The sequence below is a fragment of the Nannospalax galili genome, unplaced genomic scaffold, assembly GCF_000622305.1.
Source record: "Nannospalax galili isolate Female #2095 unplaced genomic scaffold, S.galili_v1.0 scaffold960, whole genome shotgun sequence".
Lineage (NCBI taxonomy): Eukaryota > Metazoa > Chordata > Mammalia > Rodentia > Spalacidae > Nannospalax > Nannospalax galili.
In genome coordinates this window covers 2,815,361-2,923,697 of record NW_008348313.1, presented here as the reverse complement: position 1 = coordinate 2,923,697, position 108,337 = coordinate 2,815,361, and the positions used below count along the sequence as shown (strand labels likewise).

The 108,337-nt window shown below is 48.8% G+C and overlaps 5 protein-coding genes across 13 annotated transcripts in view; 4 read left to right on the top strand and 1 right to left on the bottom strand.

The window, feature by feature from the left end:
• Positions 1–7,900: 7,900 nt before the first annotated feature.
• LOC103743725 (zinc finger protein 157-like) lies at positions 7,901–26,385 on the top strand. Of its 7 annotated transcripts, XM_029569329.1 has the most exons (7): positions 9,242–9,526; positions 9,614–9,740; positions 15,215–15,272; positions 15,391–15,550; positions 17,505–17,631; positions 18,000–18,095; positions 23,881–26,385. In XM_029569329.1, the coding sequence occupies exons 3-7, from the start codon at positions 15,262–15,264 to the stop codon at positions 25,428–25,430; spliced, it is 1,944 nt and encodes a 647-aa protein (XP_029425189.1). In that variant the 5' UTR covers positions 9,242–9,526; positions 9,614–9,740; positions 15,215–15,261; the 3' UTR covers positions 25,431–26,385. The 7 variants fall into 7 exon arrangements, with proteins under 7 accessions (XP_029425191.1, XP_029425192.1, XP_008843409.1 ...); XM_008845187.2 differs by lacking the exons at positions 9,242–9,526; positions 9,614–9,740 and adding an exon at positions 7,925–8,048 and having other exon boundaries at positions 23,884–26,385; XM_008845186.2 differs by lacking the exons at positions 9,242–9,526; positions 9,614–9,740 and adding an exon at positions 7,930–8,048.
• Positions 26,386–34,320: 7,935 nt separating this feature from the next.
• LOC103743724 (gastrula zinc finger protein XlCGF26.1) lies at positions 34,321–50,155 on the top strand. Of its 2 annotated transcripts, XM_029569328.1 has the most exons (7): positions 34,321–34,551; positions 39,048–39,301; positions 39,526–39,574; positions 42,256–42,418; positions 42,685–42,780; positions 44,780–46,500; positions 46,545–50,155. In XM_029569328.1, exons 2-6 carry the CDS (start codon positions 39,288–39,290, stop codon positions 46,459–46,461), a joined length of 2,004 nt encoding a protein of 667 aa, XP_029425188.1. In that variant the 5' UTR covers positions 34,321–34,551; positions 39,048–39,287; the 3' UTR covers positions 46,462–46,500; positions 46,545–50,155. The 2 variants fall into 2 exon arrangements, with proteins under 2 accessions (XP_029425188.1, XP_029425187.1); XM_029569327.1 differs by having other exon boundaries at positions 34,322–34,551; positions 44,780–50,155.
• A 5,417-nt stretch (positions 50,156–55,572) lies between these two features.
• Positions 55,573–68,149, top strand: Ceacam18 (carcinoembryonic antigen related cell adhesion molecule 18). Its single transcript, XM_008845241.1, is given in 8 exon segments — positions 55,573–55,624; positions 59,191–59,550; positions 63,253–63,318; positions 63,321–63,497; positions 65,417–65,493; positions 65,495–65,697; positions 67,907–67,953; positions 68,010–68,149. Coding segments are annotated over 8 exon segments (1,122 nt in total).
• Positions 68,150–79,240: 11,091 nt separating this feature from the next.
• LOC103743723 (sialic acid-binding Ig-like lectin 12) lies at positions 79,241–92,020 on the bottom strand. 2 transcript variants are annotated; one of them, XM_008845181.3, is made up of 7 exons: positions 91,557–92,020; positions 91,099–91,365; positions 90,825–90,872; positions 89,305–89,562; positions 87,871–87,964; positions 87,480–87,561; positions 79,241–79,644 (listed from the first exon to the last, which is right to left on the bottom strand). In XM_008845181.3, the coding sequence occupies exons 1-7, from the start codon at positions 91,981–91,983 to the stop codon at positions 79,453–79,455; spliced, it is 1,368 nt and encodes a 455-aa protein (XP_008843403.1). In that variant the 5' UTR covers positions 91,984–92,020; the 3' UTR covers positions 79,241–79,452. The 2 variants fall into 2 exon arrangements, with proteins under 2 accessions (XP_008843403.1, XP_008843405.1); XM_008845183.3 differs by lacking the exon at positions 89,305–89,562.
• Positions 92,021–103,961: 11,941 nt separating this feature from the next.
• The window catches only part of Ctu1 (cytosolic thiouridylase subunit 1), a 4,532-nt gene continuing 156 nt past the window's right edge, over positions 103,962–108,337 (top strand). The window contains exons 1-3 of the mRNA XM_029569393.1: positions 103,962–104,042; positions 106,229–106,799; positions 107,971–108,335. Coding sequence (XP_029425253.1) covers positions 106,292–106,799; positions 107,971–108,335 — 873 coding nt within the window. The 5' untranslated portion in view covers positions 103,962–104,042; positions 106,229–106,291. The remainder of the gene's footprint in view (positions 104,043–106,228; positions 106,800–107,970; positions 108,336–108,337) is intronic.

Here is a 108,337-nt window from a genome sequence, read left to right as displayed (position 1 = left end):
AGACCACTGTTTCAGTTGCTAGTAGGGAAACAGCCTTCAGAACTAATTCACCTGACTCCTCAACACCTGGACATCTTACATGAGGTCCGGGATGCCCTGGACCGAGCCCAACTTGCCCGGTACATGCCTAGTAAAGATCTTGAGTTATGGGTACTCCCTGGTGAGACCCTGATGACATCCGTCCTTACACAGGGTGGGAAGCCCCTTCAATGGGTGCATGCCTCTCTGGGAGGCATACCACGGGCTTATACACTCATTGATCAGTTGGCTGACCTGATTGAGAAAGGGTGTGATGTAGCTCTGAGACATTATGGCATAAACCCTCTTAAAATTGTTATCCCTTATCAGCTTAGGGATTTTGAACGGCTCTGCAGAAATAATAACCGAGTGGCCATAGCCTTGGAAGGGTTCCTGGGAAATTTGGACTGTCATTACGGCCCTCATAAATGGGTGACCTCCTTTCGCACTCTCTGTTGGGATGCCCCCCGGCTCTTTGACAAGGAGCTGTTAGTAAAAGCCTATAATGTTTTCACTGACAGGGGCAGATTTGTAGCTGCAGTGATAGTATACCCAGGGGCAGATGAGAAACCAAAAAGATATGTCCTCACTTGTGATGGATCAGCCTTAGAGACAGAGAAGCCCCTATCTTCTTACAGCATCTTAGGGGCCACCAAGGAATCCCAGGGAACCACCCTGCCCCCCTGAGTACACCGGCCGCAGCACTCACCAAATCCCGGGCCTAGGGAGTCCTTAGTAAAACCTACAATGTTTTCACTGACTGGGGAAGATGTGGAGAAAACAAAAAGCAGCTCAATTCAAGTAACTCATGGCCATTGTTTTCTGACAGTATTCAGACTCATGCACTCCTGAAAGAGAGATAAGCCCCTATTTTTTACAGCATCTTAGGGGGCACCAAGGATTTCCTGGGCTTTTATCCCAAGGCAATGCAGAGGCAGACAAGATGGCTTACTGCCTCTGCAACAGCCAGGGGTAAACCCCATGGGATTCAAGCCCAATTCCTTGTGACAAACGGATGTCACACACTATGCTCCTTTTGGAAAGCATAAGTATATTTTTGTGTCCCTCATCACATTCTCACATGCCTGTTGGGCTACCACTCATACAGGAGAGAAGTCCAAACATGCTCAGTCTCATTTTTTCCAATGCTTTGCTACATTTGGAATGCAATAATGAATTAAAACTGATAATGGACCATGATTTGTGAGCAAAAATTTACAAGATTTCTTTTCACTTTGGGGAATTCAACACAATACAGGAATTCCCTACAAACCCCAAGGTCAAGCCATTATAGAATGCAACCATCAAAACCTAAAACTTCAATTACAAAATCAAAAAGGGGGAATGAGCCCCCACCAACAGTTGGGTATGGCCTTATTCACTTTTAATTTTCTTAATTTTCAAAAAAAATCAGTTGGAGTCCCGGTTTCAGAAGCATTGGGGACGACAGGAGCAAAGACCTGAGGTTGGGTAAGATGGAAGGACCCCATTACAGGACAATGGAGAGGCCCAGATCCATTGCTAACCATGAGTCAAGGCTTTGGGTGTGTCTACCCTACAGGAGATTCAAACCCCATATGGGTGCTTGCGAAAAACCTTAAGTGGGTAGGCCAGGATCTGAATGACTAGCATGATGGTCCATGGACAATAGTTCATGGGACAAAATCTCTTTATTTGTATCCATCTGAGGTAAAGGACTCAGTTCCTTGACTTCATTTCCAGTCAGCCTCTACAACTGGCTGATTGGCTGAAAGGTACATCGTCTCAGAAGTATTTCAACTTATCCTACACCATGACTTGCTTTGTTTCTCTTGATAATGCTTATCTTTAAGTGTCTTTACCAGATAATTCGGCAACAGAGGACCCTTGGAACTGCCATGGCCCACCTCCTCATGATTACAGACTTCCCCAGGACCCCCTCTGGTTGCCCATGCTTGGCTAACCAAGTTAGGCAGAGACTAAGACTGTCACAGGCTGGCATTATCCATGTTGCATTACCCACGTGGCTGCCCTTAATCATGACACATTTTTAGCCAAAGACGGGTAAGATGTCCCATGAAAAGTACTCCTAAGATAGGACATGCACATGGCCAGGTGCATGATCCAGTGACGGGCAAGGCTTGATCAGAGGTAACACAACCTAAGACAGGGAAAATGCATAAGATTAGAGGAAGGAGATAGCCCTCTCTCCTCAGGGAGCTGCCTATGAAGTGGGTAACCCATGAAATAAAGTCAGTCTGGCCTTAAAATAAAAATAAAAAGGGGGCTATGTGGGGACCTAAAGGCCCCACCTTGCATAGGTCCAAAAGGAAGTTACTGGGGGTGTGGCCTGGCTTGCTTTGAAAGTCTGAAGAATACTTCCGCACTGCTGAGGAGTGCATGATCAGCGCGTGACCATCCTTAAGATACACCCTTGGGGGGAGGGGGGAGTTCCAGGTGCCTTTATAAGCTTTGTAACACCTGCAATAAAATGAGTCCCAACTTGACTAGGCTCCCCGTTGCGTGTGAGTGTCCCCAGGTATTGGGGGCGGCGTGGGCTGGCGAATGGTGTGCTTACTCATCCCCAATCCTCACCTCGCTGGGGGTGGCGGATTCGAGTCCCTGGCAGGGAGAGGTTAAGGGGGAGTTTAGCAGGGGTGGAAATGATGTGAACACAGAACTGATGAGAATTTCACAGAATGTGTGAAATTCTCAAGAAATAAAGATGAAAACAGTAGTGTTAGGGTCCTGCCGTATCCAGAACTCTTGTTCACTGCAGCTGAGCATGGACTGTATGGTGCCACTAACTGGCCAGAGTGGAAACAACCCCAGTGTCCGCCAGATGGGCAGAGCCGAAGTGTGGACCATGTGAACAATAAGGTGGTATTTGGGTTGAAATATGCCCTGGTATATGCCTCAGGGTTTGAACCCTGAAAACACAATTTTAGTCAGTGCAGACTAACATAGAATGGAATATTTAAAAATCTTTAAATTTTATTTAATATTGTGTATGATTAGGAGCAGATCAAGTTCAGGTTGTGAGGCTTTAATGGCAGTATGTTTCCCACTGAGTCATCTCACCAGCCTCTTCTGTTTTCTTTGTGCACATGTCACAGTACACAGAGACAGTTTTCTAGAGTCAGTTCTTTTTACTTTGTGGGTTCTGGAGATAGAAGTCAGGTTAAGTGTTGGGAGCTATTAATCCATTATGTACATTGAGCTGTGGTAGGCTTGTTTACTGAGTTTGTGTTTTGCACACCAGTACCTAACCTGCCAAGTCAGGAGGAATGTGTTTATATGGTGGAGCTCAAAACAAGTATTTGACTGCTCCTTGACCCTCAGATACAGGTGGGAAAAACAGCTGTTGAAATTAATTGAGTTAAGATCTCTGATGTACTTCTGTATAAAATGGCAGAGCTGAAATAAACCGGGGCTGCAGTCTCTACTGACAGCCCTCCCAAGTATCTTTTCTGACTCTTGTTTTTTCTTTCAATCCTCACTCCCCCTTTCAGGTACTGTCCATCTTGGCCGGCTGGCACCGGCAGTTAAGCACTTTCACCCACTGAGCTATGTCACTGACCCAAAATGACAGTTTTACTTTGTTCACTTCTGTGTAAATCCTGAAGAGCAAATTTGCTAAGACCTCAGCAGATCTGTATTTACCAAGAGGATGGGACGTGGACTGACAGCATGGGGTCCAGGTTTCCCTCTGGGGTAACAGAAATGTCCAAGAACTGTATAGTGGCTGTGGTTGTATGGTGGTACTTAGTGGTGGCCTTTGTAAATTTTTTTGAAATAAAGAATGTTGAGTATAAGTATTAAAACTGCAAATGATTCCAACTTTAATCTTCTATTGGCAAAGATCAAAAGGTCCCCAGGGGCTGGGCTGTGTGTTCATCCCCTGCAGCAGAAAGGAGGAAAAGCCCCATGTTCAACCGGTGGAAACACACCTCCTACTCTTGTGGTGAATGGACCATTGTCCACCTGTCACGAAGAATCAATTGGTTATAATTCTCAAAATTAGAAGCATACATGATCCAGCTGCTTTTTCCATTTGGGAATTGATCTAAAAGACCCCATGCACTACATATAGACACCAGATAATTCACTGCACATTTCTAGTAGAAAGTAATCAGGGCCATGACTGGTCTTTTGTTCATTACTGCAGGTTTGGGGACCTGTTCATCCACTGGGTCTGGTCATGAGAAGACGGACCATCTGTGCTGCTTGTATCCAGGGTCATCTTTGACACTCAGGTAGATGAACCCAGGATCAGGGCATGCCTGTGTGGACACTGGTCACTTCTCTGGAGGGGCCTGAGCTACTAAGGATACTATTGTTTGTGTCTTCCGAATATTTCCCAGTGTGGTGGTATCTCCTTATATGAACACTTAAACTATGAGATGGTGTGAATATTTGAGGAGCTGTGAACAAATATTTCCTCACACCAGACAAGGTACCAGTGGTAGAGGAAAGTATGACCCTACCATAGTAGACAGCTCATCAGGATCTGGTCCTGAGGAGGTAGAATTGACCCTGCACTGTTTGATCTTGGTTGGTTTTAACTATGGAGCTATTAGCACTAATGGGGTCACTGAGAGAAGGAAAGAACTTCCAGATGGATTCCTGGTCCTGTGGAGAGATGAAGACCAACTCACTCCTGTCCTCACAAAGCCCTGTCTCTGGATCCGCTTCATATTCCCATGGCATGTGCAGTCACAGCATCCCAGATATGGAGAGTTCCTGGGTTCTCTTGAGTGAGCATACAAAGGGGAGGACAGCACAGAAGTGGAAGTCAGCTTTGGGAGTGCAAGTTGGTGCTGGTTTGTTTTTCATCAACTTGACACAAACTAGAGCCACCTGGCAAGGGGACCCTCAATTGAGGGAGTTCCCCCATTACATGGCCTGTGGGCATGTCTGGGGCACTTTCATGACTACTATTGATGAGAGAGAGCCCAGTCTTCTGTGGGCAGTGCCATCCCTGGGTATGTGGGCCTGGGCTGTATGGGATGGATAGCTCAGTAAGCCAAGGGAAGCAAGCCAGTAAGCAACGTTCCTCCAAGGTGTCTGCTTCAGCTCCTGCCTCCAGGTTCCTGACATGAGCTTCTGCCCTGACTTCCCTTGATGATGGACTATGAGCTGTAAGCCAAATAAACCCTTCCCCCCCGCACATTGCTTTTTGTCATGGTGTTTATCAAACAATGGAAACCAAACTGGAGGGCTGCAGAGCACTAACTGCTCTTTCAGAGGACCTGGGTTCGATTCCCAGCACCCACATGATGGCCAAGAACCATCCATAACTCCAGTTCAAGGGGATCCAACGCCTTCTTCTGACCTCTGAGGACATTGCACTATGGGTGCACTTACATACATGCAGGCAATACACTCATACACATAAAATAAAAATGAATAAAATATCTTTAAAAAAAAAGAAAGAACCCAAACTGGAACAAAGTCCTAGGGTCTGGTTTCACAAGACCAAGAAGTCCCATCGGAAGCCAGGGAATGAGAAGCCAGTGAGCACAGATGTTCCCCACCCACATGCAGTCAGCGTTCTCAAGACCCCTGGAAAGAAAACACTTCCACTTCCCATAGAGCTGTTTTGGGCCACAATCAGAAAAGAGGAAAACCCCTCAGCTCCTGTCCTCTGATCAGGCACCATTTCTGGAGTGGGGTCTCCTGTAGCTGGGATTAGATAGCATAGATTCTGGATTAGATAGTACAGATGGAGAAGTGGGGGAGGCTGAGGAAGTCACAACTTTATGTGAACCACGCTGAGCCAGCTGGAAGATGAGACTGTAGGAGCCCTGATGGAAGAGTGATGGACAGACAGATGAGCTGAGAGGCAAGGTTATTCCAGCCCTCTACACTGGATCAAAGCCAGAGACCAGGGACTGATGACCAGAAGGAAAAGGAAGGTCAGTAGTCTCTCCATACTGCTTTTATGTCCTAGCAGGTCAGACCGTGGAGAAAAATACAAGCATTGAGCAAAAAGGGTCAGACAATGTGTAATGGATTAGTGTGGGGAAAAGTTGTAGAGACTCAGATCTGCTGGTGGATGACGAAATGATTGAAGGCAAAGGACCAAACTCAGGTGCAGAAAGGGAAGTTTAATTCTGAGTGGCTCTTTGAAGGGAAAACACAAGCCCATCCACTATCATTCTTCCTGTCCCAAGGCCATGTTCTGCCCTGGACTGGGAGGTGGTGTTCCACCAATGTCCAAACATCCTCTTGTTCTCGAGAGACAGCTGGCCTCTGTCTCTGATCCACCTTCTGCAGAACTGAGCTCCATCAAAAAGTAAAGTGTGATTTAATAAGAAGAAAGTCACCAGGTTTGTAGGGTGGGGTGTGGTTTCGTGAGCGTGGTTTAGACAGGCTAACCTGAAGTGAAAATTGAATTCAGACTTCCAGGGCACCTTCTGAAGCGCCTGATTTGGCTCAAGCCCACTGGGCAGGATGAGGAAGAGACATGCAGTTTTACTTCCCGATTGGCTCTTGTGTTTCATCAGCTCCCAGAGGCAAGGGCTCCGAGTGTCTGATGGGGTGCCTGTGCCTTGGTGGCTGCTGGGTAAATGTGAACTGTGCGAGGCTTGTCGAGTGCAGAGGCAAAGAAATGGAAGAGATTCTGGAAGAGCAAAGTTGTGACTGAGGTGCAATAAATAAATGGACCTGTCTGTCCAAGGATGATGATCTGCTGAGGAGATGCAGACACACAGGAGCAGAAAATAATTTTGCATAAAATTAATATTTAGTTTTCTTAAATTTCGGCATGTGGGAATAGATGACTAAGCCTTTTTTTTTTTTTGTTTTGTTTTGTTTTGTTTTTGTCTTTTTGAGACAAGGTCTCCCTGTAGCCCCAGCAGGCTGGCCTCCAACTCACAAAGATACACCTGTCTCGGGATAATATGCCTAGCATATTTTCACTGTTTAACTGGCCTCTTCCCCAGTTCTTTTCTCCTCCCTGTTCTACAACTTGTGTGTATGCAACATTAAAAACAAAAAACTCGCCGGGTGTGGTGGTGCATGCCTTTAATCCCAGCACTCGGGAGGCAGAAGCAGGCGGATCTCTGTGAGTTCGAGATCAGCCTGGTCTACATAGTGAGTTCCAGGACAGCTGGGGTTACAGGGAGACCCTGTCTCCAAAGACAACAAACAAACAAACAAACAAAAACACAGAAAAACAAACAAACAAAAACCCAAAAAACTCATGAGAATAGTTTTTTGGTCTTTTTGAGCCAGGGTCTCCCTGTAGCCCTAGCCGGCCTGGATTCGCTATGGAGACCAAGCTGGCTTCGAACTCACAGAGATCCGCCTGCTTCTGCCTCCCGAGTGCTGGGATTAAAGGCGTGTGCTACCACACCCGGCGAATAGGTTTTTAAAAAATGTTTATTTTTATTTTATGTGTATGAGTGTAATTCCTGCATGTATGAAAGCGCACCCTGTCATGCAATGCCCACGGAGGTCAGAAGAGGGCATCGGATCCCCTGAACTGGAGTTGTAGCCACCATATGCATGGTGGGAATTGAACCCTAGTCCTCTGCGAGAGCAGCCACTGCTGTGACCCCCTGAGCATCTCTCCAGCCAATAGCCTTAAACTGTGACTAAGGATCGCCCCACGCCTCCCTTTGGGTGTGGGGAAGTAAAGGACTCGACGCGGCCTCGTGCATCGTACCACGGGCGCCGCCATCACGGTGTCCAAGTCTCGCCAGCTCCGCCATGATAACTACTGGCAAGCGGTAGCTTCACGAGCGACCCTGCGCCCGCGATCCATCGACTTCCGCCGGAAGAGAGGACTGAGCTAAAGTTCATTTTAACCCGAAAAGGACTCGAAGGCCATTTCCGCCTAGACCATCACGTGGTTTGATGTTGTTATCGTTACCAGGACGCCGCGGGAATTTGGATTCTGAACACTGGGGATATTCCCCGTGCGTGACCGGAAGTCCCAGCGAGCCACGGCGTGCCGTGTGCAGAGCTGTCGGAGGAGCTGAGGAGGGAGGGAAGGGAGAGGCGAGCCCCGGCGTGCCGTGTGCAGAGGCGCTGAGCAGGGTGAGGTGAGCGGTGCAGGGAGGATGCTGGGAGGTGATGGGTTTGTGCAGAGTGATGGACTGACTCGGGTCCAGACGGGATGTGGGCTGCTGCGCGGTCCCCTGTGGACGTGGTCCTCTGAGCACCGAGGACAGCACTGGGGACCCTGGGAGGACTTCCCGTGGGTGCTGCGGGAGTCCGTGCTGGGTGGAGCTGGAGCTGCGGGTGGAGGACTTGGAGGGTGGGTGGGGATGGGGAGGAGTCAGGACAGCAGGTTGCTGAGGATGGAGCCCGCAGTCCTGGGGAGAGGGTGCTTGGACGCAGCATCCTCGGTCTCAGAACTGAGTTATCAGCCTGTGTCGGGACTGATGGAAAGGGGGGGGGGAGATGCATGTGGGCTGCACAGCTCAGGGCCGGGGCATGTCTTCCTGCGGGTTCTGGGGACTACGGCTTCTGGCCAGTATCCCTCTCATTCCCCCCTCCCATTTTAATTTTTCCCATAGGGAACAGGTGCTGGGAAAGACAATTGTAACCTAATCCCTATGTGTAGTTTATAGGGGTGTTGGGTCCTTTGCAGATGTGTGGGTGGGGCAGTGCTGGCCTTAGTACTTGAGACCCTCTAGATGTGGTCAAGCGCCCATCCACGATCAGCATTTGAGGGGGACAGTGCTGACAACAGGTTCAGGGACAAAAGCCCCAGCAGGTCAGGGTTGTCTAATGTGCCCACTGAAGAGATTAGGAGATTGAGGGAAGCCCGGAAGGGGTGCTTCACGTGGCCAGGTTGGCAGCTGGTGATGGACCCAGTGACCCCAGGTCTGGCTTTGGAGAACTGACGTCCCAGGGCTCAGGAAGGGGGGCAGGAGGAGCAGGACTGATAGCCAGACCCTCCCCACCCTGTCTTTCTCAGCTCAGGGCCTCCATGGTGTTCCTTAAATGGTTAATCCGATGACTGTCCGTTACAGATCCGGGGGTGGGGTGGGGAAACCATCTGTTGCCTGTGCGATGTTTTGTTTCTGCCCCAAGGTGCAGCCTTACTCTCATGGCTGCCCTCCTCTGTGAGGTGGCCATCCTGACTGCAGGTGGAGGGGGGTCCTTTGCTTGGTGCCTTCAGTCTGGAAGGGGGATGTAGAAGTTAGGTAGGCAGAGTCCGGCAGAGTCTAAGGGAAGGAGATGGTCCACCATGTTGTTTTAGCAGAAGGAGCCATGGGTGTGACTGTTTTGGTTTGGTTTGGTTTGGTTTTTTTAATTGTTGTTTTTGAGACCAGGTATACTTACGTAGCCCTGGTTGGCTAGAAACTCAGCTTTACAGACCAGGCTGACCTCAAATTTGGCAACAGTACTCCTGCATCTGGCTCCTGAATGCTGGGATTTACAGCGTGCATCAAGTAAATGGAAGCACTCAGAAAATAAAAACCACACCCATATCAAAGATTCAACATGGCTGATGGACTAATTAGAAATTTCCTGATTGTGGAGAACCACAGTGTTGCAGGTCCTGGGCCAGGTGGGCTTAGGCAGCTCTTATTCCTCTTTATAGCCATTCATCGCCAATCCCTGTGTTTGAGCTAATGTCCAATCTTTTGACTATTAGGTCAGTCCTTTTAGAATGCACAGCTTCTGCCCACCCAAAGGCTAAGCGTGTCATAAGACAGCATCTGAGACTTACAGCAAAGGTTCCCTGGTCTGCTGTACCCAACCAACCTGATGTTTCTACCGAGGTATTTTAAAAGTGCCCTGTTGTCTGACTTTCTTTTGTTCTGTTACTATAAAAACTTCACGAAACTGTTACTATATTGGAATGTGATATTTGGGGTACACTGAATCTGTGTTCCTGGTTCATAGCACTCGTTCTCACCCCTCATTGCATCTCACCATGTAACTGGCTAGCCTGGCACTCACTGTGTAGACTCAGTTGACTTTGAACTCACTGAGATCCACCTGCCTCTGCCTCTTGAGCTGGGAGCAGAGGCGTGTGCCAGTCAGGAGTAAACAATCTCTGTTTCCTCTGAGGTGAGAGTTGTTTGTGCGTCCATAGATGCCAGGCCCAGCTTCTAAGTGCCTGTTTCAATGCCCCTCCATTTGGACCCCTATGTTGGGGGTTATTTGGGGTTTATTGTATGACTTTTCCTGGGGAGATGTGGTCAAATGTCTGTCTATTCACCCTAGATGGGGACGTGAGGACAGAACAAAGCAACACTCACCACAGAAGCAGGGCGTTCGCTGGGCTTCCGTACCTGAGTTTGGGTGAAGGGTTACCTACTGGAGCATGGCTTACTTGATGGCAAACTACATTACCAGAAAGCCCACCCAGCCTGGTGACAGCCCAGGAAAGCTCATCCCTGGAGCCCCCACCCTCCTTAAGTAGCTTGACAGGTCAGAGCCCCCACATCCCAGCAGCCTTTGTGGGTTTCAGGGGCTTTCTGAGACTTATGAGGTGTTTGCTTAATAAGAGTTGTTTGTCTTAGTAAGGCTCCCTCAAGGATGGGGTGTTTGAGGAGGTGTATTGGGGTGTGTAGCCGTAGATAAGAATGGCATGTTTCAGTTTGAAAGAAATTGCTTGACAACAGAAATGTGGAGACCAATAGATTACACTCCAGGAAACATTTCATGGTAGACGTGATTTCAGGAGCCTGAGGCTGCCTCCGAGGCCGACTGTAGTTTGGTGGTCATGTGATCCACTTTAAAGATTTTTATTGACCTCTTTTTATTTTATGTGTATGAGTGTTTTGCCTGCGTGTATCTAAGTGCACCCGTGTGTTCTAAAATACCTACAGAGGCCAGAAGAGGGCATCAGATCCCCTAGAACTGGAGTTACAGGTGGTTGTTAACCACCATGTGGGTGCTGGGAACCGAACCCAGGTCCTCTGCAAGAGCAGCCAATGCTCTTAACCACTGAGCCATCTCTCCAGCCCCCTGTGATCCACTTTTGGAGATCACTGAGTCACTAGTGTCAGTGACTGTAACAGGAAGACTCATAGGGAAGACGTGTACAGTCTGCTGGTCAGGGCAGCTTGTACATATGATCCCGATACTCAAGAGGCTGATTCAAGAGGATCACAGTGAGGTCAAGGCCATCCTGGGGTACGTAGTGAGTTTGGGGTCAGCTTGTGCTGTAGTGTGACACCCAGACTCACAAAAAGGAAGGAAGGGTAGGCTTACGGAATGGAAGTCAGATGGGTTCCTGTCTGCTGGTTTTCCGGTGATTGGATCTGTGAATACACGTGATGTATTGGAAGGTAATAGGCAGGAAAGACACACGGTGTCAAGAGATTCTGAGCAGATCTTGAGAATTACCAGCTGCTTTAGGGAGCTGGCAGGAAACAGAAAACTAGGGGCTCCCATCAGACGGTCTGATGTAGATAAGATGGGACAAACCTTCATACCACCCTGTCGCTAGGCAGCTGCCCAGCAAAACCGGCATCCATGGCTTCGACGATGAAGAGCATTCCAGGGACAGCCAGTATGAAGCAGTGTTGAAGGTTTAATAAGAGACATGTTTAGACCTTAAACCCAAGGTGAATAGAGAGATGCTCAGGGAAAGAGTAAGGCGTGTTCATGCCTGGATGTGGGCTTTGAAAGGGAGGAGTCTGGCTAAGAGCCATTTCCAGTAGATATAGATAGCTCAGCCATTAAGAGTACATACTGCTCTTGCAGTGGACCAGGGTTCAGTTTCCAGCACCCAAATCTGGTGGCTCACAATTGCCTGTAACTGCAGATCCCTCTTCTAGCCACTCACAGCGTGCATTCACACAGATACACACATACACATACACCTATTGTGTACAGAAGATTTTGGTGCCTGTCAAGTTATATCTCTTAAGGCTGCTAAAAACTACTCCCTGCCCCCTCTCTATACTTTGGCCAGTCTCATCTGTGTTCATCGCCCTCTGTTTCATGAGGAAGCTTCGCTGTATGAGAGTTGACAGATGCGTTAGTGTTCTCTCTACCCCTTGTTCTACTATGTTCTGTGAGCCTTAGGTGTAGAGGTTCCATTGTTGGTGTGTCACTTCGGGCTCAGCATCTCTCAGACGCTTAATCTCTGTGTGGCCAGCAGCAGAACGCTGTACTAGTCCCATCTGCTGCAAAAGAAGCTTTTTGGATGAGTGGTGACTGGTATAGGTATCTGTAAATACAGGGATCCATGTTTAGCACATCATAAGAAATTACATTTGTCTAGGGGCATGACAGATGTAGGGATTTTTCTAGGAATCTATAACCTCTCCAGTCACATGTATTTTCTGGCTATTTTTACAGTGCCACCCATGAGTTCTCTCCATTGAGTGGGCTTTAAGTCTAGTTGGATTGCTGTTGATTACCCCCAAGATAAAAGTGCCACGACTGCACTGATACAGTTTGCTGTACTGGTCTTTGCTATGGTTATTAAGCCTTAAAGCTGGAGTTGGACCATTGATTGATTTTTCTCCCTTAGCAGCTCACATAGTGTCCTCCATAACTATGAGAGCTAGTCTTCAGGGAGGAGGCTTCCAGGTCAGTTCCAGCTCCATTGCTCCACATCCTGTGTCTGAAGCATGTCCTGTCTTCAGCAAGAGGGTCTAACCTCCAAGTTCTGGGGGGCAATCAAGGGCTGTGGTGATAGCCTGTGTACTTTTGGGTGTCTCTTGACTGCCCTGACCAGCCACTCGAAGAGAGATTTCTCCCGTATGGCACTGTACACATGCACTGATGTTCAGATATTGTATGTATATTTTAAAAATGTGTGTGTTTTATTTTATGTGTATGAGTGTTTTGCCTGCCTGTGTTGTGCAGTGTCTGAGGAGGAAGAAGAGGGTGTTGGATCCCCTGGTACTGGAGTTAAAAACAGTTGTTAGCCACCATGTGGGTGCTGGGAATTGAATCTGGGTCCTCTGGACGAGCAGTCAGTACTCTTAACTGCTGAGCTGTCTCTCCAGCCCTGTATGTGTAATTTTCAGTAGCTTTTGAACTAAGACATTTCCCTCTGGCTTTTCACACCACATGAGCATCGTTTTTCTGTCATACCCTCTGCCTGTCTGTCCTGTCCTCTTCCCTCCCCAGCTAAAGCATCCCCACTTTTCCCATTTTCCCTTTGAAATACCTGTCTCCTGTGATCCCCGTCTCTGAGCTCCTTCTTCCCATACCCCATGGTTCCTTGTATAACCCTCCTTCTCCCCTCCCCTTTAAATGCCCCCATTTTCCCCATTTCCTCCTTGGTAACATCTGCATCGTGCTCTCCCTGTCTCTTGGGCTCCTTCTTCCCCTGTATCCCAGTTCCTTTCTGTTTCCTGACTCCCGTGGTTACATCAGGATATGTACTCACATCTAAGGATTTGGAGCTAAGACCCACAAATGAGAGAGAACATACATCGCTTGTTTTTCTGAGTCTGTTACTTCACTTGGTAAAACAGTTTCTGGTTCCATCCTTTTACCTGCAAATTTCATGATTCCGTCTTACTTTACCACTGGTTAAGAGCACTGGCTGCTCTTGCAGAGGACCTGGGTTCGATTCCCAGCACCCACATGGTGGCTAACAACCATCCATAATTCCAGTTCCAGGGATCCAACGCCTTCTTCTGACCTCCTCGGGCATTGTACAACATGGATGCACTTAAACACATGCAGGCAGTACACTTATACACATAAAATTAAAATAATAAAATATAGGGGAAAAAAGTAGTTTACAACAAGGTTAAAAGCTGAAAGAATTTTCTTTTGTACCCCGTTGTAAGGTGGATTTATGAGGTGTGTTGTTTATATTTAGGAAAGAAGACAGGGCCAGAGACTTAGGATCTCATTTGGGTCCTAACTAAGTCCAGTCTATTTACTGTCCTTGACCTCTTTGAATGAGATGCCTTTAAGAATATACCTTGTAGCTGTGTTAATCCCAGCCCTTGGGAGGCAAAGGCAGGTGGATCTCTGTGAGTTCAAGGCCAGCCTGGTCTACATAGTGAGTTCCAGGCCAGCTGGGGCTACAGGGAAACCCTGTCTCAATGACAGAAAACAAAATAAAACAAGAATATACCATGTGTATCCAGGCATGGTGGCATATGCCTTTAATCCCAGAATTTAGGAGGCTGAGGCAGGCAGATCTCTGTGAATTTGAGGCCAGCCTGGTCTAGATAAATAAACGTAATTTATGGTCTGTCACTGACAAATGCCTTTGGAAAACACACACTGTCTCCTTGGGCTATTTGGGCTTGATTGGCGGCATATAAAGTTTCTCAACACAAATAGCAGACAAGATCCCAGGACCAGGACGCAGGGCCCCTTTCCTCTCCAGGCTTTGCTTCCTAAGTACTATAATTTTCTTACATTTACCCTACCTCAAGATAGCAGGAACCGTGTGTCATTTTGTATGAGCAGAAGTGAGCCCCATCCCCTGTACTTCAGCTTGGTGACCTTGAGTCAGATCGTGAAACCATGCACAGCCTTTTGTGCCTCTTAGAAACCAGAGACATTGATGCCTAGGACAGATGCTTGAAAGGGTCATGTGAAGATCCAGTACGAATTTAGCAGACAGCTATAAGAATGAAACATTAGGACCCAGCTGCTGCTCGGGCCAGGGTCGCTCTCCGCTCTCACAGACACCCACGGGCGCCTACACAGACACTGTGAGCCCCTAGCTAAACCTCTCCCTGGTAGGGAGTTTACACCAAAGGGTGTGGGTGTTGGTGGCCTGCTCCTCATCCCCTTCCCCGCCACCTGCCTGGGAACCAGAGAGCCTGGCTGCAAGGCGGTGCTGTGGAACCTCCCCCATCCTCAGAGCTCTGAGAGCAGGGTCCTCTCTTCTCTGTCCCGCCAAGCTCTGTCTCTGGTGTTGGGGCCTGGACCCCTCCTTGGAGCCCCCACATGCTGTTGCCTCTCGGTCTGTTTGTTAGCTTTTCTAGTAAACTCCTTCCTCCGCAGTAGCCTGTCTCACTCTCTCTTGAATCACTGCCCTCTAAACCCAGCAGTGACTAGCTTGCTGGCTTTCCCTTGTTTTGTTTGTTTTTACCTACCAGACAGGTGCTGAGGGCTTGGAGAACCTCAGCGGGTGTCGGGTTCCCAGGGCCTGTGAACAACAGCTGTGTCCTCACTCGGGACATGTCACCGTGCTAAACACCTCCTCTCACAGCTAACAGATGGGAGAGCTGCGATGCAGTCTTCCTTCTGTCTAGTCCAAGCTCAGGGTCTTGTTTTGTTTTGTTTCCTCTTTTGTTTCCGGAACCTTCCTAAGAACAAAAACTGGGCTTCCTTGGGCTTTGTCGACGTGGTGATTCCGTAATGACATCCAGGTAGGACCTTCGAAACCTCATGGGCAAAGTTTGGACGAGTGACCCGGGGCATTGACTTTCCAGGGCTTTCTGCTGTCTTCTCTGACCCTTGGGTCAGGCCAAGTCTTTCGTCCTGCAGATTTCCCTCGACAGCTGGGCTTCCCGGAACCCTCCCTTCCAGTCCTGAGGGAATCAGGGACGGACCAAGTGTCGAAGCCCCAGAGGACCCGCCTGCTGCCATGAATTCCTGCCGGAAGGCCCAGAGACCGGGAGCTGCAGAGCGACACGGGTCCTGTGAGGTGAGGAGAGGTGCCCCGAGTTCCGTTTCCCGAGTGCAGACACGGCAAGCTGCAGGATCTGGGCTCCCGCTCCCGAGATGGCCTTGATCTCCTGGGGAGAGTGGACCAGAGGGGGCCCAACATTCGACATCTTCTGTCTTTCCCCGACTGTTCATGGTGCTGCTGCTGGGGTTAGGGCTATCTGTCTGTCACGTGACTTCCTGGAACGTCTTACTTATTTTTTTAAACTTTATGTGTATGAATGTAGTTTTTTTGCATGAATATAAGTGCACCCGTGTCATGCAGTGCCCATGAAGACCAGAAGACGGCATCAGATCCCCTGGAACTGGAGTTAGGAATGGTTGCTAGCTGGCATGTGGGTGCTGGGATTTGAACCTGGGTCGTCTGCAAGAGCAGCAGTGCTCTTAACCACTGAGCCACCTCCACCCCACGGAGTCTTCTATTCAACACAGAGAGGGTTTTGACAGACTGAAGAAACAATGTTTCCAAGTCTGCCTTTGTGAACCAAAAAGGTCATTTTGGCTTGATTACTGGGTGAGAAGTAAATTCCAGGCACCTAGTGGCTAACATAGGCAGCTGCTGTACTGACAGCCCCTCACCCCCAGCCTCCTGCCCCGCATGGTTGACAAGTCACGAATATTGTGTCACCCAAAAGTCCCCTTTCCTCTGCCGTCGTTTCCAGCTTGCACGTTGCTGTGCCCTGAAGGAGCAGGCTTCCCCCACCCTCCTTCCTGTGGAAGGGAATCTGTTAATCCCAAGGTAACAGTTATACTCCGAGCTCCACATACACACAGTCCATGGCCCTGAGCCCACGATCCTTTGACCTTCTGTCCCAATTCGTGGCTGCACTGGCTCCTCAAAGCCGACTGTGTTGAAATAATAATTTGGATGTACAGGACTAAATTAGATAAGAGTATTATATTGATTCCATCTGTTTCTTACTAATGTGGCTGCTAGAAATTTTTAGATAATTTGTGACTCCCACTGTAACTCTGCTGGAGAGCTGTGTTATAGAGGCTTAATCCAAGTCCAATTGGATTTTAATTTTTTTGCCAGAATACTTAATAGTATGGTGGCATGTCCTGCCAGGTGCATATCACGTCTGGCCACCTGTCTCCTGTGATGTTGAATTTGGTCACTGGGTGCAGGTGTGGTCATCCCAGTCCTGCTTCGAGGAGACCCCAGTGGTCTTTCCCCTATGGCTTAGGGGCTCTTGGAGAGGAGGCAAAGTGCTGCCACAGTACCAAAGTGCTGTCCTTAGGCTCCACTGTCATTCAGTCCTGCGTAATGCAGGTCTTTCCTCCATCTGCTCTTCAGAGTGGGTCCAGTAGAAAAGACAGGTTTTTAAATTAGAAAAACTCCAAATTTGAGCATGTAAGTCACAGTCCATCACTCAGTAGTGAAGGACCCACACCCTTTGTGCTGTCAGACCTGTCCAACTCCTTGGGCCTGGATGCCATCACAGGGCCATCTCTTCCAGAAAGTGACGCTCTCCACTTTTCTCCACATCCCGCTGCTGATGTCTCACTTCCTGTTAAGCCGCTCTACCCTGAGAAGTATGATAGCCACTCCCTAATTTGCGTTGTGCGTTATTCTAAGGTGTTCCTCTTCACCCCATGCTTGTACAAGTCTCTGGATTAGAAGCTCATGTTGAACTCCAGGGACCCAGAGGAGCTACAGACAGGCGTGATGTTGCTTAGTAACTGCCAGGCTGCTTAACCTTGGATAGAGAAGCAAAGAGAATCCATTTCTGGCTTCCCCGGGGAGAATAAAGACGTAGTATACAATGCACAGCAGGTGTTTTTATAAACTGCCTTTGTGCCTGAACACAGATGTGAAATAGGGACTTTGTGGGAAGCTGAACAGTGCACCCTGGAGGGAAAACATCACTGAAAACTCATCTCTGTGTGTTGTACTTGTCAGTGTTATTCACAGTGAAGCTGGTATTTTACAGAGATGGGTGTCCTTTGACGACGTGACTGTGGACTTCACCCAGGACGAGTGGCAGGAACTGGACCCTGCCCAGAGATGCCTGTACCAGGATGTGATGCTGGAGATCTACAGCCACCTCTTGTCAGTGGGTGAGTGCAGCTGGCTGGGGACGGAGGAGGGGCCCTGTTTCCCATGGTGGAATATCGGAACTAGTCCATGACTTTTTTTTTTTTTGGTCTTTTTGAGACAGGGTCTCCCTGTAGCCCCAGCTGTCCTGGAACTCACTATGTAGACCAGGCTGGCCTCAAACTCTGGGATTAAAGGCGTGCGCCACCACGCCCGGCGTCCATGACTTTTTATTTTGTCCTGATGCGTTCCTTCTTTGGGGCACTTCCAAGTACTACTTTGTGTCCAGTAGATAATGTTGACTTCTACAGTTAGCCAAAGCAAAAGTTCATTGGATGTCCTCTGACACACAAGAAGCTGCACACAAATCTGGTTTTCTTCCAATTCACAGGGTGTCCCAGGCCACAGATCATCTTCAATATGGCGAAAGTAAAGGAGACACCCGTGGCAGAGGCCACAGTCCCACATCAGAGGTGTCAGTGTGAAGGTGAGTGAGGTTACTAGTGCAGGCAGATCGTCAGGGGCGTCAGCCTGCTTACCCGCCCCTCAGAGGTGGGCACCTAGACTAGCCCCTACTCCTAGTTTTCACAGTAAACATTATGTTATGACTGTGCAGTTGGGGACAGGGTAAGTTCTCAAAGGTGGATTCTGGGTAATAGAGGCCTCATCATGTAGATAAGTATGTCAGAGTTGACTGTCTCAATCACATCCAACAGTCTGTACAGATTCACAGTTAATGTGCAAATTGTACATGGATTTGTGTTTGCACTTCTTGTTCATCACCAGTTGACGGTACCAACTTGGTTAACGTGTTGCCCATGCAGTGGGTAAATGAGCTGTTTCCTTATTCTGAGATGCCTTTTTTTAAGATTTATTTTTCATTTATGTGTATATCTGCGTGTGAGTGTGTGCATGTGAGTGCCGGTGTCCACAGAGACCAGAGGGGATGTCAGGTCCCCCGGAGCTGGTGTTACAGTCAGTTGTGAGCTACAGATGTAGGTCTGAGAACTGAACCCAGGTTCTCTATAAGAGCAGCAAGCACCCTAACTGCCGAGCCATCTCTCAAGCCCCCTCTGAGACACTTTTTTATAATTACTTAGAGCATCTCATTCTATTTATCTGACTGGCTTTTCTATGTGAATATTGGCTTTTGTATGTTTTCTCATTTTGAGCCCCATAGTTTTCTGGGTCCCACCACACCCCATTTATTCGTCCCTGCATTCAATGATGTTCTTTCCCGTGGTGGACCATGACACCCCCAGATAATGCTTTCGTAGTACATTTATTTATGTTGTGAGGGTGTGGGTGCACCTAAGCCTGTGGAGGTCACAGGACAATGTGTGGGAGTCGCCTCTCTATCCTTGATGTAGATTTTGGGTTGTCAGGCTTGGGGACAAGTATCTTACCTGCTGAGCCATCTCATGGGCCCAGGTGGCGCGGGCTCCTTCTCTCTGCTCTTACTAAAAATATTTTATTGATTGTTTTTATGTGTACGAGTGTGTTGCCTGCATGTGTGAGTGTCATGCATTGTCCACAGAAGAGGTCAGAAAAGGGCATTGGATCCCCCTGGAACTGGAGTTATGGATGGTTGTTAGCCGCCATGTGGGTGCTGGGGATCGAACCCGGGTCCTCTGCAAGAGCAGCTGGTGCTGTAACTGCTGAGCCAGCTCCAGCCTGCTCTCTCTGCTTGTGACTGTAGATATGAAATGAGCAGTTGCTTAATCTCCTGCCACTGGTTTCCCCCAGATGATGGACCGTACTAGAATTGTAAGCCACAGCTGCCCCTTTCACCCGAGTTGCTTTCCATCAAGGTGTTTTGTCTCAGTGCTGGGACATTAGGGCATTGTCGTGTTTGTGTTGTGGTGGTTTCTGCAGTGGTACCTGCAGTCTCCATATATACTATATGTCTGCTGCCATATTTAGCAGAAATGGCTCCTTTCCCTATTTTGGGGATCATCCTTGTTCATGTTAGAAAGTCTTTTGAGGGGCTGGGGAGATGGCTCAGTTGTTACGAGCACCAGCTGCTCTTGCAGAGGACCTGGGTTCAGTTCCCAGCAGTCAGTTCACAGCACCTGACAGTAGTTCTAGGAACTCAATGCTCTTCTGACCTCCACACACGACATGGGTGCATCTGCCTATATGCAGGCAATATACTCATACACACACAAAAATAAAGTTTAAAAAAATATTTAATGTGTGTGAGTGTTATGCCTGCATGTATGTAAGTGTACCCGTGTTGAGCAATCCCCATGGAGGCCAGAGGAGAACGTCAGATCCCCTGGAACTGGAGTTATGGACAGTTGTTAGTCAATATGTGGGTGCTGGGAATTTGAACCCAGGTCCTCTGCAAGAGTAGCCAGTACTCTTAACTTCTGAGCTGTCTCTTTAGACCCTAAAGAAAGTCTTTTGATATAAGAAATTTTGGTTTCTTGGCTCATCTCTATTTGTCCTTAAATTTATTACGTTGTAGTTCCTACTCATTTGTATTTGCCAATCTACAGTTTATATGACTGTTTCTTTTTTTTGGGGGGGGCAGGGGCTCTTTTTTTGAGACAGGGTCTCCCTGTAGCAGGAGCTGGCCTGGAACTCGTTATGTAGACCAGGCTGGCTTTGAACTCACTGAGATCCACCTGCCTCTGCCTCCCAAGTGCTGGAACTAAAGGTATATGCCACTGCTCCCTGCACAGGACTTTTTTTTAATTCCACTGAGATCAGTACAAATGAATTCTGTATTTCTTTACTTGTTTTGTAGGTAATGAGATGTAGATTTCACTTGGGAATTCAGTTAGTAGTCTACTGACAAATTTTCTTACACCTAGCATTTCTCTTTTCTTCTCGTTTTGACAGATTTTGAGGTGAACATGCTGTTACTTTTGTATCATTAGGATTTGCCAGGACTTTTTAGTGGCCTAGTCATCATGGACATATATTTCCAACTTAAAAGTGTCCCTGAGTAGTTTACCACTCATGACTTGAACAGTGCACTGTTTTTATAATCCTGGCAAGTGTCTACTGTGTAGGAGATCCCCATTTCCTATGATCTGTCCATCCATTTGTCTTCTCCCTTCCGTTATTTGTTACGTTCAAGTGAAGCCATGTAGATAAGCAGTTTCAGCAAATAAAAAATCATGTGGATTGGATTTCCAAAGATAAGCAGAAGATACTATTTTACCTTATTTTGTAGAGAGATTTTCAATATCTGCTGAAGTAAATTGAAAGGAACAGGGACTGTAATGGACTGTGGGAAGGAGGGCATGCAATGGGTAAAGTATCCTTCGTGCCTTTGACCTGCCTGTTTAACGGATGTCTACTTAAAGTATAACTATCAACATGGGATATACAAGTCCCAGCTTTTGACATCCACATGAAACACTGTCACCCTAGATGAGAGGTGACATTGGAGTTAATTTTCATGGCACATTGAGTGGCTACTTCATGAACCAGTTTTGTACTGTAACAAGAGATCAAACCAAGGAAGCTGAGTTGGGCTAGAGAATGTGAGTAAGTGATAGGAGTCAGGGGTAAGTAGACAATTTTATGTCAGCATTGGTGAGCTGTATTGGAAATATGGAGAAGCTGTTCAGCATGGTTCTGACAGGTTGCATTGAAATTTTTTGGTGATATCCTAAATAGCATGTCGATTTTTATAATCTTCAGGAGGTGGAAAGTTTAAAATGTCAGATGGATACCGAGGGACAGACAGTGCAGTTTCAAGACTAAACAGACAGTGGTATGTAAGGTTTTCTATTCAGTAGTATAAATTTGTTATTCCAGTACGAGGGGGTCAGGATGCGAGAGCAATAGGCGGCCCCTAGGTCTTCCCAATCAGCCAGCCAAGCCAAAATGGTGTGCTTTAGGTTCAGTGAGAGACCCTGTCTCAAAGAAATAAGGCTGGGGCTGGCAGGATTGCTCGGTGGGTAGCGTGCTTGCTGTGCAGTTTAAAAACCAGAGTTTGGGCTCCGAGCACCCACATAAAAGCCAAGCGTGGCATCATGCACCTGTATCCCCAGTAGTGATGGCAGGATAGAGACAGTTTGTTTGAAATGGTGAGCTCCAGATTCATCGAGACTGCGTGTGAAAACTAAGGTGGGCAATAGTGGGGGACACCCCAAGTGGACCTGAGCACAGGTGTACACAGACCCCATGGGAAGGCACTCAGAGTCAACCTCTGGCCTCCCTATGCACACACATAGGCGATCACACCTATCCACATGAACGTGAACCACACACCCATACACACAAATAAAAAGAACCGAACTTTGGCAGGACTTGGCCAGTTCATAAAGTGCTTGCTTCACAAGCAGGAAGACGTGAGGCCAATCCCAGCACTTTTCATAAAACAGCTGAAGGCTGTGTCACACTCCTGAGATCCAAGTCCTAGGCTGGCTGTGACGAGGATGCCGAGGCTTTCTGGCATCCAGTCTAACTGAACTAGTGAACTCCAGATTCAGTGAGACACCTTGTCTCAAAAATACGATTGAAAGCAATTGCGGAAGACACCTGTTTTCAACTTGTAGGCTCCACATGCATGTGCACACATGTGCACACACACAAGTTGTTGTGTGACACCATTCCTGGGGCGACATGAACAAACCATCTACTCACCCTAAAAAGGGACCAACAAGAGACCAAGGTACAATTACCACTCAAATCCAACCAGGTGAACACTGAGCTTTATTGGGGTTACATAGAGGAAAACGGGTGAGGGGTCACAAGAGCAGCAACGATTCACAGACAGAGGCATCACCAAAGCCCACCCATGCAGCGTGGGTGACGGCTCACAAAAGCAGGCAACCTTGAGCACCGTACAGCCTGCAGGCAGCTCTGCAGGTTGGAGAATCCTGTCCAGGCAGCTCAGCTGGTCTCTGCTTGTTCCAGAGGCTATGCTGGTCTGAGCCTCTTCTAGGCTGCTCAAACTGGTCTCACAGGGTCTGTCTGCAGTCCTTAGGCCTTATATCTGCTTGGGGAGGGAGGGGCCTAGTGAACCTGGTCAATCTCAGACCCTTCCTGAAGCTATTGAGTTGTTTACTTCCTGAACTTAACAAGCTTCCCTGCAGGACAGAATGTTTCACCTCCCCTGGAAACATCCTGTTCTTTACCTCTCTTTAGAACCTACCCCCTGTTGTGTGCCCAGCTTCCCCCCAAGATGGAAGGCTTCATCTCAGAGGACTTGCTACACTGCAAAACACATATAAAAACAATCAATCAACAAATAAATATAGATAGATGAATAAATAAAAATAGAAGATAGATAGATGATAGATAGATAGATAGATAGATAGATAGATAGATAGATGAAAGAATACACAGAATAGGTGACTCAGCAGTTAAGACTGTACCCTGCTCTTCCAGAGGTACATTGAATGCCAGTGTCCCTGTCAGACATCTCAAAACTGCCTGCAACTCCAGCTCCAGGGGATTCTGTGCCCTCTTCTGGCCTCTACAGGCTGCACTCATGTGCACATAACCACACACACGCATTTAATTTTTAGAAAACATATAAATAAGCCAGGCATGGTGGTGCACGCCTTTAATCCCAGCACTCGGGAGGCAGAGGCAGGTGGATCTCTGTGAGTTCAAGGCCAGCCTCGTCTACATAGTGAGTTCCAGGACAGCTGGGACTACAGGAAGACCCTGTCTCAAAAAGACAATAAATAAAAATAAAAAAACATATAAATAAGAAACAAAATTTTGAGGGTGTAGATGTATAGCTTGGGGGGAGTGCTTGCTTCCTGTGGGTGAAGTCTGCAATGAATCCCCAAAACCAGAGGAGAAAGAAAAAGAAAAGTGTAACAAAAACAACCCAGTAAGAAAATGGGCGAAGGATGTGAATGCACATCTCTCTGGAACCGAGAAAGCCCAGGTCCCTAGCTTCGGACCTTGGCTGTCCACCGAGTGCCTGCACAGCCTTGTCCCCTGCCCCCTGCTGAGCCTTCTACCCTAGGTCTCACCTAAGTTGAGCTGCTTGTCGAAGACTAAACCAAACCTTCCCTGCATTAAACAGTCTTGGCCACTGACCGAAGCATTCTGTGCGGCCCTGTTCCTGAGTAGTAAGACGGGGAGCGTATGTGTGGGTGGGTGTAAGGACTGAGCTGTATCCGCCTTAGATGGACGCTGTGGACCTGAGTGTTTCTCATGCCGTAAGGACGGCGTTAGTATTTCCACACTGTGTCCATCAGCAGTATCACCACTACCTGACTCGGGTCTGTGTTCACATTCTGCTCCCCTCCACCTGCTATCGTACCCATTCCTTTACCTCTTTCTCATCTCAGCAGGGGACCGGGAGATTGACACACCTCAGCAAATGGCTGTGAACACTTCATTTCCAAACGATTTATCAGGAGAAATGACACAACGAGAGTCATGTTCCATACCAGAACTGCAGACTGCTGACCCCACGAAGAAAGACCAGCAAAGCCAGATCCCACCCTTGAGTCCTGGTGTTTTCCTTAACCAGAAAACACAGAGCACAGACAGTGAAGAGACTGGGGAGTCCATTCCGTTGGGACCTCTGGTTTCCACACAAGAGGGACCTCAAAGATGTTGCTCAGCAAATAGTGAGAAGCCTAACCTTGAAACAAATGGTGATGATCAAAGGGGTGCCACCCGGCAGGGTGACGGCATTGTGGGGTTCCAGCAGCTCTTCCCACAAGGCTCCTCGAATACTGCACATACAGTTCCTCATCAAGGAGAGGAATCGTACAGTGATGCTCAGTTTGGAAAAGTTCTCTGTCCTAAGCCACCACTCACAGAGCATGAAATTAATTGTCTGGACAATCCAGTTGAATATACCGGATACAGAAAGGTCGTCACCGGTAGTTCCGCTTTCTCTCAACAGCAGATGACTAGCACTACAGAGATACCTTTTATCTGTCACACATGTGGGAAGACCTTCCTCCACAGTTCTGAGTCAACGTCCCCTCCAGGAATTCCTACAGGAGACACGCCTTATGAATGTCCTGACTGTAGGAAATCACATGGGAGTACATCCAACCTGCGGGTGCACCGTGAAATCCACACCAGCGAGAAGCCTTACGAGTGCCACATCTGTGGGAAATCATTCAGCTATACATCCCACCTAAAGGTGCACATTCGAACACACACAGGTGAGAAACCTTATGTGTGTTCTGACTGTGGGAAGGCCTTCAGCCAAAAGTCAGTCCTCACCACGCATCAGAGAATTCACACTGGGGAGAAACCGTACACATGTAGTTACTGTGGGAAAATGTTTGTTTATGCATCGGATCTGAAGAAGCATCGTCGATTTCACACAGGGGAGAAGCCTTACGAATGCCCTGACTGTGGGAAACTGTTCAGTAACAAATCCCACCTGCCCGTGCATCATCGAATCCACACCAATGAGAGACCTTACAAGTGCTGTGACTGTGGGAAATCATTCAGAAGAAAATCTCACCTTAAGGTGCATCTTCGAATTCACACAGGTGAGAGACCTTATGTGTGTTCGGAATGTGGGAAGGCCTTCAGCCACAATTCAGTCCTCAGCACTCACCAGAGAATTCACACAGGGGAGAAGCCTTACACGTGCAGTGACTGTGGGAAAGCCATGTCTTCTAAAGCCCAACTGATAGAGCATCAGAGAGTTCACACCGGTGAGAAACCATATGTGTGCACGGCCTGTGGGAAGGCCTTCAGTGGCAGGTCTTCTTTACATACACACCGCAGAACTCACAGTAGTCAGAGACCTTTCGTCTGTCTCAAATGTGGGAAAGGCTTCTTGCGCAAGTCACGATTGTTATCCCATCAGCAAATTCACAGTGCTGAGGAGCCTGTGGTAAGTTGTTCCATCACACACGCCACCTGAAGGTGCATCATCAAGTTGCAGCGGAGAGTTAGTTACCAGTATGTGGCTGTGGGAGAATTTTCAGCAGCCTAAGGTTCATCATCTAGTTCATACTAGCCAGAGACCTTACATGTATTCTGAGTGCAAGAAGTCCTTCAAAAACAAATCAGAGTCAGAGTTCAATAGAGCGGGCACTTGTACCAGACTCTGCACTTGCAGATACTGTGATTGTATAAAAGACTTTCCCATAAAGTCAGTCCCTCATCCATATTCCTAACTGGAATATTCTTGAGTTATTGTTGAAAGGATATTTTATAAGAGACCTGATTATAGCTTATTCATAGCTCTGAATAATATAGCTATGCATTACCATTTAAAAATAGAAATTGTTATACCTGAGGGAAATCAGTGAAACCGGTGAAAAGGACAAGGACCCTGCTCACTCTCGCTCTCGCTCTCTCTCCCTCCCTCCCTCTGTCTCCCCCTCGCCCTCCTTCCCTCCCTCCCTCCCTCCCCTCTCTATGCACATGCTCACCTATGGATGCACATGTATGTGCATGTGCACACGTATTATAGGAACTCTTCCCCTGAGGAGACAGATATTTACCCCTCCCAAGTAGTATTCCACCAGAGTCCACCTTGGGAATCAGTGAGCTTAGAGCATGAGTGAGGGGTCAGTTGGGGAGCATGGCTGACCCCAAAGTAGCCATGCCACCGAAGAGTCTCATCCCAGCTTGGATTACCCCTTCAGTTAATCTCTCATAGTCCATACACTTTAGCACCTCCCAAGATCATGAGTCTATGTGTAGTTGAGACAGGATCACATTCCTTTGACAGGGAATGGTTAGGATAACAGATGAGGGGCTGGAGAGATGCTCAGCAGTTAGAGCACTGGCTGCTCTTGCAGAGGACCCGGGTTCTGTTCCCAGCAACCACATGGCAGCTAACAACTGTCCAAAACTCCAGTGCCAGGGAAACCAACCCCTCTTCTGAACTCTGCAGGCATTGCATGACACAGGTGCACTTACATACACACAGGCAATACGCTCATATACATTAAAATTAAAATAATGAAATATTAAAGCTTACCAAAAAAAAATGTCAGATGAGGGACTGGCGACCCCGCCCCACCCCTTCCTGTAAGGGAGCATCAGCAGCCCACAGGCTCAGGCTTGAGGGTCTCTTACAGGTGATCACAGCCACTCTGATGAAGCTGATGGCTGTTATGCTTGGAGGATGTACGTGAAATGGGGGTGACAAATTATGATTGCTATAAATGGACCAGGCATTTTGTGAGCTCTAAAGTCAACTGAAGAGTCTAGATAATCAGGAAAGGGGTCCCTAAGAAATGAAAATCAGGGCCTGGAGAGATGCTCAGCAGTTAGAGCACTGGCTGCTCTTGCAGAGGACCCGGGTTCTGTTCCCAGCAACCACATGGCAGCTAACAACTGTCCAAAACTCCAGTGCCAGGGAAACCAACCCCTCTTCTGAACTCTGCAGGCATTGCATGACACAGGTGCACTTACATACACACAGGCAATACGCTCATATACATTAAAATTAAAATAATGAAATATTAAAGCTTACCAAAAAAAAATGTCAGATGAGGGACTGGCGACCCCGCCCCACCCCTTCCTGTAAGGGAGCATCAGCAGCCCACAGGCTCAGGCTTGAGGGTCTCTTACAGGTGATCACAGCCACTCTGATGAAGCTGATGGCTGTTATGCTTGGAGGATGTACGTGTGTGCAAGTACATCTGTATGTCAGAGCAACCTCAGGTGTCTACGCATAGGTCTTCCCTCATTTGATTTAAAAAAGAAATGAGTAATGGTTTGAGATCAGCCTCTCTAAGATCCGTAGCCACCAGACTTGGAAGGTGTGTGGGAAGTCATAGCAATGGTTTCCCTTTGTGGTAGGGTACTGATATTTCTAAGTGCCACAAAACAAATTATCATGTGTCTGTATCATCCATACCCTATTGCACATTCATTTGTATGTGTCTGGGGTCTGGTCAGCATTTGAATATGTATGTATGTTTGTCCCCCACATCGTTGGTACCTCAGCACCTTCTAGGCTCATGAGGTAGGGCCCGTTACCAGGTAGCAGTGTCAACACCCTCATCCCGCACCCAGTGCTCATCGGAGAAGTCAGCTGCCCTTAGACAGTGAACGAGGCCATGGCCATCACCTTTCCAGGATAGACCTGGCAGGAGAGCCAGGAGTGGCAGAGAGACCTGGAAATACGGGGTCGTTCCACGACCAGCGATCCTGCTTGCTGGGATCTCCATGGTGTATTTCCCAGTGAGGCCCAATCCTGAAGACAACAGTAGGTGAGAGCCACTCATCACAAAGGCCACACCTTTGGCCTCACTACTCTGCAGTGTCCAGAAGAGGCAAATCTACAGATACCACAGCAGGTCAGTGGTTCCAGAAAAGGTGGAATGATGGTGGTGTGGGTGTGGGTACAGAGTTTCTAGAGGATGAAAAATTTCTGGAGTTACATAGAGGCCATTGTATGATAGTGGTTACTGGTGAACTTCATGTGTGAATTTGATCTCAAGTGCAAGTATGCATATATTAAGTAAACCACAAGGAGATTCCAGTTTTCCTGTTACCCTGACAAAGACCCAAAGGGTTCCCAGGGGCTGTGATGTGGCGCAGTGCTCAACCACACATTCAGTCCCCAGTACGAGAAAGCAAAACAAGTACAGTGGGTTGGAGAGAGCACACACCTGTGTGTTATAGGAATTAACCCGAGACTGACCTGGTGCAGTGAGAAGAATAACCATACTCAGAAACTTTGTCCTCTGTCACCTGCGGGTCCCAGTCTGAACTCCTGCTCCAGGGAAACTGAGGCCCAGCTAGAACTATATACAGGTTTTTACAGGATTTTTCACACCATCCTTTGGCAGTAACAACATTGGTGGATTTAAGACCTCCAGCACAGAAGTATACGTGCCCTTTAGGTTATTATAGGAAATTTAAATGGTCACTGTTTTCACAGAAGATACTTTGGGCAAGTGTGGGCAAGGGTTGTGACATCCCAGTAACAGGAAACATTTGCTAGTGTCAGTACGCTCCCACTTTAATGAACATGACACATTGTCAGCAGAGGACTCCTTACGATCATAGACTGGTTTGTGGTCATCTGTCCTGAGACTGAGCTCAGAGTAGCCTTTATGACTTGAGTACAGGTTGATGCTTCCGAAGTCCTAACTGTTCCTTCTACATACATCAACAAACACTTATTATTAGGGATGGTCTTATCAAATATATTTGTTACTGCTTATTTATCTACCACAGTTTCACTGGAGTCATAGTTCATTAGTTCCACCTTGGGTTAATTTTTCTGCATCATGTGTTTTATCTCTCTGTCCGGAACTGATCATTGTCCAGCAATCATGAAGAACCACTTGGCTTTAAATGTCAAAATTAAAAAGACGTGATCCAGCTACATTTTGCATTTGGGAGTTGATCTCACAGACAGACATACATGTCTTTTAACTCAGATGCAACACTACACATTTCTTTTGGCAGAATGAAAGATGCTCACAGAATTGGGGTCTGTTCTGTGGCAATTCCATCCTAGAGGGAGGCTTATTAAGGCTTAGAAAGTAAACAAAACCTAGGGGCAGAAAGTAAAAAACAAGCCTCAAGAAGTTTCTGAAACTTAAAATTCACAAAGGCAGCCATGCTTGGTGGCACACACCTTTTTAATCCCAGCACTTAGGAGGCAGAGGCAGGCAGATCTCTGTGAGTTCAAGGCCAGCCTGGTCTATATAGTTCCAGGCCAGCTGAGGCTACAGGGAGACCTGTCTCAACAAAACACACCCCCTCCCAAAAAGTGTGAGGCCTGGAGAGACAGTTCAGTGCTTAAGAGCACTGGCTGCTCTTACAGAGGATCCAGGGTCAGTTCCCAATATCTATATGGCAGCTGACTGTTCTAACTCCAGTTCCAGAGGAGCCAATGCCCTTTTCTGACTCGTCAGGCATTGCACAACATGGGTGCATATTATACACATTCATACGATACACTCACACAGAAAAAAAATTGTGTGTGAGTATATATGTCTTTCTGAGATAGGGCTGGGGCAACAGGGAGACCCTGCCTCAAAAAATTCCCCTCCCCCAAAAAAGATCCACAAAGGCCCCTCCTCCAAGATTATATACACACTGAGGACTACCGGGAACAGGACAAGTGGTCTGCAAGTCATCAGGGAGCTCCAGAGATGCAGCTGGGGTAGTCTCCTTGGTGAGTTGCCTCTGACCTTGTAAGTATCCCCTCATACCCATTGCTTCAGCAGGTTGGACTTTGGTGGAGTCAATACTTTGATCTGCCCCCAGTACATTGTATCTGGTGAACAGGTGTGTGTTCGTGTCTCCTCAGGAAAGGTCATAAACTGTCCATCTGTGCAGTGGAGAACACTGTCATGGATGAATGAAGGCCATCTGTGCTACTGATAACCAGTATCAAACCTTCAGGTTGACCAATCCCAATTCCTGGCAACCTGTGTGGATACTGATCACTTCTGGGGAGGGGACTGACCTGGGGAACACTGCTGTGTGTTCGGAATATTGGCCCATGTGTCTCCTGTACAAGCACTCAGATCAAAGCTATTGGAGTAATGACTGAGCTGATGCAGAGCAGGATGAGAAGGGCCAGGAGCACTCAGTTCTGATGTCCCAATGTTGCCCTAGTCCTCTGGGGCAGGAGGTATATGCAAGCATCCCAGAGGTGGCAGGCTGATGGGAAGAGGTGATGCACTGAAGTTAGAGAAGAGGGTACCGTCTCTCCAGGGTGAGTCTAGGGCAAGGAGTCACTAACCCTGCCCTGAGCTGAAGACTCACTGTTCCTTGGGCCAGGATGGATACCTCTGTGAACCATCTGTACAGGAGACACAGTGGTAGTGTTCTCTGCATCTGGGGCAGGAAGAGAGAATTTCCTTCTTGATATGAAGGTACAACAAGGCAGGACTTTGCATCAGAAAAGCACAGTGACTGGGTCTGTTCCTGTCTCCTAACCTGGGCCTCCAAGACACAACTGCCCTCAGTTCCTAGCCCTGCCCTCTTGTTTGCTCACAATCTCAAGGGCCTGGCACCATGCCCTGGAAGTCACAGGCAATGTGTAGCTGAATGGTTATGTCCACAGTCACTAGCTTCAAGAAGGGTCACCTGACAGGTGAGGGTGCTGGGGTTCTGGGGTCCTGGGATGAGCGACAGATTCTGAGGAGGTGCAGGTGGTGGTCTAGCTCCAAGGCAGATGAGTACAGTTGACCTGTAGAAGATGGGGAAACAGATCCCACTCACATACCCAAGGTCAGAGTGGGTAAAGTTGTTGGCAAAGCTAGGCTTCAGAGTCCACACAATAGAGATGCAGAAGTCAGTGTAAAGAGTTGGGGAGGCAGAGCTGGAGAGATGGCTTAGTGGTTAAGACCACTGGCTGCTGTTGCAGAGCCCCAGGTTTGATTCCCAGCACCTACATGGCGACTAACAACCATCTATAACTCCAGTTCCAGGGGATCTGACACCCTCTTCTGACCTCTGCAGGTATCACATAACATGGGTGTACTTACATATATGCAGGCAATACACTGATACACATAAAGTAAAATAAAAAATAACTTGGGAGGAAAGAGGTCCATGTCCTAGTGTAACCTTCCTTCCAGTGGGTTCTAAACACTACCTCAGGCAAACGCTCCCCCAGGCCAACCCCCAAAATCCAATCCTCACGGTGCACTCCAGGATGAGGACCAGGGGATCTCCTTAAGTCCATGTCCTAGAGGCTCTCTGGACCCGTTTCTGTGACCTCGTCACTTAGTGCATGACACACAGAAAGCTCTGTGTGTAATTATGTCTCACATAAGGCTCCCTGTCCACTCTAAAGAAACATGCTCCTGTGTCCTTTCTTAAAAATACATTTTATGATTTTTATTTTATGTGTAGGAATGTTTTGCCCATATGTATGCAGGTGCACAGTGTTAACCAGCGCCCCTGTAGTCTGAGCTATCTCTCCAACCTTATGTCCCTTTTATGACTATTGTTTATATCCAGAGAGCAGTTACTGTTCCACAGATTGCTGAGGAGGTGAAATCAGCCTTTGGTCTCTTGCACTGGTAGGTTGGGTTGCCTTTGTCCTCTGATGTGCAGCAGTATGTATTGGCCCCTTCCAGGAACTAGTCAGCAGAGATAGGGTGGAGAGTGCCTGTGAGATGGGGAAACCACAAGGTTTGGGGATGAAGAAACCCTTCCACACCATCATCCACTTGGGCATTTCCAGTTGGAATTTCAGATCCTGCCCCAGCGCACAGTCATACACACAGTCATACAGTTAGCATGACTCAGCCCACCCTGTTTCCATGCACACTGTCCTGCCCACAACAGAGGCTGCAACAGCAATGACCCAGCATTGTTGGGGTAGAAGGATCCTGACTTCCTTCAAGTGCACATAGAAGGGTGCCATGAGAGGAGACATTTAAAGGTGACAGTCCCAGGCTTTGGTGTCACAGGGCTGAAAAGTCCCACTGGCAGCCCAGGAATAAGGTCAGAGAGCCCAGTGCCCACAGGTTATCAGGGCTGTCAAGGCCCTTGAAGAACGAACACTTCCACTCCACATGAAGCATCATGGGAGCCACACTAGATGACCCAATCCTCAGCTCTTGGCTCTGTCAACAGATCCCACCTGTGCAGCAGGGCTTCCTGGGGTCTAGGCTGAGGTGGAGAAAGACTATGTATGCACAGAGTGTTAAGACCTGATGGCAGGGTGGCAGGAAATCCAGAAGAGGGACTGCACAGTTTCACACAACACATGACACAATTTACTTTTAGGAAGCAGGGGACCAGGAAGAGCTTTCTTCTGCAGAACAAGAGGCGACTTCCAAAGTTTTTGTCAGCATGGACAGGGTACTCTAAGCTGAAGGAAGAGGTTAAGAATGGTCAGGGATGAGGTCCAGACATTTCTTTGAAACAAGAATCTTGGGCTTGGTGGAACACCACCTTAGTCATAGATCAGAAATACATTATAAGTCTAAGTCATGACTGCAAGACATAGGATGATTGTTTAATGTTAAACACAATAACTAGCCATCCTTCTTGGAAATTGTTAAAAAATCTATGATACACTCTTTGTAGCCTACTGACTAACTTTAAATGTAAACCTGTAGAATGTGCTTTGATCTCTGTGAAACTAATTCTTTCATGTGTTCTGGGACAAACACCAAGCTTGTAACTGTAGTTTTGTGAGTATAGAAAAGCACTGCTAAAGACTTAAACTCACTCCTCTCCTCCATCAGAGGGTTGAGTCCTTTGCCTTCACTCATTTCATCATCCACTAGCACACCTGAGTCTCTACACTAAGCAGGAAGGAAAGGTACACAGATCAAAGGACAGTTCCCTGCAGTAGCTCAGGAAACTATTTGCAACAAAATATGGTCTCTCTGGGCTGAAGAGATGGTTTAAGAGCACTGGCTGCTCTTGCAGAAGACCTAGGTTCAAATCCTAGCACCCACATGGCCGCTAACAATCTGTAATTCCAGCTCCAGTGGATCTGATGTCCTCTTCTGACCTCTATAGGCATTGCATGACAGGGTGGTACTTACACACGTGCTAGTATAACATACACATAAAATTAGCCAGGTGTGGTGGCTCATGCCTTTAATCCCAGAACTTAGGAGGCAGAGACAGGTGAGTTTGAGGGCAGCCTGGTCTACATAGCAAATTCTAGGCTAGCTGGGGCTATAGGGAAACCCTGTCTCAAAAAAGACCAAAAGAAAGAAAGAAAAAGAAAAAATATTAAAAATGAAAAGAAATTAATGGGAATATGCCATGTCAGTTTAAGAAATAGATGGGGAGCTGGAGAGATGGCTCAGAGGTTAAGAGCACTGGCTGCTCTTGCACAGGACCTAGGTTCAGTTCCCAGCACCCACATGGCAGCTAACAACCATCTGTACGTCCAGTTACAGGGAATATGACTCCCTCTTCTGACCTCCATGGGCATTGCATGGCATGGGTGCATTTACACACAGGCAGGCAAAACACACACATTGTCAACACAGAAGCACAATTCTCATCTCAAAGGGGATAAGAAATAGTTTATTCTGGAATCAAGTATGAGTGACCTTGGTCGAGGAACACAGGTTCAGATTACCCCAAATTCCATAAATCAAGACACTTTTCAAATACATCGGTTGATACATTCAGTAGGTGGATTCAGCAAGCAGATTCAGCAAAGGGACACCTCAGCTACAGGCCTCAGTTGACCTTTCAGCTGGTGGGAGCTGATGGTCTGCTAGTTAATGCTTTCCAAAAGTTTTTATTTTTTATTTGTTAATTATAGGATGTTATGTCAGAAACAGGTGAACAGGTGAGCAAGAACTGGCTATTTAGGGGCTAAAGACAGCCCAAGATAAATGGTAACTAGGCTTTGGATCTGCAACATTTCAAACTTACCATAATCACAGACGTTCTAATCAGTTGATCCGCGTTTGCAGAGGGTTTGGTTTTTTATTTTTTTATCTTTTTGAGACAGGGTCTCCCTGTAGCCTCAGCTGACCTGGGCTTGTTTTGGAGCCATGGCCTCCATGTCCCATAGATTCACCTGCTTCTGCTTCCTGAGAGCTGGGATTAAAGGTGCACACCACCACGCCTGGAGAAGGATGCTGGTTTTCTGTGACATTTCGTTCACAACGTAAAATAAGTAAATAATAAACAAATACTTAAAAATACAGGAGCCGACTCTTCCTATGCGGGTTCCACATCCCGCCCTTGGTTGTACGGACTGGAAATTCCTTAATGGCACCCTCCAACATCAGGATTCTATGGGTGTCGCCTTGACACTTCTTGATGTCACACGGAACCAGGGGCCGCGCCATCTTAACTACTGGCAGAGCCTACTTAGCAGCTTCCGGGGCGTTACTGCGTATGCGCGAACCTCTCGAGTGGGAGGAAATCGGCTGGCTACCGGAACAGAAACCCGGCTAGGCAATGACCGTGTGGCCATTTCGGGTTCGATCTTCACGCGATGCTTCCCAGATGCTGTCTGGACTCAGAGGGAATCTGGAATCTTCCATCGGGGGGTTCTGGGCGTCGGTGACTAGAAGTCCCCGCGAACTCCCCCGGGCGTGCGGTGTGCAGAGGCGCTGAGAAGGGTGAGGTCAGCGGTAGCTGCGCGGGGAGGATGCGTGTCGTCTGCATCTCTGTGATCCCGGCGTCGTGGACGTTGTCCTCTGAGCACCGAGGACAGCACCGGGGACCCTGGGAGGACTCCCCGTGGGTGCTGCGGGAGCCCGTGCTGGGTGGAGCTGGAGCTGCAGGTGGAGAACTTGGAGGGTGGGTGGGGATGGGGAAGAGTCAGGACAGCAGGTGGCTGATGGAGCCCGCAGGCCTTGGGAGGGGGTCTTTCCGGGGACTGCATGGCCTTCTGCATTTATTTTTTTGTTTATTAAATCTTTTATTTATTATGTGTATGAGTGTATTGTCTGCATGTGTGTAAGTGCACCCGTGTGTGTGCAGTGCCCGTGGAGGAGAGAAGAGGATGTCGGATCACCTAGAAATGGAGTTACACATGGTTGTTAGCTGCCATGTGGGTGCTGGGATTCAAACGCGGGTCATCTGCAAGAGCAGCCAGTGCTCTAGCCATTGAGCCATCTCTCCAGTCATTTTTTAAATCTTTCCTTTTGCCTTTCCCATTTCAGAAGTAAAACATACAAAGGATGGAACAGAATCCAGGAGATAACACATGGACCTTTTTATCTGTGGGTCCAGGCACCAGACCTGGGGGTGGTGATCTGTGCTGGTGCCAGGGTTCCAGGGCTTCTGGGGATCCCAGGGTATGTCCTGTAGGGAGCAGGAGCTGCAACTGACCACCACCTAGTCCCTACGGGTGTCCTCAGGAGGTGTCTGGGTGGCCCAGTACTGTCTTCCCCTTCCTGCTCTGTGGGCCTCTGTCTGTGATTGGCAGGTGACCAGAATGATGCCACTCCCACGGTAGGGCTGCAGTATTTGACCCCCTCTGTTTAGGGTTGAATCTCTCTGGAGTAAATTGTGTAAATTATGTTTTCTGGGAAATGTTTATTGATTAGTGAGGTAGTGATGTTTTCAGGAGCCTGAGACACCCAGGCAGTTCTGTGGCCCTGTTGCTGAAACTCCTTGAGGGGGGGGTGTTGTGTAAACTATGTCCAGCCCCTCCTCCTTTGGTCCTAATGACCAACTGAGGTAGATGTTACCAAATTGCGCTCTGGGAAACCAATAAGTTCTTTGGGCTTACTTACAGAGCAGCAGTGAGGGGTCACTTACAGGAGTGTGGGTGCCCCCCACCTGTGGCCACACTGGAAAGTCTTCATAGCTTCCCCATAGCACCATGAAATGGCAAGAGACCTTCCCCAGGCTTCTCCAGCCTGTAAACTCCCCCAGGCCATGTCCAGGAAGACAGTGGCATTTGTCTGACTTCAAGGACAGTCCAGTACGACAGGTCCACTCACGGAGAGTACTGAAGGCCATGGTTTCGATGGCTGGATTCTGGTGTAGTGGAGGTGACTCCTTAGGACAGGGAAGAAGTGCTCAGTGACAGAGAGGGGGTCCAGGTGCATGTGTGCAGGTGTTGTGGGCCACGCAAGAGATGGGTCTCTGAATTTATTTTTGTTTATTTAAAAAGTATTTTTATTGAGTTTTTGATATAAGATCTTAATCAAATTTAGACCCCATCCCCCATCTGCACTCCCCTTAACACCCCCCCAACCACCAGATTTCATGCATTCTGTCATATATGTTAAGTCATATCCTGTCAAGCAGTTTTACTCAGATGTTTCTCAATGCAAGTTCATCCATGGGAGTCTAGTCAGCTTATCTAGAGTCCCTCCCTTAAAGTACAGTCTACTCTCCCTCACCCGGCAGTAGTTCCTCGGCTAAGCTTTGGGTCCTGCTGCCCATTTCCCCAGTTCTATGCAGGTTTTTGTCTGATTGAGTCAGCGTGGGTCTTGTGCATGCTGAAGCCATTGTTGCAAGTTCCCAGAGACCCGAAAGCCTCTGTTTCCTTATGTTCATGCACCAACTATGGCACTTAGAATATTTCCGCCCCCTCTTCTGCAATGGTTCCTGAGCCATGGGTGGGTGAGGTTTAATCCAGGAGTCCTATCCAGGGACACACACTCTGCAGTATCTTGTTCTCTAAAATGTGGCCGCTTGTGGCCTTGTGTGCACTTTCCACTCTGATGTATGAGGAAGCTTCGCTGGTGAGAGTTGAGGGGTGCACTAGTTTTCTCCACTCCCTGTTCCACTATTTCCATGAACCTCAGGTGTTGAGGTTTCACTGTAGACATGTCACTTAGGGCTAGACGTCTCTCAGACATGTATTCTCTGTGTGTGACCTCTAATAGCCACCATCTGTTTGGCTATATTTACAGGGCCACACATGATTTTCCTCCCATTTAGGACGTCAAGGCCAATTAGAGAGCTGCTGATCACCCCAGATAACAGAGACAGTGTGCTGGCCAGTCTTGGTGTGGTTATTAGGCTTTTCGGCTGGCCAGGCAGGCTTGCTTTACGATGCCTGTGGACAGTACCTGTGTCCCAGTGGGGAGGCTCCTAATTTTATATCTTTTTTAAAGTTTTTGAATTTTTGCAAATTCCTTTTTTTTGGTCTTTTTGAAGCAGGGTCTCCCTGTAGCCCCAGCTGTCCTGGAACTCACTATGTAGACCAGGCTGGCCTTGAACTCACAGAGATCCACCTGCCTCTGCCTCCCGAGTGCTGGGACTACAGACTTGTGCCACCACCGCAGCTCATACAGTACATTTTAATAATATTTAGACCCTTTCCTCTACCTGTACTCCTCTTTTAGCACCCACGCACACACACTGGATTTCATGTGTCCTGTCATATATCTTAAGGCCTCTTGAGCCATGTTTGTGTCCCCACATGTCCTTGAGCATGTGTTCATCCACTGGGGCCTGGTTACCCGATCTCGCATCACACCCTTAAAGAATACCGACTCTCCCTCCCCCAGTAGTTACTGTTGCCAACAGCTCCTCAGCTGGGGTGTCTTCCCTACTTCCCCACGTCTATGCTGGGATTCTGTCTGGCTTGAGCTTGCTTGGGTCCTGTGCATGCTGTCACCATTGCTGGAAGTTCCTATAACTTCCCAGCTGTCTGGAACACTGTTTCCCATGGTCTTCCACCACATCTGGCTCTTACAGTCTTTTTGCCCTGTTTTCAGCCTGGTCCCTGAGCCTTGGGAGGCAGAGCTTTGGTATAGGTATCCTGGTTCAAAACTCTCTGCACTTGGGCCAGTTCTGGCTTTCTGGGTTAATCATCATCTGTTACACGAGGAAGCTTCCTCGGTGATAGTTGAGAGGTGCATTAATATTTCTGCCTCCTGTCCTGCTGTTTCCTGAGGCTTAGGTGTGGAGGTTGCACTGTAGATGTGTCACTTAGGGCTGGGCACCTCACAGACACTTATTCTCTGCTTGTGACCAGTTGTGGAACTCTGTAAAGTCTTCATGTATTGTAAGAGGAAGCTGCTTTGATGAGTGGTAAGCGGTGTGCTTGTCTGTAATACAAGGATAAATATTTAGAATACAGTAAAAAATTACATTGGTCTAGGGGGGTGGCAAAATTAGGCTTTTCTCTAGGATCTATGACCTCTCCAGCTGTGTATATTTGACTGTGTTTTCAGTACTGCAAATGAGTTCCCTCGTCATGAGTGGGCCAATTAGATAGCTGTTGATTACCACCAAGCTAAAAGTGTCACTACTGCACCAATAGAGATAGTTTCCTGGGCTAGTCATTGTGCTTATTAGGCTTTCGAGGTGGGCTGGACCATTAATTGGTTTTCTCCCTTAGCAGCTTGCATAGTGTCCTCCATAACTATGAGAGCTAGTCTGCAGGGAGGAGGCTTCCAGGTCAATTCCAGCTCCATCGCTCCAAGTCCTGTGTCTGAAGTATGTCCTGTCTTCAGCAAGAGGGTCTAACCTTCAAGTTCTGGGAGGCCATCAAGGACTGTGGCAATAGCCTGTGTCATTTTGGGAGTGTCTTGACTACCCTGACCAACAACTCAAAAGGAAGTTTCCCTGCCTAGCACTGTGTTTCTTGTTATATGGCCTTCAGCTGTACACATGCCTCCTACTCCTCCCTCCCCTTCCTCACCATGGTTCTTTACTGTGTTCCTAACTCCTGCAGCTACAGCAGGGTATGTACTCCATCTAAGGATGTGGAGCTGGAACCCACAAATGAGGGAGAACATACGTCCTTGTATTTCTGAGTCTGTTACTTCACTTAGTATAACAGTTTCTGGTTCCATCCATTTACCTGCACATTTCATGATTTCATTTTCTTTATCGCTGAGCAGAACTCCATTGTGTAGATGTATTGCATTTTCATTATCCATCCGTCGAGGGACATTTGGGTTGTTTCCATCTTGCAGAGGACCCAGGTTCAAATCCCAGCACCCACATGGTGGCTAGCAACAGTCTTTAACTCCAGTTCAAGGGGTTCCAACTCAATTCTCTTTTGGGCCCCATGGGCATCAGGCAAGCCTGTGGTTGGTGCACATGCGAACACGAAGGTGAAACATTCCTATACATAAACTAAAATAAATGTTTGTAAAGAAAGTGTGTTGGCTGAGTGACCGTGTGGTCATTGATTTCCCAGGACTTTCCAGTGTCTGCCGATCCCCGGTCATGCCACATCCAGGCTGCAGTACCCACGTGGTGCCCCATCTGGCCTCTGCCCAGCAGCTCTGCTTGGAACCTCTAGTCGCCCACCCAGCTTCCGGCTCCTGAGGAAATCAGATCTGCCAGCAAGAGAGACCAAGAGTAGAAAGCAGAGAAGATATGCCTGCTGACCCAAGACTGTCCCAGAGGCCCCAGAGACCGGGAGCTGGGCAGCAGCATGGGTCCCGTGAGGTAAGCAGGTGCTGCAGCAGATTCTGTTCTTCAAACTAAGGAGCACATGGGGAAAGCTGCAGGCCCCGGGCTTCCTGATGTGGTCTTAGCAGAGTGCAGGAGAAGATGCGTCCATACCTTGTCTTTTCCTGACATGCCTACTGTGCTGCCCTTAAGTTCTTCCATCTAGATTTGCCCCTGGTCTGGTGACTTCCTGTGGAGTCTGTTTATGTGCACCCCAACAGGAGAAGGCGCCGACAGACCAAAGGAGTTCTTCCCTGCAAACAGAGCCTGGTAAAGCACTGGATTTATTGAACTAGGGTTACGCCATCTAGACCAGACTGGCCCCAAACTTGGAGCAGTCCTTTGGCTTCTGTCCTCCCAAGTACTTCCATCACCACTCCAAGCTTCCTGGTGGCTCTTGAAAGATTAGTATCTTGAAATAATAATGTGGAAATGCTCAATAAAATACTCTGTTGATTGCATGTATTTCTTTTTAACATGACTACTAGAGTTTAAGAGATTACTTGGGCCAGGTGTGATGGCGCATACCTTTTAATACCAGCACTCAGGAGGCAGAAGCAGGCGGATCTCTGTGAGTTCAAGGCCAGCCTGGTCTACATAGCGAGTTCCAGGCCAGCTGGGGCTACAGGGAGACCCTGTCTCAAAAAGACCAAAAAAAAAAGAAAGAAAGAGATTACTTGGAGGCTCCCCTTAAGCTTTCGTTGAAGAGCTCTGGTCTAGATGCTTGCTCACCATCCAAGTGAGTTTATTTGTTTGCAAGAGCACAGTGTGGGTGGCATGCATGCATTTTTGTATCCTACCACATGCACATCATGGCTGTCTCTCTCTCTCTCTCTCTCTCTCTCTCTCTCTCTCTCTCTCAAACTTGACCATTGGTCTCAGGTCTTGTCAGTTCAGTCCTCTTTTATAAAGACTCCAGCAGGGTCTCACCAATATGGCTTACAGCCTTTAAAAGCAAAGATTTAAGCCAGGGGTGGTGGCGCACGCCTTTAGTCCCAGTGTTCGGGAGGCAGAGGCAGGAGGATCTCTGAGTTCAAGGCCAGCCTGGTCTACACAGTGAGTTCCAGGAAAGCGGGGGCTACAGGGAGACCCTTTCTAAAAAGGAAAAAAAAAAAAAAAAAAAAAGAGATTTATTTATTTTAATTTTATGTGCAGGAGTGTTTACTTGTATGTATGTATGTATGTATGTATGTATGTATGTATTTATGTGTTCCATGTGTGTGCAGTGCCTACAGGGGCCAGCCAGACAAAGATGATGAAGGTGTCATTAGATCCCCTGGAAATGGAGTTACAGAGGTTGTGAACCACCTTGTAGGTTCTGGGACGCAAACCGAGGTTCTCTACAAGAGAAGCAAATGTACTTAACCACTGAAGAGCCACTTTTTAATGAAAGGGGCGGCTGTTCGGCTGGCCCCCAGGCTGCCTATGTCATCTACAGGCCTGTAATGCAGAGCTCTTCAGTTAACTCTAAATTTTATCCAAAGGAAAAGGCAGGCTGTGGGGGCTGGGGCTCGGCCTTTGTTGGTGACGTCTTGCCTCGAGTTCAGGAAGCTCTTGGTTCTGTCCCTAGCACTGCATGACCTGGGTGTGATGGTGTGCGCCTGTAATCCCTGGAAAGCTGGAGGCAGATCAGATGTTCAGAGTTGCCTTTAGCCCCCTAGAGAGTTCAGGACCAGCCGGTACTGCATGCAGTCTCAGGCAGACAGTGAAGGAAGACCAGCCTTTTTTTTTTTTTTTTTTTTTGGTCTTTTTGAGACAGGGTCTCCCTGTAGCCCCAGCTGACCTGGATTCACTATGCAGACCAGGCTGGCCTTGAACTCACAGAGATCTTCCTGCCTCTGCCTCCCAAGTGTAGGGACTACAGGCGTGCGCCATCACGCCCGGCAGACCAGCCTTTTAAATATGAACATGGTCATTTCCGGCATTTAAGGTGCCCAGTTGGCAGCTCTTCCTTGCCATTGGAAAGTCCATGTTGTCCTTCCCTCAGACCCACACCCACCTGCTTGGGACTTGGATGACAGCCACTTTCTAGACATCACAGGGTCGCCTCCCCTCTGACACAGCTGTCTGTAGGTAAGTGCACCCAAGTCGTGCAATGCCCGCGGAGGTCAGAAGAGGCTGTCACATCCCCTGGGACTGGAGTTACCGACAGTTGTTAGCTGCCATGTGGGTACTGGGATTTGAGCCCGGGTCTTCTGCAAGAACAACCAGTGTTCTTAACCGCTGAGCCATCTTTCCAGCCCCATGATACCCTTTTTTTAAGATTAAAAAAAAATTTCTTTAGGCCGGGCGTGGTGGCACATGCCTTTAATCCCAGCACTTGGGAGGCAGAGGCAGGCGGATCTCTGTGAGTTCAAGGCCAGCCTGGTCTACATAGCGAGTTCCAGGTCAGCTGGGGCTACAGGGAGACCCTGTCTCAAAAAGACCAAAAATAATTTTTTTCTTTAAATTCTGTATATGTGTGTGGGTGGGGGGGGTATGTGTACATGACTGCAGGTGCCCTCAGAGGTCATAGATGTTGGGTCCCCCAGAGCTCAAGTTCCAGGTGGTTATGAGCTACCCAGAATGAATACTGGGAACCAAGCTCAGATCCTCTTTAAGAGCCGTACATGCTCTTAACCTCAGCGCCATCTCTCCAGCCCCTGCATGTCCTGTTTTGCAAGTCTCTGAGTTTCTTTAAGAGTGGACACCCATGTAATATTGAACCTCTTGACGAGGCACAAGCATAGCCTGGTATATTGTTGCTTAACAAATGTCATGCCACCTGTACTTGGTGCAAGTTTAGAAAGAATCATTTCCAGACTCCTTGAAAAGGTAATTCATTTATAAGCTGTCCTTATCCCTGAAAAAACAATATGAAGTAGGTGTTGAAGCTTATTAACTACCTGTCTTGGTGGGGAAAAAACATCACTGAAAACACGTACTTACGTGTAATATCTCATTCCTCAAAGATGAGCAACTCGGTGAGCTTAGGTCCATTGTTACAGAGGTTGGTGTCGTTTGAGGACGTGACTGTGGACTTCACCCAGGAAGAGTGGCAGCACCTGGATCCTGCCCAGAGACGCCTGTACCAGGACGTGATGCTGGAGATCTACAGCCACCTCTTGTCAGTGGGTGAGCGCAGCTGGGGATCTAGGACCGGCCTCGTGGAGATTTCCTTCCCTTTGTGAAACAGCAGAATGGCAGCAATGTCATGCTTTTTTCCACAGCTGTCCTAGAGTTTCATTTCTTTGGGTTCCCCAATTTTGACTTATTAGACCCAGTCGGAAATGTTGACTTTTGTGATGAGAAAATACAAAACTTCAGTGGATGCTCAAAACCTAGAAGCTGTCAGTAACCTAAGTGGCTAAACAGAAGTGTAATGTCCTTCCGATTCACAGGGTATCCCATTCCCAGTCTGAAGCTCATCTTCAGGATGAAGAGAGGAAAGGAGGCACGTATAGGGGAGGCTGAGCTCCTGTGTCAGCGATGGCCCCGTGAGTGATGAGTGCCCAGGGAGAGGTGGATGGGGTCTCGGGGCCAGTAGCAGCCTGCCTCCCTTTTCCCATGTCTACAAGTGATGCCAGCCATGTTATGTTAATGCAGAGTACGGGCCGGTGTAAGACTCTCAAAGGTGGACACCGAGCACGCTGCCTCCTCATGCAGATCAGGTTGCCTAAGTGACCAACTCAACCATGTCCTGCAGATGCACAGGCATTTGTGTTTGCACATCATTTGTTATCCTGGACGTTAGCCATATTGGTTTATGCATCACCCATGTGTTGTGCAAATGCACTTTTCCCCCTAATTTTACTTTACTGATAGACATCTCATTGTGTGTTCAGTGACTCAGTTTCCCGTTTATACATTGCTTTTTTGTATTTTTAAAATTATTTTAAAAATTTTTTATTTTGTGTGTATGAATGTATGGCCTGCATGTGTGTAAGTGCACCTATGTTGTGCAGCGCGCACAGAGGTCAGAAGAAGGTGTCAGATTCCCTGGAACTGGAGTTACAGATGGTTGTTGGCTGCCATGTGGGTGCTGGGAACCCGGGTCCTCTGCAGGAGCAGCCAGTGCTCTAGCCACGGAGCCATCTCTCCAACCCTGAGGCTTTCACTTCCTGACTTCCTAGTCCCAGTGGCACCAGCACAAACCAGTTTCCTGTTTCCTTTCTCTCCTTTTTCCTTTTTATTCATGTTTCTGTGTTTTCTTTCTATATTAGATATTGTGTGTGATTATGTGTGTGTGCACATATGTGTGCAGGAGTGTTCATTTGTGCTTGTGTGTGGAGGTGACAGGTCAACAGCAATCCCTCTCCTCCATATTTTTGGTTTTTGGTCTTTTTGAGACAGGGTCTCCTATAGCCCCAGCTGTCCTGGAACTCAATATGTAGACCAGGCTGGCCTCGAACTCACAGAGATCCGCCTGCCTCTGCCTCCTGAGTGCTGGGACTAAAGAGGTGTGCCACCATGCCCAGCTTACGAATGAAAATTTTAGGGACTGGAGAGATGGCCTAGCAGTTGAGAGCACTTGCTGCTCTTGTAGAGGACTTGGGTTCAGTTCCCAGCCACCCACATCAGGACAACGACCTGTGACTCCAGCTCCAGGGGCTCTGACACCCTCTTTTGGCTTCCTCGGGCACCTGCACTCAGTGTGCACATGTCCCCACAAAAACATACATTCACATCATTGAAAATAAAAAGCTCTGGGTCCTAGCATACAGGTAGAGTGGTTGCCTAGCATGGGTGAGACCATTGTTCCAATTCTCATCCACACAGGAAAAAAAGTACAGGAAAAAAATGCAACAAAAAAATAAGGAAATGTTTTTGCTGAGTGTGGTGGTGCACGCCTTTAGTCCCAGCACTTGGGAGGAAGAGGCAGGAAGATCTCTGATTTCAAGGCCAGCCTGGTCTACATAGTGAGTTCCAGATCACCTGGGGCTGCAGGGAGACCCTGTCTCAAACCAAAAAGAAAGAAAGAAAACCATAACCAGATTTATAAAACAAGGTGAAGAGCCCAAATGTGCCTTGTCTGCAGTGAATGAAGTCCGAGCTCTGATTCCCAGCTTCAAGTCATGGCTCTTCCCTAAGAACGCCCTGTGAAAGCCTTGTCTGTTTCTTCCCTTACTAACCCTACTGCAGCTGAGCGTGTAGGTGTCCTACAGACGTGAGCTGGTTGCCTTTCCCCAAACCTAATCTTTCCTACATTGGACCACTGAATGAAGCATTGTATACTTTTATTTTTCAATCACCAGAACGGGGAGAGAGGTAAGACCGCCTCGTGCAGTCCATCCTCAGCACAGAAAACTGCCAACGCCTGCTGGACGCTGCACAGACGGATGTCTGACACAGCATATGGGCTGTGCAGATGTTCCTAATCATTGTCAGCATCACTGGGGCCTGGCCCAGGTTTTTCTGTCAATCTCAGTCAGCTCTGGGATCCCTTCTCCTCCCTGTTACTGTGCCTGTTCCTTCATTTCTTTCTTTTCCTAGCAGGGGACTCTGGACTTGACACCCCACAACAAGAAGTTTCTGAGGGAGCTTCAGTTCGAAGCGGTATAGGAAGTGAAGTCACAAGAAGTGATCCGTGGTTTTCCGAAGTTTTACAGGAACTGTGTCAAGGCACTGACTGTACGAAGAGAGATCAGCAAAACCAGGTCCCACCCTTGAGTCCTGGTACTTTCTTCAGTAACATGGTACTGAGTGCAGACAGTGACCATGAATGTAAAAAGTCTGGGAAAACCATCCCTTTGGTATGCAGCCTCATTTCTACACAAGACGGACCTCCGAAATGTTTATTTGCAAAAGTTTTGAACCCTAACCTAGAAGCAAATGGTCAGAATCAACACAGTGTCCCTAAAGGGCTTAATGACACTATTGCATCTGATGAGCTCTTCACACAAGGCTCCTGTGATGCTACATCTAAGGTTATTCATAGAGAGAAGGCGTACAAAGGTAATCAGGTGGTAAAAGTTAACCATAAAGAACCATTTGTGCAGTATGAAAGTCAGTCTCAGGAGAAACCACTCGAATGTGGGAAAGTCTTCAGTGACTGGTCAGCTTTTTGTAAACATCAGATAGCACACACTACACCTTTCGACTGTCATGAATGTGGAATAGCCTTCCTCCAGAAATCGGAGCTGACGTCCCATCAGAGGCCTCACATAAGAGAGAAGAAGCCGCATGAGTGTCCTGAGTGTGGGAAGTGCTTCACTCGGATCTCCCACCTGCAGTTGCATAATCGAATTCACACGGGTGAGAAGCCTCATGCGTGTCCTGACTGTGGGAGATTATTCCGCCGCACATCCCACCTGCAGGTGCATCATCGAATTCACACTGGGGAAAAACCTTATGAATGCCGTGACTGTGGGAAATCATTTGGTAACAGAACCCATCTGAAGATACATCATCGGATTCACACTGGGGAGAGACCTTATGTGTGTTCTGAATGCGGGAAGGCCTTCAATCAGAAGTCAATCCTCAGCACACACCAGAGAATTCATACAGGGCAGAAGCCCTACAAATGCGGTGACTGTGGGAAAGCCTTCTCTGCCAAGGCCCAACTCCAAGTACACGAGAGAATCCACACAGGAGAAAAACCCTATGTATGCACAGAGTGTGGGAAGGCCTTCAGTGCCAGGTCAGGTTTCCATACGCATAAGATGACACATACCAGGGATAGACCTTTCATCTGTCAAAAATGTGGGAAATCCTTCCTCCAGAAGTCCGAGTTGGCCTCCCATCGTCAAACTCACATTGGAGAGAAGCCTTATGAATGCCAGGACTGTGGAAAATCATTCAGTAAGACATCCCACCTGAAGGTGCATCATCGAATTCACACCGGGGAGAGACCTTATGTGTGTTCCGAATGCGGGAAGACCTTCTGCTGGAAATTATCCCTCAATCTACACCAAAAGATTCATACTGGAGAAAAGCACCATGTATGTAACGAGTGTGGAAAAGCTTTTAATCAGAAGTCAGTACTCAGAATGCATCAGAGAATCCACACTGGTGAGAAGCCTTACAAATGCAGTGACTGTGGAAAAGCCTTAACCTCTAAGAGTCAGCTCCAAGATCACCAGCGAGTTCACACGGGCGAGAAGCCGTATGTGTGCCCTGAATGTGGGAAAGCTTTCAGTAGCAGGTCATCGCTGCGTAGACACCATTTAACACACTAGCGAGAGACCATTTGTCACAAATAAGGAAAGAGGGATCTGGAGGTCATCCCTGGCATCCTGCCAGGGAACACGTTGGACAGAAGCCTTAGGAAAGCCACGGCTGTGGAAAACTGTTTCATGTTGCATAACGACTGAGGAGAGCTGTTAGCAGTGCGGCAACCGTGGTTCGTCTCAGCAGTGCTTCCAGCTAGAAGTGCATCATCAGATCAATCACAAGTAGAGACTGCTTTTTCTGATTTTGGAACGATCTTCCACCAGAGATTTCACACTGGAGAAGAGCCTCAAAATATAGTGGCTGTAGAAAATCCTCCATCATACATCAGCAAATTCACACACAAGAGAACCCCTCGTGTGCCTGATTGTGGGAAGCCCTTCAACTAGAAGTTGATATTCAGCATGCGCTAGAGAATTTACAAGGAAGATAAGCCTTCTCAGTGCCCTGACTGGGAAATCATTAAGTGATGCATTTTAACTGAACGCAAATGATCCGTTTTATGTTGGGAAGAGACCCTATGTGTGTTCTGAATGTGGGAAGGCTTCAACAGATCAGATTGCAGTAGACACCAGGCAACTTATACAAGGGCAGTTCTTAGACCAGTTCTCTGGAACCCAGGGTCAGGTTGGGCATGTGGAAGGCTCACCCCAGACTTACTGATGTTGGATGAAGCAATGCTTTTGGTAGATCCTTTTACTGATGTCCACAGGGCAGAGCTGGCTGGTGTTGGAATAGACAGCCTCGTTTGGGATTCCTGCACAAGAGACCTGGACCGATGAGGGCAGCTCCTCCGTCACCCTTGGCTTGGCTTGTGTTAGCAGGTGCAAAAGAGATGAATTCTGGGTTGGGTGATGGTTTTGGTAAAGGAGTACCCCACAGCTGCACTCGTACCCCCAGAAATGGCCACGGGAGTGTCTGTGATGTTCTGGGAAAGGACACAGTCGTTCTTCCCTTTGCAGATCTCTCACTGCTCCTCACAGCCTCACAGGGTCCAGTCTCTCACACCCAGTCTTCCCTGTTTTGCTTTGCACGTGCTGCAAAAGGTTGGCCAGAGTGAGAGGCTGGCCCGAAGCCATTCGGTGCCACATTACCTTTGTGAGGGCAGGTCTCTGGCCTTTTCTAGCCTGGCCTTCTAAAAACTGTCTAATAACACTAGACACGAGCTGTGCTGCTCCTCCAGGGAGCAACTCAGTATTTCTAAGCCTCTGTGTTGTGGTCTATAGAGTGGGGCCTATGGCTGGATCAGCCTTGGCTTGTAGTGCTAGGGCACATAGTGTGCAGGTGGGGCTGTGTCAGCCTCAGCATCCAGCATGGACAGGTCCCACTCTGCTGATGCTTGTTTTGCATGCTCTTCCCCTACTGTTGAGGATCAGGTTACCCTTAGTGCCTACTCTACAGTGATCTTCCTGCATAACCCATCCTGTGTGTGGCTGTGTTCACAACCTCTCCATCACACTAAGAATTTGATGATAGGGCTGGAGAGCTGGCTCAGTGGTTAAGAGCACTGGCTGCTCTTGCAGAGGACCCGGGTTTGGTTCTCAACACCCACATGGCAGCTAACAACCATCCATAACTCCAGTTCTATGGATATGGTGCCCTCTTCTGACCTCTGCAGAAATTGCACAACATGGGTACCTTCACACATGCAGGCAAAACACTCAAAAATGAAATAAAATTTGAGTTTGATGAGAACAGGGCTTGACTCTTTGGCTCCCTTCAGCGGTGGTACCCTGGGATCCACTGGATACCTGGCCCATACCTCCGTGTTCCAGGGGCAGTGTGCTCACCCAGGGAAGAAGAAGCAGAACCCAAGAAACTCTGACAGCCACTAGAACCATCTTTGTCATGGGCTTTGCTTCTGCGGAATGATGACCTGGGCTGGACTCACCTGTAATGGCAGTCTGGGTCCTTCCTGTCACCGCAGGTTTGGGTGTTTGTCTTCCAGACCTTCCTTCATCCCCAGATATGGAGCTATATCAGCCTGGGCCTGCCTCACCTCACACCCTAAGTGTCTTGCAATTGAGCAAAGACGACATCTTTCTCTTTATCAAAATTAAAACTTGTTTATTAGGGGCTAGAGAGATGAACAGCGGTTAAGAGCACTGGCTGCTCTCGTAGAGGGTCCAGGTTCAGTTCTCAGCACCCACTTGGCGGCTAACAACCTTCTCTAACTTCAGTTCCAGGGGACTACTGTCCAGTACTCATAAAGAACTTTACAGCCTGCACTACAAACAATAAAGCTGTTAGGGGAATAAAGAGCCCAGGCTGAAAGGAGGTCCTGGAGGTGGACGAGGAAGGTCCAGAATGTGCGGTTCTGCTGGGTGAATGTTGCCTTGCCCCTGGGTGACCAAGGGTACCAGTGCAGGATGCATAGAGTGGAATTTGGTAGGAGCAGGTACCAGAGTGGGTCAGGGGGCTGCAAATGGGGAGGGTTCACTGGTTCCCCAGCAAATGGTCTCTGTAAGACGAAGAGGGACATGCCCTTCCCTGAGCTGAAGAGGCCTTGTCCCCCAGTCCAGGGATGCTCTCTACCTGGCCAGCTCCTCTGGTTGTAGGGGTTCTTTGCAGCATCTTAGCAAGGAAGAACGTGAGAGTGAGGTAAGGCGGCACCCCCCACCATCACTCCAGAGAGCACAGAAAGGTTGAGGGACAGGCCCTTCCATGCCCCCCCCCCAACCTAACCGGGCTCTTAGACACCACCACAAACTCTCAGCCCTGGCCTGGCACTCAAAGGACACATCTGCCTGGATTGTTCTCTCCATAAATACACTAGCTCCAGGGAATGCTCCTTGACGGATGAGGTTGGTGCTGTGTCTTGAGGTCGGGGGTGAGGGCAGATGACATCCAGAAGGTGGCAGGCAGACCCTGCTCTCAGGCCCAGGGTACAGAGCTTGCCAGGATGCTGGACCCCTGATAGTCTGCCCTCCACCCTTCCCAGGACGGGCCCTATCCCAGCTGGTTGTGTAGACCCTAGTGACCTCTGGAACCTTGGTTTACCGATCACAGATGTGTTCCATTTGAAACGTCCTTTTTCTCCTGAAGGACCATTATTTCCTCTGTAACTGATGTTCATAGAGCAAAGGTGGTGGAATCTGCCCTGGGGCATTATGGTTGTGGCTACCTATATTTGGAATCTGTAGCTGGAAACAGGGACAGTTCAGGAAAGAGGCATGGTAGGATGATCTGCAGGAAAGACACTGCAAACCCTCAGTGATCACTGATTCTGATAGCCTCGTGGGAAAGCATCAATTCTGTGCCAGGAGTTGTGTGGGAAGAAGAAAGGTCAGCTTGTCACAGCCCCTGACCCCAAGCCCACTCATCTGGCCAGAGCAGGGACAGCACCATTATGGTGGGAGGTGTTTGGGTGTTGGGCGGGATCAGAGAAGGGAGGGTACATGTGGGAGAAGCACTGGGGCAGCTGAGAGGGAGCCAGAGTGCCTGGTTCACAGGAGGTGAACCTCAGACCCGTAGGCGGCTGAGTCATCCTCTGCAGAGAGCAGAAAGAACCTCAGGGCAGATGCTGGCCGGAGAGATGTTTGTTGGGGACCTCTGTTGTGTGAAGTAGAAGTTCCTTCATGACCAGATAGCCCATGGGCTCGGCATAAAATGCAGAGACTCCTTTTAACAATAGAGTGCTTTTCCTAGCATCCTCCTGACTCACCCTTTTGAAGTGCCCGCCACAAATGCCCTAACATAAACATGGCCTCTAGCTCTGGAATTACCATGCTTTCCTGTGTGATTTTTCAGGCAGTCTGGCAACCTGGCAGGAGCCCACTTCCATATGTAAATAGGGCTAACAGCCAAAGCTTTTACCACTACCCCCATGGTATAAATATCCTAGTCTTCTCTCAATATTTGGAGCTAGAAGCAGACTTAGAGCTAGAGCGAGAACTGGGTCACTGATACTTGGAATAAAGAGCTGTAGACTGAGTTCTGTGTCTCCTGCCTGCAATCTAGTCTCCCCGGGGGGCAGCATTCCTCCGTCATCGACTCACGGACACCCAGCTTCAGCCGCCCCGTACTTTCCCGCGTGGTCCAGCGGCCGGTGGAACTCGCATATTGAGGAAAGTGCACGGGTGAAATTAGGGCGGGACTCGGCTGGACAAAGCTCCAGCAGCAGAGAGCCACGGAAGACGCAGGGAAGCAGCGGAGAAGCTGAGACCCGCTACCACAACAGAGACGTGGAGCCGCAGTGCTGCGAGACCTTCAGCACCTCAAGCGGCGGACAGCGACGCGCGACTGAGAACAGAGAAGCCAACCCCGCGGAACTCGCTGCCTTCCAGGGCGCGCGCAGGGGACCAATCCCCGCGGGACCGCGTGCCCCATAGATGTTAGAGGCCCTCTGATGTGTCCTGCCCCCTCGTCACACTTCACTGCATCACAGGGTCATTTGTCCAGATTCACAAGCTGTTGGCAGTTTTTAGAGATGTCCAGCTTGCCTTCTGAAGGTCCTTCAGGAACCTCTGAACATGAGAAGTAGGTGACACCATGGTCTAGGAGCGCTATTGTCCAGGCTGAAGGACTTGGGGCACCCCGATAGTGTGCGAGGGAGTGGCTCCTTCCTGTTGGGTGTGAGGAAGTCACAGTGTGGCCTCAGACTGTTTCCCCATTGGACGCAATGTCCTCCCTCAACACCTGACAACGTGGGGAGACATTTTATACGGTAACACCTCAATGGGGATATGGTCAAGCTCTTCCCATCTATCAGGTAGAGGTCAAGGGTGCTGTTCGACATCCTTCAACACACAGGGTAGCCTCACAGCTGAAGGCTGAGAGGCTGCAGCAGACCCCAGAGGCTGTGAGTTCTACAAGGATGGTGGTTCCGTGTGGACCTCTGCGGAGCGGAATAAGAAATGAGCGATAATCTTAGGTGAAGTGTTGACGGCAGCTGTCCATGCACTCACCTGGCATCTGTTCTAGGCTAGGGCTGGAGGCCAACGTGGCAAACTGCCCTCATGCCCTTGAGGGACTGTCCATTGTTGGAGAGCCAGACAGATGCCAAAAACGTGATGGGCCAGAGAGGTCATGTTGTGTAGCAATTTCCTCCTAGTTAAAACATTTTCAGCCTGGAGGCAAGCTTCCTAAGACTTAGGAAATTCTAGAGAGAGGCTTGCTCATAAAGTCTCTGGAAGTAGACAGCTCAGGAGTCTCAGGGAGTCTCTGAAAACTGACCAGATGCCTAAAGCCCCTCCATCCCTAAGGTTGTATAACCAATAAGGACCACTGAGGAGACAGGCCAGCAGGGCAGCCTGGAAGAGGCGCTCTCTGACATGTCACACAGTGAGCTCCAGGCTCCCGGTTTTCATGATCATCACCCATGATAACTGCAGTGCTTCAGTGATGCAGCTGTCTTTGAGTCAGCCCTGTAAACTCATTGATTCACCAAGTTGGACTTTGGTGGCATCCTTACTTTGGTCTGTCATCAACTTCCCTTCCAGGATGAGTAGATGTTCGTTCACGCCTGGTAGTAGTGTCTTCCCAGTTTCCTTTGTGCGTGGCCTCTCCTCTTAGAAACGAGGGAATAGCCCCAGGTATGTGGCCCTGGTGTGGCCTGAAGGGGTGGAAGGCAGTATCCTGTTGGTCCTGATTGTGTTCAGGGTGGTACGTCTCGAGTGAGAGTGTCCTCAGTGGACCAGAGGATCTTTCGTTTTTACTGTCGTGTCACCTCTGATGGAAGACATACATGCACCTGTCAATTGCTGCTATGATCTGAATATTTGAGGTCCCCCCTCCCAAATCATATTGGAGTTCTAACTTACATGGTGATGACACTTAGATGTGGAAGCGTTTGGAAGGTGGGGGTCTTTGTGAATAGCATTAGTATTCTTATAAAAGGTAGGGGACAGTGAGATGGTAGCTGTGAGAGTGTTTCCAGAAGAGGTCAGTGTTTGGATTGTAGACTGAAGATCGCCTTCACCAGCATGGACGGTGCATCAGCCTGTCTGCTGAGGTCTCCACTGGAGCAGAGATGGCAGAAAATCACATTTGCTGCCTGTGCTGGGACCCATAGGACAGAACTATGCAGGAGGGAGGCAGAGACCGTGTTCCCCCAGGGCACCTCATTCCCACCCTCAGGGGCAAAGTACCAGGGGGACAGAGGCCAGCAAACAGAGCAGTCACACTTCAGGATCCGCAGGGCTGTTCAGTTGGGCAGGTGCCATAAATGCAAAGAATCCTTTGTGGTGGCTCACATCTTTAATCCCAGCACTTGGGAGGCAGAGGCAGGTGGATCTCTGTGAGATCGAGGCCAATCTGGTCTACATAGTGAGTTCCAGGACAGCTGTGGCTACAAGGAGACTCTGTCGTCCCCCCCCCAAAATAAATAAATAAAAGAGATACCTGTTTTCAGAGCTAACAACCAAGGCACGGAAAGATTGAAGCCAGGGACTGGACAGATGCCCCAGTGTTTAGGGGCCTCACTGCTCTATCAGAGGACCTGATTTTGGGTCCCAGCACCCATGCTGGGCTGCTCTCAACTACCTGTAACTACAGCTCCAGGGGATATGATGCCTTCTGGCCTCCAAGGGCACCCCCACACATGCTACATGCATGGGTGTATGTACACACATACAAAAATAAAAAATAAAAAATTTAAGACGTTGAATTAATCAATGTGAAGCTTTAGAGCCAGGGTGCCAACCCAGGTGTCCAAACATCAAAGACCCAAACACTTTCCAAGACATGAGTGTTTTAGTCTGTTCATCTGTAAGAACAATGTAGATTGGGCAGCTATGGACAACACATTGATTTTGCCTGATTCGGGAAGCCAGGATGTCATAACACAAAGGTTGGCAGTTTGGTGCCTGACGAGGACTGCCTCCAGGTCATAGCTAGCACCTTCCCCCATCGTCACATAACAGACGGCCTTTGGGGCTCTCTTTTCTAAGGGTACTGCCTTAGTCCATTTGTGCAGCTCTAATAAAATGTGAGAATGGTCACTTAAGCCATTGATAAGCCATTGAAACCCAGTTCTCACTGATCTGGAGGCCAAGATGATAAAGAAGGCACTGTTGTTTGGTGTCTGATGAGAGCCTGACTTCTGCTTCAAGATGGTGCTGCAAACACCTTTGCCATGTGTTGGAGGGGGCCTAACTGGTTCCCTCTGGTCATTTATAAGATTGGTTATCCCACTTCATGAGGATGCCTGAACATTGTCCTAAATGTTCCACCTACTATACATTGCATTGATGATGGACTATCAGCATGAGTTAGCAGAGGACACATTGAAACCCAAGCAGGTGTAAATCTCATTGATGAAGGCACTACCCCCATGAGCCAACCACCTTCCAAAGGCCATACCTGTTAGCATCACCACCAGGGGGAATTACAATTTTAATATGAGAATCTGAGCACAAGTGTAAACATTTAGGCCCCAGTATATCATGGTAGGTTCTATCTCACTCCCATTGAGCTACTGAGTCTTTAAACATAAGCTGCCGACCTGGCTCTCCTCAGATCCCAGAGATGAGACCCATCCTCACATGTGCATGCATTCTCCATCAGGGTGTTAGAAATGGGTCTGGGATCCCAAGAAAATGACCACATAATCCAAAGCATTTCTGCAAGGCCCCAAGTTTTACTTTTGCGGAAAGGGGGCAGGCCGTTGTGAATTCAGCAAATACACGTTGTCAAGATGGCCTCTCCTTTTTATACCTAATTTGAAAAAGTGGTCGGTCCCCCATCTACTATTTCTAACTTAAACTGACATGGCATAGTTTGCATAGCAAGTTTCAGGCCAGCCAGGGCCACGTAGTAAGACCCTGTCTCAAAATAAAAAGTGGGGAGGGGGTCCTGGAGAGATGACTCCATGGTTAAGAGCACTGGCTGCTCTTGCCGATGACCTAGATTTAGTTCCTAGCACCCACATGCTGGCTAACATCTGACTGGAACTCCAGTTCTCTAGGGGGAATCTAATGCCCACTTCTGGTCTCTACAGGCATTGCATGATTTGGGTGCATTTATGTACCTGCAGGCAAAACACTCATATATGAATAATAAAAATAAATTGAAAATTTAAAAAAATTTCAATTTCACTAAAAACTGTTGATAGCTATAGGTCACAGTTATTGTCAGTAATTATATCTATCTATAGCCACATATCTATCTCTATATCCCACATGTATTAATATCTATATTTTGATTATCATAATATCATTATAGATGATAGACAGATGACAGATAGATAGATGGATGATAGAGTGTACATGTGTGTGCATGTAGCAGCCAGAGGTCAACCCCAGGATGGCTGTCCATCTTGGGTTTGGCTCAGTGTGTAAAGGTGTCTGCTGCCAAGCCTGATGACTTGAGTTCAATCCCACATGGTGGGAGGAGAGGGCCAACTCCTGCAAGTTGTCTGCTGACCTTCGTGCCCAAACACCTACACACAAAATAAATAAATAGATAAGTTTTAAAAACAAAGGTCTTGGGCTGGGGAGATGGCTCAGGGGTTGGGAGTGCTGGCTGCTCTTGCAGAGGACCCAGGTTCAGTTCCCAGCACCACATGGTGGCTAACCACCATCCATAACTCTGTTCCAGGGGATCTGATGCCCTCCTCTGATGTATGTGGGCATTGCATGACAAGGGTACACTTACATACATGCAGACAATACACTCGTATACCTAAAATAAGGATAATAACTAAAATATATTTTTAAAAAACAAAGGTCTTATCTTAACATGTGCAAAGTGCTGGATTTGATCCCCAGAACACATGTATACACAAAAATGCAATTTGGGCCTGGAGGTGGAGTTTGGTGCTATAACATTTGCCTGGCATGTAAGGTCCTGGGTTCAGTCCCAAGTGTTGGCGGTGGTGGGAGGGGTGGGCGTAGGGCAAGAACAACAGTAGACACATTAAAGGTCTTTGTGATGCTTCTCAAAGTTTCTGGTTTTCCTGACAGGGATCTAGTGTTTTCACAACCAGGAAAAATATAATGTCACTAGACATGAATGTAAGATAAATAACAAATGACATAAAACCATAAAGATAAGGACTAACTTCCGAGGGCCCACCTCCCCACCGTGCAGAGTCCCTCCTGGGAGGTGCCACACTGGAGGGGAGACCAGCGTTGCGCAGTGCAGTGGAGCCTGCCCAGCTCTGGAGGACCAGGAAGCTCATGGACCAGTCCAGGCCCAGCTGCAGCCCCTGGAGGTAGCTCACCTTTGTGGGTTAAGGGAAGAGGTACCGGTCTTCTGAGGCTGAGGGATGGCAGCCAGCAGCTCAGCCGGGCAGGGGTCAAAAACAATATTATATGGGTCACAGCCCAGGAGCCCCGGGGTGGAAGCAGGAAGAGGAAAGGAGGAAACAGAAGGGACAGGACCCTCACCAGGATGCTCCTGAGCTCACACACCTGGGTATGCCTGTGCCCTAGACACACACACACACACAGAAACACAGATAGACACAGGTACACAGGTGCACACACAGATGCACACACACACACAGAAACACAGACACAGGTACACAGGTACACACACAGACACATACATACATACATACATACATACATACATACATACATACACAGAAACACAGATACAGGTACACAGGTACACACACAGATACACAGATACAGAGAAACACAAATAGAAACAGGTATACAGGTGCACACATAGACATATACAGACGCATAGACATACATACATACATACACACACACACACACACACACACACACACATGTGCACCCGAGAGTGCAGAGAAACCCAAGTAGACACAGACACACACAGGCACACACACAGACACACGTTCAGACACAGGCACACAAACATTCACTTCTCTGCCCTGTGGTCTGATGAACTTGGACCTTCACTTCCCTGTGGTCACCCCTTAGTCGCTGGGGTTCCCCTACCCAGATGCCCTTCTACGCAGGCTGGGTCCCTTTCTAACACCTGACTTCCCCAGAGCCTTTGTGTTCCAACATTCATGGCTGCCCTGATTTGCTGGTGGACACAGGTACTGCCCTTGAACATGCAGCGTTCACTCTGAGGTGTGGTGTGGAGTGGGGCCTCAGGCACCACAGAGCAGGGGACGCCAGCCCTGCTGAGCGGTGACAGCTCCTGTCCCTTTCACACCCACTCCTGCAATTCACACGCGCACTCAGGCTGGCTCAGACAGTCTCTGGGGAGGCTTGGTGGCACTCATGCTCAGATCATCGGTGCTCCCCACGCCCTCTCAGGGTGCTGGGGACTCAGGGCTGATGCACTGCCCAGTCCTGCCTGCCTGGAGCTCACAGATCTAGCCCCCAATTCTGATAGTCTTAGTGGTTAGGACAGGGGTGCAGTGGGCTGGGTGCTAGGAAACCAGAGAGGGTCACTTGGCCCAGAGGGAGACGAGAGTCCACAGGGAAGTTACAAATGGGGAGGGTGGAGCTGGGATCCATGTGTCAGCAACAGGGGACAGCGTATGTGACCCCAGAGCTAGGATGGGGTGGTGTATGGCTGGGGCACAGAACACACACGCCTGTCTCCCTAAAAATACATTCATGAAGGATGGTGTGTGTGGAGGAGAGGAGAGGACCAAAGGGAGGCTAGAGGTCATGGAGACCAGCTCTTGGGGCTGGAGAGATGGCTCAGTGGTTAGAGCACTGGCTGCTCTTGCAGAGGATCCAGGTTTGATTCCTACCACCCACATGGCGGTTAACACCCATCTAACTCCAGTTCCAGGGGATCTGATGCCCTCTTCTGACCTCCATGGGCACTGCATGACATGGGTGCCCTTACATACATGCAGGCAATATGCTCATACACATAAAATAAAAATAATAAAGTATTTAAAAAAGATCAGCCCTTGTTGAGGGCGTCTCAACCATGTGAATAGGTTGGCTCTTAATTATTCAAACACTAGGGAGGTGCAGAGGCTCATCGGGGAGAGGGGAGTAGGATCACAGCTTGGCCTTTGTTAAGACTATGGTGTGAAGATGGATTGGATGAGGGAAGTGGGCAGATGGATCAGGCAGGGGCTGAGGAAGTGGAAAGGGAGGGTCTTAAAGGATTTATTTATTTTTGTGTATGTGTATGTGTGTGCTGGGGTGTATGTATGTGCACTATGTGCATGCAGTGCCTGCAGAGGCCAGAAGATCCCCTGGAACTGGAGTTACAAATGGCTCTGAGCCTCTCTGTGGGTGCTGGGAACTGAACCCGAGTCCCCAATGAGAGCAGTCAATGCTCTTAACTTCTGAGTCATCGCTCCAGCCCTAACTGATTGGAAACTCTAACTTACCATTGTAGTTACTTTTGAGTCACTATGGCTACAGTATCTGACAGGACCCAGGGAGTGGAGGTTTATTCTGGCTTCACCATCAGAGGGTTTCGGTCCATCATGGTGGTGGGGAGGGCTTGAGGGAATGGCTCAGTTTGTGAGTCTGTGGCAGTGGTGGCTCTTCACACCAAGACAGACAAGGAGGCACAGCTAGGCGGAAACCAGGGGCTGGGTCTAACCTTCGAAGGCTCACCCTTGGCGACCTGCTTCCTGCACATACATTCCACACCTTAAGGGTTTCACAGTCTCCCTGTGGCTGGTGCCTGACTCAAGAAAGACTAAGTCGTTTAGACCACGAGTGAGCCGGATCTGTTCTCAGAACTGTTTCTCTGCATTTATTTACACCACATTCAGCATCATATAGGAAAGAAACGAGGAAATTTGTCTCAAAGAATCTTTAATCAGACTTCTTATCAGGGAAGAATTTTCCTTTTCTGACCCTACTGACCAAGCACAGCATATGGCTGATGTTATCAATCTAGAGTCACATGTTGTTTGTAACATATACTATGGATAATTTGTTCCTTTCAATGTGCATCCAAGGTTGTTCCTAAAAGTGAAGATATTTCCAACACACACACACACACACACACACACACACACACACACACACGCACGCACACACTGCCTATGCTTCATTTTTTACCTAAGGTTAGTTGCCTGAGGATATAAGGTACGTTAGCTGGCAAAATTTATGTTTGTATATAAGGGTATAATGTATATGTTTTTTTTTCTATATTTGGAAACAGGGCCTTATCAGATTATTAAGTAAATGAATTGATAAAGTTAGGATGTCTTCTCCATAGGATTAGTATGCATATAAAGGAAGCCTACTTCCCCATCTTTTCATAGGCACACTGCACACAGGTGTTTGCATGCGCACGTGCACACACACACACACACACACACACACACACACACACACCGGTCTATCAGTCTGTGTCAGGGGCAAGGGAGGATCATGAGGGAGAAACAGGGAGCACAGGTAAGGTGAAAGCCATAGGTTTAGCTTAGCAAGTAATGGTTGATTACACAGGACACCAACACCTAGTAGGTTTGCTTGCATTGTTCTCCTGAAGACTAGCTCAATTTACATAAGATGAACATACAGTAGGAAGACAGTTTGAATAGGCAATATTAAATTATCTCAAAATACAGGATTAACTTTGGTGACAAGGTAAGATGGGAGGCAGTCCCAGAAACCTCACCCCCTCACCTCCCAAAATAGTACTACCAGCAGTGGACTCGGCATCCAGAATCTGAGCCTCTGTGTGTGTGTGTGTGTGTGTGTGTGGTCTGTGTGTCTGTGTCTGTGTATGTGTGTGTGTGAAGCATTTCAGATTCACACCGTAACAGTTATACACCATCATTTGTAGAAATCATTCTCTCTCTCCTCCCTCTCTCTTCTCTCTTCTCTCTCTTCTCTCTCTCTCTCTCTCTCTCTCTCTCTCTCTCTCTCTCTCTCCACCCCTAGCCACTCTGATGGCCTTTGGACTCTTTGGACTCTACCACATTTCTAGCCATATCTTCATCAGCCCAGACTCCCTCACAGGGCCTGAAAGATACTGGAGCCTCCTGGCCCTGGAGAATGTTCCAGAAGATGTGTTGGAATACAGCTTGTACCAGGGTCCAGATGACAATGCAGGGAACATGATTTTCAGCCATAAACCTCCCAATACCTGGCACCCAGGTCCCTTGTACAGTAGCAGGGAGAAGGTGACCTGCACAGGTAACCTGGTGATCAGGAGGTCGGCTCTAAATGACACCAGCAACTACACGGCTCATTGGACACAGAAAACGGGAGTCAAAAAGACTGGCTGGCCAGAGGTCCTAGGTGAGCTGACAGGTGACCCACCGCCCCACTGGAAAGGAAAGCTGGATCTGAGGGCTTGGGGAATGGCACTCGGAAGCATGTTGCCCAGGTGTCTCAGTAACCTGCAGGTGGTGCTGGGGGCCATAGAGGTGGCTCTGCACCCTCTCCTGCTGAGGTTGACCACTCACCAAGGCTCAGTTCCATGTTGGAGAGGATATGCATTTTCTACTGCTGTGTAGTAGCCCCAAGCTTAGCAGTCAAACATCTAATTATTTATTTTTATTTATGTTTGTAATACTGGAGCTTGAACCTAGGGTCTTGTGTAGGCTATGCAGGGGCTCCACTACTGAGCCACACCCCAGCCCTCACTGGGGGATCCTAGGCAGGGTCCCTCAGGGTAATGTTCCTACTCGAAAACTTACCCAGGGAAGATCTCTTTCCAGCCTCTTTCTGGCTTGTGGCTGAAGTCATTTCCTGGTGGCCGTTATGACCGCAGACCTAGCTATCACTGTATTTTATTTTGTTTTCATGGCTATAACGCCCAGCATTGTGTCATTTACCACAGCAGTCTTTACCCCATGGTGGTGATGGTCACACCAGGCCTGGAGAAATAGGTACATTGCAACATGGGCTGTCTTGGAATTCTGTCTGCTACAGCTGCTCCTGGTGGCACCATGGGACAGGAAGCCCGCTGTTAGCTTCTGGTCTATATCACTTGGCCTTGGGTCAGCTGTCTTCTTTCAGGAAAGAATGTTCTCCAGGGCTAGGATGAACTGTGTGCCTCAGTTTCTCCATTTGTAAGGAAGGGGAAATATCCACCACTGGTTTTCTGTAAGTTTGGAGAGCATTCGATAAAGGAAATGGAATTCAGACAGTGGCTTCAATGTTATGGATAGTCCAACGCCATCTCTTCCAGCTCCTCAGATCTTGAATCAGGGGGTCTAAAAACAACCACTGTGGAGATGGCTCAGTGGGTAAAGCACTTGATGTGTAAAAGTAAGGACGTATGAGTTCACATCCCCAGAGCCCACATAAAGCTGGACATGGTCGCGAGTGTGCACAATCCCAGCTCCTGCAGTGAGATGGGAGGTACAGTTGGAGAGGCCTTGGGAACTCGTGGGCCAGTGAACCTGGTGGACACAGAGGTGAACAACAAAAGAACTTGTGTTCTAGCTACTGCTGCTGCTGTGATAAAAACACTGACCAAGGGGGCTGCAAAGATTGCTCAGCAGTTAAGAGCACTGGCTGCTCTTACAGAGGACCTGGGTTCGATTCCCAGCACCCACATGGCAGCTAGCAAGCATCTATAACTCTAGTTCCAGGGGAATCTGACACCCTCTTCTGACCTCCACATGACACAGGTGCACCTACCTTCACACAGGCAATACATGCATACAAATAAAATAAAAATAATAAAATATTTTAAAACACAGACCAAAACCAGCTTGGAAAGGGGAGTTTATTTGGCTTACAGCACAGTCAAGGGAAGCAAAGGCAGGAACTCAGGATCATTGCTCCCTGGCTTGCTCCCCTGGGCCCTTCTCAGCCTGCTTTCTTATGTAACACAGGCCCATCTGCCCAGGGGTGGGACTGCCCACAGTGGGCTGGGCCCTCCCATATCATTCACAATCAAGAAAATCCCAATCCCCCCACATGGCCACAGGCCAATCCAATGGAAGCAATTCCCCAATTGAGGCTCCCTCCACCCAGGTATGTCAAGTTGACACCTGAGGCATCCAGCACACCCTGTTCCAAACAGGTGGAAGGTCTAGACTGAAACTCGAGGTTGTCATACTCATGACATGTACATGTTGTCATGTATTCAGCAGCATGTATGTACCTCAACTCATACATAAACATGCACACAGACATACACACACCTGTAAACACACACACACACAGACACACACACAGACACACAGACACACACACACACACACACATCACGCCACCTCTAGTGGAGCCTGCGTGAGGAACTCTTCGTAGGTCGAGGCTGAGAAAACTTCAAAGGAAGAATGCCTCCTGGAGATGGCTGTGTTAAAAGAGCATGCCGTGTCTTTGGCTGTTCTACTTTAGTTCCTGTCTTTATCGATGCAATATTATTCTTATTCTTTCTTCATAGAGAGATTGTTTTGTTCCTACTCGGATCGTTAGGCTCACCTAAAGAGAAATTAGATATGGATGATTTCCTGGGAACTTAGTCATCTGATACTATACTTCCTCAGGTGTCTCTGTTCAGTCATCAAGAAGCCAAGACAGAGAAAGTCTTGGTCCAGTCAATCTCCCTCGGGCCCCCCTCCCCTAGACAAGTCTAGGCCTGGATGCTTGAGTTGGCCTAAAAATGTGAGGCTGTTTTGCCCTCTTTATGGGATAGACCCCTGATAATCACATGCATGACTAATCCCAATGATGGGTAAGACCCTCCCAGTCTGATGAACCTAAGACAGGGGCCATGATGACAATCATGGTTACCCAAGGAATGGCAACTTCAGCATCTGAGGACAGGCAACCTGATCGTGACTCCCATTCCCGGGGCTATCCCTGAGAAGCCTCACTCAAAATAATAAGGGGAGATGTAGGGACCTGAGGCTTGAGACCTGAGACTTGAGGCCTGAGACCTGGGACCTGAGACCTAAACATACAGTAATCAAAGCAGCTAAGAATAGGCAACCTTGGAAACTCCTAGATAAGTACAGTAAGAATCAAGAGTTTATGTAGGAGATAATAGATGAGTGATTATTCAAGGAAGGAAAGTTTCATGGTATTCATTACAATTCATGGATAGACTTGCCAGATCTAGGCCACCTTGGTGCCTGCTTAGTAAAGAACAAAAGGAGAGCATAGAGAGACAATTAAAGAGTGTGTTTATTTCGTGGAAAGTAAGATGGAATAGTTATTTTTACGTCAAGACTTTAGCTCAAAGGAAGTAATGAATTCTTTGAAGAACTAAAATACTACATATAAAATTTAAAATAAAACAAGCAGTGATTCACAGATACAGAGATGTGAAGGCAAAGTTTAAGGCAGAGGGTTTTGAGGTAGAGAGGCAATTCATTAGCCAAAGCTACATCATCAAATATTTATTTAAATGCTAGGCACAACATGAAAACAGATGCATGAGGTCATGTGTAGTGGCACATACCTATTATCCTAGTGCCTGGGTGGCTGAGGCAAGAGGATCTTGAGTTTGAAGCCAGCCTGAGCTATACTGCACTATCCACTTTCAGAAACCAAAAACAGGACTGGAGAGATGGCTCAGTGGTTAAGAGTGCTTACTGCTCTTGTACCCATGTTGGGCACCTCACAACCACCTGTAACTCTAGCTCCAGAGGATCCATTGCCTCTGGCCTCTGTAGGCACCGCGCTCCGGTCTGGGCTGGTCCGTCGCACACACACACAGACACACACACACACACACACACACACACACACACACACACACACACACACACACGCACAGAGAAAACCAACAACCAGTAGGCCACCTGTTGATGACCGAGAACTCACCATTATTGAGAGACAGACTCAGGCAGAGCTCAGGGCTGTGCAGCCTGGTGCCCACGCCTCCCCCTCAGCCCCTCTCAGCTCTGGGGTCTTTCTTATGGCTCTGGCTTCCTTCTGACATGCCACACTTTCAACATGCACCAAAGCTAAGGAAGCAGACCCCACTCCTAATCCCCTCCTTCTGCTTCACCCAGAGTTGAGAAGCAACCTGAGTGTCAGCCAACGCCAGCACCCTGGTGGAAGGCATGGACTCTGTGGCCTCTGAATGTCTCACCAACCCCTCCAACTTCAGTGGCATGTGAACCCCATACCAACTTCCGGCAGTAACCAGATGACAATTTCTCCAGATGGGAAGACTCTGCTTATCCACAGGGTCAGCCGTCATGACTGCAAACTTCAGTGTGCCATAGAAGACATCCCGGAGATTCTCCAGAGAAGTGAGGAGCTCTCCCTGACCATGGCCTGTGAGTGGAGGGTCGTGGGAGGGAAGCCAGGGTGAGAGGAGCTGGGCTGAGCCAGCTTGTGGTCAGCTTGGTCTGCCTTTGAATCTCAGCTCTGGATTTTAGCCTTGTGGATTCATAACTGACTGAATCCCAAGTCGGACATTAGAAATGGGCAGAGTGAGTTTATTGAGGCCTGGCTTTTGTGTAAAGAAGGCATCTGGGGCTGGGAGATGGCACGTCAGTAGAGCATTTGCCATGCAAGAATGAGGACATGAGTTTGGGTCCCCAGAACTGGCGTAAAACCTGGGTGTGGTGGGACCTACCTGTGATCCCAGCACAGGGAGAGGTAGAGACGGGGGCTCCCTGGGGCTTGCTGCCAGCCAGCTCAACCAAACCAACAATCTCCACACTCACTGGGAGACCTTGTCTCACAAAATAAGGTGGAGACCAGTTGAGGAAGGCAGCTGATGTTGACCTCTGGTCCCAACATGCACATGCAAACATTGGCACACATACCCGTGTGCACAAACACTCCCCCCCCCCACAAGAACACACCACAGAAGAGGCAGCCTACAAGTTATTTCTTTTTTGAACTATTTTGTTTGTTATTTTTAGTTCATGTGTATGAGTGTGTTGCCTGCATGTGTTTAAGTGCACCCTTGTCGTGCAATACCTGCAGAGGCCAGAAGAGGGTGTTGGGTTCCCTAAAACTAGAGTTACTGATGGTTGTGAGCTGCCATGTGGGGGCTGGGAATCAAACCCAGGTCCTCTGCAAGAGCAGCCAGTGCTCTTAACCACTGAGACATCTCTCCAGCACCTACAACTGATTTCTTAAATTGATGTTCAGCTATGAAGTTCTGAAGCCCTCAGGTCTGTTTACTGATTTTGTTCTGTTCTGAATTTAAACCACTTTCACATTTTATTTTCATACCAATTACACTGACTATACTGCTTTTAGCAGAAAGATGGATTTAAAAGCTTGATCTTGGGATGGAATACAGATCAGTGGAAGAGAGTAGAATCCCCCAGTGAGGGGCTGGGGTGTGGCTCAGAGGTAGAGCCCCTGCCTAGACTCCCCCAGTGAGGGGCTGGGGTGTGGCTCAGAGGTAGAGCCCCTGCCTAGACTCCCCCAGTGAGGGGCTGGGGTGTGGCTCAGAGGTAGAGCCCCTGCCTAGAATCCCCAAGTGAGGGGCTGGGATGTGGTTCCGTGGTAGAGTCCCTGTCTAGCATGCCTGAGGCCCTGGGATCCCAAATACAGCAACAAATACCAGGACTCATAAATACGTTCATTCAGAATTTTTTCAACAGCCAGAACCATCTTCTGTGTTTATCAAACACTGGGACAACTTTCAGCTGCAAATCAAACTCACATGTCTCAAATCATTACCGCCTGTGGTCCTTGTAGTTCCTAAGAGGCCCTGGCACCATACTGAGGACAGGAAGATCACCTCTGACCTCCATGCAGCTGTCTGTGGGTTAGAGGCTAGAACCCAGACTCAGACCCCAGAGACTGCAGCCAATCCCTATGCAAGCAGGGGACTTGAACCCCCATCCTCCCCTCTGAGGGTTTTCATCTATAAGGTGGATCATTCCCAGAACCGAATCACACGAGTTTGGGGAATTATCCACTTAACATGAACACACACAGAGCTTAGCTGAGTCCCCGCACACAGTAGGCGGGAGCAGTGTTTTGTTTTTAGCTGTGACTGTTTTACTATGAAGTGAAGGCCTGGCAGGGGCTGGCCCATGGTAGATCCAGGGTCTCATAGTGGAAGATACTGTTGTTGCTGTTGTTCCCTGAGGTGGGTCATGGGCAGGCTCGGGCACAGTGAGGGCACGTTGTGGCTGGAGGGTGTCACATGGTTTGAGGGAACAAAATGAGACCTGGGGGCAGGAACATTGGAGACATAGCTCTGGTGTCTCCTGCCCTGTCTGTGCACATGGACATGACTGTGTGGTGCTGTGGCCCCAGCCCGATGTCTTTGAGGGCCTGCTTATGGCTGCAGCTGGTTCCAGCCTTGGAGTTGAAGTGTACCTCCCACTGCAGCCCTGAACCCAAGTACAGCTGGATTCACAGCAGCTCCCTGCTGAGCGCCTCGGAGGCCAACCTGACCCTACCTAGTCTGTCCTTGGAAGGGATGGGCATTTACCGGTGCATCGTGGAGAACCCAGTGACCCAGCTGACATTCTACAGGGAGGTGACTGTGCAGCCATCTCATGAGTGCAGCCTGCCCCCACCAACCTAACTCTCTCTCCTATGAGCTTTTGTGTAGGCAGCACCCATGGCACAGGGGCTTCTCCCTTGCCATGGCTTCTGGGGGATTCCCTCCCTGTGTTCTGAGGGAAGGTCCGAAGCTGTCCACTCAGAGTCTCCATCCCAGAGTCAGGGCAGATCCCACAGGGGTCGAGCCTGGCCAGCATTTACTGAGCAGTTTCCCTGTGCTGTTCTGGCCTGTGTGAGCATCCCTGCCTCCGAGTGGAGCAGGTGACTAAGTACTATCACCTCTGTCTTACACGTGAGGGGATCCAGCCCCAGGGAGTTTTTAATTTTTATTTTCTGTGTATGAATGTTTTGCATGCACCTGTGTTGTACAGTGCCCACAGAGGCCAGAAGAGAGTGTGACTCTCCTGGAAGTGAAGTTCTGGAAGGTTGTTAGATAGCATAGGTGCTGGGACTTGAACCCTGGTCCTCTGCAAGAGCAGCCAGTGCTCTTTAACTGAGGAGCCATCTCTACAGCTGCCCCACCATCATTTTTAGTTTTTTCTTTTTGAGACAGGGTCTCCCTGTAGCCCCAGCTGGCCTAGAGCTCCTTATGTGGAACAGGCTGGCCTGGAACTCACAGAAATCTCCTGCCTCTGCCTCCCCGGTGCTGGGATTAAAGGCGTGCCCACCTTACAGCTGGTGGGAGTTGGGTTCTTTTTCAAGGCTCCAGTGCTAATGCACAGCAGAGAGACTCCCACAGAAGGAGTTCTGGCCCAAAAGTTGCCTGTGCCCTTGAAGGTGCCACACACTGCCTCCCAGGGGAGAGCGTAGGAGGTGGGCGATAGACACTACGGAGGGTGGTGGTCGCATACCTTTAATCACAGCACTCAGGAGTCAGAGGCAGGCAGGGTAGAGCTCTGTGAGTTCAAGTCCATCCTGGTCTACATAGTGAATTCCAGGCCAGCTGAGGCTGCAGGGAGACCCTGCCTCAAAAAGACAAAAAAAAAAAAAAAAAAAAAAAAAAAAAAAGGCTTCAGAGCAGTGCAGAGAACCTGCCAGCCTTGTCCCGGGAAAGCTCTGAGCAGGTCCACCTGCCACTCCACTGTGCACTGAGCCCCGCCACGCGCCCGCCACGCATGTTTCTGAGACCCTCGGATTCGTGTTTTCTACTCCCTTGGACTGGAAGCTTCAGGAGAGCAGAGGCTGGCGAGCCATCTTCTCACCGCTTGTCCCCTGACAGTGCCCAGGATAGATACAGCTGGGGCTCAGTGAGTATCCGTGCGGAAGGCTGATGCTCCGAGTAACCAGCACCTCAGCCCTCAGATGCTTTGTCCTCAGGAGCAGGCGCACCAGGCATGCTTGGCTGTCCACTCCCTGTCTCTTAGTCACCACCTCGTCACTGTGAGAAAGTGCTTGACAGACTCATTTTGGTTCATGGCCTATGGGACAGGGAGGGCAGGCAGTGGTCACATGACATCCTGGAATGGAAGCATGAGAAGCCGTGACCGCTGGTGCTCAGCTCGCTTTCTCATTTTTATTCAGCTGGGACTGCAGCCCATGGACATGCCACCAGCATTCAGGAAAGGTTTTCCCTCTTCAGCTAACCCTCTCTGGAAACGCCCTCAGAGGTGTGCCCAGAGATGTGTGTCCTCAATGGTTCTAAGTCCAGTCACGGGGATAATCCATAGGAGGCATCATAGCTTCCCACCTAGGTGTCTGCCCAGAAGGGCAAGGGATTGGTTGTTATTATTATTTAAAAATATTTTATTTATTATTTTTATTTTATATGTATGAGTGTATGGCCTACAAGTGTAAGTGCACCTGTGTCATGCAGTGTCTTCAGAGGTCAGAAGAAGGCATTGGATCCCCTGGAACTGGACCATGTGGGTGCTGGGAAGAGCAGTCAGCTCTCTCATCCTTTGAGCCATCTCTCCAGCCTGTTTTATTATTATTATTATTACTATTATTATTATTATTATTATTATTATTATTATTGTGTGTGTGTATGATGTGTTTGGGGGGTGCATACTTAGTAGCATGCACCAGTAAAGGTCAAAGGACAATTTTGTGGAGTTGGTTCTCTCCTTCTACTTTAACATGAGTTGTAGGGATGGAGCACAGGCTTGCTCAGGCAAGGGCTTCACCTGCTGAATCATCTCGCTGGCTTCAAGAGGTTGGCTATGTTCATGGATGTATCCCTGGTACCTGGATTGTGCATGGCACATAGAGGTGCTGGTGAATATTTGAAGAACCAGGATGTGGGTGAGTGGACAGGTGAGTGATGGGTGAAGAGCCACGGTGTCCTGATGCCCTGTTGTCTCTCCATCCAGGACCACCACCTGTCGTCCGCAATGAGTTCTACATCTCAGGCTTCTTGACAATATTTCTCATCATTGTGACAGACCTGGGTGGCATCTACCCCCATGGAATCCTGGTCTACACCCTAATCATAATTTACTCCCACAGATGACTATTGCTTAATGGGGGGAGAATGGTCTAGAGGCTGGGCCTCAAGAGCCAGGGGCAAGGCCAGATGGGGAGGGGCATCAGCATTCAACCGGGAGCGCACAGGTAGGTCCCCAGGATCAGAAGCTGGGGCTGGGGGATCAAGGCAGCAGTCTTGGCATGGTAGGGTGTTGAGTGCCACTGTTTCTGCCCAGTAGATGCCAGTAACAAAGCCCACCACCACCCTAGTGTAGACAGCCAAAGATGTCTCCAGGCACTACATAGGGTCACACAGGGGGTGAGATTCAGTGAGTGATGGGGCTGGGGAGATGGCCCAGTGGGTAAAGTGTTTGCTGTATAAGCATGAAAACCTGAGTTGCTATCCCAGCACCCACATAAAAGCCATATGTGGCATTGTGTGCAATAACCCCAGTGCTGGGGAAACTGGTATGTATCAGGGCTTGCTGGCCAAGCATTCCAGTCAAAATGGTGGGCTGCAGGTTCGGTAAGAGACCCCGTCTCAGAAAAATGAGGTGGAGAGAGATAGAGAAGATACTCTAGGTCGACCTCTGGCCTCCTCATGTGCATGCACAAGTGCGCTCACCTGCACATCTATGTACACACATGCACAGTACACGACAGTGATGGTGAGGCTTGTTATGATGATAATGATGGGGATGAAGGTGATGCTGTGGTAACAGTGGTAGTATGGTGGAGACAATGGTTCCAGTCTGTGGTCCATTGCCCCCATTCCTTTTGGACTTGTGCCAAGGCGATAACATCTTGGCAGAGTGCCAAGCAAGTTGCTCATCTCACAGTGGCCAAGAAGCAAAGAGAGAGGAAGGGGCCAGGCTTCCAATATCCCCTTCTGTGGTAACCACCCCCCCCAGCAACCTAGCTTCCTTCCACTGGGCCCCATCTTCTAAATGGTCCACAGTTCTCAGTAGTGCCACAGGCTGGGCACCAAACCTTCAACATGTAGGCCTGTGGGGAACATTCTAGAGCTAATATGCAGCAGTGATGATGATGATAAAGGTGACGCTGGTAACGATGACAGCGATGATAATGACACTGGGGTGGTGGAAGTGGTGAAAGAGATGGTGATGGTGGTGATGACAATGATCATTGTTATGATGATGATGCTGGTGATGACAGTGATGGTGGTGATGGTGACAATGATGGTGATGGTGATTATGATGGTGATGGTGATGATGATGGTGATGATGCTGGTGATGACAGTGATGGTGGTGATGATGACAATGATGGTGATGGTGAAGACAGTGATGGTGGTGATGGTGACAATGATGGTGATGGTGATGATGCTGGCATTGATGATACTAATGATTATGATGGTGATGATGATGATGACAGTGATGGTGGTGGTGATGATGGTGATGACGATGATGACAGTGATGGTGATAATCATAGTGATGATGATGATGTGATGGTGTTGATGATGATGACAATGATGATAATGATAGTGATGATGCTGGTGATGATGATGATAGTGATGATGGTGATGGTGTTGATGATGACAGTGATGATGTTGGAATTGATGCTACTAATGATTATGATGGTGATGCTGATGTTGATGACAGGGATGGTGATGATGATGGTGATGACAGTAATGATAGTGATAACAGTGATCATGGTAATAATGGTGATGATGGTGATGATGGTGATGATGGTGATGACGGTGATGGTGATGGTGATAATGATGGTGATGATGATGATGGTGATGGTGATAACTGATGGTGATGATGGAGATAATGAGGCCATGAGGGACATTCTCATTCAAACCTCCACAGGCTCTAATACTTCTTTCTTCTGATATTAAAATAAATTAGTTTTAAAAAGCATGGATCAAATGTTGAGGACTCTAGATGCAAAGGTTAAGCCCCGGGGTTCATTTCCTCTGTGGGATACAGGCAGTGAGTAGAAGTTGAATCCTTTCATCTCTTTCTTTCCCCAGGACTCAGGAACTCAAGATGTGACTGTTTGCTTTGTTTCTCCCCACAAGAAAAACCGAGTGTAGGTGCCCACCACAGACCTGGAGGACAGTCCCAGCAGGGCAACGGGGCTGAGGGAGAGAGATGGAGAGGTTCCCATGGAGACCAGCTGGACTAGAGCCACACAGGCTTCTCTGGTGGGATCACGCTCAGTGAGCTGGGGAAGTGGAGGCCCTTGGGAGACCTGGAAGACTCCATGTGGGGTGTGGAGGGAGGATAACATCACCTGCAGCCTGGCCATCAGCAGTACTGTGTGCCAGTCAGAGTTGATCAATGGGCTGAAAGCTGGGGCGGGGTCATGTGCAGAGTCCCAGGCTCTAATTCTAGACACAGCCGCCCCCAGCGCCTTCCAACTCCACCACACCCCCTGATGCCAGGGAATCCTGAGTGATGCTGCAAAGGTGCCAGGGCCAATGAGAGAGAAATGAAGGAATTTATGAGTGCAGACCACTGAGGCCCTGGCTTACAGGGCCCACTGCACATGCCCAGAGAATCTGTCGTGCTTAGAAAGTGTACTGGGAATGACAGGTGTGTGTCTTCTAAGTGAGGGATGAAAATGCACAGTTACATCTGATAGGATCACAGTGCAGATGGAGAACAGAGGTGAGGGTCAGTGTTAGGGTGCAAATTAGGGACTGAAGAGGTGGCTCATGGTTAAGAGCACTGGCTGCTCTTGCAGAAGATTGGTGTTCAGTTCCCAGCACCCAGGTTGGGTGACTCACAACCTCCTGTAATTCTAGCTCCAGGAGATCTGTGACCCTGTGCTTGTCTTCTAAGGCACTGCACTCACATGCACATACCCCCCACACAGACACACATGGATACACATAATTAAAACAATAAATCTAGGGGCTAGAGAGATGACTCAGTGGTTAAGAACACTGGTTGTTCTTGCAGAAGACCCAGGTTTGAATCCCAGCACCCACATGGCAGCTAACAACTGTCCGTAACTCCAGACCCAGGGGATCCCACAGCCTCTTCTGACCTCCGCGGGCATTGAATGACATGGGTGCACTTACCTACATGCAAGCAATACACATAAAATAAAATTTTTTTTTAATTAAAAAAAGAAACAATAAATCTTTAAGAAAGTGTGAAGATTAACTGGTGTGAAACAGAATGATTAGGCCGGGTGGAATCACAGCTGTGATCCCAGGACTTGGGAGATACCATCAGGAGGATCAGTTGAAGGTCAGCATCAGCTACATAGTGAGTTTGAGGCCATCCTGGGCTACATGAGACAACACCAATCAAAAAATATTGGTCAACAGTGATGACTACATGCACACTACAAATACAGGTTAAGCCCAGTTTTATGATTGCATGAAGTAAAAATACAAAAATATTAAATATTAATTGTGCTAATGTACAACTCTGAGACCCTCTTCATTCACCCGCTACCCCCCAATCCCTCCAGACCCCCACTAATTGCTCTTTTAGCTTCTGTAAAATGCTTGGCTGCTGCTTTAGACATGCCTAGACATACCCTGGCATGCCCTGACCCCCGCCTGCTATTCCCCACCCCCCTTCCAGGAAACTATAGATTAAGCAAGCCCGTGCATAAAAACTGCCCTATAAGATAAAAACGGAGACTCCTGGCCCCACAGGTAACAGCACATTTCACAGCTCTGAGAATAGCACCCACCAATAAGAAACTTCCAGGGCTGCATCTTATACATCCAATTGGTTCAAAATTATGTTGGCGCACGTGGGCTCCTTGAACCAGCCAAAATGTATCTTCGGTATCCCCCCCCTTTGTCTAAAACCTATAAAAGTCTCCACTCTCTCTTACTCTGGACTCTCAGCATGGATCCGTTGAGTTGGTGAGGTCTGAGAGGCCGAGCTTAAGCCTGAATAAACCATAAACCTTTGCTTTTGCATTTTGGTGTGTTGGGTCCTCAGTGGTCTTTTTGGGGTCCAGTGGATGAGGTAAAACACTAACTTGTGGGTCTCTCCCTCCCCTCATGGGTTATTGGCCCCTGATCCATGATGACAAAGGGAGCAGAAGCGACAAACGGGGTCAGGACAGCCAGTGAGCACGACAGAAAAGACCTTCCCAGGAGTCAGATTCAGTGATACAGCTCTGTTTATTCAGTGGGGGTCAGAGAAAATATAATGTGGAGGCAGCAGCCAAAGCTTCAATTGGTAGGTGTTCATAGTATACTTTATTTACATGTGGTAGGGGGATCCTATCATCCAACTATAGGGCAATGCCTAATTATATAGAGAAAACCTGGGGGTAAAAAACCTGGCAGGTAACCATGCCAAAGGTCATGTTCTAGATAAGGTCAGGCATCCGTGCTTGGTGGCACTTTCCATGTAAGTCAGCCAGAGAGCAGGAGGCCCCCACTGAGAAAGGGAGTCCTTCCACATAGCGCCAAGACCCTTAGAGCTATCTGGACATGGTGGACTGCAAGCTTAGTGGGAGGGTCCTCCAACATCTGCCCCTGTTTTTTTTTTTATAATGGAGAAGTGTCATCACAAGCTTTAAGAGCCAACTCATCTATCTCAGGAGAATCCAAAGTTTGATAATTGACCATGACCTGATTGGTAGGAGTTTTTGCAATGGTAGTAATTTGTCGGTGAAGAAATTGTATGAAACAGGGAGCAAGCATCAAAATGACACACAGCATGATCAGGGGGCTAACAAAGGGTAGGAGCCATGAAAACAAGGGGTTACTAAACCAACCTAATTGTTCAGTGGGTTGAAATCTTGAAAATAGATCATTACAAAGTTTTTTGAGCATATTAGCATTGGTCTCAACAACATTTGATTCATTTACAAAAAGGGTGCATTCCACTCCCAATACTATACACGTTCTCCCATGTTCAGCAGTTATAAGTCTAGTGCTTTTCTGTTTTGGAGCACAACCCCGGCAAGAGAGTTCATTTGTTGTTGGAGAGACTCAAGCCTGTCAGTCGTGGATGCCATTGCCTGGTCAAGCTTGTCTCAAAAGTTTCCTGCCAGGTGATGGGTTTGCACAATAGCAGCAGTCGCAGTGCTTCTGGCACCCAGGGAGAGGTCAAATCCAAATCCCACTAGCAGGGGGATGAAGATTTCTTTCCGCTGGCAGGTGTGAAGGAGTGGGGCGGCTTCTTCTTCCTCGAATAGGTACACCTGGGGAGTAATCATTACAGGTACACAAAAGGTGGACAAAGAGGAGTTAACACAGTGTTGGGCTTTTCCTTTGCACCGTAGAAAAAGAGGTGGGGCGACGCACACTATCCTGGACAGAGTAATGTTAGTGAGGCATTTGTAATGAGTAGGCTTACTCTTGCTGGAAATGCAAATTGGATAGTTAGCCAGTTGTTCGAATAAGGGAATATCCATCAGATGAGATGGTGAGAGATCAGATGAGAGTTGGTGAAATCTTTTTTTGTTTCTGGGTAAAGAAGGGTGGTATTAACTGGTACTGCTGTCAGTAAAGGTCTATTGCTGGATACACAAAAGAAACAGTTAGAGGCATTAGGGTGGGTGTTGAAGGGAAGAAAGTTAGCAACATATTGAATGTATCGGCTCCAGGACATAGTTGATCTTATCTGGTCCTCTGTTTTTCCTGTAGAATAATATTATGATGAGTTAGCATGGGCTTAGCTGCAGGTACAAGCTGTTGAGAGATATGAAAGTCAGCTGTAGGGTAGCTAGAGAATGCACCTGGGTAGAACTTTCCCATTACCCCTATACACCAGTGATCGTCCCATGGATCTGCAACATATATTAGGGGATAGTCATGGTTCCCATAGAGATACTTATCCTTTAGGTAGATGGGTCTTTCCTATCCTGTTTTGCCCTGATATCCCCCAGTTAATCCTAGTTCCAACTTACAGGGATTGAACTAGTGGCAACCCCCATAGGTATCAACTTCCTTGAGGCATGATGGATCTGTCTGTCAGAAAGGAAAGCAAACATATTCGTCAGTTTTGTATCTGCTAGCATTTGGGTATATTATGATTTATATGGGTTTTTGACAGCCCACTAGGGGGGCGTCTGTGGTTCCGATTATTTGATTTTTTTCCCTTGATATGTTTCTCTGACATAAAATCTCCAGAGTATAGTATTGGGGGGACTGTGGCTGAAGCGTTTTTTGGGCAATTTTCTTTCCAGTGTTTAGTTTCTCCACATTTAAAACATTTTGAGTTGGGTCGGGTTGCAGCTACAAAGGTCTGTACTCTTAATATAAAGTCTGGGAGGGTTTCAGTTGGTTTCTGCTTTAGGAAGGTTAATGAAGAGGTCTCTCCAGGCTCTGTGGACAAGGGGGTTAGTCAGTCCCAGGTCTGTAGTGCACATAAGTGGACCTGTTCAAAACAGCCAGCAGGAATTACAGCCTGCTGGATTCCTGTGGAAAAATTGCCCTGACCGAACAGTTGGTCATAATTCCAATCTATGAATCCAGGTGGTGGATCTTGCCCTTGTTGTGGTCTTAGTTGTTGGTTATGTATGTCATTTCTTTTAACATGCATCAGGCATTCATCTCTAAATAAAGCCTCCCATTGTACAAATAATGGACTGGGGAAGGTGGATCGAGAGATATGGCTCCAGTCCTGGGGATTAGGAGGTTAGTATTAAAGGTCTGTAGTATAGATTTGGTCAATGGAGCATGGATCCCATCCTCATGGACAGCTTGGCATAGTTCTTTTAAGTCTGGTGCCCGGAGGGGATACCAAGCCAATGGACATTGTCTTGTTATTTGTAGGTTAACAGGGAAAGCTTCTACAGGTGGGGTTTTTGGGTCCTGAAGCCATTGTGGCTGAGGATCCTGGGGTGCCATAGATGGTGGTGCTGGCAGTGAAGGGGGAGGGGGATTTATCTGGGAATCTTTGGAAGTTTTGAAGTCTGGGTTTTAACATCTGGGTCTGTTAAATCAGTCCATGAGGATTCATAGGGGGGAAGAGGGGGTAAAGGTTATTTTTGTTGATGGGTGGTTTTTGTCTGACTTGGTCAATTTTTATTTTTTGGACTGTTGAACCTGTTATCGGGCAATCTTTAGGATATTTTTTCTTTATTTTTTTATGGCTGTCAAATCTGCTGTTTGGCAATCTTTAGGGTCTTTTTCTTTATTTGAACCCTCCCCTTTATTATCCCCTGTTTGTTTTCTGTCTAGTAAATCCTCCTCAGGCTTAGGTGGGTTTCCTAAGCATTGTCCAATGGCAGCTGTTACAGGAAGGAAGGAAAGGGGCAAATGGTGTCTTTCTTGGATTTCTTTTTTATGAGCCAGATAGGCAACATGGGTCCAGACCTCTGGGTTGGAGATGTCTGCCAACAGCATCCAGGGTATGAATTGAAATACTTCATTCCAAAATTTTGACCCTTCCTTTTGGGAAATCTTAAGTCCTCTTGATTTAAGTAGGGCTCTAAGGGAGTGAATTTGGAGGTTTTTTTGGCGTGACGCTGAATTCCCCATTATAAAAAAGAAAGGAAGTGTTGTCAGTGATGTTTGATGCTCCTGAGGCAGCCTGCTATGGGGGATTGAGAAGCTTTGATAAACACGAGCCTAGCCTCAGATTTAAGAAACTGGCAACTGTCCTTGTGACTTTAACTGGTTGCTGCATTGCCAGATTTTTATGATAGTTGTAAAGGTTATTGCCTACACCCAGTTGGGCTGTTGGGGTCCGGAAAGAGGGCAGGGGGCCTTCGGCCAATATCGGGGAGTTGCCCCGACCAAGAGGCTTCAGTTGCCCGCAAACCATATCCAGACCCTCGCAAAGGTGTTAACAGAAAGTAAAGCAAAGACAGAGAGAGACTACCCCTGCCCCTCCTTTTTTCTCCAGGGGCATATAAATTTAAATTCTCACCTAACTGGTTTAGCTTGAGTCTGAGTGCCCCTGGGATGAGATAACAAAACAGATAAGGAAGTTTATCTTAGAAGTTGAATTCAATGGTTGTGTGAAAATCCCTTAGAACTCTGGGGATTTTGTTCCTAGGGGTGTTGTTCAAGATAGAAAAGGAAAGGGGTGGGTGAAACGCTGATTCCTAGGGGAACATGCCTAGGATCAAAACCCTCAGGAGATTCCACCTGGTCCACAGCGCAAGCCTGTCCACAAATTTAAGAGATCCGGCAACTGGCTCTAAGAGCAATTAACTGGTTGTTGTGTGACTGGTTTTTGCATTAGAAAGATGTATAGATGGGGGTCTTGTCTACACCCATGCGGGCATTCAGGGTCTGTTAAGGGGGCTAAGAGCCTTTGGCTAACATCGGGGGTAGCCCTGATTAGAAAGCCTCAATTGCTCCTTCATCTTTAACGGTCCCACATGAAGACTCAGACCGAAAATAAAAGGAGGAAAAAGAGGAGAGACTGCCGATCCTCAAGGGTGGGGGTGGCCAAGACAAAGCTGCTGCTACCCTCTTGGAGAGAGGGGGTACTCACAAACTCTGCATGTTCTAGGAGCCTCATGTTCAGGCGGCAACTGTGGGTCTCTCCCTCCCCTCATAGATCATTGGCCACCGATCCATGAGGACAAAGGGAGCAGAAGCAATGAACAGGGTCAGGATGGCCAGTGAGCATGATGGAAAAGACCTTCCTGGGAGTCAGATTCAGTGATACAGCTCCGTTTATTCAGTGGGGGTCAGAGAAAATATAATGTGGAGGCAGTAGCCAAAGCCTCAACTGATAGGTGTTCATAGTACACTTTATTTACATGTAGTAGGGGGATCCTATCATCTGGCTATAGGGAAATGCCTAATTATCATATAGAAAAAACCTGGGGGCAGTTTTATTGCAGGTAACCATGCCAAAGGTCATGTTCCAAATAAGGTCAGGCATCCGTGCTTGGTGGCACTTTCCAGGTAAGTCAGGCAGAGAGCAGGAGGCCTCCGCTGAGAAAGGGAGTCCTTCCATATAGCGCCGAGCCCCTAGAGCTATCCCGACATGGTGGACTGCAACCTTAGCAGCAGGGTCCCCCAACACTAACTGTTTTCATTTCTTTATACTTCATGTTCTGAAGGGGTTTTTCCCCCTTACAAAGTACATATATTGTTTTAAAAAATCAGAGAAAAGAAACACTAAAGTTAAGACATCTCAGCACTCACAATACCATGTCTGTGACATGACTATGAAGTACACCTCAAATATTTAAGCAGATTTGAGCAGTATTCTGGCAGTTACAGTAGAGAAAGGAAGAAGAGGAAGAGGAAGAGAAGGAAGGTCAAAACTTCAGTTTCATTTTCAGCTTTATAGGGAGTTTGAGGCAAGCCTAGGCAACATGAGACCCTAACTCAAGAAATATTTGATTCCGTTTTCAGTCACAGTAAATTTAAAGACAGTAAAATGCATAGATTTATATAATTCAATGTGTTTTTATTACCTTCCCTTCCTTCCTCCCCTCCTCCTCCTCTTCTTCCTCTCTCCCTCTCTCTGGGTCTTTGTCCCTCCCTCCCTCCTTCTCTCTCTCTGTCCCCCTCTCTGGGTCTCCATCCCTCTCTCTCTGAGTCCCCCCCATCTCTCTCTGATTATGTCCTAGCCTGGCCAAAATCTCCTGATCCTCCTGTCTCAGCCTCTGGGATCACAGGTGTGCACCAATACCCCCTGTAATTTGATCTGTTCTTGAATGTTATTCACGTGGAGTGACTATGAGTGTCATAATTAACTTCAGTTGTCAACTTGGTACAAACTAGAGTCACTTGTGAAGAAGGAGCCTCAGTTGAGGAATTTCCTCCATCACATTGACCTGTGGCCATGTCTATGAGGCATCTGTTTGATTGCTAATTGATGTATGAGGGCCCAGCCGACTGTGGATGGTGCCATTCCTGGGCAGGTACATGGTGCCATCCCTGGGCAGATGGGTCTGTGTTGTATAAGAAAGGTCACTGAGAAAGCCCGGGTAGCAAGCCAGTGAGCAGCATTCCTCCATGGTCTCTGCTTCAGTTCCTGCTTCCAAGTTCCTGCCTGGGCTTCCTTCGATGATGGGCTATAACCTGTAAACCAAATAAACCCTTTCTTCCCCAAGTTGGTTTTGGTCATAGTATTTATCACAGCAACAGAAACCGAACCACGACACAGTGTACGTATGACTTTGCATCTGGCCTTCTTTCACTCCATTTGTTTGCAAAATCCATGTCAGTTGCTGCAGGAATCAGTGACTCTCCTTCATATGAATGGATATGCCACTCTTAGGCACCTGAGCACCTGTTAATGGGTATTTGGGTATTTGGGTTGCAGACAGGGGTCTCACTACAGCCCAGGCTGGCCTTGAACTCTCCTCCCCTGCCTCTCAACCTCTCCATGCTGGGATTACAGACCCCCACCACCAGGATTGGCTCACTCTCCCCTTAAAAATTTTTAAAGTTTCTCTCTCTCTCTCTCTCTCTCTCTCTCTCTCTCTCTCTCTCTCTGTGTGTGTGTGTGTGTGTGTGTGTGTGTGTGTGTGTGTGTGTGAAGCACCTGCAGAGGCCAGAAGAGGGCATTGGATCTCTTGGAGCTGGAATTGTCTGACTTGGGGTGCTGGGACCTGAACCTAGATCCTCTGTAAGAGCAGCCAGTGCTCTTAACCACTGAACCATCTCTCCAACCCTTATCAATCATGTTTTTTATAATACATCTTTTCTCATGTATCATGTATCTGTCATCTATCTATCCACTCTCTCTCTCTCTCTCTCTCTCTCTCTCTCTCTCTCTCTCTCCACCCACCTGTCTATGGTTTGAATATACAGTGTCCCCTGCATGTTCATGTATTTGAACACTTGGTCTCCAACTGGTGCCGCTGCTTTTCAGGGTCACGGACCCTTCCAGACTTGTGGCTTAGCTGGTATAAGCAGGTTGCTGGGGTTGGGCTTCAAAGTGACATCTTCTGGCTCTGACCTGAGCTGCCACATGTGCCCACTGCTGTGAACTGCACCTCACCTTCCCCACCGTGATAGAACGAAACAATGAGCCGCCTTCTGTTGAGGGTTTTGTCACAGCAACGGAGACGCAACTAATACATAAGACACAAGAGGAAAAAGACGTCTACTGAGGGAAAAAAGGAGAGGCGACTCATGGGAACGTAGTGAGGGTGCGGTCAGAGGACACGAAACACTGCATGGAGATATCGTTATGAAACCTATTGCTTTGTAATCAATATATGAATCACTTTTAAAAAATTAAATTTAAATTTAAAAATCACACTCCCAACTTACAGGATACAGCAGAGATTGTCAGAGGCTGGGGGTTGGGTGGGCAGGGAAACGAGGCAGTCGGAGGAGCAAGCCTGACCTGTGTGACCCAAGGAGCAGCTCTAAAATCCTGCTCGGCATGGAACCCAGGGCCAGCCAGGCTCTGACGTTTCCTCCATCTTGTGTTCCCTGCATGCTACCCCAGCTGTGCACCACCCCCACCCTGAAGGTCACTTATGAGGCTTTATCTCTGAGTAGTCGGTGGTGCTGTCCAGCTGCCCCTTTGGGTTCCTGGGCTTCATCTCATGGAAGCTGAGGGATGCGTAATGCACCTCTTCGTCCTCTGTGGAGGAGGGGGCGGCCTTGGCTGTGGGACGCTGGGATACAGAGTTGTCATCTGTTTGGGGTTCAACTAGGGGACTCTGTGAATAGAGAGAGGAAAGGGGGGGAGTCAGGGGAGGGCAGAGGGAAAAGGTAGAGTCCAGGTGGAAACCCCGAGCTCCTCCATCCACTTATCCAGACACATTTTTATTTTTAAATTTTAATTTACTTATGTGTAAGTGTTTTGCCTGCACATATATAAGTACACCTATGTCATGCAATGCCCACGGATATCAGGGTGTCAAATCCCTTGGAACTGGAGTTAGATACAATTGTTAGCCACCATGTGGGTGCTCAGAACTGAACCTGGGTACTCTGCAAGAGCAGCCAGTGCTCTTAACCAGTGACTCATCTCTCTAGCCCCTCCCCTCCCATGTGCTTTTTTATTTTATGTGTATGCCTGCATATATGTAAGTGCACCTGTATTGTGCAATGGCCATGGAAGTCAGAAGAAGGTATTGGATTTCCCTGGCACTGGAACTGTAGTTAAGGATGGTTGTTAGCTGCCATGTGGGTGTTGGGAATCAACCCAGGTCCTCTGCAAGAGCAGCCAGTGCTCTTAACCCAAGTCATCCCTCTTGTCACATCAGGATATAATTTTTGTTTCTATTTTATAGCTCTGAAGCTGGGTCTGAAATAAGCAAGTGGCTCTCCCAGACTCCCTGACAGTCAGTGCACAGCTGTAATCTCCTCTCATGAAAGAGAGGCAGGAGGATCACTGATTTGGAGGCCAGCCTGGACTACATAGTGAGTTTTAGGACCCCATCTCAAAATAAAAAGTAAAAGAAAACCAAAACCAAAACAAAAGTAAAAACAAAAATCTCCCTGGTAAAGCCAGGACTTGGTGCACTCAGGAGGCAGAGGCAGAGGATCACCAAAAGTGAGTTCCAGGCCAGCCTGGACTATGTAATGAAACATTGAAACAAAAAAAGAAAAAAGTTACCCTATAGCCCCAGCTGGCCTGGAACTCACTATGTAGACCAGGCTGGCCTTGAACTCACAAGAGACCTGCCTGCCTCTGCCTCCCAAGTGCTGGAATTAAAGGCGTGCACTACCACATCTGGCTCAATAAATAAAATACTTTTAAAAACCCATGAGGTGATCCAGTTCTTTCTGATGCCAAAGCTCAGTGTCCTACTAAAGATTTATATCCTACATGTGAGATTCTCAACTGGATATTGGTATACCAAGGCAGATGTGAGAGACATGGAACATGGCCTCTTTTTTATTTTTATTTTTTGATGTGTCTGTGTGTGCACATATGTGTGTTGAGACCGGAAGCTGACATCAGTAGTCTTCCCATATAGCTCTCCTGAAGGGGCTGTGAAATAGTGTTCCAAAATATGCTTGGTAAATTTAGCCAAACCTTGGACATGTATGCCTGGGGAGCCTTGTCGCATGAGAAAGTTCATACAGGAATGCCTGCTGAGGAACTGTCTCTGGAATGCAGGTAGTCCTCTAGTTTCTCAGGAGACACTTTTATCTCTCAAGGCATATTATGGTGGTACTGTTATTCTAGTCATATTTTGCTTCACTGCTATATTCCAACCTCTTTATTATTATTCACTGTCCTGTAAACTTTCAACTGCAGCTCTGATGATTACGAGAATAAAGCAGAGTTGCACGCACTTTCTCTGCTTTTGACACTCCTGCGTAGATGATGGAATAAGGGTAAAGAAATAAAACCACATGAGTCCCCTGGCCTTTTTTCAGTTCTGTGTAATCCATTTAGCCTGCTGAGGTCAGAAGAGGGTATCAGATCCCCTGGAACTGGAGTTACAGATGGTTGTTAGCTGCCATGTGGATGCTGGGAACTGAACCTGTGTCTTCTGCAAGAACAGCCAGTGCTCTTAACCACTGAGCCATCTCTCCAGTTCCTCTACCTTATTTTTTAATTTTATTTTTATTTTATGTGTATGAGTGTTTTGCCTGCATGTAAGTGCACCAAGTGCGTGCAATGCCTGTGGAGGCTGGAAGAGGGCATTAGTTCCTCTGAAACTGGAATTATGGATGGTTCCATTAGCTGCCATGTGGGTGCTGAGAACTGAACCCAGGTCCTCCATAAGAGCAGCCAGTGCTGTAACCACTGATCAATCTCTCCAGCTCCATCCACCTTGTTTTTTAACACAGAGTCTTTCTGAGCCCAAACCTGGAGCTTGCCAGTTAGGCCAAACAAAATAAATAAATGCAATAAAATTTAAATAAAGAAAACTCATAAGTCAAAAAAATTATAAATCAAAACATTGTGACCCTAGAGTATCTGTACTTAAACCCTCAGCCCCTTGTCTAACCATCCACAAAACAATATATTTGGGGCTGGAAAGATGGCTCAGCGGACCTTTGACTTATCTTCACATAGATGAAACTGGTAAAAGAAAGGAGCCAGGGTCTCCTTCCAAGCCCATGTGACCCCTGAGGAACAGATCCTCAAATAACCTTAAGTGTAAAAATAAATTGATTTATTTGGGTCAACCGTATGGTCTTAAACACCCAAAAGGAAAGTATAACAAAAGAGTAAAGTCATCAGTATATTGCTTTAAGAGTTCAAGGGATTGCACTTCCCAGACATTAGGCTTAAGTCTATATAAAAAGTTATTTAGAGCCAAGCATGGTGGCACATGCCTTTAATCCCAGCACTCGGGAGGCAGAGGCAGGTAGATCTCTGTGAGTTCAAGGTCAGCCTGGTCTACATAGTGAGTTCCAGGACAGCTGGGGCTACAGGGAGACCCTGTCTCAAAAAGACCAAAAAAAAGTTTAGACAATTATTTCTCACTGATGATTTTGTTCTAACCAGAAAGTGCTCCTCAGATGTAAGACTTCAAATCTTGGTCTCCAATACTGTAGTGCTCACCTGTAGCTAAGGGAGACAACCAGCTATTGTTCTAAAATGATGGATAAATTTTTCTCCCCCGATCTAGAAGCCTTTGAGAGGGAACTGACACTGATTCTAACCAGTTCAACAGTTATCAAAATACCTGAGAGCAAATCCTGAATCCATTACTCTAGAGTCCAGCCTTAGAAAGCAAAAGAAAAAAGAGGAGGAATCCAATAGAGGGATGCTTTTGGAAGCCTTGGTCAAGAAATCCCAATGGACTCTCATATGAACATTGGAAAATTGCCCTGTTCTGACTTTTTTCTAGTTCCCCGTCTAGAACTTGTAATGCTAATTACTCTTGTCTTTACTTCTCCTTCACATCTCCTATTCATGATTCAAGGACTTTCTTTTCCTCCTTGAGATAAGAGTTATGCAATTTGGGAGTCTTTTAGATAGACTCACTGAAGGGGTACTCCAATTGCCTCACCCTGCGTCCCTGTTCAGCATGGAAGAAGCCAGAGCGGTCTGCGTCCCAATTCCCTATTGGCAATTTGGGTAAGCCTCTTCAGAGGATGGTGTGATAAGAATAAGAGGTAGGAATTGGCTAGGCAGTTAGGGAAAAAAGACCCCAAAGAAAAGTAGCCAGTTTCTTGGCTAAAAGTCAAAATGTCCTTGGGCCTCTTAGCTACATACTCTGTTCCAAAGGCCAAAAATTTCAAAAGTATTTGGGAACTTGTATCTAGTCCTTAAGAATTTAGGGTTACCTTTTCAGCGGGGGGAATGTTAGAGTACCCCCAAACCCCATAAAAATAAATAAATGAAAGAAGAAAAAAAAAAGAAAAGAAAAAAGTGATGGGGTGATATGGGAGGTATTGGAGTGGGCATGGATTTGATCAAAACACCTTATATGCATGTATGAAGTTCTCAATAAAGTTTTTGTAAACGTTAAAAAAAAAAAGAGTACTGGCTGCCCTTGTAGAGGATTGGGTTCTGTTCCTAGCACCCACATGGCAGCTAACAACCATCTGTAACTCCAGTTCCAGGGGCTCAGACACCCCCTCCATGTGCACATACCCCTCATACATATATAACTTTAAAAATAACGTGAATACTAATAAACAAACAGACTCAAGTTTCATTTCTCCTTCAGTGCCTCGTGGTGTCTCCTGCAGTCATCTGGCCCTCAGTGCTTGGCACCTCGCCTTCCTGTCTGCTCAAGGCAAACATCTGCCAGTCAGCCTCCAACCTCTGTCACTCCATCACCCTTGATCCTTTGCCACTTGAACCCCACGCTGTGTCCCCAGTTATCCCATGCATCTTGGCTCCCCAAGCCATCTAGTAACCTTCCACAAGCATCCATCCAAGTCACAGTTACATCGCTTCTCTAGTTTCTTCTTGTGCTCCCCATGGTGAGTGAGCTTAGGCATGATTTTCACACTCAACTTCTCCAAAATCACTTCCTCTGCTGGCTCTCCTTCCCCTATGTTGTCAGACAGGCCCCTCACTGCTCTCCTCCTCCATTCCCTGGCTGACTCCTGTTTCTAAAAACTGTTATCTGCCCCATCCTCTTGCCTGAAACATCCAAATGACAGTGTCTCTGTCATCAATAAACAAAATGACCATCAACCTACAGAAAATATTTAGGGGCTAGACATCTGGTAAGGGACTAATAACCAGAGTAGATAAAGAATGTCCATAATTCAACCGCAACAAATACACTCCAACTAGGAAATCAAAGAACCTGAATAGCTTCTCTAGAAGATACACAAGTGAAGAGATGGTCACTGTCATTAATTATCACAGAAATGCAAATTAAAACCATAAAGAAGAGGCTGGAGAGATGCTCAGCAGTTAAGAGCATTGTTGCTCTTGTAGAGGACCCAGGTTCAGTCCTCAGGTACCCTCATGGCAGTTAAAAACCATTTGGAACTCCAGTTTCAGGGGATCCAACACCCACATGCACATGGGTATGCTTAGATACATGCAGGCAAAACACTCATACACATAAAATAAAAATAAATAAATAAAAACTTTAAAACCACAAAGAAATAGCACCTGGCATTCATTAGGATTCTGCTATTAAAATACTATGAAACAAAACAAAACGGAAAATAGTGTGTGCCAAATCGGGATTCCTTGTGCACTTTTCGTGTAAATGTAAAATGGCTCAGACAGTGGAAAACAGTGGGACAGATTCTTAGGAAGCTAAAAGTAGAGCTGTATGACCCAAAAATATGGGTATATAGCCAAAAACTTGAAATATCATCCTGAACATCTACCATTTGTACTCGCTGTAGTGCTTCCTACAAGAGCAAACAGAAGCTGCTCAGGTGTTGCCTGAAACCGTGGTACATACATGTGTAGTGGAATATTACTAACATTAAAAAAGAAAGAAACCTTGTCACATGCTACAACATGGGCAGGCCTTGAGCACACACGTTAAATGAAATAAGCCGTTAACCAAACGACAAATATGGTATGGTTCCATTTGTGAGGTACCCAATAGTCAAACTCACCCAAATGGAAAGCAGAATAAAAATGCCAGGGGCTAAGAGGGAGGGGGAAGCCACATGAGTCATTGCTCAATGTGTAGTTTTAGTTTTGCAAGATGATAAAATCCTAGGCAACTGTTGCACACAAGTGCATACTTTAAAATGGTGAAGATGGTAAATTGTATGCTACATGGGGTAACGTGTCTATAGCATAGATAATAGAAGATTCATGGTAGATAGATTATATACATTGCTAGATAGACATCATCAATATAGACAGATTAGATAGATGATAGATAGATGATTGATAGATAGAGATAGATAGATGATAGATAGATAGATAGATAGATGATAGATATATGTGTAGACATCATCAATAGATATATAGATAGGTAGATAGATAGATGATAGATGATAGATGATTGATAGATGATAGATAGATAGATAGATAGATAGATAGATAGATAGATAGATAGATAGATAGATAGGGCTGGGGATGTGGCTCAGTTGGTGGAGTGCTTGCTTAGCATACATGAAGCCCTGAGTTCCATTCCCAGCACCACAGTGGTGCACACTGTCATCCCAGCACTCAGGAGTTAAAGGCAGGAGGATCAGAAATTCAAGGTCTTCTTGACTACACAAGAATTTAAAGCCAGACTAGGATACATGAGACCCTGTCCCAACAAAAAGAATAGATAGTGGGGTGGGCTGAAGAGATGGCTCAGCAGTTAAGAGGACCTGCTGCTCTTGCAGAGGACCCGAGTTCTCCAGTTCCAGGGGAATTCAATGCCCTCTTCCGACCTCCGCAGCGTTGCACGACACAGGTGCGCTTACATACTTATAGGCTATAGAACACTCATACGCACAAAATAAAAATAATAAATAAAATATTTTTAGAAGGACAGATTGATAGACAGATACAGCTATACAGATGGCAAATCGCTGTAGATTAATAGCTAGATGGATATTGACAGAGTTCACTAGTTAGAGGATAATATAGATAGGTAGACAGACAGATGCCAGCAAGCTACACAGACAGAAGGTAGATGGATAGGTGATCAATAGATGATAGAGTTTGCTAACTAGACAAGGGATAACATAGGTAGACAGACAGACAGACACTAGCAAGGGTAGGGAAGAACCAAACCACACAGCCTGTCTCCTAGCACTTCCTAGTCTCCATGCCTTCCGTTTCCCCAACACTGTCTCTACCCTTTCTATTGTGTTCACTTAGGACTGTTTGGGTGGTTTGATGATATGCCTGTCTTTAGAATAAATCATGACTAACCCTAAGGTTCTGTCGGATTCTTAAAGATGGGTCCCTGGCACTGACTGCTGGCCTCTTGGGACATTCTTGTCATTTTCCAAGCGGATACAAGGATACACACGGCTGGGGTAATGACTCAGTGGTTAAGTACTTGCAGTGTAAGCATTGAGGATCAGAGTTTGGAGCCCTGGAACTGATGTGAATGTTGGGTGGGTGAAGCAGCCCACCTGTAATTCCAGACAGAAGACAGAGACAGGGCATCCCCAGAGGAGACTAGCCTCATCAGTGAACTCTGGGTTTGACTGAGAGACCGAGTCTATGAATAAGGTGGAAGAGCAGTGGAAGATGGTTTCTGATGTCAACCTCAGGCCGCCTGCACACACACTCATGTGCACCCACATACATACATATGCAAACATGCATACAAAAATGCACACTACACCCCCCCCACACACACGATGGACAAAGAAGAGAAAATATACATGGAATTCTGTGCTCAGAACCTCCCAGAAGCACGAAAAACCTTCCTGTGGTTGAGAACAGAGAGAATTCCAGTGTGGACAGAACAGCAGCACCCACCGAGACCAGCAAAGGTTCAGCGAGGTGCCAGGGCTGGGGGGATGCTCAATCAGTAACATGTTTGCGTGAGGACCCCAGTTTGTAAAAAGGCCAAGTTTAGCCAGGCATTGTGATGCTCACCTTAAATCCCAACACTCAGGAGGCAGAGGCAGGTGGATCACTGTGATCTACACAGCCAGTTTCAGACCAGCTGGAGCTGCAGAGAAACACTAACGCCTGTCCCCCCAACAAAAGGAAAAAGGCCAGACTTGGTGATCCAGGCTTATAATCCAGCACTGGAGTGGGGAACACCAGAGGGGGAGAGGGAGGAGGGGGAGGAGAGAGGATGAAGGAGGGGAGGGAGATGTGAGCAGAGAAGGGAGAGAGAGAAGTGGGAAGGGAGGAGGACAAAGGGAGGGAGGGGGAGACAGACAGTCATGGTGGGGTCAAGAGGCAGAGGGCCTGAGCCTGTTCTTGTTCTGAGGAGGACACTGGACCCAAAGCCGTGGAATTTAAGCACGAACAGAGGAAAAGGAAGGCAGAGCAGAGCTAAGTCCTCCTCAGAGCCCGCCCAAGGGACAGCAGAGAGGAGGGGGCTGTCCGCAGCCAGCGACCTGGGAAACCGGCAGGAGAGGCAGACGGAACAACTTGGACCATCCTCAGAGCATCAATCCGGGGAGCCACCGCGGGGAGACGTTAAGTGGGAGGATGCTGGGCTTCGACATAGGTACCCCAATCCCTCACCTGAGAAACCGAGCCCTTGAGGGTATTTGGATCCTGTGCCCCGGCTGCTCGACTGGCTGACTTCCTCCTGCAGGACCGCGCCCTGAATGGGGCACAGCACAGTCTGTTAGTGTGGGCAGATGAGGGCTCAGGGCGCAGACTCCCCCCGACCCTCTCCTGTTAGTGGCTGGAGGGTGGTCACGGAGGTCCCGTGGCAGAGGCTTCTGTGTTGAGAAGGTGGCTTCCACCCTTGAGGACAGCGGGGCCCCAGGGTTGCGGGACACACGGACCATGCGCCTGGACCACAGTTCCCCTTGGCCCACTAGGTCCTTCTAGCTCTGGCCTCAGGGTCAGGCACCGGCTTCTCCCTCACCACCCCGGGTTCTCTCTCCCACTCGAGGTCGGTGCTCACGCCAGGAGGACTAAGCAGAAGGACAGGAAAAGGAAGGTTGTGGCTCCCGCGCCCATGAAGACTCCGAGCACCATTCTGGATGAAACCGCAGTGCCTGTGAATGGACGAGACTCTGAGGAACCACCGCTCTTCTCTCACCCATCCCAGCCCCCTGGGAACCTCCACTTCAGGCCTCGTCCACTCCTCACTCAGACACCAAGAGCAGGGACCCAACAGGGACCCAAGTGGAGGGGACAGGGGTCAGGACTAGATGGAGCAGAGGGGTGAAGGAGCTGGGCTGCAGTTTGTCTTGATTTAGAGTTTAGTGTTTTGTTCAACATAGAATTTATTCTATATTTATATTTATGTAGCTATATTTAAGTTTTCAATTTTAAAAATATTTGTTTACGTTGGGGGGGCAGTTGAGATAGAGCCTCACTATTTAGTCCTGGCTAACCTGGAACTCACTATATACACCAACTCATAGAGATATGCCTGCCTTTGCCTCCCAAGTGCTAGGAGTAAACATGAATACCACAACACCAGCAATACATAGGAATGTAGCTCAGTAACACTGGCGAGCATGTGCTGGGACCTCAGCTCCAACCCCAGCATCACAACAAAGCAAGCCTTTCTCCATCCCCAGCCAGGTGTGAGGAAGAATGTGTGTCATTTCGGCCTTTGAGACTGAGGCAGGGGGATGACAGGTTCAAAGCCTGCCTGGTCTATGGAGCTCAAGGTCAGAGGGGCAACTTAGCAAGACTCTGTCTCAAAATAAAAATTAAAAAGAGGGCTGGGATGTGACTCAGTGCTAGAGCCCCTGCCTAGAATCCTCCAGTGAGGGGCTGGGGTGTGGCTCAGTGCTAGAGCCCCTGCCTAGGATCCCCCAGTGAGGCGCTGGGATGTGGCTCAGAGTTAGAGCCCCTGCCTAGGATTCCCCAGTGAGGGGCTGGGGTGTGGTTCAGTGGTAGAGCCCCTGCCTAGGATCCCCCAGTGAGGGGCTGGGTATGGCTCAGGAGTAGAGCCCCTGCCTAGGATCCCCCAGTGAGGATCTGGGGTGTGTCTCAGAGGTAGAGCCCCTGCCTAGACTCCCCCAGTGAGGGGCTGAGGTGTGGCTCAGTGGTAGAGCCCCTACCTAGACTCCCCCAGTGAGGGGCTGGGATGTGTCTCAGAGGTAGAGCCCCTGCCTAGCAGATGCAGGGATATAAGTCTAGGATCTAGAGTCTTTTCAGTGCCCCCATCACCATATTGATTTGATTCTTGAGTTGATTCTTGTTTGTGGTCATACTGTTTTAGTTGGATTTTCCCTTAAGTTTTGCACACAGGGCAAGCGCCTCCCACCCCCTATTCTTGCAACAGCCAAGACTTTGTGTCTCCAGTATGCCCAAGTCCCAGTCCCTGTGGCAGGGCAGATGCTGTGTCCTCCTGACCAGCTCCCACCCACAGGCCACTCACTCTGCGAGGACAGGCTCAGGGATAGTTGTTGGGAGCCCACGTTGTTCTGAGCTTGGCAGCTGAGCAGTCCTCCCTGCCTAGTGTGCGCTGGAGACAGCTCCAGCAGACCAGGGTTGGGCAGCTGCGAGGGACACAAGCTCACATTCTCCCAGGTCCAGCTCAGCTTGGCAGAGGGATAGCTGTCCGCGTCACAGAGGAGACGCAGAGACTGGCCCTCAGGGACAGATAAAGATGAACCATTTTCCTGGACTGTGGAGGCTAGAGAGAGAGAGGTTGGAAGGGGATCCAGAGAGAGGGGACTGACAGACAGACAGGGACTGAGGACAGGAAGATGCACACTTTCACCCATCACCAGCAGGAATCTAAACTCGTCTGATTTCAATGTGAATAACTTGATCATAAGTTTCAAAATTAGAAAGAAAATGTGACCCAACTATACATATTGGTTTTCTGTTTTGTTTTTAAACATTAAATTTTTTAAAATTTATTTTATTTTATTATTTTAATTTTTTAATGTGTATGAGTGTAATGTCCTGGGAGGTCAGAAGAGACTGTTAGATTCCCCTGGAACTGGAGTTATAGACGGTTGTTAGCTACTGTGTAGGTGCTGGGAACTGAACCCGGGTCATCTGCAAGAGCAGCCAGTGCTCTTCTACGCTAAGCCATCTCTCCAGCCCATGTTTTGTATTGCTTTAAAACAAAGTCTTATTATGTAACCCTGGCTGGCCTGTAATTTGCTACATAGACCAGGCTGGCCTTGAATTCAGAGATGCCTCTCCCTCTGCCTCTCCAAAGTTGAGATTAATGGAATGTACCACCAGGCATGGCCAGCTGTACATTTTGAATTTAGGAGTTTTGTGTGTGTGTGTGTGTGTGTGTGTGTGTGTGTGTGTGTGTGTGTTTATTGCAGTCTTATGTAGCCAAGGCTAGCCTTAAAATCACTATGTAGCCAAGAATGACCTTGAACTCCTGATTCTTCTGCCTTCCCATCCTCAGAGCTGGGATGACAGGTGTGCACCACCACACCTGATTTATGCAGTGCTGGGGATGGAACCCAGGGCTCTGTGTCTGTTAGGCAAGCACTCTGCCCACTGAGCTAACATCCCCTGCATGAAGGAGAGTCAAACACACACACACACACACACACACACACACACCACTCATGCATAAAAGTAAAAGACTATTCACTGTATGCTAGCAGAATAAAACCAGTGGCACTCCAATCATTGCTATTGGGTGCAGGGAAAGGCAGAGGCTGTAGGCAGCCCCAAATGGATGAGGGTCTGGAATACCTGTTTCTGCTGTGTGTGCACTGCTCTGGACTTGTGGGGGCTGAGGGGCATGTACAGAGTCTGGAGGTGTGAGGGGTAGGTAAGGACTCATTCTCAAACACCTGAGAGACCTTCAGAGAGGAGGGGCCACTGGTTCCTCAACAAGGAGCCTCTGTCTCCAGGGTGAGTCCAGCCCCTGCTTTACCTAAACATGTACTATCCCCCCTGACCCAGGATTGCCCCTCCTACCTGGACCAGTTCTTTGGTAGATGGTCACAGTTAGATTCCTTGGAGCATCTGTGAAAGGATGACACAGAGGACCCATCAGTGGAAAGGCTGGGTGGACATCTACCCTCTGTCCCCAGGAGCTGACCAGGTGGGGATGGTGGGCTCCATCTGGTTCCATCTGGTCCTGACCTGCCCCCAATCGTTATTCAGTGATTCATGTCCTGACCTTGACCCCTTCCTCCCTTTCTTAGGGACCTCTCTCCATCAGAGTCACAATATCCCAGCCCAGCCTCACATGACACATTGAGATGGACGGTCCTTTCTGTGCTCACATTAGCCCCAGGCAGGGTCACCTGACAGGTCAGGTTGGTGCCATGGTCCTGGGGCTGCAGGATGAGGGTCAGCACGGAGGAGGAGTCAAAGGGTGACACAGAAGTCCCAGTCCAGGAGAAGGTGGGGGGTGTCCCCCTTGCACAGGCCCAGGGTGCAGAACAGGTCAGGTTGCTAGGAAGGCCAGCCTTCAGGGTCTCCGGCATGAGGATGTGGGGGGTGTTGGTGAGGGCTGGTGAGGAGAAGGGAACACACAGGATCAGGAGGGTGAGGTGCGACTATGGGGGAATCCCAGGCTCTGATCCAGCTCTTCCCCTGTCCTGAAGCTCCAGCCCCAGCTGCTCCAAGGACGGGTCCCATCCCAGCCCCGCCCTGTGTCTCTCATGACTTCCCCCTGTGGCCACTCTGCAGCCAATGACTTACCTGCCACATGCACAGTCAGCTTGTTCCTAGCATAACTATACTTTGTCTGTCCTCTCTCCAGTCGAAAGAAGTACAATCCTGCGTCCGTCTTCCTGACATCTCTGATGTCCAGGGAGCAGTTGTTCTTCTTCAGGTCCCCGAGCAGGAGGAATCGGCCCTGGGTCTCCCCCTGTACTGGTTTCTGTGGGTTGTTTGTGGCCACTGGACGGTCTCGGTCTGTTTTGGCCCCTTCCCGAAACCAATATCCATGAACGGGGTCTGAGCCAGTCCAGTGCTCCTTGGGGTAGGAGAACTCACAGGGCACAAGGACACACAGGCCCTCCTGCACAGTCACCTCCCTTGTCACCTCTAGGCTGAAACCCTCCAGGGTGTCCTTCCCACCCTCTGTCCCCTTCATCCCCCAGAGCAGCAGCGACAACAGCAGCATGTCTGGCTGCAGCTGCAGGGCCACCAGGGGAAGTTGGTGGCTCTGGACTCTTCTCTGAGGAACTAAGAGATGCAGGACATGGAGGAGCCCACAGGAAGCAGGGCGAGGGCAGGGCAGTGGCCGCCTCAGGGGAGGAGCTTCCCACCCAGGCCCTGTCCAGGCTGTCAGCCCTCGAAGACCAGCGGCCTCCTACCCAGGTCCGCTTCTGAAGCAGGGGAGGGTGAGAGGCTCTTAAACTCCACCCCCACCCCCAGACAATCCCGTCTCTTCCCTCCCTATACACATTGGCCCTTGGGTGACATTTTCTGCACTGTGAAAATGAGTCTCCTCTGATTAGACCTTTGCATCTCCCCTGAGGCTGATAGCATTGAAGTTAGGGGTGGGACTCAGGGGTGGGGGACACAAGAAGTCCAGTCTGGGGAGCAGCAGCCTCTCTCCCCTCCTACAGCAGCCTGCTGTGGCCACACCCTCTCCGCATAGTGACTTAGGCCCTGCCCCCAAGGCCTCACTGTCCAGTAGGCGCTTGATAGAACTTGGGGCCTCTGGGGCACCACATGGGGAGTCGGGGGGGGGGCAACAAATTTAGGGTCCCTGGGTATTTTTGTTTATTCATGTTCCCAATCTCCTCTCTCTTTCTTGGGTCCTACATTGGTGTATGGGGGAGGAGAGACAAAGAAGCCTGTTAGTGCTGACCTTGGAAACTACAACACAGATTTCTGCCAGGATGGACTTCATGCTAAGGACGGAATTCAGGGCCTCCCACATGCTAAGCAGGTGCCCTAGCCTTGAGTCATACGCCCCAGTCCCTCACTAGGGAATTCTAGGCAGGGGTTCCACCACTGAGCCACACCCCAGCCCCTCACTGGGGGATCCTAAGCAGGGACTCTACCCCTGAGCCACACCCCAGCCCCTCACTGGGGGACTCTAGGCAGGGGCTCCACCACTGAGCCTCACCCCAGCCCACCAATATATATTTCCTCCCTGCTGTTCTCTGCCGCTGCCCCCTTGTCCAGAGGGTGACTGGTTTGCTCAGGGATCCCTGGAAATCCGTGTGAGCAGAGGACCTGGAACAAGGAGCCCAGCCTCCTACCATCGGCAGCTCCTAGAAGAAACACACACTTCAATTCAATAGACATGACTGTGCTTCACTTGTGGTGGGAGCTGGGAGGAGGCGGGTATGGTCCTAAGTGGAGCCTCCTTTGACTCATGTTAGTTTTCCTTGAAACATGTTTTGGGTGAAGAAAATGTCCAACGTTTCAGTCAAAGTCTCTCTAAAGAACAGCTCAGCGATTTACCACACAATGACTATCCACGATGCTGGCCCGGTGAGCCCTCCGGGACACAGCAGCTCCCGTCTCCTATTCCACACCTGTTCTTCCAAGGAGACCCTGAGGACCCTGAGCATCACAGAAATGTTCCCAGCCTTTGCTTCGCAGGGTCGTCTGCATGCCACCTGGAGCTCTGTAGCTTTGCACGTGTTTGTCTCAGTACCGTATGTGTACAAGCTTAGCCTGTATTCTTTTACTCCATTTCATGAATCTGCCCAACTGTAACCTGAATGAAAGTTGTTGTCTGTGACAACAGAAATGGCAAGGTGTGCAGTTCACAAATGCCTGGCCACTGTCCCCAATACACACACACACACACACACACACACACAGACACATGCACACACACACACGCACCATGCAAATACACACATATACACGCATATACACACAGACCACACAAACATACACACAAACCTCACAGATACATACAGACATGCACACACATATACACATGCACACATATACACACATACACACCCAGCACACACTACACCACACATATACACACACATACACATGCACACACATACATACCCAGCACACACTACACCACATATATAACACACATACACACATGCACATACACACACTGCACAGATACACACAGATCACACACATACATGCACACACACCACACATACACCACACACATATACACACCACAGAATACATACACCACACACCTAACACATGCATACATGTATATGCATACATACATACCACACACACATATACACATTCATACACACACCACACCCACACCCACATTTGTACACACACCACACACATACCCACACCACACACACATGAACACATATGCACACATACACACCCAGCACACACTGCACCACATATATACACATACACACATGCACACACATACATAACCACACACATATACACAGCACACACAATACATACACCACACATCTAACACCTAACACATGCACATATGTATATGCATACATACATACCACACACACATATACACATTCATACACACACCACACACACCCACATTCGTACACACACCACACACACACACATTTATACACCACACACACCCACATTTGTACACACACCACACACACCCACATTCGTACACACACCACACACATACCCCCCCACATGCACCATACACAGGTGCACACACAGCTTACTCAGGCACACACACAGCTTACATCGACACTTCCCGAGTCGTCACCCGGCACCTTTCACACTCTTCCCCAAACTCTTTCCCAATAGCAGCAGCTACAGCAACTCCACGATCAGAAGGGCTGGGCCATCACCCGCCTGTCCCCCGTTGCCCACAGTTTGCACAGAAAAGCAGAACAGGAGACTCAACGAAGACTCTGAGACTCTGTTCCCAAGAGAGGAACTTATGACGCTCAGCGCACGAGAGGGGAGCGGCCCCGTGGTGACACTTCTCTATTTTCAGGGGTTGCTGGTTCCAGGGTGCAAATGCTAAGTCTGAATCCTTGAGCCCCTCTATGTGTCGAGATTCCCACCCCCAAGGCTTGTTAAATAGAGGCGGGGAGTCTGTGTGTGTGCACTCGGAGGCCAGAGGCTGACTTTGGCTTCTTCCTCCATCGCCCTCCTCCTTACTTTTCAAGCAGAGTCTGTGATGGTTCATCTCAATAGTCAACTTGAGAGCTGGAATCCCCCAGGTATTGGGTTTCTGGACACACCCCTGGAGGGTTGTCTTATGTTCACTGAGGTGGGAGACCCACCCACTGTGGGTGGCCATCATCTGAGGGAATCCTCTGTAGAAACCAGGAGAGCTGAGCACTTGCACAGTGTTTGTTGCTGTCTGCATCTTGCTTGTGGATGTGACGTGGCTGCTGCTCAAGCGTCTGTTGCCTTAACTTCCCAGCCAGGGAGGACCGGTCCTTGAACTGTGAGCACAATAAACATTTCTCCCTTAAGTGGCTTTTTTCAGGGTCATGTATCACAGCAAGAGAAAAGAAAAGAAGACAGGGCCTCTTCCTGGCTGGTTGTCGAGCCCCCCTCCCTGGCTGGTTGTTGCTTGCTCCACCCCTACTCCACCACCATGGTTATCGACATGTGCTGCCACACCCAAATTCCAGGTGGATGGTGGGGATCTGACCATGTTTGTGAGGCAAGCACTTTACTCCCTGAGCCATCTCTCCAGTTCTGTGCATGTGAGTTGTTCAGGAGAGGATCAGGGGTGAGGCCCTCCCAAGTGGGACTAGTGCTCATTAAACAAGAGACTCAAGGGAGGTGGTTGGCTCCTTCTATCACACAAGAAAGCAACACCTATGGGAAGCATCATGCCTTTGCTAGACATAAAATCCGCCAGTGCCTTGATTTTGGACTTCCTAACCTCCAGTTCTATCGTTGTAAGCCACACTATTTATATTTGTATGTTGTTATAGTAACCCGATATTACCAGCACAGGGAGTGAATTGTCCAAGTCCATGGGTTCTCATGCTCCCGTCTGCACAGGGAGTCTCTTTGTCAACTTTTACCTGCTAGGATCAATTCAATGCTTATGAATTATCATCTGTCCATGGTGTGAGGGACAAGATCACGTCCATTCATTCACTCATTCATTTGGCCATTCATTCGATAGGGCACATTCACATTGTGCCCTCAGTTTTCCAGCAAAGGCAGGAAGGATAGATCCAGCGGACAGCAATGTCTGGGTGAGAGGCAACACGGGTCCTGGGGAGCCCAAGGCAAAAGGGGCGAGCTTCTGTCCATGGTGCCGATGGAGGCTGCGCTGTGGGATGCTCCGTGGAGCCTGGTCACACAGAACAGTCTCTGGTCTGGAAATGCTGATGGCGGCCTATGTCCACCGTGGAGGAGGCGCCCAAGAGAGGTGCAGATTCGGTTTCTCCTCTTTGTTCTGTTTATCTTCAGGGATGAGCTGTGGGTAGTGCAGGCTGTTGTTACCTGTTTCAGAGGCAGGGGAGGTGGAGGTACTGTGCTGTTCTCTAAGACACGCTGTCATTGGTCTTCCTAACATCCCTGAGTGGATTGATCCTCTCCCCCATCGAATACATAAGACAGCTGATGCTCACACAGTGAGTGAGCAGCTGTAGGAACTATGGGAATAAAGGGGAAAAATTCTCTCCAGATACACAGTAAAAAAAAAAAAAGCCTTAAGCACAGAAGGAATCCTGTGGGGATGGAAGAAAGCCCTACCAGAAGCCATTGGTTATTAAATGAAAATCCTAGTGCCAGAGGTGGGTTGTCCCCCATCCGCCTATGGGCTGTAGTCTGGAGGGGCCCTAGAGGTCCTCAAAACAATAAAGGCCATTGCCAATAATGTTGGTTATACACCAGAAGTGGTGTGGGAGAGGAAGAAATCAAGCTTGGACTAAGCTGGAAACTCCCTGCCACTGGGTGGGTGGCTTTCATGGTGACAGATGACTCCGGGAGAACAGTCCCCTATAATTCTCAGCAACAGACCCCACATACTGCACTATCAACATGTCCAACAAGATGTTCCAGTTGGTGCAATAGTGGGGTGTCTAGTGTACATATAACCAGCAAATTTTCAATTGGATATAATTCCGGCTCCTGGGGGTGGACTACACATCTTGTACTATAGACAAGGCCAACCCCCTGTAGCAGGGGAGGATATAGGCCCCAGTGGGAGGCCCATTGCAAGTATTTTGTTAGACGGATGTGATGCACCTGCTAAAGTACCAACTAAACATTTGTGTTTATGCCCATAGGTTATTATAGCAGCCACTGTTAAGATGTTCTTGCTTCTTTCTGTGTGTGTTTTTATAGTAGATGAAATCCCACTGAAATGGGCCAACAGCCCATGGAAACAGATGATGCAGAGACCCAAAAGTTCAGTGTCTTGCCACAATAAGAGGAAGATCATCCCACACCTACCATTCCCTCCAAGGCTCAGGGACTTTTGCGAAAGAGGTTGGCAGAAAGAATATGAGCCGGAGGAAGAATGTTAACTGGAAGTGTTCTTTGACCACTATGCTGGCAAGCTATAGTCACACTTCCTTCAGTTGTCTCTCCTACCCAGTGGACCTTAGCTGCATGTGGGGGAGGGGCTAAGGACATATAAGCCCAGAACGCCAGGAGGAACCTCTCTCACCATTTTGTGCTGCTGTTGAGAAATCACAGGATCTATATTTGAGTGTGGACTTTCCAGCACATCCGCAAATGGAGGGGCACCCAGTCTTCTGCCCCCACACACCCTATGCTCTGTTAGCATACCCAATAAACTCATTAGAATTAAAAAAAAAAAAAGAACAGAGCTAATGGAAACCTTCATTATTCTACCAAAGTTGACCTGATGTTGGCAAATCCTTTGGTCTTTGATTTCTTATTCCTATCCCTGCCCCCCTAAAATCCACTGTATATATATATATATAAAGTAATCTGCTTCAAGTTATTTCTGGAAAAATGTGTTAAAAATTGCCTCTCTTTGGAATAAAAAACCAAAACCAATAAAAAACACAACCCTTTTATTACATTTCAGCTGGGTGTGGTGGTGCACACCTTTAACCCAGCACTCAGGAGGCAGAGGAGGGTGGATCTCTGTGAGTTCAAAGCTAGCCTGATCTACATAGTGAGTTCCAGGAAATCCAAGGCTACATAGTGAGACCCTGTTTCAAAAATCAACAACAAAATTTGTTTATTTATTATTATTTAATGTGTAAGTGTGTGAGCTGGCACATTCCATGACAAAAGTGTAGAGGTCAGATGACAATTTGCAGGATTTGATTCTCTCTTTCCACCATATAGGTCCCAGGGATTGAATTCATGTTGTCAAGTTTGGTAGCAAGCTCCATTTAAGAACACTGACCATTTAAGAGCACTGGCTGTTCTTGCAGAGGACCCAGGTTCAGTCCCCCGGACCCATATAGTGGCTCACCATGGTCTATTATTCCAGTTCCAGGGGACTTGGTGACTTTTTCTGGCCTCTGCAGGCACTACACACATGGGGCACATGCATACATGTAGGCAAAACTCTCATATACAACAAAACTAATTCATGATTCCTTTGGTTCTGGAATTGGAGCACAGCTTAGTGGGTCCTGTGGCTCAGGGCCCCTCACAGGTTATAAAGGAGATGTTGATAATCATTTCAAGGCTGGAGGGAAGGGACCTTCTTCCTGAATAAATGACTCAGTGGTTGTTGGTAGCTGTTAGTTCCTCGAAATATATTGGTTGGTTGAGTTACGGCCACCCTCAGTTCCTCAAAGTATGGACTTCCCTGTAAGACAGCCTTATTAAAAAGAATGCAAACAGGGGCTGGAGAGATAGCTCAGCGGTTAAGAACACTGGTTGTTCTCACAGAAGACCCGGGTTCAAATCCCAGCACCCACATGGCAGCTAACAACTGTCTGTAACTCCAGTTCCAGGGCATCCAACAGCCTCTTCTGTCCTCTGCAGACATTGCATGACATGGGTGCACGCACCTACATGCAGGCAATACGTGCATACACATAAAATAATAAATAAAATATTAAAAAAAAGCAAACAAGGTGAAAAGTCAGTCTTTTATTTTATATACATGTATTTATTTAGTTAGTGCCCTGGCACACATGTGGAGGTCAGCAGACAACATTCAGTCAGTTCTCTTCCCCCACATTGTTTCTGGGGATCTGACTCGGGTGGTCAGGCTTGGTAAGGGGTCCCTCCCTCCCCTCGTGGGTCGTTGGCCACTGGTCCATGAGGGCAAAGGGAGCAGAAGTGACGAACGGGGTCAGGATGGCCAGGGAGCACTGACGGAAGAAAGCCCTTCCGGGGAGTCAGATTCGGTAATACACCTCCATTTATTCAGTGGGGGTTAGGGAAAATATAGTGTGGAGGCAGCAGCCAATGCTTCAGCTGATAGGTACTCATAGTATGCTTTATATACCTGTGGTAGTAGGATCCTAGCATCCACTATGTGGCAATGCCTAATTATCATATAGAAAAAACCTGGGGGTAGTTTTATTGCAGGTAACTATGCCAAAGGTCATGTTCCAAATAAGGCCAAGCATCCGTGCTTGGAGGCACTTTCTAGGTAAGTCAAGCAGGAAGCCCCTGCTGAGAAAGGAGCCAACCTTAACAGCAGGGTTCCCCAACAGCTTGGTGGCAAGCTCCTCCAACTGGCTGAGCTGTCTCTTAGGACCACAGTCAGTCTTTTATTGTAGGGTCTTGGTAGTAATCCACATTGTAGAACCAGTCCTACTGTGTTCTACTCACTAGAAACAAGTCCCTAGTCAGCCCCCACTGAGACATTACCACTTTGCATGTGGTTTCATGCCCAAGAGTCCACACACCAGAAACTTGGTCTCCAGTGCAGAAATGAGACAGGTGATGGAAGATTTAAGAGATGACACCTAGGGGGCTGGACAGATTGCTCAGTGGTTAGAGCACTAACTGCTCTTGCAGAGGACCCAGATTCAGTTCCCAGCACCCACATGGTGGCTGACAACTTCAGTTGCAGGGGATCCGATGCCCTCTTCTGACCTTTGTGGGCATTGCATAACACAGGTGCCCTTACACACATGCAGGCAATACACTCATACACATAAAATAAAAGTAAGTAAATATTTAAAATGAAATAATCATTTTATCAAATGTTGGGCATTTGATAAAACCACTTTCTATCCTTTCTCTCTCACAGACAAACCAACCTCAAGAGATAAAAAGGTGTTCCAGACTTAATGTGATACAGAACACATAGAAATCAGACGCAGTGTGTAGTGTTTGTCATGCCAGGGATGCACCCTACTCTCAGCAAGGAACTGAGCTGAAGTGAAGCAGTGACATCCAGCCAGGTAAAGCCCAAGGTTTGGGGTTTCCCTAGGCACACAGCTTTCTCTACAAGAAAGAAAACAACACAGCTTGGAGCACTATGGGAGAGCTGATGAAAGTTATTAGAAAAACTAGGGGCTGTGGGCATGGTTCCCTGGTAGCACCCCTTCCTAGAATCTCCCAGTGAAGGTTGGGGTGTTCTCAGTGCTAGAGCCCCTGCCTAGGATCCCCCAGTGAGGGGCTGGGGTGTAGCTCAGTGGCAGAGCCCCTGCCTAGAGTCCCCCAGTGAGGGGCTGGGGTGTGGCTCAGCGGCAGAGCCCCTGCCTAGAGTCCCCCAGTGAGGGGCTGGGGTGTGGCTCAGTGGCAGAGCCCCTGCCTAGAGTCCCCCAGTGAGGGGCTGGGGTGTTGCTCAGTGGTGGAGAAATGTTTGGTTTGGACAATGATCCACCATAGCTTTTGGTTTCAGATGAGTGAGTTTGTTAAGTAAACAGCAAGCGTAAGGGAAAGCATAAAACATAGAGTGGCATGCTGACAGGGGAAGCATCAGATCAGACACGCCACCCAGCAAAGACTGACTATGGAAACTCCAGGAATGAAAACACTCAGCTGACAGTTAACAAGGGTCCCAGACAGACCATCTTCTCCTGGATGAGGTTTGCAATCATCCATTCCTTCCAGTGGCATTAAAAAAAAGTATTTTATTGACGGTGGTGGCATGTGCTCCAGGAGGCACCTGGCATGCTGACAGTGAGCAAGTTTTTGGCCTCAGGCTTTGACTCAGTCCCCATCTGACACTGGAAGACTCCCTGGAGAAAAGCAGACTCGGAGCCCCAGGAGGTGGGAGCAGACCAGGTCATGGCATTACGCAGGTGGATGGCAAGATGGCGGATGTAAAGGAAGGCATGTTGGTAGGAGACCCTGGGGTTCAAGGCAAGCAGTTTGGTCAGTGCTCGCTGCATGAAGTGTATGGGGGGGGGGCAGGATACTAGGAGAGGTGAACTTGCAATTTCTCACGTACATGATGTACATTTGCTTCAGGATGGGACCAAAGACAATATCCTTGTGTTGGCAGAGTCTGATAAGTACCAGGAAGGCCAAGACCCATAGGGACTCTTCATTCATTCTCCACAGACCCACCATCCTCTAGAGCAGCATGTGGCACTGCTTGGGAAAGGTCAAGTAGGTAGTAAGGCACCAAGCTGCATGACTGCACTTAGCCATACCTTGACATCCACATGGAGCTTCCCGGAGAGAGGGCTGCCGGACCTCAGCAGCATCCTGATGCTGAGTGCCTTTCCAAATAGCAGCTTCTGAAGACAGCCAAAGAGGTCTCTAATGCAGAAGGTGACCAGTGCATTGAACACAGCACTCTGTGACCTGTAATCTGCAAGCCTCAGCAGCCTCTTGTTCTCCTTGGGTGGTGGCCACAGCTGCTTGGAATGCCTGCATGACGTCATGGAACAGCTGAGGAACAAGGTGCTGCCTTACCCTGCTTCCATTTCCCCAACTTGGTGAGGGTCACAATAACAAGCTCGGTCCTCTTCCTCTCCTCCATTGTCCTCCTCCTCCTCCTCCTCCTCCTCCCCCTCCCCCTCCCCCCCACCTGCTTCCGCAGCATGTCTGCCAGGGAGTGGAACTGCTCCTCTCCCTCAGAGCTGTCTGAGTCACTGAAGAACAGCAGACGCTGACCATTCTCCAGCAGAAACTTGCAGCACTCAGGGTCTCTGTCCTTCAGCTAAGAGAGCTGGTCCTTAGGCTCAGAAGCACACCCTTTAGGTAAAGTTCAAGGTGGTTAAGAGCACTGGCTGCTATTGCAGAGGACCTGGGTTCAAATCCCAGGGTCCACATGGGGGCTAGTAACCTTCTGTAATTCAGTTTCAAGGAAACTGATGCCCCATCTGACCTCCATGAGCACTGCATGACACCAGTGCACTTACATATATGCAGGCAATACACATATATACATAAAACTAAAATAAAAAGCAAAAAAAAGGAGGAAAATGGAACATAGGAAGGAATTTAAAATTTTTTATTTATATTTATTATTATCATTATTAATATTGTTATTATTATTATTTGGCCTTTTTGAGACAGGATCTTCCTGTAGTCCCAGCTGCCCTGGAACTCACTTTGTAGACCAGGCTGGCCTCTAACTCACAGAAATCTGCCTGCCTCTGCCTCCCGAGTGCTGGGATTAAAGGTGTGTGCTATGTATGAGTGTACTGCCTGCATGTATGTAAGTGCACCCATATCGTGCAATGCACATGGACGTAAGAGGGCATGGGTTCTCCTCCCAACTGGACTTACAGATGGTTGTTAGCAGCCATGTGATTCAAACCCGGGTCTTCTGCAAGTACAGCCAGTGCTCTTAATCACTAAGCTATCTCTCCAGCCCAACAGGTAGGAGTTTAAAGACCTGTTTGAGTTGGACAGTGCTGAAGAGGATAGTACAGACTTCTCAGAGAAAGGGGTACCTAGGCTCCCGAGAGCTCAGCAGGGAGTCCAGGAGGAAGAGAAAGAGGACGAGGGTACCGGAGTTCAGAGGATGAAGGCACAGGGATGGGGCTGGACCCTAGTGAACTGTGGCAGCTGGCCCAGGGACCACAGCATGAGCTGGAGGGTCTGCAGCTCTCTGACGAGGACTGAGGGCTTCCTGCTGGGCCCTGGAAACCTCCAGGCCAACATCTGTGCAGCAAGAGGGTAGTAGACAGTGGGCAGGGCTTTATTGTTACCTCATGACAGACCAAGTGTACCCAGAACTGTCTGACCTGGGAAGGGAACTGACTCTGCAGAGCCTGATGTTACCCCAGCAGGAGCTGACCCTGACCTGTAGAGCTGTCCGGGTTCCGAGGGAGGGCGGGGGCAGCTCCAGGGCCTCTCCACCCACTTTGTCTTTGGTTTGTCTGCAGACCTCTGCACTTACCCCAGTGAGTCTTTGTAAACGCATTCTTTTCTTCTTAAAAACTTTTTATTATGAGCCGGGAGTGGTGGCACACGCCTTTAATCCCAGAACCCGAGAGGCAGAGGCAGGCGAATCTCTGTGAGTTGGAGGCCAGCCTGGTCTACATAGCAAGTTTCAGGCCCCTGGGACTACAGAGAGACCCTGTCTCAAAAAGACCAATTTTTTTAAAATTATTTTTTATTTTATGTGTATGAGTGTATTGCCTGCATGAAATGTATGTAAATGCATCTGTGTCATGCAATGCCTAGGAGGTCAGAGGAAGGTGTCAGATCCTCTGGGCCTGGAGTTACAGATGGTTGTTAGCCTCCATGTAGATGCTGGGAACTGAACCCGAATCCTCTGCAAGAGCACTGGCTACTAAACAGCAGCTGAGTCTTCAGCTTTGGGAAGTTGCCTGGAAATTATTCATCCCCCAGCTGTGTTCAGGGACACAGTGATTGAATTCTGACCATTTACATTCCTAGATCAAGAGTGTTATTTCCACTCCTGGGCTGTTTTGATGTTTTCTTTACCCTGTCAGGTGGGTCATCCTGATCCAGACAAGGGATCTCAGAGGACATTCCAAGACCATCATGCATGCATGGATGTGAAACGGGGGAGGGGGGGAGAACCCCACCTGAAACGCCACTGCTCAGTGAATTCAAACAGCACACAGCAGTTTACTAACATAATGTATATTACAACCGCGTGCTTAGCGGTGTGACTCCTTGGGCTCCTTCCGCTTCCCTGAAGCTTATAATTCTCCCACAAAAACTAGAAATTAGACCGCAACCACTTCCGATTTCAAGCATCCCGCCTTTGCACCATGCGTTGCCACAGTAACAGCAAAGCTGTGTCCTTAAGGGCTTCTGGGAGTTGTAGGTCAAGAAGCCCCGAGAGAGTGACAGGCTCCCTGCCAGGGCTGTTGCATTCTGGAAGCTATAGGCGGGGCAGCCCCCAAGGCCTTGTGGGAGTTGTAGTCTTGTAGCAGTTTCCGCGCCTGGCTTCCGCGTGCTGGCGGTGGAGTGCGCCCGGTGGTCAGGGTGAGTCTTCTTGCAGCGGGTCGGGCCGGGTCTGGGTTGTGGGACCCCGGGGAGGGTTGAGGGTGTCTCTAGGGGGTGTCTGTGACTTCCAACTCATGCATGTCCAGACGCCTTCTGGCCAGGATCCCTTTCTAGCGGCCTCTTACTAGGCCGCCTGTTTACAGGGTCTGGATAGACCGGTTGCTTCCTCTTGGATCCAGCCGAGTAGGCCCTGGAGACCCATCCTCTATTATCCCTCTAGCCCTTAAGGCAGCAACCCAGAGGCACCCCTGGGGTTTGCAACCTGTCAGGACACAAGTCTTCACAATTCTTGCTTTACTATCATCCCAGTATGTACTGAGCATAGGCCTGGTTCACTCCATCAGCCCAAGACTACCGCCATGGTCTCCCTGGCTTCCTGCCTGTGCCCTTAAGTTCTTCCTTGCAGTCAGAGGAATCCTCTTAAAACCTGTGGGATGAGATCAGATCCCATCCCCAAACTACTCGCTTCCCTGGTTTAGGCCAGCCTGGTCTACATAGCCTGTTCCAGCCAGAGCTACATAGTGAAACCCCGTCTCAAACCAAACCAAACAAATCTAAAACTACTTGAAGACGTCATGGGCTGCCAGGGTCTCCCTCCCTCAGGATGGGACTGACCCCCCCATAGGACCAGGTGACTTAGGACCCTGAGTGATTTGACATCCTTCTCTGCAGAAGTGCTGGGTAGAAGATGGTGACTGCACTCTGGAGACAGAGTTAAGCTGGGCAGAAGGGACAGACGGGTTCAAGGGCACCTGAAAGATGCTCCAGGCTGGATCCTCAGTGGGTAATTTGGGGGTTGAGCCTGGAGGGACATCTGAGTCTGAAGATTCAGAGGGGTGCTGGGCAGGGCTTGTGGAGATGAAGGAGGCCAGGGGAGAGAAAAGGAAATGTCAAAAGCTGGGGGAGAAAAAATTTCAGGGGGTGATACTCAGTCATGGTGGATGGGCCGTGGCAGGTGAGTCACCAAGGGCACCTTGCTGGGCTTGGTGACAGTGTGAGCTCTCTGGACAAAGTGACTGGCTGGCTGTTGTGTGTAGAAGAGCACATGTAAGGGAGGGGAGGTTGAGGCAGGGAGACAAGTGGGGAGCCTCCTACAATTCTCTGGGGAGAGATGGCCCAAATTATGATGTTGGCCATGGAGCCGGTGAGACTGTCCCGCTTCCGAATCTGTGTTGAAGCTGCCAACAGGATTTGCTGTGTTCATTTTGGGGGATCTGGGTGTGAGGTCTGAGGGTAGATTAGGGGTATTGCACCGCCCCCCTTCATGGCAAGAGAACATCATGTGGTTAAAGGAATCAGGGATTTGGGGTGGGGTAGAGATGCTGGTTACATGTCTGCAGGGCCGTGTTCCAGAGTTACACACAGTACACACGTAGTCACAAGGTAACTGCCATCCTAGGAACAGCCTGGGCTGCTCTGAATGGAAAGAGGTTTCTGCAGTGGTTCGGGATGGCTACGGTTCAGGTTGGAGATGACGGTGGCTTGAGGAGGGCACCAAGCCCAGTTTTTATGGGCTCAGGAGACAGACAGGACCAAGGAGGGGGGTTAGAAGCTTGGCTGGAGGAGGAGAGAGGAAGCAGGAAAGGAGATGGAAAGGGCCAAGGATGGGTTGACCCATTGCCCTATGAGCCTGTGTGTATGGAATTATGGTTGAGTCCAGGCCTAGAGGCTGTAGTATACAGGTCCTGGTGACCCTCTCCTCTCCCAATCCAAACAGCTGCAACCCTCTGTCCTCAGAGTTTCTGGGACCGCTTCATCCCAACCTCTGAGTTGCCCTGGAGACCCAGGTCCTTCTGGTCAGGGATTTAACAAGAGTGGTCTCCCTGGATGCTGTGCAATAGGCCCTTAAAGGCACCAGGTCACTCTCTGGACCGGACTTATAATTTAAGTCTGTGCACCCCCTGAATGCACCCCTCTTCCTCTGTGACCCCATAATCAACTCCTTGGGTGTATGGTGAAGAAGCGCCTCCTGCAGAGGGGCGCCCTTCCTGTGTGCACACGGTGCAAGGGCCACTCCCTTCAGGCCGCCATCTCGGCAGCCTCCCCACACTACACACATCCCAGCGGAGCCTCTCCTCTCTCCTCCGCAGTGCACACGTCCGGGTGACCCTTTCCTCTCTCCTCCGCAGTGCACACGTTCCGGTGACCCTCTCCTCTCTCCGCAGTGCACACGTCCAGGGTAACCCACACGTCTCGCTGACCCGCGTCTCTCCCACCCCGGCCTCGCGATGCCAGCCCCGACCTGCGCCTCCTGCGGTGTGGCCCGCGCCGCCCTACGCCGGCCGCGCTCTGGACAGGCTCTGTGCGGCTCCTGCTTCTGCGCCGCCTTCGAGGCCGAGGTGCTGCGCACGGTGCTCGCGGGCCGCCTGCTGCCGCCCGGGGCCGTAGTGGCCGTGGGCGCCTCGGGCGGCAAGGACTCCACCGTGTTGGCGCACGTGCTGCGCGCGCTCGCGCCGCGCCTGGGCATCGCGTTGCAGCTGGTAGCGGTGGACGAGGGCATCGGCGGCTACCGGGACGCGGCGTTGGCGGCCGTGCGCAGCCAGGCAGAGCGCTGGGGGCTACCGCTCACCGTCGTGGCTTACGCCGACCTCTTCGGGGGCTGGACGATGGACGCCGTGGCCCGCAGCACGGCTGGCTCTGGCCGCAGCCGCAACTGCTGCACCTTCTGCGGGGTGCTGCGGCGCCGCGCGCTGGAAGAGGGCGCGCGCCTGGTGGGAGCCACGCACATAGTGACTGGTGAGCGCGGGGCGTGGGAAAGGAGTGCGGGTTGGGGGGAGGACAGCTGGGGGCGTGGGAGGACTGCGGGGGTGGGGGTAAGGACAGCCGGGGCGTGGGAGGACAGCGGGGGAGGGGGGCATGGGAAAGGACAGCCTGGAGGAGCCGGAGGACGTGCGCATGGTCCGTTTTGCTACTGGAGCCTGGTGGGGAAGTGGAGTGGGGTGGGCTTGGCGGGCTTCTCTCCTGCCATCTTTTAAAAAACTCATCTTTATTTCCTGTGTACGAGTGTGCTGCCTGTACGTGTCAAGTACACCCGTGTGTGCAATGCCTGTGAAGGCTAGAAGAGGGCGTCGGATCCCCTGGAACTGGAGTTCTGGCCGGTTGTTAGCTGCCACGTGGGTGCTGGGAATCGAACCCGGACTTCTACAAGGGCAGCTGGTGCTCTTGGCTGAGCCACGTCTCCAGACCCTCCACAAGCATGTTTTTAGTGCCATTCTTATTGTCTGCCTTCTGAGTCCTGGCTGCTCTAGGGACAGGATGCAGATCTCCATGGCCCACCCCCACTGCCCTACTCTTACTGAATGGGGGTCTCCAGGCCCCTTCTTCGCTCTCCGGGTCTTACTCCCTTTCTCCCCTCTCTCTGGGTCCTGAGATCCCCACTTCCACGCGCTTCTCTGGTCCTGGGGTCTCCCTGGTCCCGGGGTCTCCCTGGTCCTGGGGTCTCTCTGGGTCTTGGGGACTCCCTGGGTCCTGGGTCTCTCTGGGTCCTGAGGTCTCCCTGCGGTCCAGGGGTCTCCCCGGGTCCCGGGATCTTCCTGGGTCCCGGGGTCTCTCTGGTCCTGCGATCTCCCTGGGTTTTGAGGTCTCCCTGGGTTTTGGGGTCTCCTTGGGTCCTGGGGTCTCCCTGGGTTTTGGGGTCTCTCTGGTCCCGGGGTCTTTTTGGGTCCCGGGGTCTCCCTGGTCCCGGGGTCTCCCTGGGTTTTGGGGTCTCTCGGGTCCCGGGGTCTCCTTGGGTCCCGGGGTCTCTCCGCTCCCGGGGTCTCTCTGGTTTTGGGGTCTCTCTGGTCCCGGGGTTTCCCTGGGTCCCGGCGTCTCCCTGGGTCCCGGGGTCTCTCTGGGTCCTGGGGTCTCCTTGGTCCCGGGGTCTCCCTGCCTGGGTCTCAGCCCCTCACCCCACTCTCCCCCTCAGGTCACAACGCGGACGACATGGCGGAGACGGTGCTCATGAACTTCCTGCGCGGCGACGCGGGGCGACTGGCCCGCGGCGGGGGCCTGGGCTCGGGGGGCGAGGGGTGCGCGCTGCCGCGCTGCCGGCCGCTGCAGCTGGCGTCGCAGAAGGAGGTGGTGCTGTACGCGCACTTCCGGCGCTTGCGCTACTTTTCCGAGGACTGCGTGTACGCGCCCGAGGCCTTCCGCGGACACGCGCGCGATCTGCTCAAGCGGCTGGAGGCGGCGCGCCCGTCGGCGGTGCTGGACCTGGTGCACTCGGCCGAGCGGCTGTCGCTGGCCCCGGCCGTGAGGCCCCCGCGTCCCGGCGCCTGTTCCCGCTGCGGGGC

What these genes read in the sequence shown, in the direction of transcription:
- LOC103743725 (XM_008845186.2), top strand. An exon ending in CAGCCACCTCTTGTCAGTGG is followed by an intron (nt 17,632 to 17,999) that starts GTGAGTGCAGCT and finishes TCCAATTCACAG; the next exon opens with GGTGTCCCAGGCCACAGATC. An exon ending in TCAGAGGTGTCAGTGTGAAG is followed by an intron (nt 18,096 to 23,880) that starts GTGAGTGAGGTT and finishes TTCTCATCTCAG; the next exon opens with CAGGGGACCGGGAGATTGAC.
- LOC103743724 (XM_029569328.1), top strand. An exon ending in CAGCCACCTCTTGTCAGTGG is followed by an intron (nt 42,419 to 42,684) that starts GTGAGCGCAGCT and finishes TCCGATTCACAG; the next exon opens with GGTATCCCATTCCCAGTCTG. An exon ending in CCTGTGTCAGCGATGGCCCC is followed by an intron (nt 42,781 to 44,779) that starts GTGAGTGATGAG and finishes TTTTCCTAGCAG; the next exon opens with GGGACTCTGGACTTGACACC.
- LOC103743723 (XM_008845181.3), bottom strand. Translation starts at nt 91,983, where the DNA reads ATGCTGCTGTTGTCGCTGCTGCTCTGGGGGATGAAGGGGACAGAGGGT. An exon ending in CGTCCATCTCAATGTGTCAT is followed by an intron (nt 90,873 to 91,098) that starts GTGAGGCTGGGC and finishes ATCCTTTCACAG; the next exon opens with ATGCTCCAAGGAATCTAACT. An exon ending in CCTGAGCCTGTCCTCGCAGA is followed by an intron (nt 87,965 to 89,304) that starts GTGAGTGGCCTG and finishes GTCCATTCACAG; the next exon opens with GCACTGCGGTTTCATCCAGA.